The 144,179-nt window shown below is 42.9% G+C and overlaps 2 protein-coding genes across 5 annotated transcripts; both read left to right on the top strand.

Annotated features, from left to right (window-relative positions):
• The first annotated feature begins 70,985 nt into the window (after window positions 1-70,985).
• On the top strand, window positions 70,986-121,908 carry LOC120051243 (activin receptor type-2A-like). Of its 4 annotated transcripts, none has more exons than XM_038998001.1 (12): window positions 70,986-71,346; window positions 71,982-72,124; window positions 103,611-103,818; window positions 104,764-104,873; window positions 105,954-106,108; window positions 112,269-112,418; window positions 112,778-112,921; window positions 114,970-115,115; window positions 115,229-115,343; window positions 115,615-115,753; window positions 115,985-116,115; window positions 118,243-121,908. In XM_038998001.1, exons 1-12 carry the CDS (start codon window positions 71,288-71,290, stop codon window positions 118,435-118,437), a joined length of 1,695 nt encoding a protein of 564 aa, XP_038853929.1. In that variant the 5' UTR covers window positions 70,986-71,287; the 3' UTR covers window positions 118,438-121,908. The 4 variants fall into 4 exon arrangements, with proteins under 4 accessions (XP_038853929.1, XP_038853928.1, XP_038853931.1 ...); XM_038998000.1 differs by having other exon boundaries at window positions 104,764-104,885; XM_038998003.1 differs by having other exon boundaries at window positions 70,986-71,360; window positions 104,764-104,885.
• Window positions 121,909-130,793: 8,885 nt separating this feature from the next.
• Window positions 130,794-140,602, top strand: zgc:194242 (uncharacterized protein LOC100005854 homolog). Its single transcript, XM_038997285.1, has 3 exons — window positions 130,794-130,871; window positions 139,592-139,871; window positions 140,187-140,602. Exons 1-3 carry the CDS (start codon window positions 130,794-130,796, stop codon window positions 140,408-140,410), a joined length of 582 nt encoding a protein of 193 aa, XP_038853213.1. The 3' UTR covers window positions 140,411-140,602.
• The last annotated feature ends 3,577 nt before the right edge of the window (window positions 140,603-144,179 follow it).

The following is a 144,179-nucleotide window of genomic DNA, read 5'->3' as shown; positions in this document are numbered from 1 at the left end:
GGAACGTCAATTTGCAATAGAATCACAGTATGGAATTACAATGCATGTAGAACCGTGAGAATCTCAATACATATTGTGTTGGCACTTAAGTTCCATGATAATATTGTATCATGAGGTCCCTGGCAATTCCCACCCCTATTCCCTATACTGCCCTACTTTTAACCATGGAGCCCTATGGGCCCTGGGCAGAAGTAGTACACTATAAAGCTTGGATCATCAACTAGATTCAGCTGTGGGACGATTTTTTTCTGGAGCGGATGGTCAGGGGGCTGGAACATAATTACAAATAATTTGTAAACTGCAAATTGTCCTCAAGAATCCCAGACAGATATCATATTTGACGAAAACATAATGATTTCAAACCTTGCTTACATTTGTGTACGATCACATATAAGTATCTCTCTATTATGCATTGGAATACTTTGGAAAATATATAATTTTTTTAAATGTTTATTCTTGGACATAAAAGACAGTAAAAACACCAGCAAATCAGCTCTAAGTGATAATTAAAAAATATATATTTTGCTCAGAAAAATTAGGGGGCCAAATAAAAACTGCAAGTTGGGTAACCCTGCTATAAAGAGTCCCGAATGCCACGCTATGACTATTCCCTATATAGTGCACTAATTTTGACCAGAGCCCTATGAACCATGGTCAAAAGTAGTACACTACATAGGGAATGGGGTGCCATTTGAGACATTTGAGCCTCCATGGGTGCTGTTTAGACATTTAGATGCTAGTCAGGCATTAACTGCTTCTTCCACATCAGCAAGTGTTGCTTTCCAGGCAGCTCCTCCTGCATGATTCATGAAAGACCGGTAGAGGGCTAATTGTTGAAATTAATTTGCGTAAACGACTAAGCAAGAGATAACAGAATTACATCTGCACTTTTCTGGCATGGGTTCAACCACAACGCTAGCGATATGGGCCCACAGCCGCCCCAGCCCACCCAACAGCCAGCTGCTTCAAGACAGGCATCCTTTGCCAGAAATTAAAAGCCACAAACATTAATTAATATACTTTTTGTTACGTTAATTTGCACCAAAAGGTTCAAGACTGAGTGAAGGAAGGGAGGGGGAGAGAGAGAGAGAGAGAAAAGAAATGCTGAGAAGACGAGGAACCAGAGACGGGATAATTTGAATAAATTAGTTGGATGCAACATTTTTTAACAGCTGAAAAGTGTTTTAAAATGGGGGTAAAGATGGGGGAGGATAGGGGCAGGGGGGTTATAATCGGGGTGGAGAAGTTAAGTTTTGACAAGGCCATTAATCTCCATGATAATGTAGCTGTTACAATTAGAGGTATTAAGTCCCAGTGCAGCGATGTTATCCATCACACAGCGTTATAGAAACCCATCTGTCACTGCTCAAGTCAAATGGTGAAGGCTGTCCTTGAGGTTGCAGGACTCAGAAACCACTGAACAATAGAAGCCAAGCCCTGGGAATTCCGGAATACGTCGGAACATTCTGTAGGAGCGTGCCTGAGTCAACGAGTGTTCCCAAGGAGCATGAACATCAATCTCCTGGCCTTCTCTCTCTCTCTCTCTCTCTCTCTTCTTGTTTCAAAATGTAGGGAGCCAGTCCCATACTTTGTGCTTGTCAATTGAGAGTGTTATCTATATGCTTAGGCCTAATGAGCCATCTCAAACTGATCTAGTGAGATATGGGCACTCGGCAGTAGTTAAAGGGACTGCTGATCTGACTGAGGTTTTAAACAGGGGCCTCTCACTTAGGCCTAAAGCTGTGCCTTGGTGGACAACATACTAAGATCCCATCCAAGTTTTCAGATGATATTGATGTATAGCCACCAGGAAGATAAAAGTGGATCTATTGCAATAGGCATTCATACTAGTCGTACATTATCAATACATTACCGGTACAGCATACGTTACCCATACATTATCCGTGCTAACCCTCACCGTCAGCCAAAGTTCATGATCACCCATCCAGGCGAACTATTTTATTGCCTGGCTAGTCTGTGTATGGGAGAAAAGTAGGGAGCCATTTGTCCTCTCCCTCCTCTCCCTCTCGCTGAAAGGGAAATCAATGAGTCTAGCGCAGGGGGGCTATCATTTATGTTTGCTTTTTTATGGCCCGCTCTCCCACGTCCCACGTCCCAGCGATGGCTCACCTGGGTCCTGTACATCTTGTGTTTATACATCATGTTTATATCACCCCTGAGAGGGGAGGAGAGGAGACAAACTGCTCTACCTTATGACCAGACATGATCATGTTTCCTTTCGTATCCACAGCTGTCCAAGTCACACCGTCTCCTAGTTGTTACAGCAGGTGTGTTAAAAGGGGAAGAGTAAACAGCAAGTATCTAATGCTACCAACTTGTGACGAAGGCTATAGCACATGGATATAAACATCACATGAAAATGTACAGGCCACGTTACTCAAAAACCTCTGGATTACACCTCCGACAATGGTTCATTTATTAATCCAAATTTGGAAGATGGTGTGTCATCGTGTGTTTGTTCTGCATCTTTTGTCCCTCTCCTTTTCTTCTCTCTGCCTCTGTGTTAACTAATGAATGCCAGTCAATGTTTACATCCCTATGTAGTGCACTACTTTAGTCCAGGGCCCATCTGCTCTAGTCAAAAGTAGTGCACTACATAGGGATTAGGATGCCATTTGGGATGCACACAGTCTCATCAACATATTCCTTCTTGATTGTGGCTGCTGCCAATTAGCCACCGTGAGGCACCAGCAGTCCATCCATCAGTCCTAAAGGTTCCTTGGCACTAATTTTGATGATTGGGTCAAGTAGCCAAGGGGTCCATTAATTGCAATAATGAAGTCGTCAGTGAGTGATCATCAATGGCTTTCAGAGTGTTATTAATTATTTTAGAAATCAGTTTTTAATGTTTAGCTTTATCTTCCGTCAGTCCCAACCGGGAACCGCACCCGCCCCCTCGCCCCACCGCCCGCTGCTCGGCAACATCTCATTTACACAGGGCTTAATAAACATCATGGATCTCTGATCCTCTCTCTCTCTCTCTCTCTCTCTCTCTCTCTCTCTCTCTCTCTCTCTCTCTCTCTCTCTCTCTCTCTCTCTCTCTCTCTCTCTCTCTCTCTCTCTCTCTCTCTCTCTCTCTCTCTCTCTCTCTCTCTCTCTCTCTCTCTCTCTCTCTCTCTCTCTCTCTCTCTCTAATAAACATCATGGATCTCTGATCCTCTCTCTCTCTCTCTCTCTCTCTCTCTCTCTCTCTCTCTCTCTCTCTCTCTCTCTCTCTCTCTCTCTCTCTCTCTCTCTCTCTCTCTCTCTCTCTCTCTCTCTCTCTCTCTCTCTCTCTCTCTCTCTCTCTCTCTCTCTCTCTCTCTCTCTCTCTCTCTCTCTCTCTCTCTCTCTCTCTGCTCTCTCTCTGCTCTCTCTCTCTGCTCTCTCTCTGCTCTCCCCTCCCTGCCTCTCTCTTTCTCTACCGCTCTCTCCCCCTCTCTGTTGCTGTCTCTCTCTCCCTCTTCTCTTGCTCTCTCTCTCTGCCTGCTCTCTCACACTCCCTCTCTCTGCTCCCGCTTCCACTCTCTCTCATGTAGTGCCACTTCATGTCTTGAAGGTTTATTTTTGCTGCTTCACTGGACAAATAGAAGATCTATCTATCTGTGTGAAGGAAGCCAAGCCTGCGTCACTACACAATTTACTCTGTATAGAGTCTTCCCATTCATTCATTTTCATGCCAGCCCAGTAGACAGCTTTAATAACTGAAATGACAAATAAACTGGAAATCATTCCAGCTATTTTCACTTTACTGACAAGTTGAACACTTCTTATAATGAGGCAATGACTGCGATTCCTCCCCCTTACTCCCCCCGCCACCCTGCTCCCCCCACCTCCCTGCCCCCCCCCCTCCATCTCAGACACCCCGCCCTTCCTGTTCAGACACCCCAACCCGGCCCAGCCCCCCTCCTGTCCTCCTCCTCTCCTCCCAGCCCCCTTCCTCTCTCCACAGCCATAATAGGTTCATTTAAGAGCATCAGGGGCTTGACATCTCATCATTTATCTGCATTATTTCTCATCCTCCTTCAAACAATTTACTGGATACTACAGTGCTCTGCACACATGAAAATGAACCCACCCTGCTCCAAGCCTTCACACCTTGGCTGTCTGTGAGACACAGTTTTATCCCTCTCATCTTTCTAGGTGAGCTCAGTAGTCTACAACAGTGTGTGGCCACATATACCACTGCAGCATGGGTTCAAATCTATAAAATGGTCACCACCTTATGTAGCCACCAACTCAGTGGCCTTGTGGTTAGAGTGTCCGCCCTGAGATTAGAAGGTTATGATTTCAATCCGGAGCTGAGTCATACCAAAGACTGTAAAAATGGGACCTGATGCGTCTCTGCTTGGCCTTATTAAGAAGATATATTGGGTGTAAGGCTCTGCGATAGACTAGTGTCCTGTCCAGGGGGTCTACAGGTACATCAAGTTGCCTCACACTACAGAGATAGGCTCGTTCCCTTTTTTTTTTTTTAACTAGGCAAGTCAGTTAATTTAAGAACAAATTCTTATTTACAATGACGGCCTACCAGGGAACAGTGGGTTATCTGCCTTGTTCAGGGGCAGAACGACAGATCTTTACCTTGTCAGTTCGGGGATTTGATCCAGCAACCTTTCAGTTCCTGGACCAACACTCAAACCACTAGGCTACCTGCCGCCCCTATGAGCTGTTCTGGCTCACGCAAAGCTACTTACTTACCTTATGTTGCCAGGGACTAAGGGTCTTAAACAAAATCTTGGATGTCTCCTTTCTGTGGTTCATGCTAGAAGTCTTTTAACCAAGAAACACATAATCAAGAAACCAATATAAAAGTTAACATGGTCAATAATCATGCAATGATAACATGTCAAAGCCAGGCTACATTGGAATCCACAATAAATTGTTATAATTCTAAAATAAAGGATGGACTTGGAGTGTCCCGGCCGCACACGTATAAGATCTTAATGTCTTTATCTCATGGCTGAAGTGAAACTGTTCATTTTACCTCTAATCGTGTCATTTATCAAACTGCTGCTGAAGCACGTCGATATGTGTGATTACACTAACTAGATTCAAGCAAGGGCACAGGGGGGCTGCCATCATTTAACTTCAAGAAGTTCAGCAGAAAGCAACTTTACTTAAAGCATAATCAACCATGGCTTTTCTGTCGGTTGACCATTTGTTTCTCTGTCACTGATTTCGTTGATAATTCAAGATAGTGTATGTATCAATATAAACGTAGCAATGCCACATTTTAGCGATACCTCATGGAGTCAAAATGTTGTATTTAATGCATTTACCTAAATGAATAAGCTATATTCATCAGAGGGATATATGACCAGAAACGATTCATAAACACTCACCAATCAGAGTGAGAAGTTTTTGTATCCTCTAATTAACACATTCATGACAGAAGAATCTAATCAATCACTTGCAAGCTGCTACACAAATAAAAGCAGTGTTTCCCCTAGAATGTTCTTTAGCAGCGGTGACTGTGAAAAGGTCATTTCTAGCAATAACATATTTGTAAAACAATTATTGTAGGGGTGACTCATTTACCATAGCCTGTATATGGCACCATACCTGCGTGCCGAGTCGGTAATCCAGCCATGCCAAAAGAACTCCTAAATTCATAATTTTATTTTATTGGTTTGTTTTCAAATTTCTTTTGTGATTTTAAGTTCTCAAATATTATATGATAAAAAAATATATATAGGTCAATTATCTTTTCTACAATCTTTCTGTCTGATTTTAGTCATTTAAGTTTACACTGAAAACATTAAAAAAATATATATATACTGTATATATATATATATTTTTGGTGTGGCGGCAACAATTTAGCAGCGGCAATGCGCCGCAGATAGATTAATACAGGGGAAACACTGAAAAGGCAATTTATTCTCCAGTTTAGCATCCAAGACTTACAAATGATTATGAAAACCTTGTTCCTGCTGATGGAAAGATTAATCTTGTTTTGATGGAAATGTGTCAGTTTCAGAACGACCATGATGGATGTGATTTATCATACTGGACAAACCTACCATCTAACGCGCCTCTTTGACAGCTCTATTGTGGCTAGAATATCCCCAAAATGTCACCTGTTGTTCACAGAGTGACCTTCTAATTTTCTAATTCAATTTTAGCCTCCTCCAGTCCCCCTCCACCGCCTCGACCCCCCCCCCTCCCCCACACTCTCTGCCCCCCTCTCCACGCCACATTCATATCATGACCGAGTAATGACAATTACATTCCGAGACTGCACGGCTCAAACCTGCAATTCCCTTTAAATCAAACCAAGTAGTCTTTTATTAGACTTCTCTGTTAAATCAATCTAAATCTAAGCATAATAAGTCTCTAATCAGGTAGTAGGAAGAATATTAGGTTGTCACGCATGAGGAAAAATAGGCAATCATGGAATGTTTTCTTTAATTAGGTCTGGTAAAGTAGAAGGGCAGGCTCCAAGCCGGGGACACATTCATCATGGCCAAGGTGGGAAATTACTTCAATTACTCAGGAAGGAGAGAGGGAGAACAGGATAATAGAGGGACGCACACAAGCAGAAGAGAGAGAGGGGGACACTCTGAACCGTAGAGAAAGTCCCAACGACATGACACCAGCTCAACTAAGGACAGCGAAGGAAAAAAGGAAGGAAGGAAGGAAGGAGCCTCACGTAGGCCATTGCACTACTATCCCAAAAGTCAATTGAATACAATCTCTATCGTTGACAGGTATGACAAAGCAGTCCTCTGACACAGGCATCTATATGTTTGGTAATAATAAGGCTACCTTTGCATATACTGTACGTGTCACCAACAAGATTTTTTCCCCTCCCGTCTCTTAACGATGTCAGTAGGAGGAGAAAGAGCCTCACATTATTGTACTACTGTCCCAGTAGGGGTCAAGAAAGCCTTCATTGTTGATAGGTATGATAGAGCTCTGACAGTTCCAGGTATAAGGACAACTATCAAAGGAAGGAGGGGTGGAGGGAAAGAGATGTGAGTCAGTTCTATGTGGCTTCTATCGTTGACAGGTAAGGCACTCTCTCTACTCTGACAGTTATAGAATCTGTTTCATGGTAACAAGACTCCTATGCACCTACACCTCACTCCCCCAGTTCTCTTTTCTTCTGTCTCCTGTGTCTGTCTGTCTGTCAGACTACCCAAAATGTAATAGTGAGACTGAGTGACTGAGTGTCTGGGCCGCGTCTCACTTCCTCCTAAGATGACAAGATAAACGACCTCTTACAGTATCCGGATTCATTGATTCTGTGAGAGAGAGAGCGAGAGAGAGAGAGAGAGAGAGTCCTGGATGAGCTGAGGAGATGAGAGGATCCAGAGACTTCAGTGGCTGAGCTCCTGCCAGCAAAGCTCCTCTGTAGATAAATATAGAGATTATGAGTTTTGATAACTGCAATTGAGTACCTGTCTAACCGAATAGCCTGCTTTAGTCCACAAATATATAGTTCAAATCTAGCCCCAGCCAAAACAGCGAGAGCTAGGGGCCTGCTGTACACAGCCTATATCCCAAATGGCACCCTATTCCCTACATAGGGCACTATTTTTGACCGGAGCTATATGGGCCCTGGTCAAAAGTAGTGCACTATATAGGGAATAAGTGTACCACTTGGAACAGAGAACCATACTAAATATAACCGTAGAGAAGAGGGGATCAAAATAACAATCCTAAATCCTAAAAAAGAGACAAAGCCAAGAGAAATAGCCCTGATAGTGCCCAGATGGAATGACTTGAGTCACTAGAGCAAGAGGGATGGAGGGGCCTGATCTCACAGGGATCTGCAGTTCACTCACAGAATCAATAGTGCTATTGTGCATCACTGCGTGCAGCTGTGCAAGATATCCTGTTCAAATGATCAATCGTGAATTTACGTCAATAGCCCCGCCACGTCATCTACAACAGCATCTGAGCTATAGGTTCCTGTAGCCTATACTGAACCCCTGTTTGTCTTCACACAACTGTGTCATTGTACATGGATCTTTGCTAATATCATAATTAGACTTTGACACTTGAGTTGGTACCGACATGTGAATTTTGACCTTCTGGCCCATGGACTAACTGGGCCTAGGTCCTGGGTCCCACGGACGAACAAGGACACTTAGAATCCTCCTGTCCCAACCCCACTAGCGTCACCAAGTGCTACATTTACACAGTCCTCAAAGTCATTAATCTTGAATTAGTAGTACAATTTCCCTTCATTACTATAGTGCCAGGGAGCAGCCCACCCCAGGCCAGAGTGATTTAGTAGTTTACAGAGCAGGGGGCCTGGCAGAGGATAGTCTCCCTGTGCTGCTCCACTGCTCATGAAGAACCACCCCACCAATCACCTTTCTGTCATCTTTCCCTGAATGATCCACCTTGTTTGAGGTGGGTTCAGCCTTTTGTCTATGACTATGTTAGTGTGGACCCGTGAAAATTAAATCAATCAGACTAGCACTCTCTGTCTCTCCTTCTCCCCCCCCCTCTCTCTAGCTCTCTCTCTCTCCCTCTGTCTCCCTCTTTCTCTCCCTCACTCACTCTCCCTCCCTCTCTCCCCCCTCTCTTCCCGCTCTCTCTCTCTAGCTCTCTCTGTCTCTCCATCTGTCCCCCTCTCTCTATCTCCCTCACTCTCTCTCTCCCTTTGTCCCCCTCTCTCACTCACTCTCCCACTCTCTCTCCCTTTCTCTGACTCTCTCTCTCCCTCTGTCCCCCTCTCTCTCTCTCTCTCACTCACTATCCCTCCCTCGCCCCTCTTTCTCTCCCTCTCTCTAGCTCTCTCTTACTCACTCTGTCCCCCTCTCTCTCTCCCTCTCTCTCTCCCTTCCCACCTCTTTCTTTCTCCCCCTCTCAACCTCTCCTGCAGCGCTGTGCATGAGTGACCCGCGAGGCTCCATCATAGACATTCAGCCAAACAGCAATAAATCATTTCATCTTTCATCTATTGTTATTGATGAATGGGCAATTATTTGTCATCTAATATGCTGGAAAATGATGACCTAAGAGATGGATCAACTTATTTTTCTCTCCGTCGCAACAATAGACAGGATTGATGGATTATATCCTTAAACTGTTATTACACTTTTAATGCCCCGCTCAGAATTGACAGCACTTTTCTTTCCCCTTTTTTTCCCTTTTTTCCCAAATATAATTTCCATTGTAGAACAACTACGACTAGAGACGCAAGGCTCATATCTCATGTTCACACATACACGCACTCTTTTTCAGGGCTTTGTCATGGCAGGCAGTGAGAGTGAAATGAACACGTTTAGTATTGCTTCAGAGAGATTCTACCTGACTGGCCTCGTGATTGCTGCCGCTCCCACCGTTGTAGAGTAAATGGCTTGTGTGCTGAGGCAAAACTGAAGTCATCGCACTTCCTTGACTGACTCCCTTGGAAAACGGACCGTGTGAAAGATAGAGAGATAGACTCGGAGAAAGATACACTTGACCGATTACGGTTCAATTTTCCTCAATCAATCACAGACACGGTCATAAAGCGGGACTCAGACGCTGGAAAATAAAACGTTTGTTCCATTTGCACTGAGAAGACTGTAGCATTGATCAATGATTTCAATCATTCAGTGATTCATTAACTTAACTGTTGTTGGTACTGTACACTTCAGCAATAAAAAAAGAGGTAGGCCTAGACCACACAAAGCATGCCAAGCATGGATATGTTTTCTAAAATGATGCCCATAATAGACCTCTAAATAAATCCAGGGGCGACTTCAGCAGGACACAACGTTTCGGGAATGATCAGATAGAAATACGTTATGTCAGCACAAACATGCCTCTCCAACTTGAAGAACAAGAAATCATGTTTGCTCTATTCATGGCATTTCTATCTGTAACGTTCAACAACGTTTGACTGCTGAAACGTGGCCCAGGATTCAGGACAGAGACGAATCCTGCCTGTCCCCGAACGTGTTCACTTCCTGATGTCCTGATTTCCAAATGCAGAAGATACTGTGTACTGTGCACACACACACACACACACACACACTGACACACACTCACACACACATTGTTCAAATGGAAATCGTTTGATATGTTCCTGCAAGCAATAGAAACCTTATTAATCAAAAGCAAATTGTACATTTGTATGCACGGTGCAACTGTACATACACATTTGATGTTTGAACGAAAATAGAATATTGATTGGGAACACCAGAGACTAGATCCTCTTTAATAATTAATAAAAGACCCCAGAGAGTGCAAAGTCGAAGGACGCAGTTCTCCTACACACACACACAGGGCTGTTCTTGAGTAAAATACCTAGTTTATTAGAGATCAGCTGTACTGTGACTCTTTCACTACTGCGTCCACATAGATTACCCTTCTGGTAACAAATAGAACAGGAAAGTATCCATACCCCTTGACTTATTCCACATTTTGGTGTGTTACAGCCTGAATTCAAAATGGATTTTTTTAAAGTATAATAATTACCCATCTAAACACAATACCCCATATAGACAAAGTGAAAACATTTATTCAAAATGAAATACAGAAATATCTCATTTACATACAGCAAATATTTAAACCCCTGAGTCAATGCATGTTCAAATCACCTTTGGCTGTGATTACAGCTGTGAGTCTTTCTGGGTAAATCTCTAAGAACTTTGTAAACCTGGATTGTACAATATTTGCACATTATTGTTTTTAGTTGTTTGGTTGTTGATCTTTTTTTAATGTATTTCTTTTTTTTCTTTTTTTAGGGGTGGATCAGCTTAATATTGCAGAAAGATTGTTGCTTCCATTGATGTAATTGTCTGCATCATTTCCAATCCCCATATATTCTTGGGGTAAATATATATAAGCATATACATACACGTATATTCCCATATACAGTTGAAGTCGGAAGTTTACATCCACTTAGATTGGAGTCATTAAAACTCGTTTTTCAACCACTCCACACATTTCTTGTTAACATACTATAGTTTTGGCAAGTCGGTTAGGACATCTACTTTGTGCATGACACAAGTCATTTTTACAACAATTGTTTACAGACAGATTATTTCACTTATAATTCACTGTATCACAATTCCAGTGTGTCAGAAGTTTACATACACTAACTTGACCGTGCCTATAAAGAGCTTGGAAAATTCCAGAAAATGATGTCATGGCTTTAGAAGCTTCTGATAGGCTAATTGACATCATTTGAGTCAATTGTTGGTGTACTTGTGGATGTATTTCAAGGCCTACCTTCAAACGCAGTGCCTCTTTGCTTGACATCGTGGGAAAATCAAAAGAAATTAGCCAAGACCTCAGGAAAAAAAAATTGTAGACCTCCACAAGTCTGGTTCATCCTTGGGAGCAATTTCCAAACGCCTGAAGGTACCACGTTCATCTGTACAAACAATAGTATGCAAGTATAAACACCATGGGACCACGCAGCCATCATACCACTCAGGAAGGAGACGCGTTCTGTCTCCTAGAGATGAACGTACTTTGGTGCGAAAAGTGCAAATCACTCCCAGAACAACAGAAAAGGACCTTGTGAAGATGCTGGAGAAAACAGGTACAAAAGTATCTATATCCACAGTAAAACGAGTCCTATATCGACATAACCTGAAAGGCCGCTCAGCAAGGAAGAAGCCACTGCTCCAAAACCGCCAGACTACAGTTTCCAAATGCAAATGGGGACAAAGATCGTACTTTTTTGAGAAATGTCCTCTGGTCTGATGAATCAAAAATAGAACTGTTTGGCCATAATGACCATCGTTATGTTTTGGAGGAAGAAGGGGGAGGCTTGCAAGCCGAAGAACAACATCCCAACCGTGAAGCACGGGGGTGTAACAAAATAGATGGCATCATGAGGATGAAAAATGATGTGGATATATTGAAGCAAAATCTCAAGACATCAGTCAGGAAGTTTACGCTTGGTCGCAAATGGGCCTTCCAAATGGACAATGACCGCAAGCATACTTCAAAGTTGTGGCAAAATGGCTTAAGGACAACAAAGTCTAGGTATTGGAGTGGCCATCACAAAGCCCTGACCTTAATCCTATAGAACATTTGTGGGCAGAACTGAAAAAGCGTGTGCGAGCAAGGAGGCCTACAAACCTGACTCAGTTACACCAGCTCTGTCAGGAGGAATGGTCCAAAATTCGCCCAACTTATTGTGGGAAGCTTGTGGAAGGCTACCCGAAACGTTTGACCCAAGTTAAACAATTGAAAGGCAATGCTACCAAATACTAATTGAGTGTATGTACATTTCTGACTCACTGGGAATGTGATGAATGAAATAAAAGCTGAAATAAATCATTCTCTCTACTATTATTCTGACATTTCACATTCCTAAAATAAAGTGGTGATCCTAACTGACCTAATGACAGGGAATTTTTACCAGGATTAAATGTCAGGAATTGTGAAAAACTGAGTTTAAATGTATTTGGCTAAGGTGTATGTAAACTTCCGAATCCCGCAAACCCCTCCACCCTTCCCCCTATTGGAGTAAACTAATAAACAATAACACTTAGACTTCTACCTTCAGTTTATACATATTATACACATTTTACAGACACAATCTATTTTACAATAGTTATATTTTGTTTGTTTTTAGTCCTTCCTCTATTTCTGATGTCCATCCAGTTTGATTTCTATTTGTAACTGTGCTATTTCACAAAATATCTGAACCTATATACATTTTACAGACCCCGTATGTTTTACATTGGTTATCTTGTTATTAGTCCCACCCTTCAGCTCCATTCAACCCCTCCCATCTATCTCTTAACACCATCAATTTTAGATTTCTATGCCATATATTTTTCAACTGTGCTGTGATGCTTCACAAAAATACTGAACCTTTCTATTCTCATAGCTTCTACAGATTGTAAATTAAAGATAAAACATTTTGCTAAAATAATCATTAAATTATTGATTGATTGACTATGACTTTTCAAATCACCCAGTATTGCTATCTGTAGCGTTAGATCTAGGCAAATGTTGCAATTTTTCAACCATTCCTGGACCTGTGACCAAAAACGAGCTACGTGAAGATAATAAAAATAAATGATCTTATTACTCTGGCTCCTCACAGCGAAATCTGCATAGCTGGGAAGATTGTATCCCAAATATATATAACATTCTATGGGTTGCAAGAATTTTATGTAATAATTTAAATAGAACAATTTTAAGTTTTGAATCCGGTGTTGTTTTGAGTGTCAATTCATAAACCATGTGCCATGGAATGGGTAAAATCTCTTCAACTTTTTTGCAATTTATATGGCACAGCTGTCAATTTTTTGGTCCTGAAATGAAATTTGTATTTGTTTTTATTTATCACAATTTTCTTTAACCATTTATGTTCTTTAATGCAGGGCCGACAGACAAGTTCCTTACTTTTTCTCCCTTCAACTTGCCTCTTCCATTTTTGTGGTAATGCTGCAATTGGTTGGTTGGAAATTTGGGTAGAGCAGATATTTCCATATGTCTGTGTTAGCTACATGTGTGACATAACTCCACAAGTCCTATTTATGATATAATTTTTCAAAAATTATACCTTTTCAAAAAATGTATCGAAAATTTTTAATAATTATCAATTAGTATATTTGAGTTTAACCACAATATTTGTTGTATTACTTGTTCTGTCTTTTCAGGTGTATTAAACTGAAATTGCAACCCACTTTCTTAGGCTTGTTTAAAAAATAACGATATTTTGGAGCTGATTTCGTTTTCAAACAACCGAAAGTGAGCAGTTTGCATAAATTCCTACCAATTTACTAGAGAACCAGTTTGGATTTACGTATAACTTTTGTATGACTGATGCCTTCAGTGAGAGATCTTAATGCTTTAATATTTAATCATTTCTGCCCTCCGAATTCATATTTGTTATATAAATAGGCCCTTTTATTTTTGTATGGCTTGCCATTCCAAATAAAATTGAATATTTTTTGATGATGTACTTTAAAAAGCAGGTCACTAGGTGTAGGAAAAACCATAAGCAAATAGGTAAACTGTGATATGACTAAAGAGTTAATCAGGGTAATTTTTCCACAAATAGACAGGTATTTTCCTTTCCATGGTAGCAAGATCTTATCTATTGTTGTTGATCATTACAAATAGACAGCCATTTTCAGGTCTTGCCATAGATTTTCAAGACGATTTAAGTAAAAACTGTAACTAGGCCACTCAGGATCATTTATTGTCATTTTGGTAAGCAACTCCAGTGCATATTTGGCCTTGTGTTTTAGGTTGTTGTCCTGCTGAAAGGTAAATTTGTCTCCCAGTGTCTGTTGGAAAGCAGACTGAACAAGGTTTTCCTCTAGGATATTGCCTGTGCTTAGCTCGATTCTGTTTAATTTTATCCTAAAACACTCCCTAGTTCTTGCCAATGACAAAAGTACCCATAACATGATGCAGCCACCACCATGCTTGAAAATATTAAGAGTGGTACTCAGTGATGTGTTGTATTTGCCCCAAACATAACTGTCACGCCCTGACCATAGTTTGTTTTGTATGTTTTATGTTTTGGTTGGTCAGGGTGTGATCTGTGTGGGCATTCTATGTTGTATGTCTGGTTTGTATATTTCTATGTGTTTGGCCTGATATGGTTCTCAATCAGAGACAGGTGTTTTGCGTTGTCTCTGATTGGGAACCATATTTAGGTAGCCTGTTTTGTATTGTGAGTTGTGGGTTATTGTCTATGTTAGTTGATGTTGCATGTCTGCACTCGGTTTCATTAGCGTCACGGTCGTTTGTTATTTTGTTTATTTTGTATAGTTTGTTTAAGTGTTCTTTGTTTAATAAATTAGAAGAATGGATTCACATCCTGCTGCGTTTTGGTCCTCCTCTCTTTCTCCCGAAGACGATCGTGACAATAACGCTTTGTATTCAGGACATAAAGTTCATTTCTTTGCCAATTTTTGAGCAATTTCACTTTAGTGCAAACAGGATGCATGTTTTAGAATATTTTTATTCTGTACAGGCTTTCTTCTTTTCACTTTGTCATTTAGGTTACTTTTGTGGAGTAACTACAATGTTGTTGATCCAACCTCAGTTATTTAGTCCTACCACAGCCATTAAACTCTGCAACTGTTTTAAAGTCACCATTGGCCTCATGGTGAAATCCCTGCGCGGTTTCGTTCCTCTCCGACAACTGAGTTAGGAAGGACACCAGTATCGTTGTAGTGACTGGGTATATTGATACACCATCCGAAGTGTAATTAATAACAGCACCATGCTCAAAGGGATATTCAATGTCTGTTTTTCTTCTTCCAATAGGTGCCCTTCTTTGCAAGGCATTGGAAAACCTCGCTGATCTTTGTGGTTGAGTATGTGTTTGAAATTCACTGCTCGACTGAGGGACCTTACAGATAATGGTATTTGTGGGGTACAGAGATGAGGTAGTCATGAAAAAATCATGACTATTATAGCACACAGAGTGAGTCCATGCAACTTATTATGTGACTTGTTAAGCAAATTTGTACTCCTGAACTTATTTAGGCTTGCCATAACAAAGGGGTGAAAACTTGAATTAATTTGTTTAAAAAAATACGAAAAACATATTCCACTTTGACATTGTGGTGTATTGTGTGTAGGCCAATAACACAAAATCTCAATTTAATCCATGTTAAATGCAGACTGTAACAAAAAAATTAGGGAAAAGTCAAGGGTTGTGAATACTTTCTGAAGGCACTGTATATATCCTCTCTCTGGTATCTAGATGAAGGGAAAGATGCCTTTCAAACCTCAGTTTCTGATAGACTAAGGTAGTGTATAAACACATACAGTGCCTTCACTTTCCACCAGACACTGGGAGATTAATTCACCTTTCAGCAAGACAATAACCCAAAACACAAGGCCAAATCTACACTGGAGTTGTCACGACTTCCGCCGAAGTCGGTCCCTCTCCTTGTTCGGGCGGTGTTCGGCGGTCAACGTCACCGACCTTCTAGCCATCACTGATCCATTTTTCATTTTCCATTTTGTTTTGTCTTGTCTTCATTCACACCCGGTTCCAATCTCATCAAATACATGTTGTGTATTTAACCCTCTGTTTCCCCTCATGTCCTTGTCAGAGATTGTTTGATTGTATGTATTGTGCAAGTCATGTGTCGGTGTGCGACGGGTTTTGTACCCACTTTTATTATTTTTTATATATTTTGGTTTTTGGAGTTTTATGAGCACTTATTAAACGACTCCGTTCATACCAAGTTCGTTCTCCTGCGCCTGACTTCCCTGCCATCAATACGCACCCAAAACAGAATCTCCGACCATAACTATGGAGTCAGCAAGAGAAGGTACCCCGGCCATTGAGGTGGAGGAGCGTGTCCAGGAGCATGCAGTTATGCTTTACCATCTTGGCGCCCCCATGGACCGCGTTGTCCAGAAAATGGACCGCTGGGAGAGACAGGGAGTTCTTCCAGCGCCTCCACCAGCACAACTGGGGTCTCCCCTGAGTGCCCCTTTCCCTCCTGAACCCAGTGGGATCCGTCTCTCCTTGCCCCAGGAGTAGGACGGGAGGGCTGCGAACAGCCAGGGGTTCTAGTTACAGTTAGACCTCTATCTGGCCATCGTCCACCCGGCTCCATCAGACCGTGAGAGGGTGTCTGCCCTCGTCTTGTGCCTCACCGGGAGAGCCCTGGAGTGGGCCAACGCCGTGTGCAGAGAGGGAGATGCGGCGTTGGACCAGTTTGAGGAGTTCACCCGCCGTTTCCGTGCAGTCTTCGACCACCCGCCCGAGGGTAGAGCGCCTCAACCATCTGAGGCAGGAGACGAGGAGCGCCCAGGAGTTCGCCCTGGAATTTAGGACCCTGGCTGCCGGCGCGGGATGGAACAACAGGGCCCTGATCGACCATTACCGCTGCAGTCTGCGCGACGACGTCCATCGGGAGCTGGCCTGCAGAGACACCACCCTCACATTAGACCAGCTGGTGGACCTGTCCATCCGGCTGGACAACCTGCTGGCTACTCGCGGACGTTCAGATCGGGTTCTGATGGTTCCATCCTCCCCGCACCTCTTCTCCGATACCCATGGAGCTGGGAGGGGCGGTGCGCAGGGAGACCGGAGGGATTCCCGCTCGTGCACCATCTGTGGCCGCAGAGGTCACACTGCTGGTCGGTGCCGGGTTGATTCCTCTGGGAATCGAGGTAGCAGGCAGAGCACTCTGGCGTCACCCCAGGTGATCCGGCACCATTCTCACCCAGAGCCCTCTGTTGCACATATGTTTGTGTCTGTTACATTCCCTGAGTTTTCCCCTCATTCCCAGCATAAGGCGCTCGTCGATTCAGACATGGCTGGGAATTTTATTGATAGTGCTTTAGCCTATAGTTTAGGGATCCCCATCGTTCCCGTGGATGTGCCCTTCCCCGTTCACGCCTTAGATAGTCAACCATTAGGGTTAATTAGGGAGGTCACCACGCCTTTGGGCATGGTGACGAAGGGGGGTCATACGGAGAGAATTAGTCTCTTCCTTATTGACTCTATTGCGTTTCCCGTGGTGCTGGGCCTACCCTGGTTAGCTTGTCATAACCCCACTGTTTCTTGGCCACAGAGGGCTCTCACGGGGTGGTCGCGAGAGTGCTCAGGTTGGTGTTTAGGGGTTTCCGTTGGTGCTGTTACGGTGGAAAGTCCAGACCAGGTCTCCACCGTGCGCATTCCCCCCGAATATGCCGATTTGGCTATCGCCTTCTCCAAAAAGAAGGCGACTCAATTACCACCTCATCGACAGGGCGATTGTGCGATAGATCTCCTGGTAGACGCTGCACTTCCCAGGAGTTACGTGTATCCTCTCTCACAGGCGGAGACGGAGGCTATGGAAACATATGTCTCCGAATCCCTGCGCCAGGGGTACATTCGGTCCTCCACTTCACCCGCCTCCTCGAGTTTCTTTTTTGTGAAGAAGAAGGAGGGAGGTCTACGTCCGTGTATTGACTATCGGGGTCTGAATCAGATCACTGTGAGGTATAACTACCCGCTACCGCTCATAGCAATTGCGATAGAGTCAATGCACGGGGCTCGCTTCTTCACCAAACTAGATCTCAGGAGCGCTTACAACCTGGTGCGTATCAGAGAGGGAGACGAGTGGAAGACGGCTTTCAGTACCACCTCTGGGCACTATGAGTACCTCGTCATGCCGTACGTGTTGATGAATGCGCCATCAGTCTTCCAAGCATTTGTAGATGAGATTTTCAGGGACCTGCATGAGCAGGGTGCAGTGGTGTATATTGATGACATTTTGATATACTCCGCTAAACGCGCTGAGCATGTGTCCCTGGTGCGCAGAGTGCTTGATCGTCTGTTGGAGCATGACCTGTACGTCAAGGCTGAGAAATGCCTGTTCTTTCAACAGTCCGTCTCCTTCCTAGGGTATCGCATTTCCACTTCAGGGGTGGAGATGGAGAGTGACCGCATTGCAGCCGTGCGTAAATGGCCGACTCCCACCACGGTAAAGGAGGTGCAGCGGTTCTTAGGGTTTGCCAACTTCTACCAGAGGTTTATCCGGGGTTTTGGTCAGGTGGCGGCTCCCATTAACTCACTGCTGAAGGGGGGCCCGGTGCACTTGCAGTGGTCAGCTGAGGCGGACAGGTCTTTTAGTCACCTGAGGGCTCTGTTAACCTCGGCTCCCGTGTTGGCCCATCCGGATCCCTCTTTGGCGTTCATAGTGGAGGTGGATGCGTCTGAGGCTGGGATAGGAGCGGTGCTCTCTCAGCGCTCGGGTACGCCACCGAAGCTCCGCCCCTGTGCCTTCTTCTCGAAGAAGCTCAGCCCGGCTGAGCGAAACTATGATGTGGGGGACCGGGAGCTGTTGGCTGTCGTCAAGGACTTGAGGGCGTGGAGACATTGGCTTGAGGGGGCTAAACACCCTTTTCTCATCTGGACTGAATACCGCAATCTGGAGTACATCCGGGGGGCGAGGAGACTGAACCCTCGCCAGGCAAGGTGGGCCATGTTTTTCACCCGTTTTGTATTTACCCTTTCCTACAGACCAGGCTCTCAGAACGTTAAGGCAGACGCATTGTCTCGGCTGTATGACACAGAGGAGCGGCCTATGGATCCCACTCCCATACTCCCGGCCTCTTGCCTGGTGGCACCGGTAGTGTGGGAGCTAGACGCGGACATTGAGCAGGCGTTGCGTACAGAGCCCGCTCCCCTTCAGTGTCCGGCTGGGCGTCTGTACGTTCCGTCTGCGGTCCGCGACCGGCTAATCTATTGGGCTCATACGTCACCCTCCTCTGGTCATCCTGGTATCGGTCGGACGGTGCGCTGTCTTAGTGGGAAGTACTGGTGGCCCACTTTAGCTAAGGGCGTGAGGGTTTATGTTACCTCCTGCTCAGTGTGCGCCCAGTGCAAGGCTCCTAGACACCTGCCCAGAGGTTAGTTACAACCCTTACCCGTTCCACAACGGCTATGGTCACACCTGTCGGTGGATTTCCTGACTGATCTTCCTCCTTCACAGGGTAACACCACGATCCTGGTCGTTGTGGATCATTTTTCTAAGTCCTGTCGTCTTCTCCCTTTGCCCGGTCTCCCTACGGCCCTACAAACTGCGGAGGCTCTATTTACACACGTCTTCCGGCACAACGGGGTGCCTGAGGATATAGTGTCTGATCGGGAACCCCAGTTCATGTCGAGGGTCTGGAGGGCGTTCATGGAACGTTTGGGGGTCTCGATCAGCCTTACTTCAGGTTTTCACCCCGAGAGTAACGGGCAGGTGGAGAGAGTTAACCAGGATGTGGGTAGGTTTCTGAGGTCTTATTGCCAGGACCGGCCGGGGGAGTGGGCAGCGTTCGTACCCTGGGCTCGCAGAACTCGCTCCGCCACTCCTCCACTAACCCTTTCCCCTTCCAGTGTGTATTGGGGTATCAGCCGGTTCTGGCTCCTTGGCATCAGAGTCAGACCGAGGCTTCTGCGGTGGATGACTGGTTCCGGCGTGCGGAGGAAACATGGGACACCGCCCATGTCCATCTTCATACTGGGCCAGAAAGTTGGCGCAGACCGCACCGCAGTGAGGCCCCGGTGTTCGCACCGGGGGACCGGGTCTGGCTCTCGACCCGAAACCTGCCCCTCCGCCTGCCCTGTCAGAAGCTGGGTCCGCAGTTTGTGTGGCCATTTAAAGTCCTGTACGTTACAGGTTACAGCTTCCCCCCGATTACCGCATTAACCCCTCGTTCCATGTGTTTCTCCTCAGGCCGGTGGTGGCTGGCCCGCTTCAGGAGTCTAAGGTGCGGGAGGTTCCTCCACCCCCTCTGGACATCGAGGGGGCCCCGGCGTACTCCGTTCGTTCCATACTGGATTCGAGATGTCGGGCGAGGGGCCTTCAGTACCTCGTGGACTGGGAAGGGTATGGTCCGGAGGAGAGATGCTGGGTTCCGGTGGAGGACGTGTTGGATCCTTCTATGCTGCGAGATTTCCACCGTCTCCATCCGGATCGCCCTGCGCCTCGCCCTCCGGGTCGTCCCCGAGGTCGGTGCCGACGCGCAGCTGGAGTCGCGCGTCAGGGGGGGTACTGTCACGACTTCCGCCGAAGTCGGTCCCTCTCCTTGTTCAGGCGGTGTTCGGCGGTCGACGACCTTCTAGCCATCACTGATCCATTTTTAATTTTCCATTGGTTTTGTCTTGTCTTCCTTCACACCCGGTTCTAATCTCATCAATTACATGTTGTGTATTTAACCCTCTGTTTCCCCTCATGTCCTTGTCGGAGATTGTTTGATTGTATGTATTGTGCAAGTCATGTATCGGGGTGCGACGGGTTTTGTACCCACTTTTATTATTTTTTGTATATTTTGGTTTTTGGAGTTTTATGAGCACTTATTAAACGACTCCGTTTATACCAAGTTCGTTCTCCTGCGCCTGACTTCCCTGCCACCAACACGCACCCATTACAGGAGTTGCTTACCAAGACTACATTGAATGTTCCTGAGGGGCTTACAGTAGTTACAGTTTTGACTTTAACCTCTTAGAGACTTTCCCAGAAAGATTCACAGCTGTAATCGCTGCCAAAAGGTGATTCTAACATGTATTGACTCAGGGGGTTGAATACTTATCTAATCAAGATATATTAGTGTTTTATTGTTAATAAATAAACATCATATAAATATTGTTTTTCTTCCACTTTGACATTACAGAGTATTTTGTGTAGATCGTTGACCCAAAAATACAATTTAATCCATTTTAATCCCACTTTGTAACAACAAAAATGTTTAAGAATTGAAGGGGTGTGAATACTTTCTGGAAGGCACTGTATCTGGTTTAATTGCACAATGAGCTCTCCAAAACAAGGGCGAAAACAGAGATAGTTCATTTACCAAACAAGAAACTCCAGCCGATTCAAACTCTCAAGTAAATAGAAATAAATAGCCTACGTTTAGTAAGTATAGCAGCACTTACCACTCTGAAATATGTGTGATTTCATTCTCGCTGGTTCAGCTGTAGCCTACATCAGCGTTCACCTTGCCTTGTCTCAATCAATCAAGTAGCATTTCAAAGCTCCTGTAAATACAAACAAAGTTTCCAAAACATGAGCCCCATATATTCAGAAATGTAACTTCATCCAAATTCAAATAAAAGTTAAAACAATGTGATTCTTACCATAAACACACAGGGGAAGGTCGGTCATAGGTGTGTGATCAAACTTATCCCTACAGAGCTCGTCTTCATGTATACAGTTAATAACAGTAAGTGCAGTTATTTTAACAGTAAGGCTCCGTCTTAGTGCATAACATTGGATAAGTGTTCGAGTTAAGGACGCTGCAAATGACTGTATCCGATGTTGGAAGGTATGTCCGTAATCAGTAGACGGTTCTGATTAGGAAGTCCTAATTTGCGTCCCCAAGCAGTGGCCCAAAAATGATTACATCCAATTGTTCGATGCTACCACCCCCTCCAAATCAAAACCAAACATGGATGTCAATGTTGTGTACCGACGCTCCATTTGACTTCTTGTCTACTTCCTGTCTGTGGCAGCATGGTGGCCATATTGCGAGGCTGATTAGCTAGGAGAAACAGGTGTGAAGCACAGACAGGTGTGCACACGAAGCGAGAACACAACATGGAATCCATGTTTGCTTTTGATTTGGAGGGGGTGGTAGCATTGCAAAGCAGCTACAGCCAGGCATGGGTTGGCAAATAACTCGCCAGGTGGTTGGGTATATGTTATAATACTAGACCCAAGATCCAATTCGATCTAGAAACATGGGCTAGGGCAAACTGAAAGATCCGCCATTTTGCAAAACATAGGAATAAGGGCGTGCCTATGTGCTACTATATAGCTACCTTAAAACAAATAAGCCATATGTTTTTTCTCTGCATTCTGCCATTTGTCATACCTGTGTGGACAGAAGGCCTAAACATAGGATAGTGAGGGTGTTGTTTGTGAGTGGGCAGAGTAGCCTATCGCTTTGCTTTGTGCACACTTCTAATGTAGGCTGCTTACTCTAGTTTAGATATAGCTGCTACCAGAACCACATTATAGAAAATAATATAGCCTAAATATATGGCCGTGGCTGGAATTAAACTGAGATTCCACTAGATGTCAGTAATGACACATATACTAGAAGCCAATTCAATCAACCATTCTACCCATTCCTTGTCTTTCTTGGTCCCTTGTTGTGATATTTTGGTAATACTTTAAAATGGCCACCAGAGGGCAGCATATGACAAAGCACTGCATTTTGTACTCTATAGAAGATCAAAGACTATATCCCAACCTGAATCACCTCTCTTGATGTTAAAATAGGGTCCTTCCTCAAATTGCCTTGGCATTGAACCAACATAAATGGGATGTACTGTACTCTTGGTATGGCAAAAGACTACCTATAAACATAGCCATCTCTCTGCTTGCGTGGGCACTAGGTACTATAGATCCATTCACATCGCTATATGAAAGAAGAGAAAACGCACAGAGGCCATATCTTTATCTTGGCCAGGTCGCAATTGTAAATGAGAACTTGTTCTCAATTTGCCTACCTGGTTAAATAAAGGTGAAATAAAAAAAATAAAAATAAAATATCTGTTATATGAACATTCCATCAATTCCTATAGGATATTCAAGAGGCCAGTGCTTTGTCGTTCGGTAGTAGGTAGCAAAGCTCAAAGCTTCTCAGGGTTAAATCTGGAGATAGAGAGATGGCTTGGTGCTTTCGAATGTAACATTTTATATTAACATTCAGTAATAAACCATTTATAAGGCCGTTATAATAGTTATATATTAATCATTACTCCCACATTTATAAACAATTTACTAATCATTAATAGTGTTTTTGCAGTCCCTAATCTAAAGTGAGCGCTCTTTATACTTTATAAATGCTTTGTAAATATTTTGAGTGACCAGTGTAATTTCTCACAGAACTTATGGACATGCCATTGGTAGACATTCCAGCAGTACCTGACGCTCCTTAAAGACATGCTCCGGAACTGTGGCGTTTTTTAAACATCCAGCTTTGGGCTGGATGTGTCAATGTGTAGTTCATACTGTACATGCATAATCTATGAGCAGAATTACTGTCTCACCATAATTAGCCATGAAATCCCTAGTTTGAAAGCAACTGTTTTTCTGGAAGCTATACTGCTCCATTTTCCCAAAATTTTCCCCCAGTGTGGGCCAGCCCCCTAGCAATTCAAATTCTAGCAAAAGAGCTTCAGCCACTCGCCATGTGAGTGACAGCTAGCAAGAGGCATGCACAGCAGAGCGAGAGTGAGAGAGAGAGCGATGACGTGGTGCTCATATCTGCACATACAGGAATGTGAAGTAGTATGAATATTTCGGGGACCACTTTTGGCTTACGAGAGCTACTTTCAGAATTGCTGGCTAAAAAGTATACAAAAGTACCGGAGAATCTCTTTAAGGTCACAAAATGGCCTAGAACATGGTAAATTGGTAAAAGAATAAGCAGGATGTTTAGGGAAATATATTGAACATTTGAAATAAATGTGTGAATAACTAGCTTACTAACATTTACAAATGTGGGAGTCAAACTGTTCGTAAATTCCTTAGAAATGTATTACCAACCGTTAATATAACGTGTTACCCTTTTGAAACTATTTTTACATTTGAGTGGATTAGTAGAGGCATGGGGACATACTATACATTTGGAACCCTATGGCTTAGTGCTTAGTCAACAGAATCAAGCAGGAGATGGCATTTGGGGTGATGGCATCTATGATACTGATGCCAGCCATCTCTATAGAAATAGAATGATTCTAATTCTATGCCCAGCTCACTTCCCATCTGATTTGGGATTCAAAAGGTGTGGCACGGGGAAAAGGGGATATCAGTCAGAATGGTGAAGCAGGCAGAAACACTGCATCTCATGATGAAATGAACAGTAGGATCAGAGGGAGAGAGATAGCGAGAGAGAGAGAGAGAGAGAGAGAGAGAGAGAGAGAGAGAGAGAGAGAACCCAGACCAAGGGCAACCGATGAGCTCATTCTGGCTGGAGTGGGAGGAGCCCAGGGCATAATTTATCTTGTGCATGACATCACCACTAGCCAATCGGCTGCTCTCACCCTGGTTGGGGACATCCACTTACTGTACTGTAGACTCCCAATGTAATATCTTGGTTTTTTTTCATCCTTTCTGTGTCAGATAATGAGGGGAAATAACTGTGAAAAGTAGAAATAGATCAGCATCCTGCTCTGCAGAGACATTTAAACTCATTAAACCAGTAAAAACGATGTTAAACAAGGTTTAGTTTGAAGCCTGCAGGCAAACAGGGCCCATATGAAATGACACTGTGTAAACAGCAACAGGAGGCATGTTTAATCTTTCACCGTTGAGCTGAAAATGAGAAAGGGGCCTCACACACACACTCACCTCATCAATCATACCGTTGGTGGTATCGGATTCCTAGAGTGACAGGCCTCAAGGTCTCACCCTCTCAGGGGGACGATGGGGTGACCAAGGTCTCTTTCTGTTTTAAAAAAAAATCTCGGGAACAAGAAGAATGTGTGTGCAAGCAAAGAAGCTCTCCACACTCACACACCCAGCTCCCCATTGAACCCCCTGCCCTCCTGCAGCAACTTAATAGCCGCACATTCCTCTGTCAATCAAAGCAAGGTTTATTTTGCCTCGATATCGCTGTGTACCTTGGTATCAGTGCTCTCTAAAATAGGACCGGAAATGACTGTGATGAGAGAGAGGAGATCTGTGGCCTAAAGGCTTCTTTGAACAGAATGTAAATGTAAAGTGACAGAGGGAAAAACATAGGGAGCCTTGACCCTGGTGGTATAAATGTAGTGTTGTCATATAAGATGCCTATCAGGCTGGGGTGTTGTTTTAGTGGAGACAGTCTCATCTGTGACCGTAAAACCCTCCTACACAATGCCGTACACCCCAAAGGGCAGGCACACAGTGGCTAGGAGCCCATCACAGTAGCCAGTTTTGTCCTGCACGTGAAGAGAAGGGTTCATACAGTTCAACAGTTGAGACATGTAAAACCCTTAGAACCAGTACTGACCACATTGTCAGTGTCACGTTACAGAGCAGGCCTTTCATACACATCCCAGTCAAGGTTTTGATGGACGCGGCGGCAGCCTGTGATATTCTTAAACAGCAGTCAGTGTGGTGTTATAAATGACAACCAGCCATGTGCTGTCCTCATTACCGCTACCATTTCAAATCCTTTCAAAGACACGGTTACATGAGGTCACCCCTCATCCACTGTACCACTCCCCCCCCCCCCTTATCCCTTACCACCCCTAGTTATGGGGTCGTTGGTGTGTGTTTCTCACTGGGCACGGACGTCAATTCAACGTCTATTCCACGCTGGTTCAACTTCATTTCATTGAAATGACGTGAAACAATGTTGATTCAACCAGTGTGTGCCCAGTGGGGTGTGTGTGTGCTTCACACTGTTCGACACTGACAGGGCGCAGCGGGACTCAGAGTGTGGCCATGTAGTGATGTAATCTGGCTGGGAGTCAGCAGAAAGGGTGGCGTGTGATGATGGTGCCTGCCTGACTTGTTGGCCAGGGTGTTGGGGTTCAGGGGGCAGGATCTGTAGCGGCAGCGGGAGGCTAGGGAGGTTAGGCGTTTGTGTCTGTTGAAAATAGTCCTGACGACTTCTCCCAGCCAGCTCCACACACCCATACCCACACCCACACACACACTTCTGAGCTGGTGGCTGTTGCATTAGCATCTCTAATCCTGATGTTTCTGACCCAGGTGAGGAATGCTCAGGCTATTTCTGCCTCTCAACAACAACATGCATGGGACACAAAGGGACATGGAGGGACATCAGAGAACCAGGACATCTAAACACAGGTCCTGCAACAACCTCCTGACCTCTTACTATGACACATATACTCTCTCTGATTCCCTTCCACATGTTATTGCAACTGACTGCAGAAACATCCAGTACATACAGGTTGAATCCCAAATGGCACCCTACTCCCTATATCCCTCAAACTCAACTCTGGACCTCAAATCCAGTTCCACTGCATTTTTCCATTGTTCTCCTCTAATCAGGGACTGATTTAGACCTGGTACACCAGGTGTGTGCAATTCATTATCAGGTAGAATAGAAAACCAGCAGGCTCCGGACCTCGTAGGGTCAGAGTTGAATACCTCTGCCCTATATAGTGCACTACTTTTGAGCAGGGCCCAACGGGAGGAACAGTGTGTGTGGTTTCTCCTGCAGGTCAAAAAGCATTAACGTTGTTTAATTTCAGCACGTCACATCGTTTTCACCACTGACTGGTGGATTAGTGTTGATGATGTCTGATGGGATGTGTTGTGGCAGTGTTGGGAGAAACTTGTCGGTCCTACTGAATTGTCTACAAGGCCACTCTTGATCACTAGCACCACATGGTACAGACACTGTAGTGTTTTTATTTATTATATTTAACATTTATTTAACTAGGCAAGTCAGTTAACCTCGACAGGATCGGTGGGTCCCTCACGGGACGGTTGAGTTAACGTAGGCTAATGCGATTAGCATGAGATAGTAAGTAACAAGAACATTTTGCAGGATATAGACATATCTGATATTGGAAGAAAGCTTAAATTCTTGTGAATCTAACAGCACTGTCCAATTTACAGTAGCTACTACAGTGAAAGAATACCATGTTATTGTTTGATGAGAGTGCACAGTTATGAACTTGAAAAGTTATTAATAAACCAATTAGGTACATTTGGGCAGTCTTGATGCAGCATTTCGAACGGAAATGCAATGGTTCATTGGATCCGTCTAAATCTTTGCACATACACTGCTGCCATCTAGTGGCCAAAATCTAAATTGCGCCTGGGCTGGAATAATACAATTTGGCCTTTCTCTTGCATTTCAAAGATGATGGTACAAAAAAATAACATGCATGATTTTTTCTTTGAATTATCTTTTACCAGATCTAATGTGCTATATTCTCCTACATTCATTTCACACTTCCACAAACTTTAAAGTGTTTCCTTTCAAATGGTATCAATAATATGCATATCCTTGCTTCAAGTCCTGAGCGACAGGCAGTTAGATTTGGGTATGTCATTTTAGGTGAAAATTGAAAAAAAAAAGGGGGTGGAATCTTTTAAGAACAAATTCTTATTTACAATGACGGCCTACCCCGGCCAAACCCAGACGACACTGGGCCAATTGTGCACCGCCCTATGACACTCCCAATCACAGCCAGATGTGATACAGCCTGGACTTGAACCAGGGACTGTAGTGACACCTCTCGCACTGAGATGCAGTGCCTTAGACAACTGTACCACTCAGGAGCCCACTGAGTTTCTCCCCTGAATCTTTGAATTTTTATCTTCTGACGTCTACTGAGGCTGGTGGACGGTTGTAGAGCTATATCGTCGGATGACCAGCTTGATATCATCCCAAATAAATCCCATGTTAGAACTATGGCTCTAGATAGAACAACAGCATTGGATTTCTACCCCAATAAAGAACTGTCACAGCAGTGGATTCTCTTCAGATAAAAAATCACAAGGCTCTGAACCTGTTTCTGTGATGAGAGATGGCAGCAATGGCAGGTTGGGTCTAATGCATTGGCTGAAATGGTGCCAGTGATACAGATTAAGGAATGAATCCCAAATGCCCCCCATCCCCTATCCCCTATCCCCACCTATCCTCCAGTCCCCCTACCCCTTTACCCCCACCCCTAATACCCTTGGATGATTCCATGCCCTTTAAGACAGTACATTGTGCACCATGTCGCTCTTCCTAAAATAGAGCCAGGACCCAGCCCTGGATAATAGGCCCGCCAAGAGCTCTTGGACAGCCACATAAATTACAGAAACAAATGGATCTCATCACCAACCACAATTGTGTTCGTCCCACTGGGCACAGATGTCAATTCAACATTGGTTCAACATAATTTCTTTGAAATTACATTGCCCGGTGGGGAGTGTTTCACACTGACAGGGCACAGCAGGACTCAGAGAGTGGGCATGTAGTGATGTAAGCAGGCAGGGAACCAGCAGAGCAGGTGGCGTGTGATTACAGTGCATTACATTTTACATTTTTTAACATTTGTCATTTTGCAGACACGCTTATCCAGAGCAACTTACAGTAGTGAGTGCATACATTCAGTTTTTTTCATACTGGTCCCCCATGGGAATTTCACAACCCTGGCATTGCAGGCCCTATGCTCTACCAACTGAGCCACGTGGGACCATGGTGCCTCCCTGACTGATTTGTTGGCCAGGGTAATGGGGTAGGATCTGGAGCGGCAGCGGGCGGCTAGGGCCGTTGGGTGTTTGTGTTTACGGAAAATAGTCCCTATAACCCCCCAGCCTGCTCCACACACACACACACACACACACACACACACACACACACACACACACACACACACACACACACACACTCTCACTCTCACTCTCACTCCTGAACGGGTGGCTGGTTCATCAGCATCTCCGATCATGATTTTGCTGGCCCAGGCGAGGAATGCTCAGGCTATTTCTGCCTCCAACAACAACATGCATGGGGCTCGAAGGGACATGGAGGGACATCAGAGAACCAGGACATCTAAACACAGGGCCTGCAAGAACCCCCTGACCTCTTACTGTATCATGACACACATACACTGAGTGTACGAAACATTAGGAACACCTGCTCTTTCCATGACATAGACTGACCAGGTGAATCCAGGTGAAAGCTATGATCCCTTATTGGGGTCACCTGTTAAATCCACTTCAATCAGTGTAGATGAAGGGGAGGAGACAGGTTGAGGAAGGATTTTTAAACTTTGAGACAACTGAGACATGGATTTGTATGTGTGTGATTCAGAGGGTGAATGGGCAAGACAAAATGTTGAAGTGCCTTTGAACAGGGTATGATAGTAGGTGCCAGGCGCACCGGTTTGTGTCAAGAACTGCAACGCTGCTGGGTTTTTCATGCTTAACAGTTTCCTGTGTGTTTCAAGAATGGTCCACCACCCAAAGGCCATCCAGCCAACTTGACACACCTGTGGGAAGCATTGGAGTCAACATGGGCCAGCATCCCTGTAGAACGCTTTCCACAACTTGTAGTGTCCATGCCCTGACTAATTGAGGCTGTTCTGAGGGCAAAAGGGGGTGCAACTCAATATTAGAATGGTGTTCCTAATGTTTTGTACACTCAGTCTATATAGTGCACTACTTTTGAGCAGGGCCCAATGGGAGGAACAGTGTGTGTGGTTTCTCCTGCAAATCAAAAAGCATTACCGTTGTTTAATTTCAGCACGTCACATTGTTTTCACCACTGACTGGTGGATTGCTCTTGATGACGTCTCATGGGATGCATCGTGGCAGTGTTGGGAGAAACTTGTCAGTCCTGCTGAATTGTCTACACGGCCACTCTTGATCACTAACAGCACACAGTACAGAACCTGTAGTGTTTCCACTGCATCTTTATCTTCTGACGTCTACTGAAGATGGTGAACGGTTGGAGAGCTATATCGTCGGATGACTAGATTGATATCATCCCAAATAAATCCCATGTTAGAACTATGGCTCTAGATAGAACAACAACACTGGATTTTGGCCCCAATAAAGAACTGTCACAGCAGTGGATTCTCTTCAGATAAAAAGTCTCTGAACCTGTTGCTGTGATGTGAGATGGCAGCAATGGCAGGTCGGGTCGTAATGCATTGGCAGTAGTTGTGCCAGTGCTACAAATTAAGGAATTAGTCCCTAATGCCCCCCTACCTCCTCTACCCTTATACCCACCTACCCTCCAATACCCCTACACCACCCTGCATCCCTACCACCTTTAACCCCACCCATACCCCCCCCCTGGATGATTAGAATTCCATGCCCTTTAAGACAGTACATTGTGTACCATGTAGCTCTTCCTAAAATAGACCCAAGACCCAGCCCTGGATAATGGGCCCACCAGGAGCTCCTGGACAGCTACATTAATTCCAGAAACAAATGCATCTCATCACAAACCACAATTCATAGACGCAGCATGCGTTATAGGCTAAGCTAGGCTGTTCCATGTTTGAAGCAGTGGTGACAGGCTTGGCACATTAGTGTGGGCAGGGTTGTGGAGCAGGGTGTGTGTGTGTGTGTGTGTGTGTGTGTGTGTGTGTGTGTGTGTGTGTGTGTGTGTGTGTGTGTGTGTGTGTGTGTGTGTGTGTGTGTGTGTGTGTGTGTGTGTGTGTGTGTGTGTGTGTGTGTTTTTGCTCTTGATGATGTCTGATGGGATGTCTTGTGACAGTGTTGGTAGAAACTTGTCGGTCCTGCTGAATTGTCTAACAAGGCCATTCATTATCACAAGCAACACACAGTACATCTTCTGACGTCTACTGAAGATGGTGGACGGTTCTAGAGCTATATCTTCGGATGACTAGCTTGATATCATCCCAAATAAATCCCATGTTAGAACTATGGCTCTATATAGAACAACAACATTGGATTTCTACCCCTTTAAAGAACTGTCCCAGCAGTGTATTCTCTTCCGATAAAAAGTCTCTGAACCTGTTGCTGTGATGGAGCTCCCGAGTGGCACAGCGGTCTAAGGCACTGCATCTTGGTGCCTGAGGCGTCACTACAGACCCTGACTTGATTCCAGGCTGTATCACAACCAGCCGTGATTGGGAGTCCCATAAGGCGGCGCACAATTGGCCCAGCATTGTTAGGGTTTGGCAAGGGTAGGCCGTCATTGTAAATAAGAATTTGTTCTTAACTGACTTGCCTAGTTAAATAAAGGTTAAAAAAAAACATTTACAACAAAAGGTGCAATGGCAGGTCAGGTTGTAATGATTTGTCAGAGGTGGTGCCAGTGCTACAGATTAAGGAATTAGTCCCAAATGGCACCCTATACCCACCTATCCTCCCTAACCCTGCACACGCTGCAACATTTTCTCCCTCTCAAATAGCACTACATTTGACCTATGCTCTTTAGGGAATAGGGTGCCATTTAGGATGCAGATTAAGTCAGATCAGCAGAGAGACACCTGATCCGTCACCCTACAACACCCAGGTTTTGTCCCAAATGGCACCGTATTCCCTATATAGTGCACTACTTTTGACCAGAGCCTTATGGATCTTCCAACCCTGGTCAAAGTGTAGTGTACTACATAGGGAATATAATGCTATTTGGGACATCTCCCAGTTGGGTCCACAGGTCTCTGTGTAAGTATACAGTGCTTATCCCCATATTTTAAACCTATAGTAAGTGGGCCGTTGTGTGGTTTTGTGTCTTTTTGCAGCTTTGTCACGGCAGCTGCTGTGGCACCCTTTGAGGGCCCAACTAAAATGTGCATGGATGCCTTACTGCAGAGTAGGAGCACATGTAACTGACCATGGCACAGATTCATTACATGGCATTTAGATTTTACAGCTCAGTCTCTCTGGATAAGACTTACAATCAGTGCTTTCAAGTAAAGTAGGAAAAACAACCAATGAACATGATCAAGAAGAAGACCTAGTCTCTGCTAGGTAAAGCCCCGCCTAATCTCAGCTCACTGGTCACCATAGCAGCCCCAACCCATAGCACGCGCTCCAGCAGGTATATTTCACTGGTCACCCCCAAAGCCAATTCCTTCTTCGGCCGCCTTTCCTTCCAGTTCTCTGCTGCCAATGACTGGAACGAACTGCAAAAATCACTAAAGCTGGAGACTCATATCTCCCTCACTACCTTTAAGCACCAGCTGTCAGAGCAACTTACAGATCACTACACCTGTACATAGCCCATCTGTAAATATCCCATCCAACTACCTCATCCCCATACCGTTATTTATTTCATTTATTTTGCTCCTTTGCACCCCAGTATCTCTACTTGCATACTCATCTTCTGCACATTTATCACTCCAGTGTTTAATTGCTATATTGTAATTATTTAGCCACTATGGCCTATTCATTGCCTTACCTCCCTTATCCTACCTCATTTGCACAAACTGTATATAGACTTTTATATTGTATTATTGACTGTATGTTTGTTATTCCATTTGAAACTCTGTGTTGTTGTTTGTGTCGCACTGCTTTGCTTTATCCTGGCCAGGTTGCAGTTGTAAATCAGAACTTGTTCTCAACTAGCCTACCTGGTTAAATAAAGGTGAAATAAAAATAAAATTAAAATTAAAAGGAATGTAAAACCATCTTCAAAACTAGCAACCATCTGCAACATCAGTGTTACTAAGAGTGAAGGAAAAGACACGTAACATTATAATAATAAATGCCATTTAGCAGCCGCTTTTATTCAAACTAACTTACGGTCATGTGTGCATACATTTTACATATGGGTGGTCCCAGTAATCAAACACACTATCCTGGCATTGCAAGCCCCGTTCTCTACCAACTGAGCTACAGAGGACCCATTCCCCATCAGAATAGGCTGTTATGTAGGAGAGGATTTGTCTCTGATATTAACCTGAGCTGAGTCTCTCTGATGTTAGCCCCATGAGGATGGGGAATACATATAACAACAACAGCAACAACAAATGTGTTGAACGAACAGGGTAATTAATGTAGCTGCTGTGTTGTGTTTTCTCCTCCCTGTATCTCGTGTTACCCACCTCTCGCTCTCTGGCTTAATTCAAGTGGCTTCATTTGTTGTCAAATCAGGATAATTATAATCTACTGTCTAATTGACTCTGCAATTAGAAGAGGTAATTTCATAAATCAAGTTCCCTTATTAACTTGTGTGCAAAACAAAACAAAGTTATTACCAAAATGCCCATGATGAAAATGTATAAATTATTTAGATAACGATATGAAGTGACGTCAACAGCAGTATTGTAGTAGCATATAACAATAGCTTCCATAGTGCAGCTTACAAAGAGGGCCTTTAACTGTGCTTTCATTTGGTCTAAATGCTATGACAGTTATAGGCTCACCAAGTGCACTTAAATCTAGAATCTGTAGTTGCTGCATCCATTTTTTAACTTAATTACAACCATTGATTCTTGAAGATTATAATTTATAAGCACCTCATGAGCATAGTTCATCTGTCTAACCTCATCAGAACCCACAATATAAGCTTGTTTTACTCCAATGTTTGTAAACAATGTAAATGTAAAAATAAAAAAAAGTATAGCCTCAAAACATGGTTAAAACTATACTTATGATATCATGGATGGTCAGTTCTTATATCCATAGCACTGTCTATGAATTTGAGAGTGGCTACATTTATCCAGGCCCATCCCTCAGCTTTATTACCAAAACAGAGGCGGGGTGTCCCCTTTGTTATTGTTTCAACTACGGATTCTAGCTTTAAGTTCTGAAGCTAACATAATGGTGGCCTGTCTATGCAAGGAGTCAGAAGTGGGATTCGAACCAATACCTTACCAATACACTGACTTGCAGTTCTAGTGATCACATGCCAGGAGTGCCCACATAGACCCTCATGGTGAAGGGTTTTCCATGTTCAGATTGAAGCCAGAGCCGAAAAAGTGGTGTGCACTGGCCTTAAGCCAATGGTGGGGGTAAGCCACTAGGCCTATTCTGATTGTTTATGTGATCAATGTCTCTATTTTGACTATTGAAATATGAAAGACTGAGGAAGATATGCAAGGCCTGCTCAGCTACTCTGATCATTTTGGCAGAGTCACTCAGGTTGTTATTGATCTCAACCGCCATGCCAAGATAGCAACTGCTGCAAATGGACCCGATTGAAAGTCTCCGGGAAATTATTATTTTGCTCTCAAAATGAAGAAGCTCTTCATCAGTAACCTTTTCCCTTCTCTGTGGAAACTTGGCTGTAGGCCAGCGGCTGATCAGTGAATGCGTCCTAAATAGCACTCTATTCCCCATGTAGCACAATGCTTTTGACAAGGGCCCGTAGGGCTCCATTTCGGATTCAGACTGTGGCTCTGTTTTATTTTTTATCGAACAGACAGCTCTAAAACACACATTTCACATCCCAGACCCGTCGTCTAGGCTATTTGTTGGATGAGGGAGAGAGTTTTCAGTCCTGTGAAATATTTAAGTGATAATGCAAGAGAAGCCAGTGTTTGGAGGATATATTAGCACGGGTGTTGTTAGGCCCAGACGAAGTCAAGGGCCAGCAAACTGTGCCAATATATTCTCCAAACACGGGCTTTGAGGGCATTATCACTTTTATACAACCGGTTATCAACATCTTCAAATAATGATTGACATATTTTCAGAAACGTTACTTTGATGAATTTATTCATACTATTTCATCCTTCCACAAGATATGTTTCCCACACAAATCTAAGGTTGCTACCCAAGCCGGCTGGTTGTTTATTCTATCGGTTTGGTTGCCAGAGACACGACCCAGTTGTTAAGTCTTTTTGTTCTGTATCTATGGACGCGACCCAGTTGTTAAGTCTTTTTGTTCTGTATCTAAGGACGCGACCCAGTCGTTCGTTTTAAATGTTCTATTGCCAACGTTCTTATCCCTTGCTTGCTTGCTAGCCAGCTATGGCTAACTTACAGTCACGTCAAACAGTGCAGCCAGAATAACAACAAAGTAGCTGCATTTGGATGTCTATAAGTTGTTTTCTAGTGACATTTATTTTGGTACCTCCATAACAATGAGCTGATGATATGCTCTCTCTAATTCTCTCTCTCGGAGGACCTGAGCCCTAGGACCATGCCTCAGGACCACCTGGCATGATGACTCCTTGCTGTCCCCAGTCCACCTGGCCGTGCTGCTGCTCCAGTATCAACTGTTCTGCCTGCGGCTATGGAACCCTGACCCGTTCACCGGACGTGCTACCTGTCCCAGACCTGCTGTTTTCAACTCTCTAAAGACAGCAGCAGCGGTAGAGATACTCTGAATGATCGGCTATGAAAAGCCAACTGACATTTACTCCTGAGGTGCTGACTTGTTGCACCCTCGACAACTACTGTGATTATTATTATTTGACCATGCTGGTCATTTATGAACATTTGAACATCTTGGCCATGTTCTGTTATAATCTCCACCCGGCACAGCCAGAAGAGGACTGGCCACCCCTCATAGCCTGGTTCCTCTCTAGGTTTCTTCCTATGTTTTGGCCTTTCTAGGGAGTTTTTCCTAGCCACCGTGCTTCTACACCTGCATTGCTTGCTGTTTGGGGTTTTAGGCTGGGTATCTGTACAGCACTTTGAGATATCAGCTGATGTAAGACGGGCTTTACAAATAAATTTGATTTGATTTGATGATGGCCGATTTCACCTGGCTAAGAAAATGTGCTCTCTGGTCAGGACACTGTTGTTCAGAGGAGCTAACCAACAACACAGCTAACACAAACTGCTACTTCAAACTGAAACTGGAAAGACCTGATTCCTACTGACATTTCTTTGTATATATACATAAAAATTATGCCAGCTGATTCATGATTTCTGGCTGGCTAATAAAAGCTGCCTTCCTGTCTGTCTCATCCTGACTACTGACCCCTACACGTTCATTGCTATTGGACAGCTAGAGATCGAATTTCAATACTGAAATAATGTTCCAAATATCAGAGAGACAGACAGCAAGGTTTATACAAATCTTAGTTATTGAAAACCAATTGCTAGTCTAAAAGAAATGGGAGATTATGTCTAGATGGTTTTTATAGTGGAGATCAAGTTTTTAAATTGCCTGGCTGGGCTGATGACAGTGGATTGTGCCGTGAGATGGAATAGAGTGAATAGGCATATCAACATCATAGCTTTAGCCGGTGGTAACTTGTGGAATAGACACCGGTTGCAATGCAGTTTTAACCAATCAGGGCCCAGGATTAGACCCACCTGTTGTATAAACTGTAGCACTCAACAGTTTCTCTGGAAACGTACATTTAAAAGTAAAGGCTTTTATAGCATGCGAAAGGCAGGAGACGTTCAGTCAAATAATTGAATTGAAGAATTTTGGTCACAATAGTAACAATGGAACAGCTGTAGTAAGAAGGAATATAAGTGAAGTCTATGTGCTATAACACTGTTTGGATAACTTGACCCTGACTTGTACAGGCCTACAGTATGGCCTGTAACAAATGCCAACCTGTCACGTTCCTGACCTGTTTTCCCTTGTTTTTGTATTTATTTAGTATGGTCAGGGCGTGAGTTGGGTGGGTTGTCGATGTGTGATTTTTATGTTGGGATTTTGTGTGTTCGGCCTGGTATGATTCTCAATCAGAGGCAGCTGTCAATCGTTGTCCCTGATTGAGAATCATACTTAGGCAGCCGGGTTTTCACGTGTGTTTTGTGGGTGTGTGTTCTTGTGTCAGTGTTTCGCCACGCGGGACTGTCACGGTAGTTATTTTGTTATTTTGTATCGCATATTGTTTTGTTATATATTAAATCACTATGGAAACTAACCACTCTGCGTATTGGTCCGATCCTTCTCGCCTCTCCTCGTCCGAGGAGGAGGAAGAAAATGACTATCGTTACACAACCCAGTTGAAAATCAAGCAAATATAAAATGAAATCAAACATGGAAAATTCACGATTGCAACCAAATCCTCATATAATACCTAAGATGAGATGATCCGTCCTGATTACAGTTGATCGAGGCGATGCCAGTGGTCTTTAGCATAATGACAGATTAATGAAAAAGAGCTTTTGGTGAAAAGAACCTTTGACATGTAATATATTTTATCCAACTGGCTACATTTTTTTCCATTTCAGAAAGCAATCAGACCCACAGTGCTGAAGCATGCAGTTATGGATGGTAGCTATAGACACTCACAAACACGAATACCATAGGAAATGTTATCGTTGTTTGTTTTGTTTCATTTTATAGCAACTAACATGTAGAATGATCTATGGTCGTGTCCCAAATGGCACCCTATTCCCTATATAGTGCTCTACTTTTTACCAGAGACCGATGGGAATAGGGTTCCATTTGGGACATAACTCATATTTGAAGTATTGCGCCCATAGAGTATGGCACTGCATACTAAGAGACCAATGTTCTGATATGGGCAGCAGAGGAACACTGTGACCCACATATTGCAGTCAGAAAACATACAGTAAAGCCCACACTATACCATACACACACACACACACACACACACAGAGCTAAACTAGCTCCCCCTCCCCCACCCTGCACAGCCGCCTAAAATTCTGGAATATTAATCAAGCAGAATGCTGTTAGTGTGTGCGCGTGTGCGTGTGCTCAGCCAACAAGCTGTCCACCTCCTATTCCTCCTCCTCATTGCAATCTCTAGATACAGAACATGCCATACCACGTTATATAAACTGTAGAATGGAACACAAATGAATACATTTTGGGCAATATATAATACAATAAAACACCATGTCTACCAGGAACACTAAAACTCTTTAAAAAAAAAAGGGTTCCAAAAGGGTTACTCGGTTCTTCTTTTTTCTAAATGTAGGTTTACCGGAAACTATATTCATAGAACACCACTGGTAGGTGAGGGAATCTTACCTAATGTAACAGCATTCTAACAACATAAGGCCTCCTCTCGGGAGCTAAAGGGTGAAAGAAACCACAGGCTGGATGAGTAGGTAGTGAAGCCAGTTTTGTGGTGCTATTGCTGGTATACCAGCAGAGGGGGCTAGAAACGCCATAAAGGTTAAGATGATTATGACTTCAAAGAAACAGTACATTGGCTTAGGCTGAACACACAGATGACTCTTGACTAGGGTAGGAAACAGCATGTACAGTACGAACAGATCGAGGTCCACCTGGAATCGATAATGCTGTGGGATGCTGGCACAGTGAAGAGGTTCCACATAGATCGTATGACAAGCCACGTCCTGTGAAACGAAGTCAGGGAAGGAGGAGGAGTGAACCATTTAAGGTTGGCGGACAACAAAGCTCACACAGTGGACTTTGGCATGCAGCTACCTGGATGAAGCGGAGAGAGCTTGGCTGTCACTCACTGGGTGTTGACACAGCCATGATGCAGATAATGAAATTACCAAGAGCTCATTGCTCCCTCCAGGCATCCCCTTTTGACCAGGGTTTATTCCAATGAATATGTCTATGCTAAGAGATTGAACAATTAGATGATAGTCTAGCACAGATAATGTCATTGTTTTGCAACACATTCGCCAACACCTTCTGGGAAGGATAATGATCATTACTAAGACTGGAGAGGCTGTTATCACTAATCTGATGGATTAAAATGGGATTCCGTCTTTTCATGACATCTGGTGGATCTATAGAAAAGGAAGGAGTGAGTAAAGCAAGTACACAATGATGATCGTTAACGACCAGGGAGTTCAAACGTTATCATATGTGGTATTATACTATATGTCTGTAGATACTGTCCAATATCTTATCCATATCTACGGTGTGTGTCTACGTACCTTCAGAAAGTATTCATACCCTATACCCTATGACTTATTCCACATTTTGTTCTGTTACAGCCTGAATTCAAAATGGATGAAATAAATACAAAATGCTCACCGATCTAGACACAATACCCCATAATGACAAAGTGAAAACATGTTTTTAGACATTTTTGAAAATGTATTGAAAATGAAATACAGACATATACTGTAGGAGTCAATCATTTGTAGAATTATTTGGCAGCGATAACATCTGTGAGTCTTCATGGGTAAGTCTCTAAGAGCTTTCCACACCTGGGTTGTGCATCATTTGCCCATTATTATTTTCAGAATTCTTCAAGCTCTGTCAAATTGGTTATTGATCATTGCTAGACAATCAATCAATCAATCAAATGTATGTATAAAGCCCTTCTTACATCAGCTGATGTCACAAAGTGCTGTACAGAAACTCAGCCTAAAACCACAAACAGCAAGCAATGCAGGTGTAGAAGCACGGTGGCTAGGAAAAACTCCGTAGAAAGGCCAGAACCTAGGAAGAAACCTAGAGAGGAACCAGGCTATGAGGGGTGGCCAGTCCTCTTCTGGCTGTGCCGGGTAGAGATTATAACAGAACATGGCCAAGATGTTCAAATGTTCATAGATGACCAGCAGGGTCAAATAATAATAATCTCAGTGGTTGTCGAGGGTGCAACAGGTCAGCACCTCAGGAGTAAATGTTAGTTGGCTTTTCATAGCCGATCATTCAGAGTATCTCTACTGCTCCTGCTGTCTAGAGAATTGAAAACAGCAGGTCTGGGACAGGTAGCACGTCCAGTGAACAGGTCAGGGTTCCATAGCCGCAGGCAGAACAGTTGAAAGCCATAGATTTTCAAGTAGATTTAAGTCAAAACTGTAACTCGGCTATTCAGGAACATTCACTGTCTTCTTGGTAAGCAACTCCAGTTTAGATTTGGCCTTGTGTTTTAGGTTATTGTCCGGTTGAAAGGTGACTTCATCTCCCAGTGTCTGGTGGAAAGCAGACAACCAGGTCCATAACAATTACAAGAATATCCATCACTTCACGCAGCCACCACTATGCTTGAAAATATGGAGTGGTACTCAGTAATGTGTTGTTATGTTTGGGGCAAATCCAATACACTTCATGTTCAGGACAAAAAGTTAATTGCTTTGCCACATTTTTTGCAGTAGTTCCTTGTTGCAAACAGGATGCATGTTTTGGAATATTTGTATTCTGTACAAGCTTCCTTCTTTTCACTCTGTCAATTAGGTTATTATTATGGAATAACTACAATGTTGATTCATCCTCAGTTTTCTCCTATCTCAGCCATTAAACTGTTTTAAAGTCAATATTGGCCTCATGGTGAAATCACTGAGCGGTTTCCTTCCTCTCTGGCAACTGAGTTAGGAAGGAGGCCTGTATCTTTGCAGTGACTGGGTGTAGTGATACACCATCCAAAGTGTAAATAATAACTTCACCATGTTCAAAGGGATATTCAATGTCTGCTTTTTTGACCCATCTACCAATAGGTACCCTTCTTTGTGAGGCATTGGAAAACCTCCCTGGTCTTTGACGTTGAATCGGTGTTTGAAATTCACTGCTCGACTGAGGGACCTTACAGATAATTGTATGTGTCGTGTACAGAGATGACGTCATCATTAAAATATCATGGTAAACACTATTATTGCAGTCCATGCAACGTATTATGTGATTTGTTAAGCACATTTCTACTCCTGAACTTATTTAGGCTTCCCATAACATTGACTCAAGACATTTAAACTTGAAATGTTTTGTTAATTTGCAAACATATCGAAATACATAATTCCATGTTGATATTGTGGGGTATTGTGTGTTGGCCAGTGACAAAAAAATCTAAATGTAATCCATGTAAATTCAGGCTGTAACACAAGAAAATGTGGAAAAAGTCAAGGGGTGTGAATACTTTCTGAAGGCACGGTATTTGTGGACTCCTCCAGGCAGTTCTCAGATCTCTCTGTATTGCATTTTCACCAGTGACAGTATGTCCTTGCCTGCAGAGATGGAGAGAGAGAGTAGTCAGTAGATTCCTCCTGCTTCTTCTCTGTTTTTCACATTACATAATTCCTCCCTCAGGCCCAATGTTCAAGGCTAATAATGTTATCAAGCAATAAATTACTTTTCATCACACCAAATGTTGTCTGTAAAATTAATTAGGGACTATTGATGTTTAGATGGGTGGCTTATGAAACTGGAGACGGGAGGTGTGGGCCTAAAAAGTGTCCAGACAGCCATGGAGGACTAGTGTGATCATCTGATCCTGTCTAAATCTCTCTCTCACACACACACACACATGCATGCACACACACACATGCACATGGAGACACACAGAGTTGTGTATATACTGTAAGATTATCTGTATTCCGTCACCCCTATAATATGTATCACATAAAAGAGGTGTTTTACTGCAGTGTGCGTTTACTCTTCCATATTTAACACCTTGGTCCTATTTCGGGAGCTTGGGGAACGGTTCTTGGCAACTGCATTTGCTTAATTACAGTAGAGCCGAGACTAGAGAGTGCGGTCTGGGACCTGGGAAGCAGGATGGGGGGGGGGCTCCGCTGTGCTCCGACCTCTTCAGAGGAAAGTGTCTCATTAACGTTTTGTTGGAGAAACGAGGACCAGGAAACCTTCATGCTCTGCAGGCATTCTTTTTCCCATTGGATCATTTCTGATATTATTGACTTTTTTTGCATACTATTTCTAAGCATCAGCTGTCCTCTTGAACATTACTAACAGCTGTAACAAACTGTCTGTATCCTGTCTGTAAGTAAGTACCGCTGTGAATGACCTGACCAAGGAAAACCCATTCTCAGAGTGAAAGGGCAATGCTCACCACTGGAAAATAGGCTGTCTACTATTCAGTGCTCAGACAAGGTAGCCAATCTTCAGGATGTCTGGGGTAGCCGTTTCCTGAACACATTAGCTGTCTTGAAGGGAGGATCCCCTCTCAACATCACCCCAGGAGGTTTTCCTCATTGACTTAGCAGCAGTGTACAATACATCACTGCCATGCCTGGCTGGATCTCCACACGCACATGCACCCACACATGTGGGCGCACACACACATGCATGCACAGAAAACACAAGGACACATGCACACACACACACACGCACACACAAGACCTGTACATCACTGTGACACTGTCAGAAACAGAAACAGCTTGGAAAGCAATCTACTATGAGGCAAAGACATATACAGTTGAAGTCGGAAGTTTACATACACTTAGGTTGGAGTCATTAAAACTGGTTTTTCAACCACTCCACAAATTTCTTGTTAGCAAACTAGTCGGTTAGGACATCTACTTCGTGCATGACACAAGTAAGTTTTACAACAATTGTTTACAGACAGATTATTTCACTTATAATTCACTGTATCACAATTCCAGTGGGTCAGAAGTTTACATACACTAAGTTGACTGTGACTTTAAACAGCTTGGAAAATTTCAGAAAATGATGTCATGGCTTTAAAAGCTTCTGATAGGCTAACTGACATAATTTGAGTTAATTGGAGGTGTACCTGGGGATGTATTTCAAGGCCTACCTTCACACTCAGTGTCTCTTTGCTTGACATCATGGGAAAATCAAAAGAAATCAGCCAAGACCGCAATTTCCAAACGCCTGAAGGTACCACGTTCATCTGTACAAACAATATTACGCAAGTATTAACACCATGGGTGTCACGGTCGTTTGTAGAATTAACCTCTCTGGGATATGTGGGACGCTTGGCCAATAGCCAGGGAAAATGTAGAGCGCCAAATTCAAAAAAATGATATAAAATCAAACTTTCATTAAATCACACATATAAGATACCAAATTAAAGCTCGTTGTGAATCCAGCCAACATGTCAGATTTCAAAAAGGCTTTTCGGCGAAAGCATAAGATGCTATTATCTGATGATAGCACAACAGTAAACAAAGAGAGTGTAGTATATTTCAACCCTGCAGGCGCAACACAAAACGCAGAAATAAAATATAAATCATGCCTTACCTTTGACGAATTTCTTTTGTTGGCACTCCAATATGTCCCATAAACATCACAAATGGTCCTTTTGTTCGATTAATTCCATCCATATATGTCCAAAATGTCCATTTATTTGGCGCGTTTGATCCAGAAAAAAACAGCTTCCAATTTGAGCAACGTCACTACAAAATATCTCAAACATTACCTCTAAACTTTGCCAAAACATTTCAAACTACTTTTGTAATACAACTTAAGGTATTTGTAAACGTTTATAATCGATCAAATTGAAGACGGGTCTATCTGTTTTCAATACAGGATGACAACAAACTAACGTTACTTTTCTAGTCTTGCGCAACTCTCAAACAGTACACATAACGTTACACTGATTCCAGATGGCTGTTCTTCTTCATTGCACAAAGGAATAACCTCAACCTATTTCCGAAGACTGGTGACATCCAGTGGAAGCGGTAGGAACTGCAAACAGGTTGATTAGAAATCTAGTATCCCAATGAAAGATCATTGAATAGACAGTGACCTCAAAAAAAATAAATCTGAATGGTTAGTCCTCGGGGTTTTGCCTGCTACATAAGTTCTGTGATACTCACAGACATGATTCAAACAGTTTTAGAAACTTCAGAGTGTTTTCTATCCAAATCTACTAATAATATGCATATCTTATATTCTGGGGATGAGTAGAAGGAAGTTGAAATTGGGCACACTATTTATCCAAAAGTGAAAATGCTTCCCCCTATCCTAGAGAAGTTAACGGACCAAGGCGCAGCATGCGTAGAGTTACACATGTTTAATTAAAGAAACTCACCAAAACAATACAGAACAAAAACGAAACGTGAAGTCAACTGCAGTGCACACTGGCAACTACACACAAACAAACAAGATACCACAAAAACCCAGTGGAAAAAGGCTGCCTAAATATGATCCCCAATCAGAGACAACGATAAACAGCTGCCTCTAATTGGGAACCATACCAGGCTAACATAGACAAATAATAACCTAGATAACCCACCCTAGTCACACCCCGACCTAACCAACATAGAGAATAAAAGGATTTCTATGGTCAGGGCGTGACAGCACTCCCGCCCCCCCTTCCCCAAAGGTGCGGACTCAGACCGCAAAACCTGACTCATTAGGGGAGTGTCCGGGTGGGCATCTAACGTCGGGAGCGGCTCCGGTGCGGGGCGAAGTACCCACTCCGCTCGCGGATACGTCAGCTTCGGTGGCGGCTCTGGTGCGGGGATCGTCGCCGGAAGCTCCGGACCGTGGATCATCGCCGGAGGAACCGGACTGTAGATCGTCGCCGGGGACTCCGGACCGTAGATCATCGCTGGAGGCTCTGGACTGGGAACCCTCGCAGGAGGCTCTGGACTAGGAAACCTCGCTGGAGGCTCTGGACTAGTAACCCTCGCTGGAGGCTCTGGACTGGGAACCCTCGCTGGAGGCTCTGGACTGGGAACCCTTGCTGGAGGCTCTGGACTAGTAACCCTCGCTGGAGGCTCTGGACTGGGAACCCTCGCTGGAGGCTCTGGACTGGGAACCCTCGCTGGAGGCTCTGGACTGGGAACCCTCGCTGGAGGCTCTGGACTGGGAACCCTCGCTGGAGGCTCTGGACTGGGAACCCTCGCTGGAGGCTCTGGACTGGGAACCCTCGCTGGAGGCTCTGGACTGGGAACCCTCGCAGGAGGCTCTGGACTGGGAACCCTCGCAGGAGGCTCTGGACTGGGAACCCTCGCAGGAGGCTCTGGGACCGTCTCAGGAGGTTCCGGACTGTGGACCGTCTCAGAAGGTTCCGGACTGTGGACCGTCGCCGGAAGTTACGGACTGTGAAACGTCGCCGGAGGCTCTGGACTGGGGACCGTCGCTGGAAGCTCTGGACTGGGTACTGTCGCCTGAAGCTCTGGACTGGGGAGGTGCACTGGAGGCCTGATGCGTGGGGCCAGCATAGGTGGCACCGGACTGGGGACACGCACTTCAGGGCGAGTGCGGGGAGCAGGCACAGGACGTACCTGACTGGGGATACGCACTTCAGGGAGAGTGCGAGGAGCAGGCACAGAATGCACCTGACTGGGAAGGCGCACTTGAGGGAGTGTGCGAGGAGCAGGCACAGGACGTACTGGGCTGTGGCGGCGCACTGGAGACCTGGTGCGTAGAACTGTTCCACATGGTACCGGACAAATGACACGCTCCTCAGGACGGGTATAGGGAGCTGGCACAGGTGGCATCGGACGGCTAACACGCTCCTCAGGGGGCATGTCGTGCATACTACGCCAAACCAATAGCTCTCTCGCTTCACTCTCCTCCAATTTGTCCAACAGCTCCTCGAATGTCTCTAACTCTCCCCTCCGTTCACTCTCCTCCAATTTGTCCAATAACTCCTCAACGGTCTCTGACTCACACCTCAACTTCACCGACCACCCCGTGTGGCTCCTCCCAAAGAATAATGCCTTGCGTCTGCTTCCATGGCAGGCTTTCGTCTCCTGCCATTATCTCCTCCCAAGTCCAGGATGTCTTTACCTCCTGGATATCCTCACAGGCCCAGGATACCCTCTCCTCCTGTGCACACTGCTTGGTCCGTGAGTGGTGGGATCTTCTGTCACGGTCGTTTGTAGAATTAACGGACCAAGGCGGACCAACTCTGCCTAGAAGAACAGCATCCCGGAGTCACCTTTTCACTGTTGAATATATAGGCTCCTTACTTTTTTCAATCTTTATTAACGACATGCCACTATACACATCAGCTACTACATCAACTACTACATCAACTGAAATGACTGCAACACTTAACAAAGAGCTGCAGTTCGTTTTAGAATGGGTGGCAAAGAATAAGTTAGTCCAAAATATTTCCAAAACTAAAAGCATTGAATTTGGGACAAATCATTCACTAAACCATAAACCTCAACTAAATCTCGTGATGAATAATGTGGAAATTGAGCAAGTAGAGATGACTAAACTGCTTGGAGTAACCCTGGATTGTAAATTGTCATGGTCAAAACATATTAAACATACAAGTTGAAGGTGCTAAAGGAGCTCCTTAAACTTGACCCCAAAAAACCATCTGGGTCAGATGCCTTCCAAACCTATCTTCAACCTTTTTAACCTGTCTCTCCTTTATGGGGAGGTTCCCATTGCTTGGAAGGCAGCCACAGTTTGTCCTTTATTTAAAGGGGGAGATCAAGCTGATCTTAACTGTTATAGGCCTATTTCTATTTTGCCCTGTTTATCAAGAGTGTTGGAAAAACTTGTCAATAATCAACTGACTGGCTTTCTTGATGTCTATAGCATTCTCTCGGGTATGCAATCCGGTTTCCGCTCAGGTTATGGATGTGTCACTGCAACCTTAAAGATTCTCGATGATGTCACCATTCCCCTTGAGTCCAAGAAATATTGTGCTGCTATTTTTATTGATTTGGCCAAAGCTTTTGATTCAGTAGACCCTTCCATTCTTGTGGGCCGGCTAAGGAATATTGGTGTCTCTGAGGGGTCTTTGGGCTGGTTTGCTATCTACCTCTCTCAAAGAGTGCAGTGTATATTGTCAGAAAATATGTTGTCTCAGCCACTGCCTATCACCAAGGGAGTACCCCAAGGCTCGATCCTAGGTCCCACGCATTTCTCAATTTACATCAACAACATAGCTCGGGCAGCAGGAAGCTCTCTCATCCATTTATATGCAGATGATATAGTCTTATACTATTCTGCCAGTCACATTATGTTAAAGGTCCCCAAAGCACACACATCCCTGGGTTGCTCCTCTTTTCAGTTCGCTGCAGCTAGCGAGTGGAACGAGCTGCAACAAACAATCAAACTGGACAGTTTTATCTCAATCTCTTCATTCAAAGACTCAATCATGGACACTCTTACTGACAGTTATGGCTGCTTTTTGTGATGTATTGTTGTCTCTACCTTCTTGCACTTTGTGCTGTTGTCTGTGCCCAATAATGTTTGTACCATGTTTTGTGCTGCTACCATGTTGTGGGGATGGGGAGAGATGGGGAGATGGGAAGAAGTCTGTCATAATAAAGCACTGCTCTGCCTTCTTAACACTATCAACAAGGCAGGTCCTACAGGCCCTAGTTTTGTCGCACCTAGACTACTGTTCAGTAGTGTGGTCAGGTGCCACAAAGAGGGACTTAGGAAAATTACAATTGGCTCAGAACATGGCAGCATGGCTGGCCCTTAAAAGTACACGGAGAGCTAACATGAATGATATGCATGTCAATCTCTCATGGCTCAAAGTGAAATAGAAATTTACTTCATCACTACTAGTTTTTGTAAGAAGTTTTGACAAGCCTGACGTACCGAGCTGTCTGTTTAAAATACTAGCACACTGCCACCAGAGGTCTCTTCACAATCCCCAAGTCCAGAACAGACTATGGGAGGCGCTCAGTAATACATAGAGCCATGACTACATGGAACTCTATTCCACATCAGGTAACTGATGCAAACAGTAGAATCAGATTTTAAAAAACAGTTAAAAATACACCTTACGGAACAGCGGGGACTCTGAAGAGACACACAAAAGGTACAGACATACGCATATGCATACGTTGTAATATTGTTGCATGTTGGTATTATACGTTTTGTATTGTAGATATGTAGTGGTGTAATAAAGTTAAATGATGTACTGTTTTATCTTTTGTTTTATATGTAATGTAAGTGCTTTAATGTGTTTGGACCTCAGGAAGAGTAGCTGCTAATGGAGATCCCTAATAAATACAAATACAAACTCAGTAAAATCTTTGAAATTGTTGGATGCTGCGTTTACATTTTTGTTCAGTTTAATTGAAAACAATCGCAATAAGGTACTTCATTGTTACCCAGAAATGCTTTGGTATTGAGATAAATAATGGCTGCATTGGACCTTTAAGACCATGTGCTGCTGCTTCAATCAACAGCTGGACATCGCGAGTTTCCTAAAAAGAGTTCCCAAAGAGTTCCCTCTCTTTCCCCTCCATGTCCTTTTCTTCAGGATTCTCTAGAAGAAAAAAAAACTATTGTCTGGGACTGATGGAGATCTGCTGATGTTGCAGAGAGAAAAAGATGGGAATCCCCAACACTGGGCCTCAGTAACATATGCCTGCTGCTACCAATGGTCTGTCAGACTGTAAATATGGGTCAATACTGTATGTCCCTTCTTTTGGAAGTTTCTGGGATTCTGTGTGTGAGTGTTCCGTGTGTATTTGTGTGTGCATGTGTGTGTCTCATCTGCAGACAACCCACTGGGCACACACTGGTTGAATCAACGTTGTTTCCACGTCATTTCATTATGTTGAGCCAACGTTGAATAGATGTTGAATTGACATCTGTGCCCAGTGGGAAAGATTGGCTTACATTGCTCACTTGGTGCAGAACAAATAGAATACAAGCACTTCTGAGGAAAGATCAAACTCGTGAGGAAAGAAACCTGCAGAGATGCTTGGCTTTCCAAGCACAGGAAAGAGTAGAAGCACCAGCCAGGCAGCTAGCTTTCTGCGGTGTTGTCACAACAATCAATTACAGCCATCTCAGGAGAGCACAAAGACTGATGAGAAGCTAGCCTTCCAGCCTGGGAAATCTTTCATTACTAAGTGTCTGTAATTCATAGCCTTTCAGATGGTCTACAATATAATTGTATGCAGTGCCAATGGGCAGGTATTGTAAACTAGTGATATAATGATTTTTCTTTTCTGAAACTAGATATCTAATTTGATGTTTTTCCTCATATATAACACATCATCGCTTTTTCTCCCACAGCCCAGTGGATGTTCATTAGTGTAATACTTGCAAACACCAACCCTACTGTAATCAATCCAAATTAAAAACTAAAAGTTAAAGAAAGCAGTCAGCAACAAGACTAGTGCTTACTTCGTTCTAGTGGTCTTTTAAGGATAATATCGGAGTGGTTTTCTTCGGGAATTGCTTCTCATTGTTGTAGTTTACTTATTTTCTACCATTACCAACAGCCTACATTAATGAATGAAATTAAGGCCCTTTGTTGAACCTCTTGTAGGTACAGTTGAAGTCGGAAGTTTACATACACCATAGCCAAATACATTTAAACTCAGTTTTGCACAATACCTGACATTTAATCCAAATAAAAATCTTAGGTCATTTAGAATCATCACTTTATTTTAAGAATGTGAAATGTCAGAGTAATAGTAGAGAGCCCATTCCCAGTGGGTCAGAAGTTTACATACACTCAATTAGTATTTGGTAGCATTGCCTTTAAATTGTTTAACTTGGGTCAAATGTTTTGGGTAGCCTTCCACAAGCTTCCCACAATAAGTTGGGTGAATTTTGGCCCATTCCTCCTGACAAAGCTGGTGCAACTGAGTCAGATTTGTAGGCCTCCTTGCTCGCACATGCTTTTTCAGTTCTGCCAACACATTTTCTATAGGATTGAGGTCAGGGCTTTGTGATGGCCACTCCAATACCTAGACTTTGTTGTCCTTAAGCCATTTTGCCACAATTTTCGAAGTTTGCTTGGGGTCATTGTCCATTTGGAAGACCTATTTGCGATCAAGCTTTAACTTCCTGACTGATGTCTTGAGATTTGGCTTCAATATATCCACATAATTGTCCTACCTCATGATGCCATCTATTTTGTGAAGTGCACCAGTCCATCCTGCAGCAAAGCACCCCCACAACATGATGCTGCCACCCCTGTGCTTCACGGTTGGGATGGCGTTCTTCGGCTTGCAAGCCTCCCCCGTTTTCCTCCAAACATAACGGTGGTCATTATGACCAAACAGTTCTATTTTTGTTTCATCAGACCAGAGGACATTTCTCCAAAAAGTACGATCTTTGTCCCCATGCGCAGTTGCTAACCGGAGTCTGGCTTTTTTATGGCGGTTTTGGAGCAGTGGGTTCTTCCTTGCTGAGCGGCCTTTCAGGTTATGTCGATATAGGACTCGTTTTACTGTGGATATAGATACTTTTGTACCTGTTTCCTCCAGCATCTTTACAAGGTCCTTTGTTGTTGTTCTGGGATTGATTTGCACTTTTCGCACCAAAGTACGTTCATCTCTAGGAGACAGAACGCGCCTCCTTCCTGAGCGGTATGACGGCTGCGTGGTCCCATGGTGCTTATACTTGCGTACTATTGTTTGTACCGAGGAACGTGGTACCTTCAGGCATTTGGAAATTGCTCCCAAGGATGAACCAGACTTGTGGAGGTCTACAATACATCCACAGGTACACCTCCAATTGACTCAAATGATGTCAATTAGCCTATCAGAAGCTTCTAAAACCATGACATAATTTTCTGGAATTTTCCAAGCTGTTTAAAGGCCTAGTCAATTTAGTGTATGTAAACTTCTGACCCACTGGAATATAGTGAATTATAAGTGAAATAATCTATCCGTTAACAATTGTTGTAAAACTTACTTGTGTCATGCACAAAGTAGATGTCCTAACCGCCTTGCCAAAACAATAGTTTGTGAACAAGAAATGTGTGGAGTGGTTGGAAAACTAGTTTTAATGACGCCAACCTAAGTGCATGTAACCTTCCGACTTCAACTGTATATCCATTGCGTCCGACTCATTAAAGAAACAATCTTTGTCCAATTCGAGGTGAATAATCGCTGTTCTGATATCCAGAAGCTCTTTTTGGTCATAAGCATCAACATTATGTACGAAATAAGTTACAAACAATGCGGAAAAAACACACAAAACAATACAATTGGTTAGGAGCCCATAAAACGGCAACCATCCCCTCTGGTGCCCTTCCACAGCATCTGTTTTTTGGGAAGATTTCTACATTTAACTAGTCTCCCTAGGCAGACTTGTTGCTTAGGATCGGGTTTACTAGACTAACATCTAACAGGGTCCCACCACCGATCATTTCACACTTATTAAAAACAAGATTGCTTTTCTCTAACATCAAGGAGGCTAATTCAGCTGCGTTTAAAGAGTAGAATTTTCCTGTGTCAATGAGTGTGTAGGTTTCAGGGTTGGGGTCAATTCCATTTATTTTCCAGTCAATTCAGGAAGTGTACTGAAGTTCCAATTCTCTTCAATGCTTTTCAATGAGAACATTTTAAAATTAGAATTGGAATCTAGCTTACTTTCAGAATTGACTGGAATTTAAATGGAATAGACCCCAACCTTGGTAGGTTTAAGATTCCAAAGTCATTCACCATCTGCTACTTATCACTTTACATGGACAGATCATAATAATAATCTATTTTTAAAAATCTCGACCTCCTCCTTTCTTGTTCCCTGTATATTGTATATCACTCTGAACATACAGGCTAATACACAGGCGAACATGATACATGATACTACACTCTCTCTCTCTCTCTCTCTCTCTCTCTCTCTCTCTCTCTCTCTCTCTCTCACTCTCTCTCTGTCTCTCTCTCTCTCTCTCTGTGCTAAACTGCCAGACCTTTGGATGCCCACACATAGTGATTCTTGGTGGTCCGCACTCCATAGCAATCGGGGTGTCTGGTTTCAAAGGCAGTGGAAGATTTGTGGTCTCTTTAAAACCCCTGGGCTGGCTGGCGCCTCTCATTCCAGCCCATTGAAAGAGAGCAGCACAGCTCCAAATCCCCATCGACAATTACTGTACAGCAGAGGTGTCGGGTCATTGAGAGAAATCTAGGATAGATGAGTTAAAATTCTCCCTGTTAGAATTAGAACTAAAATGTCTGCCTGACACAACATATCACTGAAAAGTATAGCAAAAATGCATCGGAACAGAATCCCCCAGTGAATAAATATTTTAAGAGGCAATCTCTGAATACAGAAGGTGGTGCTAGCAACACCAGTGTTGTGTATTCCCACACCGATCACAGAGTGAACATTTATTTACACACTATACTGTAAGTCGCTTTGGACAAATGCCTTTCCTGCTGCTGGCATACATTAGGGTGCATAGTGTGCAGGGAGCCAGAGCAAAAACATAAGCATCAATTCACCTGACGTGAAAAGTGGGTCATATCCCTCTTTTGGAGGACACAGTGTTCTTGAACGCAGCAGACAGCCATTGACTTCCCTCGCTGTAACATTGTTGCATTATATCATGGATTTGATTACTTCAGTTCAGCCTGCTGATGGGAAACAGTGATGTATGGAGGGAGAGAGAGAAAAAGGGAGAGAGACAGTGAGGGATAGAGGGAGGCAGAGGTGTGTGTGTGTGTGTGTGTGTGTGTGTGTGTGTGTGTGTGTGTGTGTGTGTGTGTGTGTGTGTGTGTGTGTGTGTGTGTGTGTGTGTGTGTGTGTGTGTGTGTGTGTGTGTGTGTGTGTGTGTGTGTGTGTGTGTGTGTGTGTGTGTGTGAGAGAGAGAACTACATTATGTTGCCATATATTCTTCATGGTACATGGTGAAGGGGAAGGTGGTTCTTTCAGTACTGTACATGCCAAACTCACAGCTGTGTTGAGACATTTGCCTCATCCTTTCAGTTGATCACTGAGATGAACCTGTTCAGAACACTATTGTGCCAATGGTTTGACCATGCCTTCTTCTCTGAGCAACTGCAGGGTTTTTCTCTCTGTCTTCTTTCTCACATTATTAGAAAGTAGAAAATGATCCACTGAAGAACATTGAGTTTCTTTGGTTTCAGTCATTGGTTTTTCTCAGGTGGCCATAGTGGTATTATTAGTATACACAAAAACACACCAATCAATTTATACCCAGAGACTGCTATATGGAGATTATTTTTAATGCATGGCTTTGAATTATAGTAAGATGAGTCCACTAGGATAAGCTAATGCATAGTAGATACAGATAGCAGTGTGCAAAGTGATGTTTGAAAATCCATTTGTTGACCACAGAAACATACAGTCCACAAACCAATGAGTCATCAAAGAGAAAGTAAACTGTTCTCTGTAGAACCAGTTTATTAAAAGTTCCCAGAGAAACTGAAAGAGAACATATGGATAACAACAAGATAACAAACACCCTAATAGAAACATACTCTTCAAATTAAGCACACCACTATGTTTAGCTAGTCGCACATCCCAGAGCTCGGTCGCACCTCCGCCTCCACACCAGAGAGGTGTCTAAGGAGGATAGGAAATTGCTTATCTAATCTTCTCTTCATTTAAAATCACTGTGAACAGATGGCTAGATTCAGCAGTCCCTCTTGAGCCTCCACTAGACCGTATTTACAGCTCAACGTTGAACGTTAGAAAAGGAACATTAGTCAGTGAGCAATGGCCGCCACGTGAATAAAATGGCGACCACCCCTCATCACTGTCAAACGCTCCCTAAAACACTTCTGCGAGCAGGCCTTTCTAATCGACCTGGCCCGGGTGTCCTGGAAGGATATTGACCTCATCCCGTCAGTCAAGGATGCCTGGTCGTTCTTTAAAAGTAATTTCCTCACCATCTTAAATAAGCATGACCCTTTCAAAAAATGTAGAACTAAGAACAGATATAGCCCTTGGTTCACTCCAAACCTGACTGCCCTTGACCAGCACAAAACATCCTGTGGCGGCCTGCAATAGCATCGAATAGTCCCCGCGATATGCAACTGTTCAGGGAAGTCAGAAACCAATACACACAGTATTAGTCAGTCAGGAAAGCAAAGGCTAGCTTTTTCAAACAGAAATGTGCATCCTGTAGCTCTAACTCCAAAAAGTTCTGGGACACTGTAAAGTCCATGGAGAACAAGAGCACCTCCTCCCAGCTGCCCACTGCACTGAGGCTAGGTAACATGGTCACCACCGATTAATCCATGATAATCGAAAATTTCAATAAGCATTTCTCTACAGCTGGCCATGCTTTCCTCCTGGCTACCCCAACCCCGGCCAACAGCTCCGCACCCCCCGCAGCTACTTGAACAAGCCTCCCCAGCTTCTCCTTCACCCAAATCCAGATAGCAGATGTTCTGAAAGAGCTGCAAAACCTGGACCCGTACAAATCAGCTGGGCTAGACAATCTGGACCCTCTCTTTCAAAAATTATCTGCCGCCATTGTTGCAACCCTTATTACCAATCTGTTCAACCTCTCTTTCGTAATGTCCGAGATCCCTAAAGATTGGAAAGCTGCCGCGGTCATCCCCTCTTCAAAGGGGGTGAAACTCTAACTCAAACTGTTATAGACCTATATCCATCCTACCCTGCCTTTCTAAAGTCTTCGAAAGCCAAGTTAATAAACAGTTTACTGACCATTTCGAATCCCACCGTACCTTCTCCGCTGTGCAATCTGGTTTCAGAGCTGGTCATGGGTGCACGTCAGCCACGCTCAAGGTACTAAACGATATCATAAGTGCCATCGATAAAAGACAGTACTGCGCAGCCATCTTCATCGACCTGGCCAAGGCTTTCGACTCTGTCAATCATCGTATTCTTATCGGCAGACTCAATAGCCTTGGTTTCTCAAATAACTGCCTCGCCTGTAAACTCTCCTTCCAGACTCACATTAAACATCTCCATTTCAAAATGGAATTTAGAATCGGCTTTCTATTTCGCAACAAAGCCTCCTTCACTCACGCCGCCAAACTTACCCTAGTTAAACTGACTATCCTACCGATCCTCGACTTCGGCGATGTCATCTACAAAATAGCTTCCAATACTCTACTCAGCAAATTGGATGTAGTCTATCACAGTGCCATTCGTTTTGTTACCAAAGCGCCTTATACCACCCACCACTGCGACCTGTATGCTCTAGTCGGCTGGCCCTCGCTACCTATTCGTCGCCAGACCCACTGGCTCCAGGTCATCTATAAGTCTATGTTAGGTAAAGCTCCGCCTTATCTCAGCTCACTGGTCACGATAACAACACCCACCCGTAGCATGCGCTCCAGCAGGTATATCTCACTGGTCATCCCCAAAGCCAACACCTCCTTTGGCCGCCTTTCCTTCCAGTTCTCTGCTGCCAGTGACTGGAATGAATTGCAAATATTGCTGAAGCTGGAGACTTACATTTCCCTCACTAACTTTAAACATCAGCTATCTGAGCAGCTAACCGATCGCTGCAGCTGTACATAGTCCATCTGTAAATAGCCCACCCAATCTACCTACCTCATCCCCCATAATGTTTTTATTTACTTTGCTGCTCTTTTGCACACCAGTATCACTACTTACACACCATCATCTGCTCATCATCATCTGCTCATCTATCACTCCAGTGTTAATCTGCTAAATTGTATTTACTTTGCTACTATGGCCTATTTATTGCCTTACCTCCTCATGCCATTTGCACACACTGTATATAGACTTTCTTTTTTTCTATTGTGTTATTGACTGTACGCTTGTTTATTCTATGTGTAACTCTGCGTTGTTGTTTCTGTCGCACTGCTTTGCTTTATCTTGGCCAGGTTGCAGTTGTAAATGAGAACTTGTTCTCAACTAGCTTACCTGGTTAAATAAAAAATATAAAAAAACATCTGTAGATGGAAACCAGCCGACCCAAATAAAAATGCCAAGCTGTTCTGCCAACATATAAAGGAAAGTCAGTAGCCGATTGGCTTCTACTTGGCTTGGCTGAAGATAATTGCCCTGTGTACGGCCTACAAAGTGTGGCCATCCTGGAAAGGCTTCAGCTGTAGCTGTGAAGGGGCCTAGCTGCCACTAAATGCTATGGAGTTGGGGAACACATCCTCCTCCTCGGCCACAACAACTCTGTCAGCCTGCAACAGATGGCCCACACACACACCACCACCCCCTCCTCTCAAGAGACCCAGCCACTGGGTAAACCCAGACACTCAGACAGCAACATTACCCACTCCATTCAAACCCCATTGTTTACCAGTTTGTCCTGTTTTGTGGGAATACTTGGCATTTTTGGTGTGCGGCCTGCGAGACTAAGGGGAGGGTCGAGTGAAATGGGCCATGTCCAGAGATTGTGTGAGAGAGAGAAACTAAGGGTAGGGCTGAGCGAGATCGCTGTCGGACTGGCGCCACTTTATCTACAGCAGGATCTCAGACTGCCCAGGAGTTTCCTGAATGAGTCGCTACTGCTTCCCAACTGAGGTTTAGGTGGCTGTGTTAAAAAACTATCTCTGAGCTGAGCCACACCACCAGCAGAACAGAGGGCACTTGAATAAACCCTTCCTGTTTACCCGTTTTGTCTTTCTCCCCCTGCCTCTTGACAGATATTCTAGTTAGTCTGGGGCTCTGAGGACCATGCTGCTATTTCTCTGTCTGTCTGTCTGTCTGTCTGTCTGTCTGTCTGTCTGTCTGTCTGTCTGTCTGTCTGTCTGTCTGTCTGTCTGCCTGCCTGCCTGCCCCCCTCCTTCTAACAGGGTATAATGCTTAATGTTTACCCTGCAGCGACAGCTCCCTGCTCCTCACCCATCACCCTCCCTCCGCCACACTATGGATTAGCTCGACAACAACACTTTCAATGCCTCCTGTCTGACTAGACAGAAAAGGACAGAAAGGACCGGGGTAAATCCCCTTTAGTCTGGAAATATGCAAATGCTGATGGTGGCAGGATTCTGGCAGAACTCAATGGGTACAGAACCTAGCAGGCCGATGTGGTGGACTGGCTAGTGGATGAAAGGACCCGGCCGTTGTTTTTAGCGACCAGGGTTCTCTGCTGCTCAGGCTAGTACAATGCCTGGCTGCTGTCTGTGCCAGTGTGTCTGTCTGCCTGCCTGCCTGATTGCCTGTCTGTGGGGCCAGAGCAGCTATGTGAATGTACTGTCATGTTCAAAACATGTTTGATCGTCTACCAACCAAAGCAAAACTAATATTCTTCTCAAATTAGCCCTCATGAGAGGAGCTTTATGAAAATAACAGTGTATATCTCGGGTGGTGATGGACTAAGTATAGAGCAGTCAATGCTCAGTCTGTCGCGCTTTCATCTCCCCAGTGAGAGAAAACAACATGGCTGAGTCCCAAATGGCACCCCATTCCCATTGAGTGCACTACAAGACAGACTACACTTTTTTTTAAAGTAGCACACTTGGGAATAGGGTGCCATTTGGGGCTCCTTATTTCAGGAGTAGGTCTATATGTGAACAGCCATCACATGCCGATTAATACTCTGTGATAACTAAGGTCGCATTTGTTGGAGACATCACAAAACTCAGCGTGAGGCTGGACCCTAAATTGGGAGCAGCACCAATAAGCGTCCTCTCAACACCAGTGGGATCCTAACTTAGGGGCACCTTTAGGCCCTGTTGACAGGCTAACGCCAGCGGGGAAGTATTTCAGCGTGACACCAGAACCAGCTGGAGAGGAGCAGCTACAGTAGACAAAAGTCAGCAGTATACAGTGGTGTATGACATATGTATGACCATGTTGCCCTCACAATTATTTATTATGGCTTTGCAATTTGCCAATACTCTATGTAATATTGTGATGTTATTTTACATGGACGACGTAAAGAGATTTCTGTTTTGTTGACCTTTCCACAAGGTCAATATATCTCATAACATTGTGAGTTCAATATAGGGCAAATCCATCAACACATGCTTTGATTTGAGAGAAGACGGATCCTGTGGTCAAATAACTCCGACTGCACAGACATTATGATGGCACTGCCAAGTACAACCATCTTCTATTTAGGGCGGTGACTTTTCAATGCGCTGTCACACAGTTTGCTTATCTAACATTTCGTATATCGAAATGAACTTCAGAAGTCTGCCACTATACACGTATTAACACCCAAGGTTCTTAGAATGAAAAGTGAATGTGTGAATTCAAATTCTATGCAAGGATATGTATGGATATGAACTCATGAAAGGCTGGTGAGTAATAACCTTCATTGCCATATGTAAACTCAAATAATTGATTGCTTTCATCTGTAGATGCAATTAATTTCAGTGGCTCCCTGGAATATGAAAAGAAAGATGTTTTTTTGTTCCAATAACGATGAGTTGAATTTAAAGGTGAATAGGCCTATGGGTGGGCAAGCCTTCATCTACCTGATGGATGGCCTTACAGTAAAAGCCATTGATGCCATAAATGGCGATGGAACAGAAAGCATAAAGAGATGAAGATGAGACGAAGATGACATGAACTGATGCTGAGAACCCGTTGACCCCTATCAACTTGTTTCTGGTACGTTTTGGAGTGAGTTGAAATGACAGTGGCTATGGAAAAATTGCCAACTTGGAAAACGTGCTCCACTGCTCACACAACTGTGTACACAAAAACAGTTTTGTGCTTTCAAGAGTAAAATCCTTCTTGACTCAAAACTCTCGTTGTGGCGAAAAGTTTGTCATCAGATTCTTTGGGAAGATCTTTGCACGGTACCAGGAAAACAAATGGAGGTAATCGAAACACTTTAAAACCCTTATATTGATACAGATATAATGCCTGTAATCATTTATCCCTGCCTGTCCTGGCAATGCCTGGTAAATAAATAGGTCTTGCCTGTCTATCTAGAGTGCAACAGGGGCAACAGTAGCTAATGCTGGGCATGCTAAGATTAAAGAGACACTGATACGTGCTTTGCTTTAAAAAGCACTGAGCTTGCCAGCTTTAATGTTGAGCATGTTCAAAGCCTCCCTGCACAGAGGGATGGGGGGGGAGAGAAATAAATCAGAGAGAGAAAGCAGAGAGAGGGAGAGAGAGAAGAGAGGGAGAGAGAGAACGAGAGAGAACGAGAGAGAGAAAGATGGAGTGAGAGGTGGAGAGTGAGAGGTGGAGAGAGAGAGGTGGAGAGAGAGGTGGAGAGAGAGATGGAGAGAGAAAGATGGTACCTGGGTTCATGTAAGGACATGAGGAGAGCAGTGCCAGACAAAAGCAAGGGTTTCAGGCTTTGGGTTTCAGGTGCAGTCCCGCCCCTGTTACAGGGATGAGGAAAAAAGCTGTCACTGATACCATCACTCATGTCAAACGCCATGGAGTGCGGGTGTCGAGGAGAGACAGATTCTGTCCGCTTTGACAAATAGGGGAAAGAGAGACCCAGAAATGCCATAATAACTATTTTGGATGGTTTGCTCGGTGTAGGTGTGAGAAATGTATGTGTGAAACATTTCGAGCACAACAAATACATAATTGAATTAACTAGTATTGTAGTATGGTATCACAGGAGGCTGCTGAGTGGAGGACAGCTCATAATAATGGTCGGAACGGAGCGAATGGAATGGCATTAAATACATGTAAACCATGTGTCTGATGTCTTTGATACCATTCCACTGATTCCGCTCCAGCCATTACCACAAGCCCATCCTCCCCAATTAAGGTGCCACCAACCTCCTGTGCATGGTATGTAGGCTGTAAACCCGATGTCAACACAACATCAACCAGAAAACCAAACCCAAATTATTTTTTGTGACGCTGAAATAGAAGTAGCTATTATGTGTCAACTTAATCAGAGAGTGGAATATTAGGCCTCTAAAAATCCCCCTGAGATATTCACTGAAAACTGTTGCTGCATAAGTGTCCACTCCTCGCTTTGCTGGAGAGGCTGAAGTGAGGCACATGCCTGCTCTGTACGTACATTTAAGACATACTTAATGTACGTATGCAGTATGCCAATCACGAACAACCTAACTAACTGGCATCATCATATGCAATGGATGGATGTGTAATGCCGTTACAGGAGATTTTGTTTCCTAATGAGATTAGGAGGAGGGTAATATTGCGTTCCAAATGACACCCTATTCCCTATATTACCCTATGGGCCCTGGTCAAAAGTAGTGCACTTGGTTGGGAATAGGGTGCCATGTGGGACACATCAGGTGCCAGTAGATTGTAGCCTACACATATGTCTTGTGATGTATTGTCATCTCTATGCCATGTAGCCTAAGCCTGTACTTCATTGCAAAGCACATTTTCCTATGCGATATACTATTCTATTCTTCCTTCCCTTACATTGCTCCTTCACTCAAGAAGAGAGAAATAGACAGGAAAAAAAAGAAAAAGAATAAAAGAAGATACTTGTGATGTGAAAGATAGAGGAAAGGAGGACAACATGACTAGGCTGTTAGCCTTACTACATGAACTCCATCTAATCCTGTACAATTTTATCCTGGGGCCTGGGACTATAGGACAGTAATGGCTTTGGCAGAGATCAGCTGCAGGCAGGTGGCAACAATTACCAGGTGTGAATAAGATCAGGTGTGTCAATGGATCAAGCTGTTTAGAATCTGCTTCTGATCCAAATGTACTTCCTGTCACCACTTGTCTTTGACTTTTAGATTTAGCAACGGCGTGAGTAGGCATTACAAGGCAGTAACTAAGCGATATATATTCAGTTTACTTCAAGATCAAATTTCCATATCTCGCTATTAAATACTGGCCTGTTCATACTAGCTGTAGGGGTGCTATATTCCACACTACTGATGCAAATGTTTTCTCCCTAAATGTTTTGGATAAAATAATTTAACAAGCCAGAACATTGGCAAGTGTCCTTCTCAAGTGATTACTTTTATTACACACACATGGCTTATATAGCAAGCTCTAGGCTAAGGATAGGAATGCAGAAAGTTTGTCAGAGCAGTACCGTGCTGTATGAACAATTTAACATTCCTTAACAAAAACCGAAATATAAACAAACAGCAAACTCTGAAGGCTGTCCTCCTTTTTCATCCTTCAAATACATTTATGTTAAAAGGAAGACAATATCCCCAAACTGGAATACATGGGGTTGGTGAACTTGGTAAGTTATAGGAAGGAGAAGTAGCCAAGGTTTGTAGAGAAGTTCTCACAAAGATATTAAAACAAAGAACATTTGGACAAGTGGGGACAAGGAAAATGGCTATTATAGGGTTAGGGTTAGGTTTAGGGTTACAATTAGGGTTAGGTTTAGGGTTACAATTAGGGTTAGGTTTAGGGCTACAATTAGGGTTAGGTTTAGGGTTACAATTAGGGTTAGGGGTTAGGGAGGGCTCCCGAGTGATGCAGCAGTCTAAGGCACCGCATCTCAATGCTTGAGGTGTCACTACAAACACCCTGGTTCGAATCCAGGCTGTATCACAACTGGCCGTGATTGGGATTCCCATAGGGCGGCGCGTAATTGGCCCAGCGTCGTCCGGGTTTGGCCGGTGTAGGCCGTCATTGTAAATAAAAATGTGTTCTTAACTGACTTGCCAAGTTAAATAAAGGTTCCAAAAAAAAAATAGGGTTAGGGGAAATAGGATTTTCAATGGAAATCAATTGTTTGGTCCCCACAAGAACAGTAAAACAAATGTGTGTGTATGTGTGTGTGTGCTCGCAGTGGGAGAGAATTTATCTTAGTGGCATACTGTAATCTCTTCTGTGCCAAGATCCCTGGCCTTGTTTGGCGGTTGTCCCATTTGGCATGTAGAATTGTTTCAAATCTTAAATTGTTGGTTGTGGCTGTGCTCCTGTCATACATTTATATACACTGCTGCTTGACTACAACTGACAAAGAAAGTGTTCTAGGTGTACAATGGGGTCCTCAAACCAGTGGGCCTACTGTAACATTGGCAGGAGGACATCCCTACTCTATTCACCTCACATTGTACACTTAGTAAGCTACGTAACAGCAGGAGGACATGGCTGCTCGGTTGGGTAATAGTTGAAATCCTGTGTGACCACTTGGCCTTTGTAACTAAGAACTAGTCCTCATGTAATTAGGATACGCTGCTCTAGTCCAATTACCGTCTCTTATGCAGCCAGAGATTGTGATTGGGAGTGAGAACACGTTTAAGTGCATGCGTGTGCCTATGACCTATTGGGTCAGAATCTTTCAAACCAGAACCATAAAGCAATAATCCATAATAATCCAAACACTTACTGTTAAAAGGTATTTCTACTGGCTACTGTAGTGCTCCTACAACACAATGCTACTGTATTTTGCCTGGCAACAAAGTACCTAACACACAGTGGTGTTATATTTGTGTAGGTAGGACAACATCAGTGTAGCTTGGAAAAACACTACAGTATGACAAATCACTGTTGACATCAAAGAATTCCAACTATCCCAGACACTGAGCCGTATGTGTTACAGTAGCACACAAGTAGAATGGGTACGCCTTTGTGTGTTGAGGGAGAGAGAGGGGTGGGGGAGAGAGGGGGGGGGGGGGGGTACTGTTGCCTGAGTACATTAATCATAGCCTCATCCATCAAAACCAATTTAGCCTGATAGATCACCTTGTGCAGTCAGATAAATCCTTCAGCTACCAACATGCAGGAGGTAAATACATTAATTTCCTTGAGACACAGGGTTTATGGGTACATTTCACCACAAATCATTATCCACCAGTCCACCATCATGAAATTGTAAAAAACATGATCCTGCTTATGGTAGGCCTACACCTTTCCTTGCTCCACTTACCATTGATTTTCCAATCAACTCTGGGGGGGTTAGCTGACTATACTCCACTCCATGGTGAAGGAAGTTTATGATGAACTCCGCCAATGGAGTGGAGCAGAGACCAGGCTTTGTGGAATTCAGCTCCGACTACATCAATGCGCCAACTACATCAATCCGCCCCCAAAAAATGTTGCGTGCCTTTCTTTGTAGTTGCGTGCCTTTTCCTCTGTAGTTGCGTTCCTTTCTTTGTTTGCTGAAATTCACACTTTTTCAATGAATGTGTTGCAATTGAATCTCAACAAGGAACCAATCGGTGGTTATATTAAATTAACATTTAATGAAAAAGTATGAATTTCAGCAAACAAAAAAAGGCACACAACTACAGAGGACAAACATAGTTACAATGTAAGCGTTTAATCATTCAAATGTTGAAGTATTGACCTTGGGTGAATTGATGTAGTCAGAAGCGAGAGGTTTTACTCTGCCCAAAATCTGTCCATAAAAATAAGCCCAAGAAAGAGGGTTTTAAACAAAATTGGTTTTGGGAGGCTGGCTTCTTGACTGGAGGCTTTACTGAGTTTGAAGTGGAGGGAGTACAGGGCTTAGCATGTCTCTCTCGAGGATGCTAAAAAGAGATTTTGGCTTGGAGAAGTTAAATATTTTCAGAAGGAGTCAGGTAATTGGTTAAGGGAGGAGGATTGGAGGGAAAGAGAGAGGAGGTTGAAAAGACTGAAGGAGGCAGAGGATAGGTTTGAATCTGTTGAAGCTAGCAATAACAAGGGAGAGGGTATGTCGAGGAAGATTGGTGTCAAGTTCAAACAGAGTGGGCCGGATGCCAGTTCGAGTTCTGGAGGTGAAATGGAAGGGGTAGAAGGAATTGTGAGGAGCTCGGAGCCTGAGCCTTGCATTGATGGACATGGTTATGGAAAAGTTATGTTTCGTCCAGTGGGAGTGAGATTTTTGAAGAGGGTGGAACCAGGCCTTTTGGCTGATCCATGGGTAGTTGGGTGGAAAAGACGGGTGGAAAAGATGGTGGTTGATGTTGAGTCGGTGAAGGTAACCTTAACTGGACTTGTGATGTTTGTTCGTGTTTCTTCAGATCAGAGGGAGAGGCCGCTCTGTGCGACGCAACCCAGGGAAATACCTGTATCTTGCTTTGCGCTTAGGTACAGGGCACCATTGAAGGGAGTGATTTCTGGGTTAGCGTTAAGTGTGGAGGTGGAGCAATTTATGTTGAAGATTCCTAGTGTTTGTGCCACTCGCCACTTGGTGCGTGCAGATCCGGTGGGGAGCATGGTGATTCAGAATCTTTACTTAACACAGTAATGTTAGGATATATGAATTATGCTGTTAAAGCTTTTGTGGCGAATACACTGCGGTGTTATATGTATCACGTTTATGGGCATGTCGCAGAAGTGTGTAGGAGGGAGATTCCAAGATGTGGGAAGTGTGTAGGAGGACATGGGACAGAGGAATGTGCCGTTTTGGTGGGAAAAGTTGTGCGTCTCAACTGTAGGAGTGCCCATGTTGCTAGAGATCGGTGGTGTCCGGTGAGAAAGAGGCAGGCTGATGTGGCCAGGGTCAGAGTAGTGCAGAATATGTTGTATGCTAAGGCAGTGAAGAAAGTAGATGAGGGTGAATCAAGGTTGAGGGATTCTGAGAGGAGCCCTGTGAATAGTAGATCTGTGCCAGAACCGAGGAATAGGTCAATGAGTGATACAGTAAGGTTGGCTTCTTAGCGTTTGTTATCAACTGTACCGCAGAGATGGATCATAAAGTCACAGAAAATAGATGTTGTGGTGGCAGCTGCAGAGAAGTACTTGGGGTTACGGGAGTTGACTTCAGAAGTTACAGGGTGTGTTGAGTGGTCGTGTCCCGTCCTCACAGGCCGTTGCCCTGGGGTAGGATCAGATAGGGTTAAAGTAGTGGAATAAGGTGGTGGGTTTTAATGAGTGTAGGGTTAGTTGGTAGGGTAATTAAAAATATGTTACGTTTGACATTTTAAATTTAAAAAAATCCAATTTCCCCTTTTCCCATTTTGTATCACAACTATTGGTCAGTTGGGGGCTGTAATGCAACATACTGGATGCCAACTGCCGTTAAAAAAGAAGAAGAAGAAGAAGAAGAACTGAGGAATTTTTACATTTTTGGTCAATTAAAGAGTGTCGAATTTGGTCAACAAAAAATGTAATTGCTAATTTGCTACGTGAGGCTTATTTGATCGAAGAGAAGTGTTATAATGGTTAGGTTGTTACGAATGCACTAATATAAGTGGCACACGTGGCATTTCGGCAACTTTGAAGAAAACAAAACGACTTTATATCTGAGTTTTTCCTGTAATATAGATAGAGGACTCATCATGGATATAACCTGTTTGAGCATGGACATTGCCATTGAGGGCTTCCACCATTTTAAAGTAGTTATTTGGGTGGGGATTCCTATACGTTGGGAGCAATCAGCCAATGATGAAGAAGAAAATTGATTACTTTAAAATGGAGATTGCCTCAATGGCATTGCCCATGCTGTCACAAATGCTATAATGGCACAAATACAAAGATGAGTCCTCTATCTATCTCTATGGCCTGTTCACGTGCATATCTGCCCTCTCATTGGCTTGAATGGTCACACCTGATCTCTCCTCCTCCTGTTTGCTTTCCATCTTTGAGGACATGTATTTCCATTGTTAGAGCGGTCACTCGAATATCTTGTCAATATACTAGACAATATTTGTCTCTGCTCCACTCCGTTCGTGGAGTTCATCAAAACCCACTAAGCATTTACCGACGACGACATCCTTTGGAAGTCTTTTTTTGGTCATGTCTGGACGTCTTTTCTTGGTGCAGTCCGGACCGGCCTTGATTTCAACGTCCAAGGAGGCGACTATATTTGGTTCAGATTTTGTCCTGTCTGGACCGGCCTTGATTTCAACGTCCACAGACCTTTATTTGGCCCAAACATAGACGTCTATAATTGGTTCAGATTTGGTCCAGTCCGGATAGGCCTATATTTGGCCCAAACATAGATGTCTATAATTGGTTCAGATTCGTTCTGGTTCAGACCGGCATTGATTTGACCCAAACATAGATGTACAGTTGAAGTGGAAAGTTTACATACACCTTAGCCAAATACATATCCTCAGTTTTTCACAATCCCTGACATTTAATCCTAGTAAAAATGATCTGTCTTAGGTCAGTTAAGATCACCACTTTATTTTAAGAATGTGAAATGTCAGAATAATAGTAGAGAGAATGAATTATTTCAGCTTTTATTTCTTTCATTACATTCCCAGTGGGTCAGAAGTTTACATACACTCAATTAGTATTTGGTAGCATTGCCTTTAAATTGTTTAACTTGGGTCAAACATTTCGGGTAGCCTTCCACAAGCTTTCCACAATAAGTTGGATGAATTTTGGACCATTCCTCCTGACAGAGCTGGTGTAACTGAGTCAGGTTTGTAGGCCTCCTTACTCGCACATGCTTTTTCAGTTCTGCCCACAAATTTTCTATAGGATTGAGGTCAGGGCTTTGTGATGGCCACTCCAATACCTTGACGTTGTTGTTATGCTTGGAGTCATTGTCCATTTGGAAGACCCATTTGCGACCAAGCTTTAACTTCCTGACTGATGTCTTGAGATTTTGCTTCAGTATATCCACATAATTGTCCTACCTCATGATGCCATCTATTTTATGAAGTGCACCAGTCCCTCCTGCAGCAAAGCACCCCCACAACATGATGCTGCCACCCCTGTGCTTCACAGTTGGGATGATGTTCTTCGGCTTGCAAGCGTCCCCTTTTTACTCCAAACATAACGATGGTCATTATTGTCACGAATCCCGCTTCCTGAGTCTGTTTTTGCCTGTGTTCTGTCCTGGAGTGTTTTTCCGGTGTCCTGGAACGCACCCTGTCTGGTTGCCGGGTGACGTAGCTAGTTGGGAGATCTCTGATTACCCGCACCTGTATCCCATCAGCTATCTGCACACCTGGTCCTGATCATCACCCCTCCACTTCATAAGCTCTGACCTGACATCCATTCCCTGCCGGATCGTTAGCCATGAACAGTATGTTGTGCCAGCGTATCAGCCTCCAGTTTGATAGAGTTTGTTTTGTACGTCTTGCTTGCCTTGAACTTACCTCTGTTTGTTCTGTCTACAGTCATTCACCCGGAACACTCACCCCATTCCTGCCTGGTCGTCGGTAGCTTCTGTTACTCCCTTGGATCTGCCTATTCACTCCCATCAACTCACCTCCGCTGCCCGCTCCACCACCTGGATCTTTCTACCTCTACGTTTAAACTTGTAAATAAATACTCACCTTTGTCCTACTCTCCTTGTCCTGGTCTGCTTCTGGGTTCTACTTTAGAAAACCGTGACAATTATGGCCAAACTATTTTTGCTTCATCAGACCAGAGGACATTTCTTCAAAAAGTACGATCTTCGTCCCCATGTGCAGTTGCAAACCGTAGTCTGGCTTTTTTATGGCAGTTTTGGAGCAGTGGCTTCTTCTTTGCTGAGCGGCCTTTCAGGTTATGTCGAAATAGGACTCGTTTTACTGTGGATATAGATACTTTTGTACCTGTTTCCTCCAGCATCTTCACAAGGTTCTTTGCTGTTGTTCTGGGATTGATTTGCACTTTTCGCCACTAAGTATCTCTAGGAGACAGAACGCGTCTCCTTACTGAGCGGAATGACGGCTGCGTGGTCCTATAGTGTTTATACTTGTGTACTATTGTTTCTACAGATGAACGTGGTACCTTCAGGCGTTGGATGAGCCAGACTTGTGGAGGTCTACAATTTTTTTTCTGAGGTCTTGGCTGATTTCTTTTGATTTTCCCATGATGTCAAGCAAAGAGGCACTGAGTTTGAAGGTAGGCCTTGAAATACATCCACAGGTACACCTCCAATTGACTCAAATGATGTCAATTAGCCTAACAGAAGCTTCTAAAGCCATGACATAATTTTCTTGAGTTTTCCAAGCGGTTTAAAGGCACAGTCAAATTAGTGTATGTAAACTTCTGACCCAGTAGAATTGTGATACGGTGAATTATAAATGAAATAACCTGTCTGTAAACAATTGTTGGAAAAATGACTTATGTCATGCACAAAGTAGTGCATGCACAAAGTAGTCCTAACCGACTTGCCAAAACTATAGTTTGTTAACAAGAAATTTGTGGAGTGATTGGAAAACTAGTTTTAATGACTCCAACCTAAAAGTATGTGAACTCCCGAATTCAACTGTATATAATTGGTTCAGATTTAGCCCGGTCCAGACCGGACCAAATCTGAACCAATCATAGATAGTCTGTTTCACAATTTTGGACAGCACAGTACAGTACATCACAGTACAGTACAGTAAAGAAATGTAGAGAATAGTAGAGTATAATACAGTAGAGCACAGTAAACTGTATTGTACTGTACTCTACTGAATTAAACTATATTGTACTGTACTCTAATGAATTAAACTGTAGTATACTGTATTGCACCATACTGTACTGTAGTTTACTGAATTAAAACTCTGATGTCCTGTCCCGTACCATATGTACCGAACTGTACTGTACTCTACTGTGTTCTACTGTACTAAACTGTGCCGTACTATACTGTGATGTTCAAACTTGTGAAACACAGCCTAGACGTCTATGATTCATTCAGCTTTGGATCTGGTCTGCCCCGAGTAAATTTGTACTTGTTTGAGGGCGGAGTTCATTAGGATAATACCCAGCATGCTTATTTTTAAAGTTTACATTTTGGTAATTCAGCAGATGCTCTTATCCAGTCAGTACATTCAGCTAAGGTACACAAACAAAAATATCACAGTCATAGCAAGAAAAAAATGATGTAACAATAACATTGAGAATGTTATTGTAGTTGAAGTGGTCTTTTGGTTTATTCTGTAGGTCAGACTACTTTGAACACCATTGCTGCCAGTTTTAAAGCTCATAAAAAAGCTACCATAAATAAGTGCATGAGACATGGGAGCAATAATAAATATTTTGCTGCAATCTCCAGTTGGCTCCTCTGTCCTATATTAAGGATGTACTCCGAGATTAAATAGTACCCGCAAAACACCAGTCTCAACGTCAACAGCAAAGAGGCAACTCCGGGATGCTGGCCTTCTAGGCAGAGTTCCTCTGTCCGGTGTCTGTGTTATTTTGCCTATCTTAATCTTTTATTTTTATTGGCCAGTCTGAGATATGGCTTTTTCTTTGTAACTCTGCCCAGAAGGCCAGCATCCCAGAGTCGCCTCTTTACTGTTGACGTTGAGACTGGTGTTTTGTGGGTACTATTTAATGAAGCTGCCAGTTGAGGACTTGTGAGGCGTCTGTTTCTCAAACTAGACACTAATGTATTTGTCCTCTTGCTCAGTTGTGCACCGGGGCCTCCCACTCCTCTTTCTATTCTGGTTAGAGCCAGCTTGCGCTGTTCTGAGAAGGGAGTAGTACACAGCGTTGTACGAGATCTTCAGTTTCTTGGCAGTTTCTAGCATGGAATAACCATTTCTCAGAACAAGAATAGACTGACGAGTTTCAGAAGAAAGTTCTTTGTTTCTGGACATTTTGAGCCTGTAATCGAACCCACAAATCCTGATCCTCTAGACACTCAACTAGTCTAAAGAGGGACCATTTTATTGCTTTAATCAGACAACAGTTTTCAGCTGTGCTAACATAACTGCAAAATGGTTTTCTAATGATCAATTAGCCTTTTAAAATGAGAAACTTGGATTAGCTAACATAACATGCCATTGGAACACAGGAGTGATGGTTGCTGATAATGGGCCTCTGTACGCCTATGTAGATATTCCATTTAAAACAAATCCGCCGTTTCCAGCTACAATAGTCATTTACAACATTAACAATGTCTACACTGTATTTATGATCAATTTGATGTTATTTTAAATGGACTAAAAAATTAGCTTTTCTTTCAAAAACAAGGACATTTCAAAGTGACACAACTTCTGAATAGTAGTGTATATAAAGTACCAGTCAAAAGTTTGGACACACCTACTCAAGGGTTTTTCGTTATTTTTTACTATTTTCTACATTGTAAAATAATAGTGAAGAAATCAATACTATGAAATAACACATATGGAATCATGTAGTAAGCAAAACAATGTTAATCAAAATATATTTTAGATTCTTCAAAGTAGCCATGTTGGTGACAGCTTTGCACACTTGGCATTCTCTCAACCAGCTTCACCTGGAATCTTTTCCAACAGTCTTGAAGGAGTTCCCACATATATTGAGCACTTGTTGGCTGCTTTTCCTTCACTCTGCGGTCCAACTCATCCCAAATCATCTCAATTGGGTTGAGGTCGGGTGATTGTGGAGGCCAGGTCATCTGATGCAGCACTCCATCACTCTCCTTCTTGGTCAAATAGCCCTTACAGAGCATGGATGTGTGTTTGGTCATTGTCCTGTTGAAAAACAAATGATAGTCCCACTAAGCGCAAACCAGATGGCATTGTGTATCGCCGCAGAATGCTGTGGTAGCCATGCCGGTGAAGTGTGCATTGAATTCTAAATAAATCACAGACAGTATCACCTTCAAAGCACCCCCACACCATCATACCTCCTCCTCCAAGCTTCACGGTGGGAAGTACACATGTGGAGATCATCCTTTCACCCACTCTGCGTCTCACAAAGACATGGCGGTTGGAACCAAAAATCTCAAATTTGGACTCATCAGACCAATGGACAGATTTCCACTGGTCTAATGTCCATTGCTCATGTTTCTTGGCCCAAGCAAGCCTCTTCTTTATGTTGATGTCTTTTAGTAGTGGTTTCTTTGCAGAAATTCGACCATGAAGGCCTGATTCACACAGTCTCCTCTTAACAGTTGATGTTGAGATGTGTCTGTTACTTGAATTCTGTGAAGCATTTTTTTCACTGCCATTTCTGAGGCTGGTAACTCTAATGAACTTATCCTCTGCAGCAGAGGTAACTCTGGGTCTTCCTTTTTTGTGGCGGCCCTCACAAGAGCCAGTTTCATCATAGCGCTGGATGGTTTTTGCAACTACATTTGAAGAAAGTTCTTGAAATGTTCCGGATTGACTGATCTTCATGTCTTAAAGTAATGATGGACTGCCGTTTCTCTTTGCTCATTTGAGCTGTTCTTGTCATAATATGGACTTGGTCTTTTACCATATAGGTCTATTTTCTGTATACCACCCCTACCTTGTCACAACACAACTGATTGGCTGAAACGCATTAAGAAGGAAATAAATTCCACAAATTAACTTTTAACAAGGCATACCTGTTAATTGAAATGCAAAAGAGCAAGGCAAAAGGTGGCTACTTTGAAGAATTTCAAATATAAAATATATTTTGATTTGTTTAACAGTTTTATGGTTACTACATGATTCCACATTTGTTCTACAATGTAGAAAATAGTAAAAATAAAGAAAAACCCTTGAATGAGCAGGTGTCAACTTTTGACTGGTACTGTATGTGCAGTTGAAATTTGGCCATAGAATCAACGTTCGGAAAATATGTATTTTCACCTTTCATTCAGCACATAAAATGCACCTGATTTCAACATCTGTAAAATATGTATTTTCAACGTCCACAAAATACATATTTTCGATGTCCAGAAAATGTAACCTTTATTTAACTAGGCAAGTCAGTTAATTAACAACAAATTCTTATTTACAATGACGGTCTACCGGGGAACAGTGGGTTAACTGCCTTGTTCAGGGGCAGAACAACAGGTTTTTACCTTGTCAGTTTAGAGATTTAATCTAACCACTAGGCTACCTGCCTCACGTAAAATACGTTTTTTCTATATCCGGAATATATGTATTTTCAATGTCCACAAAATACATATTAGCGATGTTTAGAAAAGACGTATTTTCGATATCCGGAAAATAAACCCGGAAAATACGTCTTCTCACCTTTCATTCCGCACCTAAAATGCACCTGACGTCTGGAAAATACATCTAAAAGACAAGATAATTTGCTTACTGGGAAACTACTTCATGGAGTTGAGTTTTGTCAGCTAGGGAGTATATTGGTTTTTTGCATTGTCTCTCTTCCTTCATGGGTTGATCTGAACAGGACAGGTTAAACAACTTCCTATAAGAATCCATCATATTTATTTCACCTATCCAATGTTCTTCGATCAGAGCATATGAAGGAGAGGACATAAAAGGAGGAATCCACGCAGACTATTGAGATGTATCCCAACTATGAACGGTTCTCTTCCTCTGATTGGATTCCAGTCATCTTTAGGCTGCCCGAGCTCGCTTTCGATTTGACGAGATGGCGTTTGAGTAAACGGATGGGAGGGGTCTGAGGGTGGAGTAAAGAAAAAAACAAAGACAATCCACACCAAACGCCATCTTGAAACTGTGGCACTGGTCACAGGAGAGGGAAACGTTGAGGATACTGCACGCTTGGGAAAATGATGTACTGCCGTTCTTGTCTTTGATACACTCATGACTTGACAGCAGCGTGTTGTCAAAACTTATTCGCTGTTGATCTCATGTGCGTTTCCCAACGACGTGTCTGATAACATTTTGGTTGCTCCAAAGCTGCAATTGGATACGATTTTTACAGACACTGGTTGCCAGTTTTTACGGTGTACACAACTAGCTCGTAAAAGCCAACTGACAGAACACATTGCAATCCATTGGGAAGGGGAATTACAATGTTTCTGTTTGGAATCGGATTATGCGCTAGCATAACGTTAATTTTACATTTTGGAAGGTGAAGACAGCGTCGTGAGTACCAAGAAATGAGATGTATCAAATATAACGTTAGTCCGCGAAATGTGGTGTATTGAAACGTCTTTCTTATCTAGCTAGCTGACGTTAGATCATTTACGATAGCTAGAAAACGACGTGATTTTAAACTACCTGAAGCTAGCTAAGATTGAGGGTTAATTAGATATGTTCCATGATATTTTTGCTAATTTGACTGCTTAGCATTACTACCTGGTTTCGTCTAACTAGGTAAATTAACAAGATTGAATGTAAAGAAAGGTAACAAATGTTAAACACTGGAATAGTTGCCTAGTATTATTGCTAGCTACTAGTACTGTAAGGTGTTACGGATAGTTAGACCAACTTGCAACAAGTCAGTCATTAGCTATGGTTTTAACCAGTTTGTAGCCTCTAGCTAGCTACACAAGTATCACCTCTTCCACATTTTTGGACATAATTCTTCAGGACCTTCAACTGTGTAACGTAGTAGCAAGCCTCTTGGCTGGCCAGTGGATATTTTGGAGTCTTCTCAACAAACACCTGTCAACTGGAAAGTCCGTGTTAATACCACACTATGTTGACAATACTAGCTTGCAAACTAGCTGGCTAAGTTAGTTACATTTTTCTTTTTTTGCACAGACCTTCACAACACACAGTGGAGGAGCAAACCTTTGCAGCTGTGTGTTGTTTATTTCCCGGAAATAAAAGGATTTCAATTGGATTGAAAATGGGAGCCGCTAGCGAGCTGGCGTTTGCTGTTTTTCTCATCTCGTTTTCCTCAGGTGGGTGGATATCTGTTGGTAAAATAATTGGCTTTGTATGTATGGTTGTGTTAGAAATACTGTACTACTGTACACAGTCAGTGATACAATGCGTCTTGGCCTTTGACCGTGACACCTGCCTCATTTTAAAGTTTATTACACTTTGCTTGAACAGAGATCCCGATTTGTTTTTCTTTCTCATTAACAAGTATACTGATACCTCCTGTTATGTAAAAAATGCAATTTGTTGCATGGCTCAGTCTGTGCAGTAGCAGTGATTGGATACTTTAATCCACTTGGATGTCTTCTGAGTCAGGGACTTGTATAAGTGGGAAGATATATGTTGATTCATAATGTAAGACTAATTGCAGTGTGTGGAAATACCTGGAATATGCCCCTTCCTCAGTGTGTGCCGCATTACATTTCCAGTGCACCAAGACCACTGACAAAACAAAAAAAATCACTCGGAAGCATCCATGGTGCTATCATCTGAGGGGAACTAGCCATAAGTCACCTATGCCATCTATCATTTTGTAGAGTGTTAGGGGTCAAAATGAAACTGTATATGGTGTTTTACTTTGTATTTCATGTCATATAGAAGCTTCTCAGGAACACAACACTATATTTCATGAGGATAGGACTTACTGTTGCTGAGATCTTATCTGAAGTTATCGTTAAAGGTCAAAGACCAGTCCACAACCTTATGTTAATCCCTAGTCAATAATGGCACCAAATCACCTGTTGGGATTCTTACATTCAACATGTTTTTTCCCCAATAAGATATTGTTTTGCCATTTTTAGGGTTGGTGTAGAACAGAGATGATTCAAGTAAAATGTATTATATTAAAATGCAATATTACACAAACATGGCACTTAATATGCAAATGAGTCAGTACGGAATACAATTACAGTAATGCAAGACCAAGAATTTTAAGGTATGTTGGTCATATTAACAATGATCATGATTTATGCAAAACAGAATGTGTAACAATATGAACCAATTTATGAAATTAGAATGCAACTTTTTATACTACTTTATGCAAAGTAAACTCAGCAAAAAAAAGATGTCGCTTTTTCAGGACCCAGTCTTTCAAAGATAATTTGTAATAATCCAAATAACTTCACAGATCTTCATTGTAAAGGGTTTAATTCTTACGGCTGAGATCCCGTTAACGGGATCGATATGACAACAGCCAGTGAAAGTGCAGGGCGCCAAATTCAAACAACAGAAATCTCATTAAAATTCTTCAAACATAAAAGTATTTTACACCATTTTAAAGATTAACAAGTTTCTCACCACAGTGTCCGATTTCAAAAAGGCTTTACGACGAAAGCATACCATGCGATTATGTTAGGTCAGCACCTAGTCACAGAAAAACACAGCAATTTTTCCAGCCAAAGAGAGGAGAAAATTAATCACCAACCTTTGATCTTCATCAGGTGACACGCATAGGACTTCATGTTACACAATACATGTATGTTTTGTTCGATAAAGTTCTTATTTATATCCAAAAATCTCGGTTTTAAATGGCGCGTTATGTTTTGCTTCCAAAACATCCGGTGATTTTGCAGAGAGCCACATAAATTTACAGAAATACTCATAATAAACATTGCTAAAAGATACAAGTGTTATGCATGGAACTTTAGATAAACTTCTCCATAATGCAACCGCTGTGTCAGATTTCAAAAAAGCTTTACGGAAAAAGCACACCATGCAATAATCTGAGTACAGCGCTCAGACCAAAACAAGTTATACAGATACCCGCCATGTTGTGGAGTCAACAGAAGTCAGAAATAGCATTATAAATATTCACTTACCTTTGATCTTCATCAGAATGCACTCCCAGGAATCCCAGTTCCACAATAAATGTTTGTTTTGTTCGATAAAGACCATTTATGTCCAAATACCTCCTTTTAGTTTGCGCGTTTAGTTCACAAATCCAAGTTCACGAAGCGCAGGCCAGACAAAGTAAAACAATTCCATTACAGTTCGTAGATACATGTCAAACGACGTATAGAATCAATCTTTAGGATGTTTTTAACATAAATCTTCAATGTTCCAAACGGAGAATTCCTTTGTCTTTTAGAAATGCAATGGAACGCAGCTAACTCTCACGGGCGTGCGTGAGACTAAGCTCATGGCACTCTGCCAGACCTCTTACTCAATCAGCTCTTATTCTCTCCTCCACAGTAGAAGCCTGAAACAAGGTTCTAAAGACTGTTGACATCTAGTGGAAGCCTTAGGAGGTGCAATCGGGCCAAATTTTACACTGTATATTGGATAGGCAAAGACTTAAACCTACAAACCTCAGATTTCCCACTTCCTGGTTGGATTTTCTTCTCAGGTTTTTGCCTGCCATATGAGTTCTGTTATACTCACAGACATCATTCAAACAGTTTTAGAAACTTCAGAGTGTTTTCTATCCAAATCTACTAATAATATGCATATCTTATATTCTGGGCCTGAGTAGCAGGCAGTTTACTCTGGGCACCTTATTCATCCAAGCTACTCAATACTGCCCCCCAGCCATAAGAAGTTAAACACTGTTTCCCATGCTTGTTCAATGTACCTTAAATAATTAATGAACATGCACCTGTGGAACAGTCGTTAAGACACTAACAGCTTACAGACAGTAGGCAATAAAGGTCACAGTTATGAAAACTTTGTACGCTAAAGAGGCCTTTCTACTGACTCTAAAAATACCAAAAGAAAGACGCCCGGGGTCCCTGCTCATCTGCATTAATGTGCCTTAGGCATGCTGTAAGGAGGCATGAGGACTGCAGATGTGGCCAGGGCAATAAATTGCCATGTCTGTACTGTGAGACAGCGCTACAGGGAGACAGGACGGACAGCTGATCCGAACATCATACATGCGGGATGGGTACAGGATGGGAACAACAACTGCCTGAGTTACACTAGGAACGCACAATCCCTCCATCAGTGCTCAGACTGTCCGCAATAGGCTGGACTGAGGGCTTGTAGGCCTGTTGTAAGGCAGGTCCTCACCAGACATCACCGACAATATCGTCGCCTATGGGCACAAACCCACCGTCGCTGGATCAGACAGGACTGGCAAAAAGTGCTCTTCATTGCCGAGTCGCGGTTTTGTCTCACCAGGGGTGATGGTCAGATTCGCGTTTATCGTCGAAGGAATGCATTACACCGAGGCCTGTACTCTGGAGCGAGATCGATTTGGAGGTGGAGGGTCCGTCATGGTCTGAGGCGGTGTGTCACAGCATCATCGGATTGAGCTTGTTGTCATTGCAGGCAATCTCAATGCTATGCATTACAGGGAAGACATCCTCCTCCCTCATGAGGTACCCTTCCTGCAGGCTCATCCTGATATGACCCTCCAGCATGACAATGCCACTGCGCGTTCTGTGCATGATTTCCTGTACGACAGGAATGTCAGTGTTCTGCCATGGCCAGCGAAGAGCCCGCATCTCAATCCCATTGAGCACATCTGGGAACTGTTGGATCGGATGGTGAGGGCTAGGGCGATATTTTTTTTTCTTCCCCAGAAATGTCTGAACTTGCAGGCTCCTTGGTGGAAGAGTGGGGTAACATCTCACAGCAAGAACTGGCAAATCTGGTGCAGTCCATGAGGAGGAGATGCACTGCAGTTCTAAATGCAGCTGGTGGCCACACCAGATACTGACTTTTGATTTTGTTCAGGGACACATTTTAAAATTTCTGTTTGTCACATGTTCAGTTCATGTCTCAGTTGTTGTATCTTGTTATGTTCATACAAATATATAGACATGTTAAGTTTGCTGAAATTCTTATTTACAACTCGGGGTTTGGATCCAGCAACCTTTTGGAAACTGGCCCAACGCTCTAACCACTAGGCTACCTGCTGCCCCCAAATGAGTAGGGTTTTCCAAACTTTTGACTGGTACTGTACATGTATAGGGATTGGTAATGATGCTGGCACAATACAGCCCAGGGTTTCAGTTAGATGCTCCAAATAATAATAAATCAGTAAACTTTTTTTTTTTTTTTTTTTTTTAAATAAAAATGACTACCAGCCAAAATGACTGGGAGTGGGAAAAAATCCCATTGCAAAATAATGCTTTTTATTTATTGATGGAAACACATTTTACTGTCATGCTTTTAGGTGTTGGATAAAGAAGATACATAAACAACTATCACACACGCACAGCATACAGAGCCTATTATCTTCAGCTTGTTGCTGCTGGAGTAAAATGTGCTGTTATAAGACCATATATTGCGCAACAATTCTAAGTACAGTCGCCTGTTAAAAACAGTTTTTGTGCACGGTTTAAAAGCTATTTTTTATTTCTCAACTGATTATTGAAGCGCACCTCCCATTCACATGCAGGCAACGGTCTATCAGTTAAGAACAAATTGTTATTTACAAGGATGGGGGAACAGTGGGTTAACTGCCTTGTTCAGGGGCAGAAAGACAGATTTTTACCTTGTCAGCTTGGGGATTCGATCCAGCACCCTTTCGATAACTGGCCCAACGCTCTAACAATTAGGCTACCTATTTCTATGCTTCCCATTTTATTTTTTTGTACACAAGCTGAAAATACAATATTTTTGGTTATTGATAAGACATTTCACAGCGGTTTAGATGTTACACTGATTCTCTACATTCTCTATACTTGTTTTGTCACAAACTGAAATTAGGCGAACTACTAGAATTTTAGCAACCAGGAAATGGCGGAGAGATTTCTGCTTAGTGACCCTTTTCAAATTATACTCAAGACACATTTTAGATGCTTGTCACTGACAGCTGCTTCTCAATAATCAGTGCCACGCTCACTGCCCAAATTGCACACTTCCCAAATAGGCATAGTAGAGGTCGACCGATTTTATGATTTTTCAACGCCGATACCGATTTATTGGAGGACCCAAAAAAGCCGATACCGATTAATCGGTCGATTTTGATATGTATTTGTAATAATGCCAATTACAACAATACTGAATGAGCACTTATTTTAACTTAATACATAAAATCTATTTAGACTCAAATAATGAAATGTTCAATTTGGTTAAATAATGCAAAAACACAGTGTTGGAGAAGAAAGTAAAAGTGCAATATGTGCCATGTAAAAAAAGCTAACGTTTAAGTTCCTTGCTCAGAACATGAGAACATATGAAAGCTGGTGGTTCCTTTTAAAATGAGTCTTCAATATTCCCAGTTAAGAAGTTTTAGGTTGTAGTTATTATAGGACTATTTCTCTATACCAATTGTATTTCATATACCTTTGCCTATTGGATGTTCTTATAGGCACTATAGTATTGCCAGCCTAATCTCGGGAGTTGATAGGCTTGAAGTCATAAACAGTGCTGTGCTTCAAGCATTGCGAAGAGCTGCTGGCAAACATAGGAAAGTGCTGTTTGAATGATTGCTTACGAGCCTGCTGCTGCCTACCACCGCTCAGTCAGACTGCTCTATCAAATATCAAATCATAGACTTAATTATAATATAATAAACACACAGGAATATGAGCCTTAGGTCATTAATATGGTCAAATCCGGAAACTATTATTTTGAAAATAAAAAGTTTATTTCAGTGAAATATGGAACGGGTGGCAACCCTAAGTGTAAATATTGCTGTTACATTGCACAACCTTCAATGTTATGTCATAATTCTGTAAAATTCTGGCAAATTAATTACGGTCATTGTTAGGAAGAAATAGTCTTCACACAGTTCGCAACGAGCCAGGCGGCCTAAACTGCTGCATATACCCTGACTCTGCTTGCACTGAACGCAAGAGAAGTGACACAATTTCCCTAGTTAATATTGCCTGCTAACATGAATTTCTTAACTAAATATGCAGGTTTAAAAAAATATATACTTGTGTATTGATTTTTAAGAAGGGCATTGATGTTCATTGTTAGGTACATTGGTGCAACGATTGTGCTTTTTTCGCAAATGCAGTGTTAAATCATCACCCGTTTGGTGAAGTAGGCTGTGATTTGGTGATAAATTAACAGGCACCGCATTGATTTTATGCAACGCAGGACAAGCTAGTTAAACTAGTACTATCATCAACCATGTGTAGTTAACTATTGATTATGTTAAGATTGATTTATTTGTTTTTTTTATAAGATAAGTTTAATGCTAGCTAGCAAATAACCTTGGCTCATTGCTGAACTCGCGTAACAGGTGGTCAGCCTGCCACGCAGTCTCCTCGTGGATTGCAATGTAATCTGCCATAATCGGCGTCCAAAAATTCCGATTACCGAGTGTTATGAAAACTAGAAATCGGCCTTAATTAATCGGATCGGCCATGCCGATTTAATCGTTCAAACTCTAAGGCATAAGCCTGCAAGCTTGTGATTTGAAACAATGCACAGCTATTAAAAATATTTTTTTAAAGAAGCGAATTATTCTCGATTCCTTTGTGGCTAAGTCATTCTTTCTGGTGAAGTATTTGAATAATATTATTTATTTCTGTATAGGTAGGAGTAATTATATAGAGTTGAAGTCGGAAGTTTACATACACTTAGGTTGGAGTCATTAAAACTCGTTTTTCAACCACTCCACAAATTTCTTGATAACAAACTATAATTTTGGCAAGTCGGTTAGGACATCTACTTTGTGCATGACACAAGTAATTTTTCCAACAATTGTTTACAGACAGATTATTTCACTTATAATTCACTTTATCACAATTCCAGTGGGTCAGAAGTTTACATACACACTAAGTTGACTGACTTTAAACGGCTTGGAAAATTTCAGACAATGTCATGGCTTTAGAAGCTGCTGATGGGCTAATTGACATCATTTGAGTCAATTGGAGGTGTACCTGTGGATGTATTTCAAGTGTGTGCGAGCAAGGATGCCTACAAACCTGACTTACACCAGCTCTGGCAGGAGGAATGGGCCAAAATTCACCCAACTTATTGTGGGAAGCTTGTGGAAGGCTACAAGAAACGTTTGACCCAAGTTAAACAATTGAAAGGCAATGCTACCAAATACTAATTGTGTATGTACATTTCTGACCCACTGAGAATGTGATGAAATAAATAAAAGCTCAAATAAATCCTCTTCTATTATTCTGACATTTCACATTCTTAAAATAAAGTGGTGATCCTAACTGACCTAAGACAGGGCATTTTTACTAGGAATAAATGTCAGGAATTGTGAAAAACTGAGTTTAAATGTATTTTGCTGAGATGTATAGTTTTGGCATATTTATTTGTAACTTTCTTTTGTTGTCCAGAAGCTAAAGCACAACCCTAGTCATATTAGCAACCCATCCTAGTTATTGCATCTTTAGATTCTTTGTAATTTTCAAACAGATATTTGAATCTGTCACATATGGAAGCGCCATCAGGTGCACTGTTTAAAATGGTGTTTTCTGGCACATTGCATTTTGGCAAGTGTTTGAAAATAATGTTTTATAAGCTGTTAATTAAATCAGTTGCATGTTCTGTTAAGATGCATTACCATTTTAAATGTGATTTATGTCATTCTGAGCACCGTGGGTGGAAGCCCTAATGGGTTATGCACCCAATGGCGGGTAAATTCAAATCTTCCCGGGTCACGTTGTTCGGCGCCACATTTTCCTAACCGAAACCCTGATACAGCCACTACAGAGCAGCGCTGCCTCTCGCCCAAAGCGTTACCTCAGCGAACGGCGTCAAGCCAACATACTCCCTCATACAGCTAGCTAGCATCTTGTCATGAAAACAGGTGGGAATGTGAATTTTGACTTCTCATACACAAATGTAGCTACAAAACTCTACTTTGTAACCTGTTATGTTTTTTTAGTGTCTCTAAAAACATCTGAATGACCAAAGCGAAGGAAAAAACATTTAACCTTCTATTTCAGTCCAATGGATGTCTGATGACTGAAACACCCTCAGAACGTTCCCATACTTGTTGGCAATACAATGTCACATTAATCTTACTCTGGTAGAGAGTAATACCAATGGCAAAGAGCAAATATGAGCACACGGGTTTCGTGAAGGTTTGTTTGAATCTGTTTGAAGACAGATTTGATTTGACAGTTTTTAGCACGGCACTTTACATTTTGGCCCATGGTTAACTTCCACATTCAGGTTTTCAAAGGACTTTATGTATTTTAACAACCATATTTAGTGAAAGTGTATTTGATCACACATAGCGTCCACTGTTTGTCGTGTCACCTAACTGAGTACCCACTGTCAATAGATGTTATCTTAGATGGGAAGTCATTGGGGAAATACCATTCTGACCTGTACTGTTTTCATTTGAGTGTTGTCACTGGTTTGTCATACTGTGGCATCACATAACCTCTAGACCTATACTGGAAATGTAAAATAAAACCATATGTTTTTGTCTGGTGGTGGACCTCGTCTCATTAACTTCTCTAGGATAGGGGGCAGCATTTTCAATTTGGATGAATAGCGTGCCCAGAGTGAACTGCCTCCTACTCTGTCCCAGATGCTAATATATGCATATGACTATTGAATAGAAAACACTGAAGTTTCTAAAACGGTTTGAATGATGTCTGTATAACAGAACTCATATGGCAGGCAAAAACCTGAGAAAAAATCCAAACAGGAAGTGAGAATTCTGAGGCTGGTCGATTTTCAACTCATCGCCTATTCAAATCCCAGTAAGATATGGATCTGTTTGCACTTCCTACGCCTTCCACTAGATGTCAACAGTCTGTAGAACGTTGAATGAAGCCTCTACTGTGATGTGGGGCTGGATGGGAGGTGTTTCAGTCAGTGGTCTGGCAGAGAGCCAGTTCCTGGTCATGTGCATTCCACATGATATCGCCTTGTGTTCCATTACTTCTGTAGACACAAAGGAATTCTCCGGTTGGAACGTTATTGAATATTTATGATAACAGCATCCTGAAGATTGATTCTCTACTTAGTTTGACAAGTTTATTCGACCTGTAATAACTTTTTGAAGTTTTCGGACCTGCGCGAGCGTTTGGACATGTGTACTTAACGTGCTAGCAAAAGTAGCTACTTGGACATAATTAATGGACATTATCGAACAAAACAACAATTTATTGTGGAACTAGGATTCCTGGGAGTGCATTCTGATGAAGATCATCAAAGGTAAGGGAATATTTATGATGTAATTTCGTATTTCTGTTGACTCCATGGCGGAGAAATGTTTTTTTATATCTGAGCGCCGTCTCAGATTATTGCATGGTTTGCTTTTTCCGTAAAGTTTTTTTGAAATCCGACACAGCGGTTGCATTAAGAACAAGTGTATCTTTAATTCTATGTAAAACATGTATCTTTCATCAAAGTTTATGATGAGTATTTCTGTTATTTGATGTGGCTCTGCAATTTCTCCGGATATTTGAGGCATTTCTGAACATGGCGCCAATATAAACTGAGATTTGTGGATATAAATATGCACATTATCGAACAAAACATACATGTATTGTGTAACATGATGTCCTATGAGTGTCATCTGATGAAGATCATCAAAGGTTAGTGATTAATTTTATCTCTTTCTGCTTTTTGTGACTCCTATCTTTGGCTGGGAAAATGGCTGTGTTTTTCTGTGGCTATGTACTGACCTAACATAATCGTTTGGTGTGCTTTCGCTGTAAATCCTTTTTGAAATCAGACGTTGGCTGGATTCACAACATGTTTAGCTTTAAGTTGGTGTGATTTCATGAAAGATTGATTTTTATAGTAATTTATTTGAATTTGGCGCTGCATTTTTACTGTCTTTTGGCCAAGTGGGACGTTAGCATCCCACACCCTAGAGAGGTTAATAAAGACTACAATTTGCTGACTTGAGACTATATGGAATTAAATGCAGAATCCTCACTGGGGAGCAAGCGGCCTAGATAATCCTGTATGCTGTCTGCTTTTGAAAGCTGCTGCTGCCCTAATAGTTGGTCAGTCAAGCAGTGTTTCCCCTATATGCATTTAGCAGCTGAGATGTGCTTTTAAAGGGATAGTCATTAGCTCAATGACTGGAAGTCTATGCAAACAGCTACCCCTGCCACCTTTGCCACCACTGCTGAAAAAATCCTAGGGGTAACACTGTCACGGTTATATTTTCAAGGTTTGATGACGCATGTAAAAGTATTAGCTTTTCTGGCCACGTTACACATTTACATTGTTTCTTCTGCGTCTTTCTTTCTGTGTTAAGCCTGAATATCTGTTACTGAACGTGGGTGTTTGTATACTGATGTGAGTAGGAATTATGAGGACAGTAAATATGCATAACCTAGACCCTGAAGAAAGTACTGCAGTGTGATGCTCAACAAAGAATTCAAATGTCTAGCCTCAAGCAGTCCTTTGACTCTGATTTGGGACAAAGGCCCATGTAGAGTTTGATCCTCTTTAAAACAAGGCTAAGGAGTTTAGACTACACAGCCATATGCTGAGGGTAAAGTAGCTCTAGCCCAGCCGCTTAAATCCTCAGCTCAAAAATGTGTAATGACTTATGTTGGCTTCACCAAAGCCAAGCAACAGCAGTATAATTGAATCACACTCATCTTGACATGTCATGTACAGTAATACAGACATGCTCTGCTGGACTAGATTTGTTACGAAAACTGAAACCAAACTCCGCTCTGACTGACCTGAAGTGGTTGAGGTTTGGTGTGGGATAATAAACGGCTCAATTGCTGTCGCTCGCCTGCCCATGGCCCATTCCAGGCTTTGTATCCGGTTCAGGTTACCTGCTGCCTCGCTCTCTAGAGTCTGGACTTGGGTTCAAATAGTATTTGAAATCATTCAACCTTAAACTGTGTTTGATTAAGCTTGCCTGGTGCATCAGGGCCAATGGAATAGTACCATAAGTGCAAACCACTCTATTTCATATACTCCAGGCAGGCTCAAGTAAACACATGAAGTATTCGAAAGAGGCCAAATACTATTTGAACCCAGGCCTGCAGCGTTCCTCGGAGTAACCAGTCTCTAAGGAACCCTGGAGGCCCCAGAGCAGAGCCCAGGCGTTCTTCACTGTCAGTGAAAAAGAGCATGCTCCCACCCCCACCAGGGCTCATGTTGACACTGTCAACCACCAGCAAACCAGACCAGAGAAATGATGAAGCGAGACAGATGTAGCAGGTCTAGCCCCCCCCCCCCCCCCCCTTAGGTCCAGGCTTCTGGATGGATGGATGGATGGATGGCACAGCTGCAGAACATCTCCTTAGTTTTGGCTAGCACCATTTTCAAGAAGCAAGGGGAGTTGCACTAAAGATCTTCACGTGTCCAAACTCGTTCCGAACTTTTACAGTTTGTTATTTGGGTTAAACTCTTTCTGCAATATTTTGGTCGCTCACAGTTTAAGGAGCTGCTGGAGTTGGCTGGCACTGTGTCCCAGTTTCCTTGTGTCCTTCCTGAATAATTAGAGCCCTATAAAATCTGTGATGCAGACCGAATCACGGATTCCAGACAACTGAATTCAACAATATTCAAAAATGTATTGAATTTAGTAGGAAAACCCCTAAATGTAATCTGAGATCTACCGCATAGATTTTTTTTTAACATGACTTAAATGTAAGCCTATGCAATATTAACCCATTAAAAATGTAGCAATGAGGTTTGTGCAGTAAACTATAGGCCCAATACATTATCACTGCATATTGGCTTTGCTTGAACTGCCCTGCCAATGCATTGTTGTTTGGGCCATTTTTTTAAAATATATTTGAGGTAGGCTATATTATCACACTGGTAATATATCAGTTGTTGTGTTACTTATGAAACACAGCTGAGTGAGCATACATTTAAATAATTTATTTTTATTTTACTGGGCTGATGGTGCCTGCATCTGATGGACATTCTCAGCAGAGGAAGAGAGCAGCAGACTGAGTGTCCGCCTCTCAATTTCCTCCACTGACACTGACCAAAAAGGGACACTGCCTTCCAGATGATGGCAACTCGAGTCGCACTGCATTATTTCTGCCTCGTGCACAAATTCATGTTACTCCTATGAACAGACAAAGTTAAACATTCCTCGATATAAACAAAGTCCCAAGCCGCTAATAATAACGCAAGCCTATAGATACTCATTCATTACTGCTACAGTGCTTGTTGTAGCACAGATTGGAAATACGAAGAACGTGCATTTTATGGCTTATAAAAGTGTTGAATACAAAGTTTTGGCAGTGCTGAGTATTAACTTAAACATGAACTCACTCATTAAAACACCATCTCTTTTGCTGTATTCGTTGTCTCTCTGTAGTCATGGTTTTAAACGTTTTGAAATTTCACATTATCAACTTTGCTGTAGCTTTCTTTTATGCCTGCTGCGTTACTGCAGACACAGTCATCTGAGCCATCCGATTGGCCAGTTGTAGGCCTATAGTGCACTTTGCTTTCCCGGCAGGCCCAGAGAGAAAATCGAGTTTGTACCCTCAGACACATGAAATGGTTTAAAATTGCACCCATTCGCCTACCTGGTTCACAGGGCAGCCGAATCTACCCGCAACAGCCCGAGACGAATATATATTTTTTCGGAACACAAGGATTTATTGTTGGGTTTTTTACAAAAATGTTTCGCGATCGACCGGTTGGTGACCACTGCTCTAGAAAGTTGAGTGAAGTTAAATCTCTTGCCGCTTTCTGTGGGCACATATTTCTGCTCTGCGGTCTCGGGGCTACTGCGCGCAGCTTAGAGGGAACATAGGTTATCAAATAAAACAAATATTTTATTAATGTGAGTAAATTATGGTTAGTAAGTAATGAGCATTAATTGGCAGTTACTACCATCAATGGACTTTTATTGTTTTACACAGTGTTGTTAAAGAATTCACCCAGAGTGCATTTAACGTCAATTTTTTTTATGGAAATCGAAAACCGCAAAAAAAAATATATAACCATACCGTCCTCAAAAATCACTAATTGCTCAGCACTACAGCTTGGTATTGCAACTGCTTGGTATCTGACCAAAGCCACTACAAAGGGTAGTGCGTACGGCCCAGCACATCACTGGGGCTGAGCTCCCTGCCACCCAGGACCTCTATACCAGGCAGTGTCAGAGCAAGGACCTAAAAATCGTCAGATTCCAGCCACCCAAGTCCATCCACTCACACATACTAACTACACTGACACTACAACACAAACGCACACAAAACACTCACACATGCGTATTGACGCCACACACACTTTCACACTCTTCACATACGCTGCTGCTACTCTGTTTTATCTATTCTGATTGCCTAGTGACTTGTACCCCTACCCACATGTACACATTACCTCAATTACCTCGTACCCCTGCACATTGACTCGGTACCGGCCCTCCTTGTATATAGCCTCGTTATTTTATTGTGTTTTTATTCATAGCACATTTTTCTTACTTTTTAACTGCATTGTTGGGAAAGGATTTGTAAGTAAGCATTTCACGGTAAAGTCTACTCCTGTTGTATTTGACGCATGTGACAAATAAAATTAGATTTGATTTGTATTTTCCTATAACTTTCTGAAGAGGCAACGCGGGAATTCCCCTGCCTGTGTTTTTCTACTTTGTATAGCCATTAACGATGATGCTAATGATAAAAATGATAGATGGAAAGGCTTTCCCAAAATCCTTCAATGAAATGTTAACTACAAAGTTGCCTATGCTTACCTGGCAGAATGATATCAGGATTATTTTAATCAATCTAAGTGCTATTTGTTGAGCAAACTCTGCAATCACATGTGCACTACAGAAACTCCGCTAACCAAACAATTCTGCTGCCGTGCACTTGAACTGAAGGGTGTCTAACAACCAAAAAGTTTCTCAGATTTTTTCCCAGACCTCAAAAGTGGTCTCCTGATGTGTTTTCAAGCATACTTTTGTTGTTTTCTATTTAAAAAAGTGTCATTTTTGAGTGATCTTCAGCATTCAAATGATTGTGAAATGGCCGGTGCAATTTTAGGCTTTATTAGTTGAGTGACAACCAATGAAATTTGCTAGGTTATTGTTATCAAATGTGCTGTTAAATGGTGTTTTGTCGGAAATAAAGTAGCCTAAGCAACTGCCTGAGACGACTCATCTGGCTAGCTGCTGATCAGGGCTTAGGATGCATTCAAATTTATTTTGATTGTTCAGGTTCACCAACATCAATAGTTTTGGTAGTTTTGCTTTCAACATCAGGATATATGGTCATTTTTAGATAGTGTATTCAGACCCCTTCACTTTTTCCACATTTTGTTACTTTGCAGCCAAAGTCTAAAAATTATGACATTTTTTCCCTACACACATTACTCCAATAATAAAACGCAAAAACAGGTTTAGACATATTTGCGAATTTATAAAAAACTAAGAACCCTTTGCTATGAGACTCGAAATTGAGCTCAGGTGCATCCTATTTCCATTGATCATTTTACATTTAAGTCATTTAGCAGACGCTCTTATCCAGAGCGACTTACATTTAACCTTTATTTAACTAGGCAAGTCAGTTAAGAACAAACTCTTATTGTCAATGACGGCCTAGGAACAGTGGGTTAACTGCCTTGTTCAGGGGCAGAACGACAGATTTTTAACTTGTCAGCTCGGGGATTTGAACTTGCAACCTTTCAGTTACTAGCCCAACGATCATCCTTGAGATGTTTCTAGAACTTGATTGGAGTCCACCTGTGCTAAATTCAATTTATTGGAAAGGCACACACCTGTCTATAAGGTCCCACAGTTGACAGTGCATGTCAGAGCAAAACATAGCCATGAGGTCGAAGGAATTGTCTGTAAAGCGCCAAGACAGGATTGTGTCGAGACACAGATCTGGGGAAGGGTACCAAAACATTTCTGCAACATTGAAGGTCCCCAAGAACACAGTGGCCTCTTCCATTCTTAAATGGAAGAAGTTTGGAACGACCAAGACTCTTCCTAGAGCTGGCCGCCCGGGCCAAACTGAGCAATCAGGGCGAAGGGCCTTGGTCAGGGAGGTGACCAAGAACCCGATGTTCACTCTGACAGAGCTCCAGAGATCCTCTGGAGATGGGAGAACCTTCCAGAAGGACAACCATCTCTGCAGCACACCACCAATCAGGCCTTTATGGTAGAGTGTCAGACGGAAGCCACTCCTCAGTAAAAGCCACATGACCGCCCGCTTGGGGTTTGCCAAAAGGCACCTAAAGGACTTTCAGACCATGAGAAACAAGGTTCTCTAGTCTGATGAAACCAAGATTGAACTATTTAGCCTGAATGCCGAGTGTCACGTCTGGAGGAAACCTGGCACTATCCCTACGGTGAAGCATGGTGGCAGCATCATGATGTGGGGATGTTTTTCAGTGGCAGAGACTGGGAGACTTGTCAGGATCGAGGGAAAGATGAACAGATCAAAGTACAGAGATCCTTGATGAAATCCTGCCCCATCTCATGATCTCAGTCTGGGGCGAAGGTTCACCTTCCAACAGGACAACGACCCTAAGCACACAGCCAAGACAACGCAGTGATGCTCCCCATCCAACCTGACAGAGCTTGAGCGGATCTGCAGAGAAGAATGGGAGAAACTCCCCAAATACAGGTGTGCCGAGCATGTAGCTTTATACCCAAGAAGACTTGAAGCTGTAATTGCTGCCAAAGGTGCTTCAAATAAGTACTGAGTAAAGGGTCTGAATACTTATGTAAATGTTATTTCAGTTGAATTTTTTATAAATTTGAAAACATTTCTAAAAACCTATTTTTGCTTTGTTATGGGGTCTTGTGTAGGTTGATGAAAAAACAATTTAATCAATTTTTAGAATAAGGTTTGAACAAATGTGGAAGTCAATGGGTCTGAATACTTTCTGAATGCACTGTATACAGGGTAAAGTTGATAAAGTGATTGTTGTCCTTTTTTATGACATTTTCTACCCGCAGTTGACGGTTGAAGCAGGATGAAAATAAAACTTCCAAACGGTCTTAACCATTTTGATTTTTAGGTGGGGCTGAAATCCAGAGTTGTATATTCATTGGCTATATCATAGCTAATTTTTGGAGATAAATATTGATACATTACTAGCTCAAACTCTTTGAAACTGCAGAAATGACTAATTAGTAATAATTTATTACGTTTGTACAGCATTTATCATTATACATTATCATTATACAATAATCTCAGTGCATAAAATACAAGTTAAAAAATGCACATTCATACTGAACAAAAATCGAAACGCAACAATTTCAATGATTTGACTGAGTTACAGTTCGTATAAGGAAATCAGTCAATTTACATAATTTAATTAGGTCATAATCTGTGGATTTCACAACTGGGCAGGGGCGCAGCCATGGGTGGGCCTCGGAGGGCATATACCCACCCACTTGGGAGCCAGGCCCAGCCAGTCAGAATGAGTTTTACCCCACAAAACAGCTTTATTACAGACAGAAATACTCTTCAGTTTCATCAGCTGTCTGGGTGGCTGGTCTCAGATGATCCCGCAGGTGAAGAAGCCGGATGTGGCAGTCCTGGGGTGGCGTGGTTACACGTCGTCTGCGGTTGTGAAGCCGGTTGGACGTATTGCAAAATTCTCTAAAACAACGTTGGAGGCGGCTTATGGTAGAGAAATTAACATTTGATTCTCTGGCAACCTATCTGGTGGACATTCCTGCAGTCAGCATGCCAATTACATGCTCCCTCAACTTGTGTAACAAAAATGCACATTTTAGAGTGGCCTTTTATTGTCCCTAGCACAAGGTGCACCTGTGTCATTTAACTTCTTATGGCTGCAATCCCATTAACGGGATGATATGACAACAGCCAGTGAAAGTGCAGGGCGCCAAATTCAAACAACAGAAATCTCATAATTAAAATTCCTCAAACATACATGCATCTTATACCATTTTAAAGGTAATCTTGTTGTTAATCCCACCAAAGTGTCCGATTTTCAAATAGGCTTTTCAGCGAAAGCACCACAAACAATTATGTTAGGTCACCGCAAAATCACAGACAGTCATTTTTGCAGCCAAAGACAGGAGTCACAAAAAGCAGAAATAGAGAGAAAATGAATCACTAACCTTTGATGATCTTCATCAGATGACACTCATAGGACTTCATGTTACATATATGTTTTGTTCGATAAAGTTAATATTTATATCCAAAAACCTCAGTTTACATTGGTGCCATGTTCAGAAATGCCTCCAAAATATCCTGAGAAATTGCAGAGAGCCATGTCAAATAACATAAATACTCATCATAAACTTTGATGAAAGATACATGTTTTACATAGAATTAAAGATACACTTGTTCTTAATGCAACCGCTGTCAGATTTCAAAAAGCTTTACGCCAAAAGCACAATATTCAATAATCTGAGAACAACGCTCAGCCACAAAAGCAAGCCATACAGTTACCCGCCAAATTGTGCAGTCAACAAAACTCATAAAAAGCATTATAAATCTTCACTTACCGTTGCTGATCTTCGTCGGAATGCACTCCCAGGACTCCCTCTTCCACAAGAAATGTTTGTTTTGTTCGGTAATGTCCATCTATGTCCAAATAGCTATTTTTGCTAGCGTGTTTGGTAAACAAATCCAACGTCAGGAAGCACGTTCACTAAAAGCTGACAATGTCCAAAAGTTCCGTAACAGTCAGTAGAAACATGTCAAACGATGTATTGAATCAATCTTTAGAATGTTTTTAACATAATTCTTGAATAACGTTCCAACCGGAGAATTACATTGACTTCAGATATGCGATGGAACAGAGCTCCCTCATTTGAACGCGCATGGTCAGGTCATGGCAGACCTGACTAATTCCCCTCTCATTCCCCTCGCAAACTCATCCATATCTCGCTGTGAATTCAATAGGATCTTGGTTGAAAATCGACCAGCCTCAGAATTCCCACTTCCTGTTTGGATTTTTTTCTCAGGTTTTTGCCTGCCATATGAGTTCAGTTATACTCACAGACATCATTCAAACAGTTTTAGAAACTACAGAGTTTTCTATCCAATACAAATAATAATATGCATATATTAGCAACTGGGACTGAGGAGCAGGCAGTTTACTATGGGCACCTCTGTGCACCTTTCATCCAAGCTACTCAATACTGCCCCTGCAGCCATAAGAAGTTAATCAGCTTCTTGGTATGCCACACCTGTCAGGTGGATAGATTGTCTTGGCAAAGGAGAAATGCTCACTAACATGTAAACAAATTTGTGCTCAAGATTTGAGAGAAATAAGCTTTTAGTACGTATGAAACATTTCTGTGATCTTTTATTTCAGCTCATGAAACATGGGACCAACACTTTACATGTTGCGTTTTATATTTTTGTGCCGTATAGAATCGTCTTGAAAGGGAAAGATGCACTTCCCTTATTCTGTCAATTGGTGGAGTTACCCACTTACACAAAGGTATGATGTCGATGGTAAGACGTGCATAATTAGGCTAAGGTTACCGTTAGTAAACCATGGGTTTCACTTTCAGCACAATGCAATTTTCTCAGTGCTCAGGACTCTGGAGGCCTAAAGTAAAAAGGGCCTAGTCCTAAGTGTAATTAATGTGTCCTGCAGATGTTGCCTTATGCTTCACAGGACTGCAGTAGTCTAGACAGACTGGCTGCTCAGCGTACGGCCTTGCTTAGATCCAGGCTGATTAACACTGGTTCTACATTTATCATGTTCTTGTTTCAAGTCTCTCAAGACTCTCTTTCCCCTTGCTCTTTTTGCTCCCGATAAGATTTTTCATGCCTTGCTGTCATCAGGTTTTTTCTTCTCCCTCTCACTGACTCGCTTCCCAAAGCACAAAGGGAAGTCTGTTTTAGGGAGACGGGTTATATGTATCTGCTGCTTGTTGAACAAACGGGTTCATTTGCTTCCAGTAGGCTAATGCACACTAAATGGTTAGACGGGGACCAATTACTAATAATCATGGCCTGTTTTAAAGACCTATTTGAAAATGTAGGCTTTTCCTGTAGAACATGAGCATGAGGTATTTTCGAGCCCTGTGGATGAAAGAAGCGCCATAGAGTACAATAGTGTAGTAAGAGATACTGGGGAAGACCTTTTTTTTATCAATTAGGCCTGAAATGGTCCTCTCGGCTAAATAGTCCTAGCTATAGGTGGTTGTGAGCAGTCATTTGCTTTTACGTGGTTGAATTGCTCTGAAGATAAGCATTGAATTTAAGCTTTCCCCATTCCCTTCTGGTCATAAATTATGCTTACCACAATTTTCCTCAAGATAATTCCAGACAATTTAGCTAGCTGGGGTCAGTGCACTTACCCCTACACCCAACACTGCTGAGGATAATTAGCCGTTTAAAATTGTATTTCCTTCCTGTAGAATAAACTGTAAGAATGTGCACTATGCACAGAGCTGGCTGTATGTAGCCTATTAGGCTGGCGCGGGGCCCTGGAATATGGGTGCCTGTACAGTAGACTAGTTCATTGGGTGCCCTGAATGCTGTAGCCTTGGCCGTAAGCAGTTTAATTGAAGTGGAGACTGATAGGCTGTCAGACATTCCAGCAAGGATTAAGGGGATTGGATGCTGTTGCTGAGTTTGGTGGTTTTACTGGCCTGTATGGAAAGACTGCAGGCTTTGTGACCGGGTCTGGCTAGCAACTAACCGGTTCAGTGTGCTTTGTTTTGAAGTCAGTATCAACTTATTATGAATAGAGAAATGATTTATATTGAATAACCAATAAGGATACATAAGCCATTTCCAAGTATTGTTAGTTGCTTCTTAACAGTCACTAGAGATGCTGCTCGACATTTGGCTGTAAGTGGCTGATTCCAAGGGTCCAGCATCCCTCACCCTGTCACAGTAAAGTGATTACACCAGGCAGGCAGAGTGGAGAGCAATGTTCCTCCTGATGGGCTACAGTGGCACTTCTACTGTATATTATATAACTGTAACCCAATCCCAGGAAACCAGCCGCATAGGGGCCGTGTGTGTGTGTGTGTGTGTGTGTGTGTGTGTGTGTGTGTGTGTGTGTGTGTGTGTGTGTGTGTGTGTGTGTGTGTGTGTGTGTGTGTGTGTGTGTGTGTGTGTGTGTGTGTGTGTGTGTGTGGCAGCAGCAGGGTGCACAACCACATGATTCCGCCTGCAGTGAGTCTCCTGTCTCTCTACTCATTGCATAATGCAAGCTGGCTGATAGTTAGCAGCAACCCTACACTGCAGCAGTTGCAGCTGTATAGCTAGCCACTCCTGTCCCTCAGCCACATCACCGAGAGAGAAACGAGGCCCAGTGTTTTTCCATAGCTCCTCCTATGTCGTTGATCATGGCAGAACACGGGCATGTTATTCAGTGGGTGCAATGTCCAGGATATAGTAGCTATATCTGTAGTCTCGGTCGCCAGACTCAGGGTCACCCACAGCGGTTGTGGTGAGAGACGAGTAGATCTGTAATGCATAGAACAGAACCAAAGGTTTTTCTTAATCAGGTAACGCTGCATCTTCATACTCAAGTTGGTTGTAATTGTGCAATACAGTTATTGGGTTGAAGGAGTCAACTGAGTGTAACTGAGTAGTAACAAGTGGTTCTAGAAGTTGAACACTCCCCGGTGACAGTAGAGCTGTTAGCTGTTTAAGGGACCCCTCTCTCACCCCATATATTTTCCTGCCAGTTGTTGGTATTGTAATATGATGCCCCGGTACTCTCGACATAGCCAAGAAGAGAATGAAAAACAATTTCTTCAGGCGTCTGCTACTCTGCTTCTTGATGCTGCTTTATTTATCTGACCTGGACCCTAAAATGCCTGACGTAAAGGTTTTTTCTAACGTCACGTGAAAGCATCAGGGTCCTGGAAAAATAAACATTAGGCTATATGTCATTGCAATTAGTGCTGACTCCGTAGGATCTCAGCTTTGCAGAAGTAAGCAGTGTTTCACCATGCAGCTCTAATGGGGCCTGGTCAAAAGTAGTGCGCTATATAGGGAAAAGGGTGCCAATTGCGACGCTTCCTACGTATCAGCTACGAGCCTCGGCAGCTGCTGTGCCTCCAGTCAGACAAACAGCTGGCTGTAATTGCCCCAATTTTTCAGTTTGACAGACTGAAACAAGTCACTCTTCCAGCTAGAAAGTTGTAGTAGGTGTAGTAAAAGCTGCTCCTGGTCCCAACTGCAGAGAACCCAGGTTGTATTCAGTAGGAACAAAACGGTAGAACACAATCCAAAGGAACTGGGTGAAATACTATATACTGAACCTGTTCATTCTTAGCCCATGTCCACTACTCTCATCACAAAGCCAGTTCTTAAGTCTCGCGAGACCTCTGCACTCTTGCCTTTGGCTAGCTCCAGTGCTGTTGGAGGTAAAAGCATTACCGTTTAACTTCTTGCCATTCCCCTATACTAGCAGCAGTGCTTGAGGTGTCAATACAGACCTGTGTTCGATCCCGGGCTGTGTTGCAGCCGGCCGCGACCGGGAGACCCATGAGGCGGCGCACAATTGGCCCAGCGTCGTCCGGGTTAGGGGAGGATTTGGCCGGCCGGATGTCCTTGTCCCATCGCGCTCATTGACTCCTTGTGGCAGACCGGGAGCATGCACGCTGACTTCGGTCACCAGTTGTAAGGTGTTTCCTCTGACACATTGGTGCGGCTGGCTTCCGGGTTAAGCGAGCATTGTGTCAAGAAGCAGTGTGGCTTGTCAGGGTCGTGTTTCGGAGGACGCATGGCTCTCGATGTTCGCCTCTCCCGAGTCCGTACGGGAGTTGCAGCGATAGGACAAGACTGTAACTACCACTTGGATATCACAAAATTGGGGAGAAAAAGGGGTTGAAAGTACATTATAAACAAAACAAAAAAATATGTTCTTCACTCCAGTTTATCCTGGAGTGACCCCTGAAATCAGTCCATTGTAAAGGCTGGTGTAATGTTGTACTCGGGGAGCAACTGAATTAATAACTCACTCTGGAGATTTCTCAAATGAATTCCTTTTCACTCCATCTTGGCACTGGGCATCATCACGAGAACAGGGATTGTTTTTTTAAGGGTAAAGATGCACCCAGCTTGAAGCAATTCTGTGGAATTTATTTGCGTTCTGTATGCCTATCTCTCACAAAATCAACAAGCGAATCGTCAATCATTATTCATTAGGATATTTGCTGTGTGTCTGTGTCGATTTTAATATTCTTGTAATTTATTTAATCAACAGCATGAGAAATTCCACCCTCTGTCTGCTATGACTATGCCAAGTCTTTAATGAATAGTTTGGTTTACACACACACGGCAGTGCAGGAGGTCCCCCATGCAGGGCCGGTTCCAGACGTAAGAGACATAAGTGACATTTCTGGAGGGTTAAGGAACTCAGTCTGGGTCTCAACTTACTGTTGAGAGTTAGAATAGTAGAATACACAAGGTGCAATTTTGAAATGTGGTTGTGTATCAGCAGTTTTTCTCTTATGTCAGTCACTCAATTAGCCATGTCAGCTACCAATTTTAGATTGGTAGTTAGTCTAGGCAGCTATACAAACTTGTTTTAATCATGGCGGAATACCGACTGGACACCTGCCCAGGGGCCCTGACCTTACAGGGGGGCCACATTGATAGCCACTGGACTGAGCGGAGCCCTTAAATGCTCCGGTCATCACCTTTTGGTTTCTGGACAGGCAACAAGTCAGGCAGGCAGGGAGTCAGGGAGCCTTTGGTGAGGCTGCCAAGTCCAGACTCGCTCCCTGTACTGCAGTCCACCAGCCTGTCAGTCAGTGTAATGTACATGAAGGCAATGGCCCTGTCTGTCTAAACCACAACATTTGATTGCATTTAGGTTGAGTGGGGAATGGGAGGTTGTCTGGTGGACAATGTTCACTTTGCATTTGCTTGTACTGAAAGTAGCCAATTAATGTTCCCTTAAACTTAGTGGATGCTTATACTGTGGGCATGTTTCAGTACATATAAGGACAAATATGTTCTCCAAGCTAGAAATGGAGGGCACACAGGGCAGAGTGATAGTTAAGCTACACTGAGCAGGGGGCAAATCAGAGTAAGTATTGCTGTGAGCAGCACTGCTCTCTCTCCATGTATAGTAGTAGTACGACTAGGGATGCACGATATATCATTGAACATATCGGAATCGGCCGATATTAGCTAAAAATGCCAACAGCATCGGCCCGATGTCTAGTTTAATGCCAATGTGCAAAACTGATGTCAAAGCTGACGTGCATACCTATATAACGTAGGTACATGACGTAATGACGCCACGTAAAATGTAGCGCTACATGTGCAACACAGCATTCCTAACCTAGCCCTCAATGTCTGCTGTGTGGATCGAGCAGTCAACAAGTCGAGCAGTCATTTGAAAGAGTAAGAACATTTCAGCGAGACAACTCAAAGGCGGCGAAATCCATTCACTCCAATATAATGAAATTCATTGCCTTTGACATTCAATTGTTCTCTGTCGTGGGTGATGTTGGCTTTCGCCGACTGGTCGAGTACATTGCGTCACTGCTATTAGCTTTACGACTGACATTTGGGCCAGCGATGTCAACCCCATGAGCATGAGTCTGACAGCACAGTGGGTCGTTGAGGATTTCCTACTGAGGAAAGTCGTAGTGCATGCTCATGAATGTGCTGGTTGTCATACCTCTGCTGCCATTTCAATGGCATTTGAGAACATGTTTGAAACATGATCACACTAGCTAGCTCCATTCAAACAACTGACTCGATAAATAAGCTTGTGTGCTGCAGGCGCAGTTGACGTGATACCCTCTGTCGTGGCATTGAAACGCCTGCTCAACAAAGCGATTCGGTGGCATTCTCTCTTTACTGTGTCGCCACCATGCTCGATGCTATGTACAATGACCGCTACTTCGACCCAGACAAGAAACAGGGTTTACGTGAAATGTTACATACACAGCTGGACATGATGGAAATGGACACAGTGACAGTGCGCACCGAGGAAGTGAGGCCACAGACACAGCGCTGAAACTTTACTGCTTGACATGTAAACTCAGCAACAAACAAAAGTCCTCTCACTGTCAACCTCGTTTATTTTCAGCAAACTTAACATGTGTAAATATTTGTATGAACATAACAAGATTCAACAACAGAGAGAAACTGAACAAAAGTATGTCAGTGGTGTGGCCACCAGCTGCATTATGTACTGCAGTGCATCTCCTCATGTACTGCACCAGATTTGCCAGTTCTTGCTGTGAGATGTTACCCGACTCTTCCGCCAAGCCACCTGCACCTGTTCCCGGACCTTTCTGGGGGAAATGGCCCTAGCCCTCACCCTCCGATCCAACAGGTCTCAGACGTGCTCAATGGGATTGAGATCCGGGCTCTTCGCTGGTCATGGCAGAACACTGACATTCCTGTCTTGCAGAAAATCACACACAGAACGAGCAGTATGGCTGGTGGCATTGTCATGTTGGAGGGTCATGTCATGTTGAGCCTGCAGGAAGGGTACCACATGAGGGAGGAGGATGTCTTCCCTGTAATGCACAGTGTTAAGATTGCATGCAATGACAGCAAGCTCAGTCCGGTGATGCTGTGACACACCACCCCAGACCATGACGGACCCTCCACCTCCAAATCAATCCCGCTCCAGAGTACAGACCTCGGTGTAACGCTCATTCCTTCAACGATTAACACCAATCCGATCATCACCTCTGGTGAGACAAACCGCGACTCGTCAGTGAAGAGCACTTTTTCCCAGACCTGTCTGGTCCAGCGACGGTGGGTTTGTGCCCATAGGCGACGTTGTTGCCGGTGATGTCTGGTGAGGACCTGCCTTACAACAGGCCTACAAGCCCTCAGTCCAGCCTCTCAGCCTATTACGGACAGTCTGAGCACTGATGGAGAGATTGTGCCTTCCTGGTGTAACTCGGGCAGTTGTTGCCATCCTGTACCTGTCCCGCAGGTGTGATGTTCGGATGTACCTATCCTGTGCAGGTGTTGTTACACGTGGTCAGCCACTGCGAGGACGATCAGCTGTCCGTCCTGTCTCCCTGTAGCGCTTTCTTAGGCCTCACAGTACGGACATTGCAATTTATTGGCCACATCTGCAATCCTCATGCCTCCTTGCAGCATGCCTAAGGCACGTTCACACAGATGAGCAGGGACCCTGGGCATCTTTCTTTTGGTGTTTTTCAGAGGCAGTAGAAAGGCCTCTTTGGTGTCCTAAGTTTTCATAACTGTGACCTTTATTGCCTACCGTCTGTAAGCTGTTAGTGTCTTAACGAACGTGCCACAGGTGCATGTTCATTAATTGTTTATGGTTCATTGAACAAGCATGGGAAACAACCCTTTACAATGAAGATCTGTGAAGTTGTTTGGATTTTTACGAATTATCTTTGAAAGACCGGGTCCTGAAAAAGGGACGTTTCTTTTTTTGCTGAGTTTTTGCTGAAATCCTGGTTGAGAATGAAACGACTGAACAAATGAACAACAAAACAGCACAGCAAGTAAGTGAAAGAAATGGGTTTTGATTATGTTTTACTGGTAATGGGGGCATATGACCAAAAAATGTGTGTGTATGTGTAACCTTTTATTTAACTCGGCAAGTCAGTTAAGAACATTCTTATTTACAATGACGGCCTACCCCGGCCAAACCCGGACGACGCTGTGCCAATTGTGCGCCGCCCTATGGGACTCCCAATCACGGCCGGATGTGATACAGCCTGGATTCGAACCAGGGACTGTAGTGACCCCTCTTGCACTGAGATGCAGTGCCTGAGACCGTTGCATCCATGTGTGTGTTAACTATTTAACTGTACTAGAATGCTTAAAAGGCCACTAAAATTGTAAATATCGGTTATCAGTATTGTTTTTTTGGCAAGGAAAAATATCGGTGTCGGCCAAAAATGTCAAATCGGTGCATGACTAAGTACCACCATGTCTTCTGTAGCACAAAGACCTCTGTATATTGACATTTCCTCCGACATTGGGTTATCGTAACACTACAACTGCAGTTCCTTCTAACAAGGGATCATGAGTTGACAGACGTTTGCGGGTTAGCTCATTGTAAACCTGTGGTGAGGGATGTTTTTGTTAAGTCTGAATGCCTGGCTCTTGAGTGTTGATTTGGCTAACCACAAAAAACAGCTCCGATCATGATGGGGCTTGAAACCATATGGTTCCTCCAGACTAGTTTCGCAAAGTGTTGTGACTATTTTGTTACATGCTTTGTGGATTACATTAATTCTGGCGGATTACTTTTGTTAAACAGAAGGATGAACTACTTTCATTGAAAACATGTCACACGTATCTGTTCTGTTTAACAGAGGCTTGTGGTTAGGAATGGTTTGGTTTTAAACAGTGAGCCTGGACTGAAGTCATTTTTAGTTCTTCTTCTGAACCTCAATATCTTGATATTAGATTTATAAGCTTTTTGGTTTGTTTTCAGACTGTTTGTTTAATTGCGCCTGTTTAATCTGTTGAATATTGCAGTATGACGCTACAAACATCCACCCATTTATTTAATCTAGAGTTTAACCTGAATCCCACAAATCACTACAACATATGACTCATTCTGAAAAGATTTAAGATGTTTCCGAGAAGTTTCTCACTCTCACTTATATAATATCTCTCTGCAAACAAATAAATCATTGTTAGAACAACATCAAAAGTGTTGAAAAATTAAGAGTTGTTCTGTACCATAAAACTAATCTGTGTCCCAAATGGCACCCTATTCCCTACATAGTGCACTACCTTTGAACAGAGGCACTGGTCAAAAATAGTGCCCTATGTAGGGAATAGGGTGCCATTTGGGACACAGATCTGTTGTGTGGGAGGGAATGTGTTCTTCAGGCATATCTGCCATTTTGTGTGGGCTATGCTATGCACTCACCCTGATTGGTATCTGAAGGAGCAGTAACTAGCGATCGAGTCAGGAGATTGATTGAGCATTTCTTTTGGAAGTTTTTTGCTTCCATTCTGTTCAATAGTCTAGTGTTAAACTTAGCCTATGGGACGCAGGAACATTGTGTGCAATATTGCTTCGTTTGTACTGTAGAGCTACATTGGCTAATTTATGTAAAGGGGAATTTCCATCTAAAAGGACCCATGAGCACCGACGTGAAGTTCATAGGAGCATGACAAATTGGGTGTCAAATGAAAGCTAGTCTATATTTGAGAAGTTGAGGTATTTGTGGATTTTTCAATTCTAAAAATGTGGAGTAAGAAAAGGCTTTGATGAGGGCCTCCCGGGTGGCGCAGATGCAGTGCCCCAGAGTCTCTGGGTTCGCGCCCAGGCTCTGTCGCAGCCGGCCGCGACCGGGAGGTCCGTGGGGCGACGCACAATTGGCATAGCGTCGTCCGGGTTAGGGAGGGTTTGGCCGGTAGGGATATCCTTGTCTCATCGCGCTCCAGCGACTCCTGTGGCGGGCCGGGCGCAGTGCGCGCTAACCAAGGGGGCCAGGTGCGGCTGGCTTCCGGGTTGGAGGCGCGCTGTGTTAAGAAGCAGTGCGGCTTGGTTGGGTTGTGCTTCGGAGGACGCATGGCTTTCGACCTTCGTCTCTCCCGAGCCCGTACGGGAGTTGTAGCGATGAGACAAGATAGTAATTACTAGCGATTGGATACCACGAAAATGGGATACAATTAAAATAAAATTAAAATAAAAAAGGCTTTGATTTCTGGTCAAACGGATGGAATAGGAGTCATAGACGACAGCAGTGGTGTAAAGTCCTTAAGTTAAAATACTTTTAAGTACTACTTTACTATTTATATTTTTGACAACTTTTACTACATTCCTAAAGAAAATTATGTACTTTTTACTCCATACATTTTCCCTGACACCCAAAAGTACCTGTTACATTTTGAACGCTTAGCAGAACAGGGAAGTTGTCTAAATCACACACTTATCAAGAGAACATCCCTGGTCATCTCTACTGTCTCTGATCTAGCGGACTCACTAAATACAAGCTTTGTTTGTAAATTATGTCTGACTGTTGGAGTGTAACCTTGGCTATCCGTAAATTAACAAATTGGGAAAAAAATTGAAAATGGTGCCGTCTGGTTTGCTTTATGTAAAGAATTTGATTTTTTTTTCGATACTTAAGTATATTTAAAACCAAATACTTTTAGACTTTTACGCAAGTAGGATTTTACTGGGTGACTTTTACTTGAGTCTTTTTCTATTAAGGTATCTTAACTTTTACTCAAGTATGACAATTGGGTACTTTTTCCACCAATGGAAGACATCTACCAGAAAAGAGTAGGCTATTAGAAATACATCAAAACACAATCATGTTGAAGTAAAGACCCCTGCCAACTAATATCAAAAGAAATTATTTGCCTCCTATAAGTTTAAAAAAACATTGCATTGCCAATTCCGTTACTAAAACCCACATCTTTTAACTTCTTATGGCTGCAGCCCGGCGTTAATTATTAGGTTGTGATTTAAAACTGGTAATTTTGTTACCAAATCAGTAGCAGAATTCATAGAAATCATAGTAGCCACAAACCACAGTTTGGTCTCTTGCTACTGTTCTCCCTTCCACTGGCATACTGTTATGTTCAGCTCATAACAGTTTTTTTTCTGTTGTCTGGTGGTCAAAGCAAGACTGTGAAAACCGTCTGGACAATCTCCCTCTGCCTCTCTCTCTGTCTCTCGTATTTCCGTTACCGGATGTAAATCCACTTACTACCTACCGTAGTTCAATAACCAAAATAAATTGCTGTCATGTCATAGCTGACACCATTTTCTTTCTGCAGACATTTTTCAGTCTTAATTCGGAGCAGATATTTAAGAGTTTTTGGAAAACCTGCATTAACAGAGGGATATTTTACCGTAATTCTCTTAGCAATGTTTGCATCATTCTTAATAGTAATTAGTTTTTGTGACAATTTGTGGAAATTTTAAAATGTAGACATTGTGCATGGAGTTATAGTTTGTTAAACTTTGAAATCAATGGTTTTTGTTTGGCGTACATTTTAATTGAAAACTGAGTCGAAGCGTAATTCCGTTACCATGGAATTGCCCAAAGGCTTCCATAAAACAGCATATTCTTGAATACAGGAAGAGAACCACCTGCATCTGATTCTCAGCATTGCCTTTTGCTCCTGTAAGGAGAGAGAGAGAGAGCGTTTGGCCTCCCACCCACACACAGCAGCCCTGGCAGGCTGTGACTGAGGCAGTGACGTGGTGCTGTTGAGCCCAGGTCTGCCAAGCCGAGCCAGGGTTTGAGATACCAGGGGATAAAAACGGCCCTACAACAGCCTACAGCCTGGGCACAGAGCAGCACAGCCCACTGCCGGAGCTGTTCTTAGCTCCTGAGTGAGAGAACCAACCAGAGCAAGCTGAGGTGGCAGGAGGACCAGGGCCGGATCAGTTTCAGGCTGGGCCAACCCAAGCCAAGGGAGAGAGGACTGGGAGTTTGGTTCCCGAACATGGGTCTTCTCAGGGTTGTGAGGTGGGAATTAGAGGATTCCCACTGGAAGAATGGTAGCTTAGAACAGTAGGACAGAGCATTGAGAGCAGTACTCCTTCTCTTACCCGCTGGAACAATTATGTTTCACCTGTTTAATAGGTGGAAACAGGTCTGTTTGTATGGGATCATCTTTTTTTGACCACTTATAAATCGAATTAACAAATCCCCCATGCATCAGGGGGGAAGCTCATTCCTTAATGATTATTGCTGGACTTTGGCCCTCCCTGTGTGTGCAGTTCTCTGTGTGAGGCAAGTGCAATGCACAGCAAAGGTGGGGATTGGATTTATATAGCGCCTTTCTACCAACTGAGGTACCCAAAGCGCTTTACATAGTAAGGGGGAAACTCACCTTATCCACCACCATTTTGGTAGAGAGTGCCCTCAGCCTGGATGCTGTTTACGTTGTAGTTTAAAACGACCTACCGCTGCAGTCCGACTCTGGCCAAAAGCACTTGACTTCTGTAGCCCTTTTCTTTCAGCCTGACTGATTGTTAGTGCCCTGCTGAAAAATACATGACGTAGCTAAAGTTGGACCCATACCTCAGTTACATGGAAGCTGCTGTACACATCAATAGCCTAGCTGTTCTATTTGAAAATGCACGTGTTGTTTTCCTGTGTGTGCACTGCATCTGTCTGTGTCTTTTTAAGGACACATAGGCTGTAAACAGAATGCCACATTTAGCCTCCGTCAGTTAATCAATCAGTCCGATAGTAAAAGCAGACCTATTTGACATCCATACACTACTGTCCAGTGAACTGAACAAATGATATGAATGAACACTAGTTGAGGCAATTGCTGCCCTGTTATGAGCTCTGTTAGCCTATGTTGTACAGTGCATTCAGACCCATTGTCTTTTACCACATTTTGTTATGTTACAGCCTTATTCTAACATTTATAAAACATATTTAAACATCAATCTACACACAATACAGCATAATTACAAAGCAAAAAAACTGTTTTTTAGAATTTAAAAAAACTGAAATATCACCTTTTACATAAATATTCAGACCCTTTACTCAGTACTTTGTTGAAGCACCTTTGGCAGTGATTACAGCCTTGAATCTTCTTGGGTATGACCCTACAAGCTTGGCACACCTGTATTTGGGGAGTTTCTCCCATTCTCTGTCAGGTTGGATAGGGAGCGTCGCTGCACAGCTATTTTCAGGTCTCGCCAGAGATGTTAAATCGGGTTCAAGTCCGAGCTCTGGCTGAGCCATTCAAGGACATTCAGAAACTTGTCCCGAAGCCACTCCTGCGTTGTCTTGGCTGTGTGCTTAGGGTCGTTGCCCTGTTGGAAGGTAAACCTTCGCCCCAGTCTGAGGTCCTGAGCACTCTGGAGCAGGTTTTCATCTGTACATTGCTCCGTTCATCTTTCCCTCGATCCTGACTAGTCTCCCAGTCCCTGCCGCTGAAAAACATCCCCACAACATGATGCTGCCACCACCATGCTTCATCGTAGGTATGGTGCCTAGTTTCCTCCAGATGTGATGCTTGGCATTCAGGCCAAAGAGTTCAACCTTAGTTTCATCAGACCAGAGAATCTTGTTTCTCATGGTCTGAGAGTCCTTTAGGTACCTTTTGGCAAACTCCAAGCGGGCGGTCATGTGCCTTTTACTGAGGAGTGGCTTCCGTCTGGCCACTCTACCTTAAAGGACCTGATTGTTGGGGTGCTGCAGAGATGGTTGTCCTTCTGGAAGGTTCTCTCATCTCCAGAGCTCTGTCAGAGTGACCATCGGGTTCTTGGTCACCTCCCTGACAAAGTCCCTTCACCCCCGATTGCTCAGTTTGGCCGGGCGGCCAGCTCTAGGAAGAGTCTTGGTGGTTCCAAACTTGGAGACCTTCAATGCTGCAGAAATGTTTTGCTACCCTTCCCCAGATCTGTGCCTCGCACGCAATCCTGTCTCGGAGCTCTACAGACAATTCCTTCGACCTCATGGCTAGTTTTTTTCTCTGACATGCACTGTCAACTGTGGGACCTTATATAGACAGGTGTGTGCTTTTCCAAATCATGCCCAATCAATTGAATTTACCACAGGTGGACTCCAATCAAACATCTCAAGGATGATCAATGGAAACAGGATACACCTGAGCTCAATTTCAAGACTCATAGCAAAAAGTCTAAATTGTTATTTAAATTAGTTTTTTTGTGTTTAAAAAAAAATTGCTATGTCATTATGGGGTGTTGTATGTAGATTGATGAGGAACATTTTTATTTAATCAATTTTAGAATACGGCTCTAACGTAACAAGATTAAAAAGTGAAGGGGTCTGAATACTTTTCAAATGCACTGTATGTAGAGTACAGGCTGAATGACCTGTTCTGCTTGTGTGTCTCTTGCTCTGTCCTGTAGGTGCAATCCTGGGTCGCTCGGAGACACAGGAGTGCGTATACTACAACTCTAGCTGGGAGAAGGAGCGAACCAACCGCAGTGGCATCGAGCCTTGCTATGGAGACAAGGACAAGAGGCTCCACTGCTTCGCCACCTGGAAAAACACCTCGGGAACCATCGAGATCGTCAAGCAGGGCTGCTGGCTGGACGATGTCAACTGCTATGACAGGTTAGGTAGTGTCTTATTCTGAGGCAAGATTGTAGACTCAGGGCTTAGTGGTTCTCTGTAGCTCAGTTAGTAGAGCATGGCGCCAAGATAGTGGGTTTGATTCCCGGGACCTCCGATACATGAAAATGTATGCACGGAAACAGTCACTTTGGATAAGTGTTTGCTAAATGGCATATATTCTTATTAAACTTAGGGCTAGTGTTTAAGTTTAAGGGTTGGTGGTCTGAAGCACTGTACTTCAGTCCTTTCTTCCAGATAGTGACTAACACTAGTGACTAACTATCTAATTGTGACTAACACAATTAGTTTAGGTCATACTGTCCTTTGTATGACGGTTGACTTAGTACATCTTTTAAAGGCGCTGCATGGTGAATCCGACATCTGCATTGGCCGTGCAGAATGTACGGTGATATGGCCTCTGCAGACGTCAGGGCATTCATACTTATTGCGCTTCGCGGAGCAGCGCAGAGCTGTTGTGAAGGAAGTTGTCAAGGAAGTGAGTTTTGTGTTTATGCAGGACCTCCCGCCCTCACCTACCGTCAACCAATCATGTCAATGCGGCGCTACACGGAGCCCTCCGTATTGATACGAAATTTGAGAGGCGCATGGCGATGCGGTACGGAGCTCAATTTGGCCTCTGCCTGCCTCCGGAGGCTCCGCAATTGCATCACACCCCTCCATACGGCGTCTCCGACCACATACTACATTTTCGGATCAAGCATAAATTGGCTTTTAGTATAGTGCATAAAGCTCTGCTGTCTTTCATTTCTCATTTCTACTACAGCACTTGTCAGAGTGGTTGTCTCTCTTCCTGTAAAGATGTAGTTCTTCCTCCCCAGAGAGAGAAAGAGGTGGATCGGTTCAGTGGAGGGCTGCCAGCACTCAGCTCTCTACCTTTGTGACAGAGGTGTTCTCTTCTTCTGTCTTTCTCTCTCTCTGCCGCAGTAGTGAATGTGTGGAGACGAAAGAGAGTCCGGACGTCTTCTTCTGCTGCTGCGAAGGCAACATGTGTAACGAGAAGTTCCTCTACAGCCCCGACACGCAGGCTGTCCAAAGTAAGTCATCATGTAAGTTCACACACAGGACGCTGATGTAATGTCACATCCTCCTCTGTCAGTTCTCCAGCCAAACACACAATCAGTCAGTAAGAATAACCCAAGAGGCACTGGGGCATATTCCCCAACAAACACTAGAGACACAAGGTCTTCTACTTTACCAGGGCCCGTAGGTCTACTGCTTTAATTTGAAACTCTGTGTCCAGGCTGGCCACTGTCCTCCTCTCTATGGCGGCCAGTAGGGACCTGTCTGAGTCTAGGCCCAGTCAGAGTGTAGCAACTAGTGTCGTCCGTCGGGGCCACCAAGCCCAGCCCCAGACAACCTCAGTGTCACAGGAAGGAAAACCGCAGCAATAATGCAATCCAGCCGTGTCTGTGATGGCAGAGAGCTGTGATGGCAGAGAGCTGTGATGGCAGAGAGCTGTGATGGCAGAGAGCTGTGATGGCAGAGAGCTGTGATGGCAGAGAGCTGTGATGGCAGAGAGCTGTGATGGCAGAGAGCTGTGATGGCAGAGAGCTGTGATGGCAGAGAGCTGTGATGGCAGAGAGCTGTGATGGCAGAGAGCTGTGATGGCAGAGAGCTGTGATGGCAGAGAACTGTGATGGCAGAGAACTGTGGCTGATCACATCAAATACTACATCTTTGTGATATGACAAGTGGGCGCACTGCACAGTAAGGCTTAGCTATTTGATTTTTGGGTCACTTGGTTGTTTCGGTGGTTATTTTTGGCTGCTGGCTTAAGTTCTCATGAAATGCATTTCACTATTAATCTCACTATTTAGAGGATTTTGTTGAAGCGACCCAGATGTGTTGAGCTGTGTTGGAACTATTTTTAGAGTGTTGCACTACTAGTCTTCTGATACCATTGTGTATGGCGTGATGAAAATATGAGAGGAACAAAGCCCATTTGCAAACGTGTATTCTCTCTCCCTCTCCATCTCCCTGCCTCCTCCTCACCAACCCCCTTCCCTCTCTTTCCACCATCCTCCCCATTCTCGCACCTTTATGTACCCCTTACCTCTCATTTTCTTCCCCCTCCTCCCCATTACCGCCCTCTCCCCCCGGTCCCCCGTCCACAGCGACCTCCAACCCGTTTACCCAGAAGCCTCAGCTGTTCAACACCCTGCTGTACTCTCTGGTGCCCATTATGGGCATCGCCGCCATCGTCCTCTTCTCCTTCTGGATGTACCGTCATCACAAGCTGGCATACCCGCCCGTCCTGGTGCCAACACAGGTAAGAGTGTGAGAGTGTGTGCGTGCGATGTCCAGAATAAACGGAAGACGTACTCCTCACTGCTTGGTATTTTAATCTTGATATAGGAGTGACTCACTAACATTTCCAAGGAAAACGGATGCAAAACAATGGATGGCAGGAGAGAACATTGAACCTGCTGATCTGAAGTGAACACACGTGATTAGCTGGAGAGTGACAGGAAGCCTAGCCCCGACTCGGACCGCGTGCGGCCGTGTGTGTGTGTGTGTGCGTGCAGTGTATGTGGGCACAGCCTGCCACTAATACTGTGAAATGTGTATCTGCTCAGCACTCAAGCCATTACTATGGCCCCACACACAGGCACACGACGGACACACACAAAGCTGTTTGTTCACCCTGGTTAGGCTCACAGGATAGGGCTCTGTGCTCATAGGTCGGACAAGGGTGGCTCACTCAAGCCTGCTCCTGTACAGCTCTTTGTAAACTGCCGTTCAATAAATACAAATGTCACCAGAACACTGCCACTGCCTTTCCTCCGCCTGTTGCCCTTTGCAGTGTGTTTGAGAGGGAGCCCACGATGCCGTGAAGTGTTTGGTTACTGTGCTTGGTTACTGCGTCATATACGGAACAGTGTGTCCTGACCCCACTCCTCCACCCCAGGGCCAGGCAGGCTCCCTGTGTTTGTCATCTATTTCTGGGGTGAGCTGGAACTATTCCTCCCTAACCCAGCACTACGTGGCCACGATGCCATGGAGGAGAGAGCACCCAGGGTGCGGTTTAGGCCTGAAAGGGAAAGTGAGGGGTAAAGCACAAACAAATAAATAATGCAGTCAGCCCCCCCCTCCCCTCTCTCCCTCCCTCCTTTCCTCCCCTGGAGGCTGGCTCTAACCCTGGGCCCTTAAAGCATCCATGTTTAATCTATAACGCATCTCCTTTGAACAGAAGTGCTGATTGCCTTGCCTTGTGAGCAGCTGATCTGACACCGGACTAAACTCGCCCACTTCGACTCTTAATCTCTGCGTCATGTCTGATTTGTTACAACGAGCGCCCCTCCGTTTCATTTGCCCTACTTGGGTTTGTTTCAAGCTTTGCTGTAGCCAGACGAGCAGTCGTGACACACAGGTGAGGTGAGCCTGGAGAATGTACATTAAGAGCATCCGTGTATTTGTTATGAATACAACAATGGACTGCAGGAAATGCTAGGACACCGTTAGCCAGTGTCCTAGAGGTTGCCAGAGTCTGTCAGTAATACATGCATACACAGGCCCAGGGCTAGTTCTGGCAGGGACGTCATTTAGGACTGTCCTGCTTGGGCACAGCAGCCACTCTCCTAACTACCTGTCTTACTGTATGGAACATGAGCTGAGGCCTCTCCATTATTAATGAGCCTTTTTAAAGGTAAACACTTACTGTGCTTTGTTAGAGTGAGAGTGAGCGAGAAGGGATTGGCAACCTTTCAAGGGTCACCACAATCACAATCGCGTCCATATCTGAATTTGAGCCAGTACGCTACAGCAGGAAAATAATCCTGCAGGAACAGGAAATTTGAATTTTTATGTGGATTATAATTAATGGACATTTTTGTAGGGGTTGATACACGTTTCATTAGGGAGAAACAAGTCTGACATTTCAAAGTGGAAATTACAAACTTTTAAAACCTTACAGGAAAGTTCTCCTGCAACAGGGTGATCAAATTAAGATCCTACACCTGTATGAAAACAGTTGAGTATAAAAAAAGGCTCAGGCAGAAAAGGAGATGGCTGCTCTATTAGTATTCTATACTTTTAACTAGCCTGCACTGAGTGTACAAAACATTAAGAATACATTCCTAATATTGAGTTGCACCTCCTCCCTTTTGCCCTCAGAACAGCCTCAATTCGTCAGGGCATGGACTCTACAAGGTGTCGAAAGCGTTCCACAGGGATGCTGGCCCATGTTGACTCCAATGCTTCCCACAGTTGTCAAGTTGGCTGGATGTCCTTTGGGTGGTGGACCATTCTTGATACACACAGGAAACTGTTAACCGTGAAAGACCCAGCAGTGTTGCAGTTGACACATCGGTGCACCTGGCACCTACTACCAAACCCTGTTCAAAGCTTAAAAATCCTTCTTTAACCTGTCTCCTCCCCTTCATCTACACTGATTTGAAGTGGATTTAACATGTGACATCAATAAGAGGTCATAGCTTTCACCTGGACTCACCTGGTCAGTCTATGTCATGGAAAGATGTTTCGTATATTCACTTTCCCGCACAAACACATGGGCATCAGATGCTGCGGCGCCAGGCGATACTGTCCACATATTTGTTATCGGGGCTCTATTTTTCATACGGCCATGAGAGATCAGGGGAAGCTGGAATTGATTCAGTAGCTGACTACACACACAGGCCCACATCTTTCACACGCCAGACCCAGGAGGAGTGAGCGGGGCGAGAGAGAAGAAAAGGGAGGAGGCCCACAGCTTTCACATCACAGGCCCAGGAGTAAAGCTGGAGAGCGAGGGGAGAAACGGGGAGAGATCTCTCTCTTACCAGAGTCATCTATCATCTGGGATGTGACTGCTGCTCCTTTATCTACCTCCATTTCACCCTCACTGAAAACAATCATTTCTTTTTGCCTCTTTTCTATCCTGTAACAAGCACGCCTTTCATATAATGATAGAGGTAAGATACGTTTAATTAAACTCCAACCCTTTTCAATTTCAGTGGGTTTTGGTTGGGAGGGAGCTTGATAACTGGGCCCGTTTTAATTTCTGACTGCTTCCCGATTTTGTTTTATTTCTTTGGGATGGGTTTGTTTTATATGTGAGTCATCGTTGCTTTTATGGATCTTTTTAATCATATTTTTGCATGGACGTCATGCATTTTTTCATCCTTTGTAATGCAAAATACAGTGGAATCAACCAATGACCAAACAAAGTGCATGCATGAGTCAATGTACAAAATGCATTCTATGAGCATGGATGTCCACTTTGGATGATAATATTTTGCATTTTTTTGTCTGTTGCAATGCAACCAAGGGTAGCTAACTAAGATGTCGTGTGCCAACATGTAAATGAAAGAGGGGTTGGAATCCATTGAATACGGAAAGGTTGCCTCTGAAATTAGGCCTTTTTCTCTATATACTGCAGTACTTTTGCCCAGGGCCCATAGGATTCTGGTCAAAAGTAGTGCACTATGTAGGGAATAGTGTCATTTGGAACGTGGACCATTCTTGTGCTAATACATGGATGAAAGAGGCATTGGACCAATTTAAATACAAGTATGGCCTTTGATGTGGCGCTGGTCAACATTTTAGCCAACGTTTCGCAACAAAGGACTACTGTTAACCCCCCAGCAGCATGTGATGCTTTCAATGTCATAAGTCAATTGCTGTAATTGAAGTAGCTGAGATGTGTGATTGTTTGAAGGCCTCATACATCAGGGTGGGTGGGTTTTGTGCAGATTATGTCAGATCTTTTTTTTTATTTCCTATGGTACAGTGTGGTGTGCTGACAAAGTGTAATGCACGCCATTCAGCCGCCCAACCACCTTGTGAACGGAGCCTGGGTCAGGTGACACTGTGACTGACTGGTCACTGTACACAGCCCAGATCATAACAATTCTAGAGAAAAAGATGCTGCTCCTGCTTTTGTAGTGCTTTACTTGAACTGTTTGCCACTTGAACTGTTTGCCACTGGTCTAGGGATGCATCCCAATTGGCACCCTATTCCCTAAATAGTGCACTATTTTTGACCAGAGCTCTCGTGGGCCCCAGTTAAAAGTAGTGCGTATATAGGGAATAGGGTGCCATTTGAGACTCATCCTAGGTCTTTAGACAGTCAGTGGATCTGATCAAATTGCCCTCACCTCCTTAGCAGGGTTACCTAGGGTTACCTCTTCCAAATTGTCCTGTAGTACAGCTGGTATCTATTGTGAATGCTCCTTAGCCTCCTTGGCTGTGTCATGGTTCCTGAGGACTTAGGATTTTAGAAACAAAACAGTCCTTCAATGTGATCACTCCTTGTCGCATGTGTCATTACATTGCTAGCCAAGGTATGCCTCCCAAATGACACCCTATCCCCTATAGTGTGCTCTACTTTTTAACCAGGGCCCATAGGACTCTGGTTAAAAGTAGTGGACTATATAGCGAATAGGGTGCCAATCGGGACTCACACCACGATTCATAACCCTCTTACCAAAACCAAGGACGGACCAGATCGTAAATCGGCCGTAAAATAAACAACACAATTGTTTTGTTTTTTTAGCTCCTTTTTCAAAACATCATAAACGGGATGGAATTCTATTGAGGGCCATTTATTAGTGCCCAGGGGCGTCTCTCCATTAAACACAATACGGTTTTCAATCCTGCTTTTTACGACTCAGCATTCAAGCGTCTGATTAATTATTGAAACTATGGGGAGGAAAAGTCAAGCGTAAGCATGTAGGGCAGGCAGGCGTCTGGTGTGTTTACTGAAACCGTGGCCAATGTCAGCGCTGTTGCCTGGCTGGCTGTTGATGGCGGCGAGAGTCTGCCCCCACCTCCCCTCTCACCATTCCTCAGCTCTGCAGGGCGACAATAGCCCCCCCCGAACACCCCTCACTTGTTCATCTTTCCATCAATGGTTGCCATGCCCTCCAGTGGACATTGAACCAGCCACTACGTATTGTTCGGTTTTGGGGCTCCACATCGATGGTGACATCTTTCTCTCTCTCGAAAGTCACACGTGGAAGTGATTAGTTTAATCCAGAGGACCAGCTGACTTGATCCATTTTATATTTGGAACACACACACAATTTGTAACACTTGCTCCCTCTAGCACATTGTTGATTTGAAACTAACCCTGCCCTAAGCCATCACCAGAGGGAGAGGCTTGACCCATCCAGGCCACTCATATCAGGTTGCTCTTCATGCGATACAGTACCCAGATATAAATATGCTAAATACATGGCATTACTTCTGACAGCAGCTACTGCCACACCCTCCTTGTTTTCAACCCTGCCGGGTTGGCACCCCGTTGCTTATATAATGCACTACTTTTGACCAGAGCCATTATAGGCCTTGGTCAAAAGTAGTTGAGAACATAGCGAGCCGTTTGGGACGCATCACCACAATCGAAGGCTAAAGGCGCCCTCCCCTCTCTGTATTACCTAGCTTCATCTAAGTCCCAGACCTCTCCTCTTCTGTCTCTTATTTACTCTACCTTTTATGCGGGAGGATTTGTAGAAGATACGCTTGGTCTTCAAATATTCCTATAATAGCATGGAATGATCTAATTGAAAATGGATGTCAGTCCATTTCTTTGAAGAGACGGTAGGACTGACCGAGCTAATGCCCTGTGAAGGCCTTGAGATGTCTTTTGAGAAGACTCTGGGTGTGCCCCAAAAGGCACCCTATTCCCTATATACTGTAGTGCACTACTTTTGACCAGAGTCCTATGGGCCCTGATCAAAAGTAGTGCACTACATAGGGATGCAACCTCTATCACCGTTGCATTCAACTTATAACGTTTAGTCATTTATCAGACCGTCTTACCCAGAGCGACTTACAGTAAGTGCATATTTTAGTACTTGTCCCCTGTGGGAATCGAACCCATAACCTTGGCGTTACTAAGCGCCATGCTCTACCAACTGAGCCACACAGGACCACATAACTGAAGTAGAATACAAAAATGCTCTCTCCTTGTCCTGGAATGATCCCTGCAGACAGTGTTTTAAACGGTCACACCACTCGGTGTCTAGCCTAACTAAGTCAGTTTTCCTTGATAGAAATCTTTCAGATGAATCTCATCAGGTTCTCATCAATGTCTTGTCAAGTCTGGACTATTTTTAATAATGATCTGTCTTCCCAAGTGTGTGCCCAGCAATTACACAGCTTTTAGAGTTAAAAAATGCTGTTCCTGTTAGCGCAATGACGGAACTAATTAGATACAGTAAAATTGTATCCGGTGTATCAGCATCAGGTGGGGACTGAATACTGTGAGGACGTGCACCTGTTCTTTCTCCGCTATTCTCAACTGAGAAGCAATGATGGAAATTAATTGGCATTTCAATTTACCTCCTGAATCAATTGACTGAACTGAAATGGAATTGAGCCCAACACCAAGTATGTAGCCCCAATGTCACACTAGTACAGAGCGTGTGAGTTTTCATTGATCCCAGTATCAACCTGCTGTCTATCTCCCTGTCTGCCCTCTGCTACAGGACCCACTGGGGCCACACACCCCTCCCTCTCCCATCATGGGGCAGAAGCCGTTGCAGTTGATCGAGATCAAAGCCAGGGGGCGCTTCGGCTGTGTGTGGAAGGCTCAGCTCCTCAACGACTACGTGGCTGTCAAGGTCTTCCCCATTCAGGTATGAGTTGGATGTTGAGGTACACTGTTCATATAAAAATGACTTTATATAGATAATTGATTGATTGAGGTTTAGCTCTGTTGTGGGAAGTTGGCTTGAGCCGCATGTTTTATGGGACTGAAGTGTCCCATGAACTACTATTAGTTATTGTGTTCAATTTGTGCATCACACAAGGTGGAATAGCTAATATATGCCATTCAGCAGACGCTTTTATCCAAAGCAACTTAGTCATGTGCGCAAACATTTTCCGTATGGGCGGTCGCGGGAATCAAACCCACAATCCTGCCGTAGTAAGCGCCGTCCTCTACCAACTGAGCTACAGAGAACCTAACGTTGTGTTGTTGGTGTGTCGCCTGCAGGACAAGCTGTCATGGCAGAACGAGTATGAGATCTACAGCCTGACTGGGATGAAACACGAGAACCTGCTCCACTTTATCGGCGTGGAGAAGAGAGGCAACAACATGGACATAGACCTCTGGCTCATAACAGCCTATCACGACAACGTATGTATATAACTTGATTGTCCATTTAAAATGTACATTTGTCTATTTCAGGGATCATGAACTGGAATCAGCTGCGGGACGATTTTTTATTGAGAGGATGGTCAGTGGGCCGGAACATAATTACACATAATTTGTAGACTGCAAATTGACCGCAAGAAGCCCAAACAGATACACTACTGTTCAAAAGTTTGGGGTCACTTAGAAATGTCCTTGTTTTTGAAAGAAAAGCTCATTTTTTGTCCATTAAAATAACATCAAATTGATCAGAAATACAGTGTAGACATTGTTAATGTTGCAAATGACTATTGTAGCTGGAAACGGCTGATTTTGAATGGAATATCTACATTGTTGTACAGAACCCTATTATCAGCAACCATCACTCCTTTGTTCCAATGGCACGTTGTTAGCTAATCCAAGTTTATATTTTTAAAAGGCTAATTGATCATTAGAAAACCCTTTTGCAATTATGTTAGCTCAGCTGAAAATTTGAGAAACAGACACCACACAAGTCCTTAACTGCTCAATTGCCAAGAAACTGAAGATCTCGTACAACGCTGTGTACTACTGCCTTAACAGAACAGTGCAAACGGTCTCTAACCAGAATAGAAAGAGGAGTGGGAGGCCCCGGTGCACAACTGAGCAAGGGGACAAGTACATTACAGTGTCTAGTTTGAGAAACACACGCCTCACAAGTCCTCAACTGGCAGCTTCATTAAATAGTACCAGCAAAACACCAGTCTCAACGTCAACAGTGAAGAGACGACTCCGGGATGCTGGCCTTCTAGGCAGAGTTCCGTGTTCTTTTGCCCATCTTAATATTTTCTTATTATTGGCCAGTCTGAGATATAGCTTTTTCTTTGCAACTCTGCCTAGAAGGCCAGCATCCCGAAGTCGCCTCTTCACTGTTGACGTTGAGACTGGCGTTTTGCTGGTACTATTTTCTCAGAACAAGAATAAACTGTCAAGTTTCAGAAAAGTTTTTTGTTTCTGGCCATTTTGAGCCTAATTGAACCCACAAATGCTGATGCTCCAGATACTCAACCAGTGTAAAGAAGGCCCGTTTTATTGCTTCTTTAATCAGAACAACAGTTTTCAGCTGTGCTAACATAATTGCAAAAGGGTTTTCTAATGCTCAATTAGCCTTTTTTTAAATTATAAACTTGGATTAGCTAACACAATGTGCCATTGGAATACAGGAGTGATGGTTGCTGATAATGGGCCTCTGTACAGAAATGTAGATATTCCATTCTAAATCAGCTGTTTCCAGCTACAATAGTCATTTACAACATTAACAATGTCTACACAGTATTTCTGATCAATTTGATGTTATTTTAATGGACAAAAAATGAGCTTTTCTTTCAAAAACAAGGACATTTCTAAGTGACCCCAAACTTTTGAACGGTAGAGTATATTTGACAACAAAAAATAATAATTTCAAACCTTGCTTACATTTGTATACGATCACATATATCTCTCTATTATGCGTGGGAATACTTTGGAAGAGATTTCCAAAATTAAAATCACTTGGAGCTGAAAAGACCACCCGAAAATAGTCTGACAACTTGGGAGGGGAGCAAATAAAATTGGCCTGCGTGTCGCCAGTTGGGGAACCCTGGTCTATTTGTTCTTAACCCCCAACCGACCAAACACCACAGGAGGTGGTGGGAGGAGCTACAGGAGGACAGACTATTGTAACAACTGGAATGGAATAAATGATTCCACATCGTATGGAAACCACTTATTTGACTCCGTTCCATTAATTCCATTCCAGCCATTACAATAAACCTGTCCCCCTATAGCTCCTCCCACCAGCCTCCTCTGCCACACATATACCAAGAGAATGGAAGCAGCACAGGGTCAGCCCCTGAAGCGGGTTTCCAATGACTGGCAACTACAGGTTGTCTGCCCTCCAGTGGTTGGACAGTGTTACTACAACTACTGTCACAGCTGTAGCAGGAGATGTCAAATTAACCAATGTCCTAATTTTCCTGCGCACAATCCTACAGGGTGAATAGAGAAAAGACCAGCACTAATTGTTTCCCCCATAGGGCTCTCTGACTGATTACCTGAAGGCCAACGTGGTGTCGTGGAACGAGCTGTGCCATATCTCCCGGACCTTGGCCCGTGGCCTGGCCTATCTCCACGAGGACATCCCTGGGCTGAAGGACGGACACAAGCCCGCCGTCGCACACAGGTGGGTAGGGTGTGGTATTCGCCGGCCTGGTCCTACCTTGAACCAAAAAAAAACGTTATTCTGGGGGGGGGGCGGCACTCTCTCTCTTATCACTCTATTTCTGGCTCCAACAGGGACATGAAGAGCAAGAACGTGCTTCTGAAGGACAACCTGACAGCCTGCATAGCGGACTTCGGCCTGGCCCTGAAGTTTGAAGCTGGGAAGTCAGCAGGAGACGCCCACGGCCAGGTAAAATAATGACGCTGGTTATTCTGATGCTGTATTAACCTGCAGAAAGAGCAGAATCTGTCAATACGTTATCCGCAAATGTAGTGATACTGTAGTTCACTTAAAAATCAAATACATTTTCAGACTTCAACAGCGGTGTAATATCCCACGATTGAGGTCCGTAAGAGGCGTGTAAATATCGGACAAACGTTGATTTCGGAGTGAACTATGAACTTAGGGCAGTGTGTTGTTGACATGAGACAGAGTGTAGCCTTGTGTTGTGCTTCTCCAGGTGGGCACGAGGCGCTACATGGCCCCTGAGGTGCTGGAGGGGGCCATCAACTTCCAGAGAGACTCCTTCCTGAGGATAGACATGTATGCCATGGGGCTGGTGCTGTGGGAGCTGACCGCTCGCTGCACCGCTGCAGACGGTGAGAGAAAAACGTGTGTGTGTCCTCGTGTGTTTGCAACGGGTATGTTGACCTTGTGCGTCTCAGTAAGGATCAGTGACTCGGGGACACGGCTGACTGCTGACGGAAGTGACCAGAATACTTACAGTGCTGAATGTGATCCCAAAGGACTCACCGTGTGTGTGGTTTCTTTGCTGGTGTGTGTGTGTTTTCTCTGTATTCTCATGCAGTGTGTGTGTGTTTTTGTTGCAGGTCCTGTGGATGAGTACACACTGCCCTTCGAGGAGGAGGTCGGCCAGCACCCGTCTCTAGAGGACATGCAGGAGGTGGTGGTCCACAAGAAGCTACGGCCCTGCCTCAGAGAGTGCTGGCAGAAACACATAGTGAGTGAAGACCAGTGGTGGAAAAAGTACTCAATTGTCATACTCGAGTAAAAGTAAAGATACCGTCATAGAAAATGACTCAAGTGAAAGTCACCTAGTAAAAACTGAGTAAAAGTCTAAAAGTATTTGGTTTTAAATGTACTCAAAAGTAAATGGAATTGCTAAAATATACTTAAGTATTAAAAGTTTTAAAAAATCACATTTTAAGCAAACCATTTTCCTGTCAAAATGTAACGAGTACTTTTGGGTGTCAGAGAAAATGTATGGATTATGAAGTACATTATTTTATTTAAGAATGTATTCAAGTAAAAGTTGGCAAAAATATAAATGGTAAAGTACAGATGCCACAAAAAACTACCTAAGTAGTAGTTACGTATTTCAGTGGTACTCTGGGCAGAGCAAAATTCAGTTGGTGGTACAGTAACTGAAAAAGGTTGGAAACCAATGGGTTAGAACATAGAGCTAGCAACATCAGGGTTATGGGTTCAGTTCCTGCGTATGATAAAAGCTTCTGCTTAAATGACCATATATACACTGCTCAAAAAAATAAAGGGAACACTTAAACAACACAATGTAACTCCAAGTCAATCACACTTCTGTGAAATCAAACTGTCCACTTAGGAAGCAACACTGATTGACAATAAATTTCACGTGCTGTTGTGCAAATGGAATAGACAACAGGTGGAAATTATAGGCAATTAGCAAGACACCCCCAATAAAGGAGGGGTTCTGCAGGTGGTGACCACAGACCACTTCTCAGTTCCTATGCTTCCTGGCTGATGTTTTGGTCACTTTTGAATGCTGGCGGTGCTTTCACTCTAGTGGTAGCATGAGACAGAGTCTACAACCCACACAAGTGGCTCAGGTAATGCAGCTCATCCAGGATGGCACATCAATGCGAGCTGTGGCAAGAAGGTTTGCTGTGTCTGTCAGCGTAGTGTCCAGAGCATGGAGGCGCTACCAGGAGACAGGCCAGTACATCAGGAGACGTGGAGGAGGCCGTAGGAGGGCAACAACCCAGCAGCAGGACCGCTACCTCCGCCTTCGTGCAAGGAGGAGCAGGAGGAGCACTGCCAGAGCCCTGCAAAATGACCTCCAGCAGGCCACAAATGTGCATGTGTCTGCTCAAATAGTCAGAAACAGACTCCATGAGGGTGGTATGAGGGCCCGACGTCCACAGGTGGGGGTTGTGCTTACAGCCCAACACCATGCAGGATGTTTGGCATTTGCCAGAGAACACCAAGATTGGCAAATTCACCACTGGCGCCCTGTGCTCTTCACAGATGAAAGCAGGTTCACACTGAGCACATGTGACAGAGTCTGGAGACGCCGTGGAGAACGTTCTGCTGCCTGCAACATCCTCCAGCATGACCTATTTGGCGGTGGGTCAGTCATGATGTGGGGTGGCATTTCTTTGGGGGCCGCACAGCCCTCCATGTGCTCGCCAGAGGTAGCCTGACTGCCATTAGGTACCGAGATGAGATCCTCAGACCCCTTGTGAGACCATATGCTGGTGCGGTTGGCCCTGGGTTCCTCCTAATGCAAGACAATGCTAGACTTCATGTGGCTGGAGTGTGTCAGCAGTTCCTGCAAGAGGAAGGCATTGGTGCTATGGACTGGCCCGCCCGTTCCCCAGACCTGAATCCAATTGAGCACATCTGGGACATCATGTCTCGCTCCATCCACCAACGCCACATTGCACCACAGACTGTCCAGGAGTTGGCGGATGCTTTAGTCCAGGTCTGGGAGGAGATCCCTCAGGAGACCATCCGCCACCTCAGGAGCATGCCCAGGCGTTGTTGTAGGGAGGTCATACAGGCACGTGGAGGCCACACACACTACTGAGCCTCATTTTGACTTGTTTTAAGGACATTACATCAAAGTTGGATCAGCCTGTAGTGTGGTTTTCCACTTTAATTTTGAGTGTGACTCCAAATCCAGACCTCCATGGGTTGATAAATTTGATTTCCTTTGATAATTTTTGTGTGATTCTGTTGTCAGCACATTCAACTATGTAAAGAAAAAAGTATTTAATAAGAATATTTCATTCATTCAGATCTAGGATGTGTTATTTTAGTGTTCACTTTATTTTTTTGAGCAGTGTATATATTCTTATGCTTGTCCCAGGGCCTGGTGATGCTGTGTGAGACCATCGAGGAGTGCTGGGATCACGAGGCCGAGGCGAGGCTCTCAGCGGGCTGCGTGGAGGAACGCATCATCCAGATGCAACGCCAGACCAACATCATTGCCCCCGAGGAGATTGTCACCGTCGTCACCATGGTGACCAACGTGGACTTCCCTCCCAAAGAGTCCAGCCTATGAATGGACGGACATTGACTGGACGTGTCAAGTGGTGGACATGGAGCAATTTTGATGAGATGTTTTCAGGTATACATTGATCAACCAGAGTGGCCCGTACAGGATCATGAACTCTGGATGATCCCGGGTTAAACACTGACCCCTGACCCCCTCAGATGGGCGTGGTGTGTTTTAGTGCTGTGCGCTACACTACTGTCATTCAGGAAATACCTGGCTGTGCCCACCAACACTGGTTTGGTTTCTACCCACTTCATAGTATCATGATGTGTTGGACTCAGTTGGACGCCCATAGCAAGCCTCAAACTGTAAAGAAGAATCCTTCAGAAGAACAACACTAGGTTGTAACGAACCCTGTGTGCTGGGCAAAAGGGATATTTTATATATGAAGAAAACACTAGGACCTCCTAACACACTTCTGTTCTATTTTCTAAGAAAAAGAAGAGGAAGAGGATGGACTCTACGAGACGAACTCTCACGGCTCAGTAAAGAAAAAAGGGCAACTTGTTTTAAAATTCCTTTGCTGTTTTCTTTCTGTGTTTGTATGATAATGACAATTGTAATGCCAATAAGAAACAGCTTCTGAATGTCACGTGTACTGCTGCTGTATATAATATCAAAACAATGGTAATCAAGGTTTATTTTAGGGGGGGGTCCATTTCCAAGCATTACTACTTCGAAAGCAAAACCATAGACCTCCCTCAAGTCAACAAGGTATACCTCAGTTCCATCTTCATTACAACACTACAACCATAGAAATGGAACTACTATTGTTTCTAGTTCTGTTAATTATATTTCTATGATTACAACAATCTCTCTCTAAACTATTCAGATGACATCATTACTTTGGTATTATTGAACTGTATACTGTACAGCTGTGGCAGGTGAAAATATAATTATCACCGCAGTTTTTAAAACTAGTCCGCCAAGAGATTTTTTTTTTTTGCATTATTTTGTCCCTTGCTGTTTTAATTCGTTTTTATTGGAAACATTTTAATCCTACATTTTAAGAGTATTTCAATAACCCCCTAAGTCATTGAATTTTTTTTTTTTTTAAACACTTCCTTATTTTGGCTTGCTGTGTCAACTGAGTATTTAATGATGTGAGCATGCCTTTTGGTTATCCTTTGATATTCTTTTTTAAAAAGCTCAGGAAGCTACTCTTCTGTCTCTCTTGACTCCCTAGTTATTACCCATCTTTATCTCCCAGTCCCTAGCTACTTCTCGAGTCCCTTGCTACTTACCCCTCTGTCTCACCCTGTCCGTAGTTACTACCCTTATGTCTCACCTGAGTCCCTAGCTACTACCCTTCTCGCTCTCGCAGTTCCTAGCTACTACCCTTCTGTCTCTCCAGTCCCTAACTACTACCCTTCTGCTTTGAGACGCGGGTGACCTTTCACACTGACTATCTCTTCCTGGTGTCATCTTAACCATAGCATTAAGACATCTCTACTTCTAGCCTCTCTATCATCTCAACTCGGTTGAGCCTTTAATCAGTGTAACAACATTACTACTGTAGACCCACCCTGGGCAAAACTAGGATGTCTCTCGTCCTTCCGGGATTTGATTTGTGAATGTGTTCTGTATACCATTTCTAGCTTGTTGTATGAGCTCAGATTTGTCTTCTGGGTGACATTGACACGGATGATGATGATGATGCGTTCATCTTTGCATTCTCTCTCTTCACACCGAGTCAGTGTTTTAACTGGAGCTACAACAACGTTCAGGGATTCAATACTATGCTTTTCAGTAATTACTACAGTATATGCAACCCGTGCAGAATGGTGCAAGTGCGTACATACTTGCATTGCTGCAGGAGCGACTTTCACACAACTGTAGCATTTTTTTAAACAGTTAATCTTGTCTATTGATCTTTTAATTATTTGCAGACCTGAGCTTTTGAGTATTAGACAGAGAGCAGGTGGGCCGGTGCCAAATCAAACGATTATTACTTTACCTCTATCTGAAAGACAGTGGAACGGACTTAGGGAAGGCCCAACTGCATTGCTAGATTGTGTCTGTACTCTCGGGGGTAAAGGCTGCAGTTGGCCAGTGGACTCGCAGCGGATGTAGGCTCTATCGCAATGTGTCTTTCCTTGGTTCCTCACATCCTGTCTCCTTGCCTAATATGGTTGAGGAGGAGGAGAGGGGATGTGAGGATTCAAGGACATTTTAATTGAGAAAGCCATAGAATGGTGGCCGTTACTGTGAACCCCCCCCCCCCCCCCCTCCCTCCCTACACACTGGAACCCTGTAGCGCTCAGCAATACAACTAGCAAGCAAAGGTCATTGGAGGAAGAGTGGAAGGGGCACCAGTTTCCAAGCAGTTAGCGGTGAACCAACAATCAGATATATAATCACTACAGTACTACTGCATTATTTTGATTGTCGTATGTGCTTTTGAGAAAAAATAAATATGTAGCCATGATGTGATCCTCTGATTTCTGGTATTTTGAGGGTATAATTTTGTTTACCTGATTTTATTTTATTTTTTAAACCACAGCTACTTGTACAGAGCTGATTTCACTGTACAGACGTTTTAAACCCCAAACCACACTACAATCTTCTTAGTTGATCAGACCTTGGCCTTCTTGTGAGAGTTGATTTCTTTCAGATAAACTTCAGAAAGCCCGATAACATTTGACTTCAGATTGACTGGAATATTGAAATGCACATTATGTAAATATACATGCCATTTTTAGATTGTTGATGATGGATATAGCATGAGGTTGTTTCTATTGTTTTTAGAATATATTACAAAGAAGCAAAAAGATCCCTGATGAATTCATTATTCCATATTAAGATTTTACCTGTTTATTTTGTATATCTGTCTTTAAATTGTATCAATTTATGACCCAAATGGCCCAAAACGGTCACTCTTCCTTCCCGAGATGAGACTAATTTCTTTCTAAGGTGGTCTGATGATAAATTCCCTCAAATGAAACCCTGTATCAATAGTTTTACCATTTTCACACTACTGAGGTGACCGAGTCGGACTGGGGTGGCCTGGTTAAGCATCCACCATAGTTGCTGAAAATGACCAATGTGATCGGAAAATATCAGAGCTAGCAAATTATGATTTGGGTTGGCTCAGTAGTGTGAAACCGGTCATTGTTTTAGCTCAGACCCCAGATGTTACGCTACAGCATTGAGATACCATTGCTACAATATTCCAGCAATGTTGCAACAATGTTATCCCTTGTATGTGACCAGCAGACAGTGTTTTCTGTAACACACTTCCTCTCAAAACAACACTAAAGCTAAACCTAGGTTAGCTTCGGTTCTGTATTTGCTGATAGTCAAACGGTGTGACTTTGGCACAAATGACTGTTCTATTGGCTAGTGGACTTGCCAATAATTTTTATGCTTTGCAAGTTATTTAATAAACTTTTTCAGATGCCTGGTTGGAAGTGGATGTTAAATATTGTACAGAGAAATTGTATGCTATTGTCCCTAAAATAAAGTATAGTGACTGCTCATTGCTGATGTTGTCCATCTGAAATCTGAATTGTTTTTACCTAATAATGTTGGTGCTGAAAACAGATCACTAGATGGCAGCGTTTAGCATTGAATGGGTTTCATCTTCATGCATCGCTATAACAAGTATGGGTCATACACTGCTTGACTTTATTCAATAAGTAGAGCCAAATCATTATTTACACACAGGGAATATACACGTGGAAGAAACATTTTGATCAGGTCATTCATTGTCAGTTCGTGAGGGGATGGTTCGGGGTCCTATGTCTTTCAGTGGTTGTCCAAAACCAACGCTCAAACTGGACCCAATATTAAAGAATATTACCTTTGACAAGCATATCGACTCTCTTCAAACTGAAAGAAAACATTTCTTCAATATTGATGCAGATACCTTAAGAATTATCTATAGAAACCTTATAAAAACCTATGATGGATAGTGTGCAGGCAAATTGTCTTCTACTGAGATGATGTCATGCGGACTCACCTTGATGACAACTTGCTTGTCAAAATGATGTATAGAATGGGATTTCCTCTGGAGGAACTTACACATGAAAGAAAATGTGGTGTAAATGTCTGCAGTAATTCCCAGCAATAATATACCTGCTTTTGCGTAGCCTTCTGTTCATACATCCTTACCATTGTGAACCATTTGAAAGTTTAAAGGTTCTTCATCGTAGAGGTCATTCAAGTGTTTTATCGCAATTATCAGGCAAAGTTCATGAATGAACAGACCTGGGGGGGAAATCAGGCCAAATCATTGATGTGTAATAAGATCGTATCCCTGCCTCACAATCTATTGAATAAATCCTAAAATGTTTTTACTCATTCACTATGATGACTGAAGTTCTGAGCTCAACACTGTGTTGCTCATTGTCCCATAACTACAGCAACAGTAAGCAGTGGTGGGAAAAGTATAGTGATAGTAGTAGCCGGCTTTAAATTACCATGGAGTGTGATTGATTTGGAGTTCACCATACACAGCAGACTTGGGCAGAATATCATTGTACTTTGTAGTTTATTTCAAATGCCAACTTAGAGAATCAACTAAAGGCAAGACTGTTTAAATCTAGTGGAAGCCATAGGAACTGCAATCTGAGAGGAATTATTTTGTATATCCCATCGGCTAGCATTGAAATGGCCTGTGACCTCAACAACAAAATAATCCGGATGGATTTTCCTCGTGTTTTCACCTGCCATATCAATTCTGTTATACTCACAGACATTATTTGAACAGTTCTAGAAACTTCAGAGTGTTTTCTATCCAATGCTACCATATATGCATATCCTAGCTTCTGGGCCTGAGTAACAGGCAGTTTACTTTGAGCACGTCAGTCATCTGAAATTCCGAACAATAACCAGTATGCTAAAGAAGTTTTAAACATAAACATTTATCAATCGAAGTAATGGAAAGTAATACAAATGTTAACCAAAGAGATTTTATTTTATTATTGAACATTTATTTTTCTGAATTTCTTTACATCATGGTCATATCCTATGGTTCTTTAACAGTAATTCTAGATGGTGGTTAATTAATAATTTAAGATGGTGATTGCATTTGATAAACATCCATCACAAATGTGTTGTCACTCATTGAGCAACAGTCAGGCCTGAATGTTCTACCAGCGATGCTGAAGACCCGTTCCACTGGGTTTGAGGATGCAGGGACATGGAGGTACATTGCAGTCAACTTTGATAGGTTCGGGAAACGGGAGGCGTTGTCATTCCATTGCACAAGGGGTCTGACATTTCAAGCAGGAAAGGAGCAGAGAGGTAGTTTGATACCTCTGTGGGGACAACAGCAGGAGTGGGGTTGAGGGGTAAGAACAAGGCAAAATACTTGTGCTTGTCTTTGCAGATGGTTCTTGTGCAATGGCAGGCTGGGGAGGTTGTGGAGCAAGGTTGGTTACTTCTGGTAGCCTACCTGCTCTGGGCACCAGAAGGCCTTGAAGCGAGGATCAAGAAGAGCTGACAGCTTCTAGACACACTTTTCCTCAAAAGGAGAGAGATGCCTCTCCACAGACACTTTAGAGAGAATGGGTTGTACTGTTCTTCACCAAAACATTGTACAAGTTGTAGCAACAAGCTGAATTGCAGGTACAACTGGGTTATAATTTAACAAAAAAATAATAAACAAAAGACACAAGGGTAGCACTTTATAACAGCTCCAAATGATGGACATGCCATTCGTTGATATTCCAGGAGTACCTAATGCTCCTTAATGTCTGAAAATAGCCTAAAACATATCAATACGCGTTCACGTCATGACGGAAACTCTGGACCTCCGAGTTAAAATTAAAGTAAATTATTTGCGTAGACTTCCTATTTGTTGATTCCGATACTTCCCAAGTGGGAAACGAGTAAGGAAGTCAGAAATGTCCGAGTTTCCGGCATGACGTGAAAGGGCTCGTTCAGAGAAATGGCGTGTTCTACAGCTAAGGCAAGACGATGCAACAACCAATGGTTGCGTGCCACGTTATTGACTGTGTCATAGACTGACTAATTGCTGTAACATGTGATGTGGTGCGATGATACTTAAAATACCTATACATTATACAGTAGTTTCCCCTTGTAATTCTGACTTGGAGGGTCAATCAAGTGAAACTTCCTAGTTGGAATATCGGGGCTGTACCAAATGTTTGATGTATTATAATAATTGATTATGCTTATGTTGTATTAATAGAAGGGGAGGGGTTATAAGACCCCTCCCTCCTTACATGTATGGGGTCCTAGACTATAGATTAACAATATACACTGCTCAAAAAAATAAAGGGAACACTTAAACAACACAATGTAACTCCAAGTCAAGCGTAGTGTCCAGAGCATGAAGGCGCTACCAGGAGACAGGCCAGTACATCAGGAGACGTGGAGGAGGCCGTAGGAGGGCAACAACCCAGCAGCAGGACCGCTACCTCCGCCTTTGTGCAAGGAGTAGCACTGCCAGAACCCTGCAAAATGACCTCCAGCAGGCCACAAATGTGCATGACAGACACAGCAAACCTTCTTGCCACAGCTCGCATTGATGTGCCATCCTGGATGAGCTGCACTACCTGAGCCACTTGTGTGGGTTGTAGACTCCGTCTCATGCTACCACTAGAGTGAGAGCACCGCCAGCATTCAAAAGTGACCAAAACATCAGCCAGGAAGCATAGGAACTGAGAAGTGGTCTGTGGTCACCACCTGCAGAATCACTCCTTTATTGGGGGGTGTCTTGCTAAGTGCCTATAATTTCCACCTTTTGTCTATTCCATTTGCACAACAGCATGTGAAATTTTTTGTCAATCAGTGTTGCTTCCTAAGTGGACAGTTTGATTTCACAGAAGTGTGATTGACTTGGAGTTACATTGTGTTGTTTAAGTGTTCCCTTTATTTTTTTGAGCAGTGTATATAAACGCAATATGTAAAGTATTGGTTCCATGTTTCATGAGCTGAAATAAAAGATCCTAGAAATGTTTTGTATCCACAAAAAGCTTTTTCTCAGATTTGGTGCACAAATTTGTTTACATCCCTGTTAGTGAGCATTTCTCATTTGCCAAGATAATCCATCCACCTGACTGGTGTGGCACATCAAGAAGCTGATTAAACAGTATGATCATTACACAGGTGCTCCCTGTGCTGGGGACAGTAAAACGTCACGAGAAAATGTGCAGTTTTGTCACACAACACAATGCCAAAGATGTCTTAAGTTTTGAGGGAGTAAGCAAATGGCATGCTGACTGCAGGAATGTCCACCAGAGCTATTGTCAGATAATTTAATGTTAATTGATCTACCATAAGCGTCGTTTCAGAGAATTAAGCAGTACGTCCAAGCGGACTCATAACTGCAGACCATGTGTATGGCATCGTGTGGGCGAGCGGTTTGCTGATGTCAACGTTGTGAACAGAGTGCCCCATTGTGGCGGTGGGGTTATGGTATGGTCAGGCATAAACTATGGACAACGAACACAATTACATTTTATCGATCGCAATTGAATCCAAAAAAAAACTGTGACGAGATCCTGAGGTCCATTGTGAGGCCCTTTTGTTTAAAGGTATCTGTGACCAACAAATGTATTGAGAGTCATGTGAAATCCATAGATTAGGGCCTAATTAATTAATTTAAACTAACTGATTTTCTCATGAAATGTAACTCAGTAAAATTGTAGAAATTGTTGAATGTTGCATATATATTTTTGTTCAATATATATTGTGCATTTGGAAAGTATTCCCACCCATTGACTTTTTCCAAAATGTTGTTATGTTCCAGCCTTATTCTAAAATGTATTAAAATGTTTAAGAGACTTGTCCCGAAGCCACACCTGAGCTATCTTGGCTGTGTGCTTAGCGTTGTTGTCCTGTTGGAAGGTGAACCTTCACCCCAGTCTGAGGTCTTGTGCGCTCTGGAGCAGGTTTTCTTCAAAGATCTCTCTGTACTTCGCTCAGTTTGCGTGTGTATGGACCACTTACTTCGCTCTGTACTGTACTTCGCTCTGTTTGCGTGTGCATGGACCACTTAAAGTATTTAGTGATATGGACATCGAGGAACTTGAAGCTCTCGACCCGCTCCACTGCAGCCCTGTCGATGAAGATGGGGGCATGCTCGTCCAACCCCGTTTCCTGTAGTCCACGATAAGCTTCTTGGTCTTACAGACGTTGAGGTAGAGAATGTTGTCCTGGCACCACACTGCCAGGTCACTCACCTCCTACCTGAATGCTCTCTCATTGTCGCCGGTGATCAGGCCTATCACCGTCGTGTTATCAGAAAACTTGATGATGGTGTTGCAGTCGTGCGTGGCCTTGCAGTCGTGGGTGAACAGGGTGTACAGGAGGTGTAATGGCGATTGCCTATGAAAATCCACTGGCACAGTAGAGAGCCGTCCATAACATAACAGCTTTCCGAAATGTTACTCTTTTTGGGTAAAGTTCCCATTAATTGAGCATATCAAATATAAATAGCTCCAATACACATATTCCTATACAAAAGGTGCAGAGAGATGCATTCTATATGCTGTATCTGTGATACGGTAAGAACTCCTCTCACCTGTGTTAACCCTTCCTGATCACCTGTGCTACCTATATACACACACACGTGACCAGTGACCCCAACATATATTGCCCTCTAGTGTACAAAAATATGTATATTAGAAGTCTTTTATGGATGCTATTCTGACACCTGGTGGACATCTATGGTTAACCTGTAAAATAGAGAATTAATGGTTATGGGTAAAAGATGGTGTCAGTAACCAGTGGTGGAAAAATGTACAAGACATAATTTAAAAACAAAGCATATTTTTGTTTAGTGAATCCGCCAGATCAGAGGCAATAGGGATGACCAGGGATGGTATCTTGATAAGTGCATGAATTTAACTATTTTCCTGTCCTGCTAGCCATTCAAAATGTAATTAGTACTTTTGGGTGTCAGAGAAAATGTAGGAGTAAAAAGTACATTATCTTTATGAATGTAGTGAAGTAAAAGTAAAAGTTGTCAAAAAAATATAAATAGTAAAGTAAACTACAGATACACAAAAAAAAACTACTTAAAATATTTTTACTTAAGTACTTTACACCATTGTCAGTAAATCATGAGGGGAAGTGATTGCACCTGATGGAAGACACCTAGTAGAGCTTCAGTTTTCTACCATTTCTTTTGAAATTGTATTTGGCTTTTGCTACCATTTCTTTAGGATTTAATTTGGCTTTTGCTACCATTTATTTTGGATTTAATTTGGCTTTTGGTACCATTTATTTGTTTATGCTTTATTTGACCATTTACCAACCTGGAATCTGTATGACTAACAATAGACAATTAATAAATACATTTGAACTGCAACAACTTATTTTTTCTATGTTAATGCAAAAGGAACCAAACCTGTATTTAGGCGTTTATAGACGTGGCCTTTTAGTTGGCTATATGGAAGCCAAGCCATTACATAATCTGATACGGGGACGGTTTCGAATGGATTTATGAACAATGCAACGTATGAATATTCGTCTGGAAATGTTTGCGCAGCATCAATGGAACACTGTTGATTGCAATTCTCACATTGGATTGGCGTGAAGAGTGCCTTTGTGTGCGAATGTGTGGGGTGGCTTATGGATCATTGTGGTTTGGAAGCCTTAGGAAGAAGATTCATGTCAGGTCATATGAAACGTGAATTTTGCAAGATTGCTCTCTGGTGATTCACATCGAACAAGATTCGTTTCTATTGGATTCATGTGAACTGTCAAAATAACTGTATTCCGTGATTTTTGCTATGGTACTGTGAATTGTGTTGATTGGAAAAACGAAGACAAGTGACATTTGTGGAGATACATGATCTTGGGCGCCTTTGAAGATGCGCGCTTCTTTGGAATGCCGTTTGGGTCTTTGCGTGTCAAAAAAGATACACGTCAAATAACACTTTGTCAGGCAAATAACAGTTCTATTATAGAATGTTGTGTGTTCTGAATTTGCACGTGCAAGCCAAGCGCCACAACTACTATCAGTAGCACTGTCAAAGCTGTACAAAAAAAAGTCTGCAAACACCGGCCACGAACGATGTGTTTACAATACCGCATTGGTAATAAGGCATTATTTGTTCGACCGCAATTTCTGGGGTAGCTAGCTTTAGCTCGGTGCCTAGCTAACACCAATACAACCAGCCTGAAATCGATGACCAGTAGAAACTGCAGTCATTTTCGTTATTCTTAGCAATGATTTAGGAATCCTTGTTGTTCGCCAATTGAGTTAGCCAGGTACTTAACCCTGTTGCCCAAAATTAAAGTTATAAGCAGACAGTTTGCTTCATCTGGCTAGTGAGGCTCGACCTGACCGGGTTATGAGTTGTGAAGTTAGCCACAATAAGGATTAGGCACAATAGTGGAATTTGCGGTTTGCCTTCAAAATAAAAGTACCTATTTCAAATCAAATTATATTAGTCACATGCGCCGAATACAACAGTGAAATGCTTACTTACTAGCCCCTAACCAACAATGCAGTTTAAAAAAAAATACAGATAAGAATAAGAGATAAAAGTAACAAGTAATTAATGAGCAACAGGGAAATAACAATAGCGAGGGCTCCGGTTATTTGAGGTAGTATGTACATGTAGGTATTTGAAAGGGATGCAGAAGGTTACAATTGGTGGAATAATGCCATATTTAGACTAGATAATGTTAAACAAGGTTGGAATGTGAAGCAATGAAATGGGGTCTCAGTCTACTCGGTGACACCCACAGAACACAACTGTGAAGAGTTTACGCAAATATTAGCGTTGTAGCTCTTATCACGGGACTGTGACTGTGTGAAATAACCTCCCCAGTCAGCCTATTGTGGTGTATTGACATTCATATTGCACTGTACAGCTTTACCTAAGGATTGGGAATCAATTAAATGGGGTATCAGTCTACTCAATACCCAATATATTTTTTCCCAACATCCTTCTCAGAGTTATCAGACTACAAAACATCCACACAGTATTGTTTTTCCACGGGAATAGTGTTCAATACACATAGGTTGACAATAAATGTGTCTCAATTCACAGTTGTTTCAGAGTCCCGCAATAAGAGCTACGACACTAATGTTCTCTGGGTGTCACTGAGTAGACTGATACCCCATGTCATTGGTCCACAATCCATAGGCAAGGCTTTTATATACCAACATTCTAACCTCGTTTAGCATGATCTATTCAATTATGGCATAATTCTACTATTTGTATTAATTTCATCACTGTCAATGACATACTTTTATTTTGAAGGCTTACCGATTGGTCAACAGGTTGATTTGACACTTAAAATATTCTACAATTATGTAAGCGAGTGCAGGCATCAGGGGAGTGTCTTGACGGGATCTCGCCCCAGATATCTCGCTGGACTCATATGGTAGCAGGGTGGAAACTGAGATCTGGATTGGATATATATCCTCTGATATTTCATCTTTTGGCTCAGTGGATGGTAATTCAAACCAGGATTTAGTTCTATGTGGTAGTTAGTTTGGTCTTCTCTGCTACCCAGAACCCCTCAAACCAATCAGGTACATTTCCTTTTATTTCCTAAACCAGGAACTCTGTGTAGAATAAGATTGTAGATGTGAGATATTACCTTATAAGTGTATTTTTTTTCAATCAATGTCTGAGCAAGTGAATCATTCATTGTTCCCATTTCAATCAAACATTTGTAGACTACATTAGAATGACTTGTGTCTTTGTGGATTTTTTTTTTTAAAGAAATCTTTCAGAATGCTTTTGCTTAAAAAAGTTTCCTATATGTGTAATTCTTGACTTTAATTATTTGCTTACTTACCCTCTAGTGTTTTTATCCCTGAAAGATAAATACTTCCACAGTATTATGAGTAAATATAGAAAGTTTAAAGATCTACTGAGAGATGTTCCTCACTTCCCAGGTAATGCGTTTTATTTATATTTATATTCTATTTCTGTTATGTGATATTTTATTCCTGTCAGTTTCATAGAGATGTAATAAAATAATCATAACTGGATAAACAATTTAAAAAATGTAAAATCCAGAGTGTTTTCTAAACTGCAGCCCAGAAAACAGGGGGGAAAAGTAATCTTAATAAATGTTATTATGAACTGACAGATATGCCCAGGCCAATGTATGGTAGTATTCAGCCCCTGCTACAGCCTCCTGATGATTCATTGGAAAGGATATACTGTAGCTTTCATGAGCAGTCGATGTTACATTCCAGTCTCATTTTTAACACAACATTTCAGTATAATTTATAACAGCCACTTCCAACTCATGTTCTATTTGATCAGCGTAGATGTTTGAATGTTTTAAAAATAGATCAACCATGAGTGCCCATTAATGTGAATCTGTGTCCTTGTAATTCAGACATTTTTACTAATGGAATAACGCGCAATCTGGCGCACCCCAAGAAAAGCTTGATGGGCCTCTACACTAAGCGGACAATGGAGAAGTACAACAATGTGATGATCAAGAACGTTGTCAAACTGTGTCAGATCCAGGACCATCATGCTATCCTGGAGGTAACAGCTTATGTGAAACACTTATACCTATTTCACACAGTGGTTACCTGCAAAAAAATACAAGGCAATGTTTACATGACCTCCTTTCAAACAGCCCCTTATTTACAATTTTTTTGCAGTTATACCCCTTTTATACATCACATCAAATGTATTTATAACACACTTTTTACATCAGCAGATGTCACAAAGTGCTTACACAGAAACCCAGCCTAAAACAGCAAGCAATGCCGATATAGAGGCACGGTGTCTAGGAAAAAGTGGTTGGGTGCAGGGTGCATCGCGTGCATAGGGTGCAATAAATCAGTACTTCAGGAGTAAATGTCAGTTGGCTGGCTATTCATAGCCGAATATTCAGAGATCGAGACAGCATGTGTGGTAGAGAGAGAAAGAGAGAGTCAGAGAGAGAGAGAGAGAGAGAGTCTCTCTCTCTCTACCGCACCTGCAGTCTCGACCTCTGAATGCACGGCTATGAAAAGCCAACTAACATTTACTCCTGAGGGGCACACCTGTTGCACCCTCTACAACCATTTGACCCTGCTGATCTTCTATGAACGTTTTAACATCTTGAAGAACAACTGGCCTTAATGGCCATGTACTCTTATAATCTCCAACCGCCATAGCCAGAAGAGGACTGGGCACCCTGTTAGGGCTGCGAATGTTCAACTGAGATAGGAACAGTAGCACACCTGAACTTGGTTAAAATAATTGTTTAATTCAAAAGTTAATAAATGGCAAATACAATTTCCGTATATACGGGTTCAATGTTTCATCACGCAGGATAAGACAGAGAACTGACTTGTTCCTGACAAAGATAGTATATTATACTCGTGACAGAGATTAGTTCCCGCTTCCGAGCCGGCCTGTCAGAGTAGAGACTGGGCGTGGTTTAGACTCACCCAGCCTATCGTTGGTGTTGGCACATAAGCTGGTCCCAGCCCCTTTGCGCTCTCTGGTGTCCTGTCGCTGTTGCTGTGTAGATTACGCTCCCTCACCCCAGAGACTGGGGTCAGACAGTTTTATAACATTGTCTGAGATATCTGCACCTGTATACAATGTCCACTGTTCTCGCTCAAGGCTAACTACAGCTTCCCAGCACTCTTATCTGAGCTAACTGTTACTTCCAGCACACACACACAGACACCCAGACACCCAGGCCAACAGTTTGTCAATATCCAATCACATTTAATACAGTTGCTAATCACGTTTGTTATAGTATTCAATCACATATAATACAGTTGCTAATATTCAATCACGTGTGTTATAGTATTGGGTTATAGTGCATGACTCAGATCCTCACATATGTTCTTCGTGTGTATAGTTTATCTGTTATTGTCCATTGTACACCACAGTCAGCAGTCTCATGATTCACCCCCTCCTGTGTCTCTCTAAGATTAGCACAGTCTCGGTCACACAGTACAGTAAAGCGCCCTTTTTAACACACACACATTTCAGGCTGCTGTTCATATCTTAGCTCAGATACATTTGTTGCATACACACATATTTCACACAGTACAGCGCTCTCTTTAACACACACACATTTCAGGCTGCTATTCATGGTTAGGCCCTGAGCACTGGTAAGAGTGAGAACAATGGAAAATGCAGGTTCACAAGAGTCAGCAATTCAAACTTTAATGCATAAGAAGCCCTACTAGCTTATAGTTAGTTAAGCATGTCAAAAAACCTTATAAAAACCCCACAATCCCCCGTTTGACACCTAAAAGGTGTCAACATAGACATTTTTGATTAACATAGACATTTTTGATTAACATAGACATTTTTGATTCCCCCGTTTGACACCTGTAAGTTGTCACAACCAATAAACATTCCATCCCTTTTTCCATATACTAGGTGGGCTCGTTACCACCCAGGAACTTATAACCTTCTTAGGGAGAACAGTGTTATTCATAAACCTCTTTTACAGCAAACCATGGGTCATCCTCAGTCAACCCCCTCTGTTCATTGGTCTCGGCATCCTCCCCACTAGCTGCAAGCAGGGGCATCATGCCAGAGGCCTTAGCAGCATCTGCAATAGATTTCTTGACACAAGGTAAAATGCAAGCAGCGCAACATAGTAGTATAAAAAACACGACTACTAGGGTCAGAAATCCAGTGACACATTATATCGTGACATCACATTCTTACATTTATTACCTAAAGTAAACTGAGCCTTTGTTCACAGGAAATAAAACGTTGTTGAAAAAAGTACAGAAAGTTCGGTCGCCATCTTAATCCCTTCTCTTACATGTAAACCATTAGCAACCGAGTCTAACTCCATTACTTACAATGGGTAAAGTACCAACCAGAATTCCCTTCAATTGCCTTCAAACATCATCAAACTCAGAGACTTTGTAATTAACCGTGTTACCTCAATATTTTGAGTCTTATTGCTCTTTTCCACATTACATACCTGAATTAACAGAGCAAAATGATGAGACGGAAAAACGTTCGTTTTCAGAACTAGTCATTCTCCAAGAATAAAGAAGAAATCTCCAAGACCTCACGATCTCACTGACGTCGGCAGTAATTAAATACATATATTAAATGTATAAAATAACAAACAAAATAAAACATCAGAAATATGACCATACATATGTTATCAACTTGTTATCAACAAAAAAATAATTATTTTCAAATAAATCTAATTTGACTTATAAACACAGTAGGCCTAAATATTTCCTAACGATATCACAACTTAAATAAAGCCTACTTACTCCTCAATTGGATCAAGGACATCTTGGTAATTATTTTCATCATCTCTAAGGAAACTATCAGGGGCAAAATCGCTTCTGCTGCTTGTAAAGAAACTAACAAATGAATGTCTGTGTCGTCGCGGAGCTCTCAAATACCGTGCCAGTCTCTTACTCTATGAACGGTCACTGCTATCCGGATTCCTTGGGACATCCTTACCCTGAACCCTAAACCCGAAACTAACACTAAACCATTGTATATTTATATTTGATAGAGGTAGAGACATCCCAAGGATCACAAATAACACGGACCCTCTGGGAAAGCCTATTTGACTGAAAGCCGTGGACACAACTCTTATTGGTTGTCTGATGTAGGCTACTGGAACTGGTAACAACACAGTCTGTGATTCGCTAACAACATTTAGATCTCTATATAGCGAGATAAGATAACATACCATGCAGATTACCTGTAGATTGGACATAATCTTTTCTAGGCCATTAGCGATAACAGTAAATACACAAGCCGTAGGCTACACTCGGAGGCTACTTTGGAATGTCGGCTTGCACGGGGAAAATGGTAAATTCATCACATTTATGGTTGAGATTTAATTAATATAAATATCAACTATGCACCTTATGACTTTCATTGACCTCTTAAGGATCCGCCCCTTTTCTTTCAATTTTCGCCTAAAATTACTTTCCCAAATCTAACTGCCTGTACTGTAGCTCAGGCCCTGAAGCAAGGATATGCATATTCTTGGTCCCATTTGAAAGGAAACACTTCAAAGTTTGTAGAAATGTGAAAGGAATGTAAGAGAATATAACACAATAGATCTGGTAAAAGATAATACAAAGAAAAAAACAACCGTTCTTTTGTCTTTTTTTGTACCATAATCTTTGAAATGCAAGAGAAAGGCTATAATGTATTATTCCAGCCCAGGTGCAATTTGGATTTTGGCCACTAGATGGCAGCAGTGTATGTGCAAAGTTTTAGACTAATCCAATGAACCATTGCATTTCTGTTCAAAATGTTGTATCAAGACTGCCCAAATGTGCCTAATTTGTTTATTAACAACAAGATTGCCTTTAAAATGATATAAGACACATGAATGTCTGAGGAATTTTAATTATGAGATTTCTGGTTTTTGAATTTGGCGCCCTGCACTTGGACTGGCTGTTGTCATATTGGTCCCGTTACCGGGACTGCAGCCTTAACCCGCAGGCATCACGCAGACGTTAGTAAGGCATTGGTATGATGACATGTTAGCTAACGTTACACGCAGGCTTCACGCAGACCTTAGTAAGGCAGCCACACAGTGGTACGGTTGCCTAGGCTTAAATAATGCAGACGTTAGTAAGGCAGCCACACGGGCAGCCACACAGTGGTACAGTTGCCTAGACTTAATTATGTCTGTTATCACCCCCCATACCCCATCCTACATCGGCCGGTCTAGCATGTATACATTGGGCAGACGTAGGCGAGATGTATGTGTGCTGTAACCCTTGATGGGCTATCAGCAGGACAATAGACTCTTGCCAAGTTTAGGGACTTTAAATGTATTGATGGATGTTTGCGAGGCATGACACTTCACATATCTCTTTGTATTTCCCACCAAATGCATTGTTTTCTAACCACATACTGATGGATCTGTAACAAATTACTATAGGAATAAATATCACTGAATGACAGAAATATTGGAATAAAGTATTTGAAGGCAACAAATTGTTGCTTACTGAAACACCCAAAGTCATCCAATTGTTATAATATGATTTGAAACAATAGACTACCCATGTGTGGTCAACTATTTCAGCACAGTTTTGCGCTGCTCTGAGACAAGCATGGGGACTGGTCTTGATAAATCAATCCGATTTTTATTTTCACTGAATCTCCATTTGGGTGTGAAATTAGGGTGTGGAAATGTTAGAATTATTTTGCTCTTCACTCGCAGTCACTTAGTAGCTTAGGCCTACTCCCGACAGTCACGTTGTACAGGGCAATATTTTCCTAACGGAAATCCTGAGGCCTACATAGGCTAATGTAAAATGCATTTTCGTTTTTCTGAGAATAGAAACACCATAATTTTAATAAATGTAAGCAAAATTTCTAACAGTTTAAACAGCACAGCAAATGCAATAATAATTTACAAACAAATTATAATCAATCCCATATGGTCTGTTCTAACAAAAAAGGTTTTAAAGTTTCTAGTACAGCCATTATTAAAAACAGTCAAATGCATTCGTGAATTCAATCGCTTTAGCCGACATGTTGCGCTATATTCATTGTTTAGTTATTCAAGGCTCCCTTTGTTATTTCGTTTTATAACTAGAATGCTTGACTGTATTTAAAGACATGGATGACTTGTATGCTGTGTGATGACATGCACAAATTAATGAATGATTGATTGATATACAGTATTCTGAAGTAAGCCTTTATGCCAATAAGTACGTTATGCTAAAACAGCTACAGTAAACAGGACTCTTAGCCTACAACTCCATGTAATTTCAATAACTTAGATTCTCAGAGATGCCCTCTGGTGGTCAAACTAACATTAATGGCAACAATGGCTGACAGTAAAATATTATGACGTCATGCACTCAAACTTGCCATACCATTCCGTAGCATCGGTATGACGCAACTTTTAAAGGAAGAACCACTGTAGGAGGGCCAAGCATAGGAAATAGCCATTTCAGTAGTTTAGTTAGAATAGGGTCCAGTATGCAGCTGGAAGGTTTAAATGCCATTACTATTTTTGTGAATGTGTCAAGAGATACAGAATTAAAAAATGTCTCCATTGATCCTAGGTCCTGGCAGTTCTGTGCTTGGAGAAATATGCAGATTCAAAGAGGAGTCTGTAATTTGCTTTCTAATGATCATGATCTTTTCATCAAAGAAGTTCATGAATTCATCACTGCTGAAGTGAGAGCCATCCTCTCTTAGGGAATACTGCTTTTAGTTAGCTTTGCAACAGTATAAAACTTTTTGGGGAGATTGTTCTTATTCGCATCAATTAGGTTGGAAAAATAGGATGATCGAGCAGCTAGTCGCAAAATTTCCAGTTTGGTGGAGGGCCATTTCTGTTCCAATTTTTTGGAAGCTTGTTTCAGGGCTCAGGTATTTTTTGTATTCCAGGTCGGTAATTTCTTGTGACAAATGTTTTTTGTTTTTAGGGGTGCGACTACATCTAGGGTATTACACAAGATTACATTTAGATCCTCAGTTAGGTGGTAAACCGATTTTTGTACTCCGACGTCCTTGGGTAGGTGGATGGAGTCTGGAAGGGCATCTAGGAATCTTTGTGTTGTCTGAGAATTTATAGTGCGGCTTTTGATAATCCTTGGTTGGGGTCTGAGCAGATTATTTGTTGCGATTGCAACCAAATCCTGGTCCGATAGTCCAGAATTATGAGAGAAAACATTTAGATCCACAATATGTATTCCACGGGACAAAACTAGATCCAGGATATGACTGTGGCAATGCGTAGGTCCGGAGACATGTTGGGGAAAAAACCCACTGAGTCGACGAAGGCTCCAAAAGTCTTTTGGAGTGGGTCTGTGGACTTTTCCACCAAATAATGTGAATATTATCTGCCATGACTACAAGGTCCGATAGGAATGTAGGGAACTCAGTGAGGAACGCTGTATACGGCCTTAGTAGGCTTGTAAATAGAGCTATAACAAGTGATTGAGTAGGCTGCGTAGATTTCATGACTAGAAGCTCAAAAGACAAAAACGTAGTCATTTTCTTTTTTGTAAATTTACATTTATCTACAAACGTATATATTTTGGGAGGTACAGAAAACAGTTTTCAACCAGCGATTGAGTTGTGAGACTTTGTTGTAGAGCTCATCACTACCCCTAAATGGGAGAGGGCCAGAGACAATTACTTGATGCCAACTCATCTTTCTTGCTAATTTACACTCTGAAGCTATGTTGTGCTTAGCAGTGGCGATTTTAGCATGTAAATCTTGGAGGGGCAAACTCCCCCCAACTGTATTTTTATACATGCCAGCAAAGCCACAACACAACACTTAACAATACATTCATTGCACTATAACGGTGACAAGCGGTGCCCACAAACGTTTAGGGCCTACATAAAGCTGTCCCAACAGCAGAGCTTTCTTTCCAGCACCATGGAGTGAATCCTTACCACCGCTACACCTGGCTATCAGCGGAGCCTTGTCTGGCAGTGAAACAGTTCATTCAGCCTCGTTTACTGCATTTAAAAAAAAAAACATAGCTGATATGGCTGACCATATCTCCCTGGCATATTACATTATTTATGCAGAAGCGTATAAGACATTGTTAGACTCACTTTGTTGTGCGCGGCGGTCCTTCTCGGGAAAATTTTGTCATCAAAGAAAAAGGTTTACAATTCCGTGTCGGATGACCGTTCAAAACATATTTTCCCAGTCTGACTTCCCAGTTGCAATGCTTGCGGTTAGCCACTGTCACCGATTCTTTAAAAACAACTCATTGTTGAATTTGCTATACGTTTTATCTATATTTTCTCTTCATTATTTCTCTTCATATGACAAGGATTAAAAATAATTTGCCAGTAGACTTGATTCGTGATGATGACTGCTCGCTAAGATTGTGAAATTAAGATGTTGACATGATCAATCCAATCAAAGCTACTGTACATATAATGTGATTTGATGTAATTTCTGTGGCCAATGACCTTGACCCTTCTTGGAAGGGCACTTGTAATATAACACTAGGACCCAAAGGGCTGAAATGTTGGATGTCTACCCTTACAAGGACTGCAGCTAGGCGATTGCACAAGGTCCCCATGAGTGACAGAATACTGAGCCAATCACTGCGCAATGCTCCTATTTTCTGCTGGCCCGCCCCACCACCACAGATAGCACTGAGCTAGACTGAAACACCTGCATTTTGGAACTGCCTTACTCGAGAAAACAAAAAAGAAACCATGGTTGTATGCTGCTTTATTAACTAAATTATATATTTATTTTTTTACATTGTTTGCAAACTGATACGTGACACGTAATAATGCCAAAATACCCCCACCAATTTTTTTTGTATATATATTATAATTATTTTAACTTTTTTTTGTACAAAAAAAATAACAAATGTGTGTCTCAAAACAGGTGGGGCAGAGCCATGAATGACTAGTCGCCACTGGTGCTTAGTGACCTCTGACTGTTTTATCCTAACATTATTGGTGCCGACGTGGATAACAATATCCCTGTACTCTCTACACTCGCCAGTTTTAGCATTAACCGGCACCCTCTTCAGATTAGCCTTAAAGTCTAATCTGTCTGTGTATGAAAGGGGTATTACTGTCACGCTCGCTATCCTCAAACTCCCTGTCATAAATCGACCGAGGCGCAGCGTGCATGTAGTTCCACATCTTTTAATGAAAGTGAAACCAAAACAACCAAAAAAACAAACTGGTAAACAGCAACGAACGTGACGCAAACCGAGGTGCACACAAACACACGGAAAATAATTACCCACAAAACACAGGTGGGAAAAGGCTACCTAAGTATGGTTCTCAATCAGAGACAACGATAGACAGCTTCCTCTGATTGAGAACCACACCCGGCCAAACACATAGAAATAGAAAATCATAGAACATAGACTGTCCACCCAAATCACACCCTGAGCAAACCAAAATAGAGACATAAAACGCTCTCTACGGTCAGGGCGTGTCAATTACTTTATAGACACACAGACACACTTAGATTTTAGTCATTTAGCATACACTCTTATCCAGAGAAACTTACAGTAGTGAGTGCATTCATTTTCATTCTGGTCCCCAGTGGGAATCGAACCCACAACCCTGGCGTTGCAAGCACCATGCTCTACCAACTGACACACACACACACACACACACACACACACACACACACACACACACACACACACACACACACACACACACACACACACACACACACACACACACACACACACACACACACACACACACACACACACACACACACACACACACACACACACACACACACACAATTGATCCAGTGCCATCAAATCTACTCTGTCCGCCAGGTTGGCTTTGGTCCAGGCCTGGGGCTCCAGGAGGCTTTGAAGTACCTGAACCCCAGGGGCAAGTTGTTTGGCCTGGACGTCTCAGAGTACATGCACAAGGTGTGCCGGGAGCGTCTGGGCCCTCAGCTGGCCTCGGGGAAGGTCCACCTGCTCCAGGGCAGGGTGGAGTGTATTCCCCTCCCGGACCACTGCATTGACAGAGTCTTCCACTCCAACTGCCATCTCTACTGGCCGGACATGGCCATCGCCACCGCCGAACTGCTCCGTGTCATGAGGCCAGGTTAGTGGAAGCACGGCACACACATGCATATGCCACAGGCACACACAAGATGCAATTCTTTATTGCAAACAGTAGAGGGCAATGTGAGTGCAGTCAGAGCCATACTATACAAGCTGTATAACAACATGCACTAAACGTTTACTGCATCTCCACGGCACTGCATATCTATAGAGTTATCACAGCAGCCTATACAGGAAGACAGTATTGCAGTGCACAGAACCTGTTGTTGTTGTATCTCTCTGTATGATGGTTACCATAGAAATAGAAGGATAGTTCTAATGAATACAACCACCTCCTTTTCTTCCTTCCCGGTAGGAGCGAGAATGTTGGCAACGTGTGACCTGGTCTTCCTGCGTCATGGGATGACGCAGGGCTTCTTCAAAGGTGTGATGGTGGATCCTGAGCCCTACATGCAGGCCCTGAGGGCTGTGGGCTTCCTGGGGGTCAGCATGGAGGACCTGATGGACGAGGGAAAGAGCTTCCAGGTCATCTATGCTACCTCTCCACCTCCCTCCACCACCGAGACTCAGAACAGTTAGGAACACGGATGTTTTTGATGGATATAACAGCATATTGTATCATAAAAATGAATGTTACTTCCAAGGAGAGTATGTCTGTTCATACTCAATGTTTTATATTGAGCACTTGTATGTTACTGTGATGATTGGTTGTCAGAAATAAAGTATTTACCTGTCATTCACTTTGCATGGGAGGGTTATACACAGTACAAGCCTTGACTAGTAAGGTTTTTTGGTGACCACAGAGTGCCTAGTGTTAAATAGCAGGTTTACAGTATAGACATATTGAGGATTTTGTTATAGGTGACAAATGCACGCATGTTCAGCAATCCATTTGATTATAATTTTCACTTATTTGCATATGACAGATTTCTGTCAATAAAAAGCAATCAATCAATCATTCAAACAGGGTCTCACAGTCCCTTCTCCAAATAGACTACATTTGAAGGAAACAAAAAGATCAAGACATTAGAATATGTGGGTGAGCTATTTTATCTATCTGAAGCCAAGACAAGACCTTGGTTTTCAAATGCAATGGTTGTATTAGAGCGCTTTTTCTGACCTCCAGCAGAGCGTTTGGCACCACTCAGTGGGCCATAGAAATAGCGAGATAAAAGTTCAAAGGAAAGGAGGAAAGACTAAGAGAGTGGTTGAGTCTGGTCCTTGGTTGTTTACCAGAGTTCTTTGTTCAGACTGTTCGTCTAGAGCATGGTTCTAACAACATTAAAATGGCTGCCTAGCTCTAGTTTGTCATAGAGGGTAATGTTTACCAATGGTCTATGTAAACCATATAATTAATAGGCATTGAAATGTACGTGTGTGCATTGTTGTGTATGTTTTCCACATCCATCCCACTGGTCACCGATGTCAGTTCAACATTTAGTTTTGATTTACATTTGGTTGAGTTGTCAACTAAAATGAATTCAACATGAAATTAACAAGAATTGTCACCATGTCAATGGATTTAGGTTAGAAGTTGTGTGAAAAAAAATACAAAATTCCCTTTTTGCAAATCCAATCAGTTTTCCACATTGATTCAACGTCACCACAATGAATTTCTTTGTTGAAATGATGCAGGAAACAACGTTGATTCAACCAGTTTTTGCCAAGCGGGATTGTCTGTCTACAGGACAATGAACTCCATTAATGGTCAAACTGAATATTTATATTAGGTATTGGACGTACCTGCGCTGGAGGACTGCAATTTCCCTCTCCCTCTCCTTCAACACATCCATAGCAGCACAGGCTGAAAATATAAAAGGGCCTCCCGCGTGGTGCAGCGGTCTAAGGCACTGCATCGTAGTGCTAGAGACATCACTACAGACCCGGGTTCGATCCTGGGCTGTGTCATAGCTGGCCGTGACCGGGAGATCCATGAGGCGGCGCACAATTGACCCAGCGTTGGTCCAGCGATGTCCTTGTCCCATCGCGCTGTGACTGACCGGGCGCCTGCACGCTGACTTTGGTCGACAGTTGTGTTTCCTCCGACACATTGGTGTGGCTGGCTTCCGGGTTAAGTGAGCAGTGCGGCTTGGCAGGGTCGTGTTTCGGAGGACGCATGGCTATCAACCTTTGCCTCTCCTGAGTCCGTACGGGGGTTGCAGCAATGGGACAAGACTGTAACTACCAATTGGGGAGAAAAAAAGGGGTAATATGCAATTTCTCAAGTGGGGAAGGGAAAATTTAAATTGGTTGCTATCAGCAGAGAGGTTTGGAACAGTCTTTGTTATTGGTCTGTTAACTAATCCCACTAAAACTCCATCCCACCAAAACAGGCTCTTTTCAAAAAGCTCTTTTCACAAATTCACAGTATTATTCCAAGCTCATAGTGTGGAATATATATAAAACACAGGAAAATCACATATTTGACTGCGCTGTGCCTTTAAAGTCTGGCAGTTCTTAATCTGCCAGAAAAACAAGTAACAAACATTATTAAAACATTTCTGCTTAATTTGACCCAGATGTGATTGAACCAGAGTTTAATGTGTCAGTATTCATTAGGGGTTGAATCCTGACTGACCGATTTTCACTTAGTCCTGTATTGATGTCAATGGGAGATTGACACTTAGAAGCATGTCCTTTGCACCAATCACACTTAAGCTCACAACTTCCAAGAATAACTTCTGAATACCTCTTACTAACAACCTACCACCTACGAGGGTGAAATCCAGAAGTTACTTTAAATGACTTGCCCTGAACTCTAAATCTGAACCAAACACAAATAATGTTATCACAGAGATTTGTAGTGAATAACTTAATGTGTAACTCTAAAGATCCTTCCTTGGCTACACTTACAGTATCAAGTTAACAATTGGTGTACTGTATGAACTGTTTGTGAGCTTCACACCTGCAAAGCATCTAACGGTCAACGTGACAATGTCACAGCCTGAGGAGACTCACCAAAGGTGTCTCTAGTTAAAAGAGTGGTGGGCTCGATTGGCTGATGCTATGAAAAAAAACATGTTTTAAGTCAGCTGTTAAATCAGTGCTTTTAAACCGGGACAGTTGTTGCTCAATATGCGATAATGTGACTAGAATGATGTTGGAAACAACAGCCTATTCTGGGACATAGACATGTCTTATATGGGTAGAAAGCTCACATTCTTGTTAATATAACTGCAGTGTCCAATTTACAGTAGCTATTACAACAAAAAATACCATGCTACTGTTGAGGATAGTGCACAACAACAAAACACTTTTATCAACAGCAACTGGTTTGATATATTCACTTCTGAAGGTAAATAATGTACTTACATTCAGTAATCTTGCTCGGATTTGTCATCCTGAGGGTCCTAGAGATAAAATGTAGAGTCATTTTGTTTGAAAAATATATATTTTTATATTCAAATATAGGAACTGGGTTCTACAGTTTAACCCCCTGTTGTCTATGGCTCCACACCCCCCAGCCAAGTTCTTTATTTGGTCAGTCATCTCCTGGGTGATCATACCAGGCTGATTATGACAGCATTACAGCTTTGGAGCATTACAGGTCTGAGTAACCTCACCGATGTCTACACGTTAAAGCTCTACTTCATAGCTAGCAAAACACTTAACATGTTCATGTATACACATTGTATAACTTGCTCACATCCGGCTCTGTGGCTTTTCTCTCAGAGCTCAGGAGTCTGGCCTCCTTCAGAAGAGCTCAGAGCTTTTTCAAAACAAAATCAAATCAAATGTTATTTGTCACTTGCACCGAATACAACAGGTGTAGACCTTACTGTGAAATGTTTACTTACAAGCCCTTAACCAACAATGCAGTTGGTTATACAAAGTGGGGGGTGGGGGGGGGTGGGTGGGGGGGGCGGGTCAATGTATGGTTTGGAGGTAGAAGCTGTTAAGGAGCCTTTTGGACCTAGACTTGGCGCTCCAGTACCGCTTGCCGTGCGGTAGCAGAGAGAACAGTCCATGACTTGGGCGACTGGAGTCTTTGATAATTTGTTGGGCCTTCCACTGACACTGCCTAGTATATAGGTCCTGGATGGCAGGAAGCTTGGCTCCAGTGATCAAATAAAATTAGATTTTATTTGTCACATGCGCAGAATACAACAGGTGTAGACCTTACAGTGAAATGCTTACTTACAAGCCCTTAACCAACAATGCTGTTTAAAAAAAAATATATATATAAAAAAATATATAAGAAATTAAAGTAACAAATAATTAAATAGCAGCAGTAAAACAACAATAGCGAGGCTTTATACAGGGGGTACCGGTACAGCGTCGATGTGCAGAAACACTGGTTATTCGAGGTAATTGAGGTAATATGTACATGTAGGTAGAGTTATTAAAG

The sequence above is a fragment of the Salvelinus namaycush genome, chromosome 7 (assembly GCF_016432855.1).
Source record: "Salvelinus namaycush isolate Seneca chromosome 7, SaNama_1.0, whole genome shotgun sequence".
Classification (NCBI taxonomy): Eukaryota; Metazoa; Chordata; class Actinopteri; order Salmoniformes; family Salmonidae; genus Salvelinus; species Salvelinus namaycush.
Note: the sequence above shows the minus strand (reverse complement) of the source record. Positions and strands in the feature narration are given on the sequence as shown.

Excerpts from the sequence above, each read along its gene's own strand:
- LOC120051243 (XM_038998000.1), top strand. The coding sequence starts at position 71,288 with ATGTTTCTGTTTGGAATCGGATTATGCGCTAGCATAACGTTAATTTTA. Across the intron at positions 72,125-103,610 it reads TCTCATCTCGTTTTCCTCAG|GTGCAATCCTGGGTCGCTCG; the intron begins GTGGGTGGATAT and ends TCTGTCCTGTAG. Across the intron at positions 116,116-118,242 it reads AGTGCTGGCAGAAACACATA|GGCCTGGTGATGCTGTGTGA; the intron begins GTGAGTGAAGAC and ends TGCTTGTCCCAG.
- zgc:194242 (XM_038997285.1), top strand. The coding sequence starts at position 130,794 with ATGGAGAAGTACAACAATGTGATGATCAAGAACGTTGTCAAACTGTGT. Across the intron at positions 130,872-139,591 it reads ACCATCATGCTATCCTGGAG|GTTGGCTTTGGTCCAGGCCT; the intron begins GTAACAGCTTAT and ends TCTGTCCGCCAG. Across the intron at positions 139,872-140,186 it reads GCTCCGTGTCATGAGGCCAG|GAGCGAGAATGTTGGCAACG; the intron begins GTTAGTGGAAGC and ends CCTTCCCGGTAG.